General features: G+C 54.9%; 2 protein-coding genes across 12 annotated transcripts; one reads left to right on the forward strand and one right to left on the reverse strand.

Annotated features, from left to right (window-relative positions):
- The first annotated feature begins 9,361 nt into the window (after window positions 1-9,361).
- On the forward strand, window positions 9,362-79,113 carry SLC45A4 (solute carrier family 45 member 4). 5 transcript variants are annotated; one of them, XM_064476791.1, is made up of 8 exons: window positions 9,362-9,432; window positions 49,345-49,979; window positions 70,796-70,984; window positions 72,987-73,166; window positions 73,677-74,710; window positions 75,558-75,657; window positions 76,103-76,314; window positions 78,286-79,113. In XM_064476791.1, exons 2-8 carry the CDS (start codon window positions 49,736-49,738, stop codon window positions 78,643-78,645), a joined length of 2,319 nt encoding a protein of 772 aa, XP_064332861.1. In that variant the 5' UTR covers window positions 9,362-9,432; window positions 49,345-49,735; the 3' UTR covers window positions 78,646-79,113. The 5 variants fall into 5 exon arrangements, with proteins under 5 accessions (XP_064332861.1, XP_064332862.1, XP_064332863.1 ...); XM_064476792.1 differs by having other exon boundaries at window positions 73,677-74,686; XM_010987226.3 differs by lacking the exon at window positions 9,362-9,432 and adding an exon at window positions 19,147-19,269.
- Window positions 79,114-84,396: 5,283 nt separating this feature from the next.
- On the reverse strand, window positions 84,397-133,727 carry DENND3 (DENN domain containing 3). 7 transcript variants are annotated; one of them, XR_010377000.1, is made up of 24 exons: window positions 133,469-133,707; window positions 127,097-127,376; window positions 126,480-126,595; window positions 125,147-125,289; window positions 124,822-124,933; window positions 120,026-120,145; window positions 119,553-119,771; window positions 116,615-116,730; window positions 113,085-113,240; window positions 111,297-111,393; window positions 109,706-109,809; window positions 108,768-108,967; window positions 107,111-107,632; window positions 102,236-102,495; window positions 101,145-101,315; window positions 100,274-100,403; window positions 98,284-98,391; window positions 95,596-95,735; window positions 93,359-93,519; window positions 92,031-92,164; window positions 89,061-89,179; window positions 88,847-88,984; window positions 88,379-88,684; window positions 84,397-85,303 (listed from the first exon to the last, which is right to left on the reverse strand). XR_010377000.1 is itself a non-coding variant. In XM_064476795.1 (23 exons), exons 1-23 carry the CDS (start codon window positions 133,568-133,570, stop codon window positions 88,484-88,486), a joined length of 3,804 nt encoding a protein of 1,267 aa, XP_064332865.1. In that variant the 5' UTR covers window positions 133,571-133,708; the 3' UTR covers window positions 87,630-88,483. The 7 variants fall into 7 exon arrangements, 5 of the variants coding, with proteins under 5 accessions (XP_064332865.1, XP_031295570.1, XP_031295569.1 ...); XM_064476795.1 differs by lacking the exon at window positions 84,397-85,303 and having other exon boundaries at window positions 87,630-88,684; window positions 98,329-98,391; window positions 133,469-133,708; XM_031439710.2 differs by lacking the exon at window positions 84,397-85,303 and having other exon boundaries at window positions 87,630-88,684; window positions 88,847-88,981.
- Between the last annotated feature and the right edge of the window lie 6,316 nt (window positions 133,728-140,043).

A 140,043-nucleotide genomic window follows, 5' to 3' on the forward strand; every position in this document is an offset into this window, starting at 1 on the left:
CAACACTGCCACCCTTGTGCCCCCAAATGGCCTGCCTCCACCTGAGCGCAGTGGCTCCAGTCCCATCGCCAGCTCCTCGTTGCCTTTGGGTTCAGCATGACCCTCTACCACTTCCTTTTGAAAAATAAGAAACCGCAATTGTAAAGCACCCACTGCGCGCTGTGCCCCGGGCTAGACCAGGGCCAGCACCGATCAGGTCTCGGCAAGGCTTTCCACACTCTCCCGGCTTCTCCTCCCTAGAGCCCAGGTGGGCAGTGAGGCCCTAGCACCCCAACGACCAGGTGAGAAAACTGAGGCTTAAGGATGATTAGATAAACTTTCACTGCTCGTAATCACTTCCTTCACTTCCCGTTCCCATCCACCATCCCATCCTGCAACTCCGTCCAGAGTCCAGCCCCCACTCCCCCCGCCCTCCCTGTCCCCCCTCCCCTGCACTATCACAGAAGCCCTGCCCCGCCATGGTCCCCTGCTCTGCCTAGGCCCATAGGCATTCTCCAGGCAGCAGCCTGGGGACCTTTTAAAATGTTAAGTTCAGTGTGTCCCTCCCCTGCCAGGCCTCCTGACCCCCCAGCCCTGTGACAGCACCCCTCCTCCCGGCCTCCTTCGTCGGCTTTCTTTTTCTCGGGAGTATTGATAACCATTAGGTACCTGTTGCTATGTCTCACCCCTAGAATACAAGCCCCCTGAGAGTGAAAACTTTGTGTCACACGTGCTCAGTGAGACCCCAGCACCTCTAGACAGTCTGTTCTATTTGCTGAATGGACAGCCATGTGAACAAGTGAATGTGTGTGATTGGACAGGAGGGCAGCGGAACCAGGAGGCAGTCCTATTTTAGCTCATTTCTGAAGGGTGTGCCGATTCTGGCCTGGCCCAGGAAGGGGAGGAACTCCTCCCTAACCCTGACCCCCTCACCCCAGACAGTGGGCCTCTGTGAGCAGGGCCAGGACCTGCCACCTGCCCACAAGGTCACTTGCTCGTAGCTCCTTGGTGAACCGGCCAGGTGTGGGCATGTGCTGACCGCAGCCAGGGAGCCCAGGAGCAGCGAGGCAGGGTGGGCCTGTCCTGCAGGCTGAGAGGGTTGCGGATCCAGTGGCCAGGGCTAGGGGGAGGACCAGGTGGTAGGTCAGGGAGAGAGCTCCAGCGAGGGGCCGAAAGAGACCCCCCCCCCGCACATTGTGAGGGAAGGGAGATGCCCAGCCCCCGGCATGAGACCAAATGGCTTCCAGGATGGACACCCTTGGGACTGTCCCCTCTCCCCTTCAGGCCTCTCCGCAAGGTTCACTTTGCAAGGGATCACACCTGACCTCCCCTGCCCCAGCACTTCCTCCCTCCTGCTCCTGCCCAGCACCTGCCATCGCCTCCTCTCCCTGCAATGCCTGTTCTTGTCTGTCTCCCAGCTGCAGGCAAATTCCAGAAGAAGAGACTGTATTGGTCTCTTTTCTTCATTGCTGCTTCCAAAGCATCTCTGACAGTGGGGGGCACAGAGCAAGGGCACAGTCAACATTTATCTCATGAATGAATGGAACTCACATAGGCCAGCCCTCGGCACCCAGGGAGGTCCCCACAAGTGTTAGCCATTGGTACAACTGCACCCCCATGTAAGCTCAGGCCCTTACCTTGCCTCTTAGGTCCCCATCTGCAAAATGAGGACAAAACCGTCTGATCTCATATGGTTCCTATGAGTGGACAGGAAAAGTGTCTTATAAAGTGCTGATTTCTCTGTACATAGCAATTCAGAACACAATCAAAGCCCAGCTTTATTTTTTGCCACGTGCCAGGGGAGGCCAGGATGACTGTGCACTGGGGTGGTCTGGGAGGGCTTCCTGGAGGAGGCACAAGTAAAAGGGTGGGCACTTCTGGTAGGAGGAACGAAGGTAGGAGGAGAGAAAGCAGACTCAGAGGACTGAGGGGAGCTGCCAACAAAGCAGGGGTGGGGGTGGGAGTCCTGGCTGGAGACCATGAGCTGGCTGGAACACCCCAGGGGCCCACCCTGCCCTTGTTGACATCAGCAGGTGCGGCCTCTGCCAGAGGCCCTGGGTGGAGTGGCCCCACACATCACCTACTTTCACCCTTCATTCTGAGAAGTTCTGCCAAATGCCCCACCCTTCACCTGCCGTAGGCAGTTAGCTCCCTGCCTCCTGTCCAGGTCACCCTGGTCATTTGTGTCACGGCTGAGCTGAAGGGACCCTGATCATCCCCCCACCCCAATCCTGACAAGTGGACTCGGGATGTGAGCAGAGGCTGCAGCCTCTCCTCACTCTGACAGTCCGGGAGCTCCTGGCTCTGTGACCTTGGGGGAGGACACCAGGACTCAGGGCCAGGCAGCCCGCATTCAAATCCCAGCTCAGCCACTTGCCCCCTGCAGGACACCAGGACTGCCAACTTACCTCTCTGTGCCTCAGTTTCCTCTTCTAGCAGACAGGGATGCTGACACGCTGAGCTCAGGGCTGCTGCAGGCAAGAGGTGACCTTATCCAGGCAGGGCCTGGGTTGGTGTTCAGCCCATCATGGCGATCACTCTTCATCCTTCCCCAGGCTCGTGAGTTCAAGCCAGACAGACATTAGCACTGAACCCAGGTACCCAATTTACAGGTGAGAACACTGAGGCACAGAGAAGCAAAGAGACTCCTTCACAGCCAGGACCTACTACACAATTTTTAGGGTAAAATGAAATATTGGGTCTCCTTGGTCACAATTTATCTGGAATTGCAGAATGGCAGTGGTGATGCATTAAACCAAGCATGGGGCCATTCTGAGCAGGGCGCCCGTGTGATGCTGGCAAGGACGGGGTTAAGCAAGGACTGGGACCCAGATGGGTTGGCACCCAGCTGTCCCCACCTGAGGACTCTTGGGTCCCTTCCCGCAAGAACCCGGACTGCCCCACACTTGGGGGCTCCTGCAGGGACTCCAGGCCCCACAGGTATTGGGACAGGAGGATGTTCTGTTCCCCAGTCTTTCCTGAGGCCTGGGCCGGGAAAGGAATTGAGAGGCTGGGATTCCAGCCACGGTGTGTGTCTGTGTGTGTGTGTCTGTGCGTGCGTACGAGCGTGAGTGTGCCTTCTTTAAGGCTCTGTGAACCCCTCCGTAGGACTTTGCATCCCCGAACGTGCTGGCTCCCCTATGAGACTCAGCTGCCTAAGGAGCCATCATCAAAATGGACTCCTCTGGTGGGTGCTGGGGTGGGGTAAGCACTGCCCTCTTTTTTAAAATAATAAGTTTCACTTATTTAGCAGGTTTAATTGTAGGACTAAGACAGCTGCAGAGACAGGCATGGCCTGTCACATCCATGCGCCCTTCCCCGCCCGGAGGGAACCTGCCGCCCCCTTCAGCACATCTTCCCCACACCCGGCCCGTCCCAGCCCCAACCCGCTCATCTTGTCCGAACCAGCCAGGCGTTTTCCAATCTCCAAGCTAGAAGGCCCTCCCCACTTCCTGGTGAAAACCAGCCCGGGTCTCTTCTGGGGAACTCCCCCAGGCTGGGGGAGGTGGGGAAGTGCTGCTCCGGTGGCCACAGCTGGTCACCCTGGTGCTGCTGCTGCTGACGGGGCACAGCCAGTGTGGCTGCATGTGCATCCTTTCCCCCGTGCCCCTCGCTGCAGCCCTGTGCTCTGGAAGCAACATCCTGTCCACCTCTCAGATGAGGAGAGGAAGGTTCAGGACTGAGTGGGGCTCACTCAGGACACAGAAGCAATAGAATGACCTGGAAGGAGCCCAAATTTCCAACTTGTGACCCCAGGTGTCCATACGACTCAGAAACGTATGGCCACATGGCCATGGGTCAGCCTACGGCCAGGGAGCCATATGACCCCAAGAATCTATGTGCTCCCAGATGGTCAGATGACCCCTGCATAGCCATATGGCCCTGGGAGGCCGTATGACCCTGGGCAGCCATGGGACCCCAGGTAGCTGTATGAACCCAGGTGGCTGTGTGATTTCAGGGAGCCATATGACCCTGAGAAGCCTCATAACCCCCAGAAGCCACATGACCTTGGAAAGCTGTGTGACCCCCACATAGCCATATGACCCCGGGAAGCTATATGACTCCAAGTGGCTATGCGACCTGTGGAAGCTCTATGACCCTGGGTATCTAAGGACCTCAGGTGTCTGTAAGACCCTAGGTAGCCTTCTGACTCTGGGAAGTCGTATGACCCAGAGTACCGCTATCACCCCAGGGAGCCTGAAGCGCTCTTGACAATTTCAGCACCTGGAGGTCCCTCCATGGTTCTGTCCCCCTTGGAGCTGGGCAGGCAGTGTCCTCTGAGGTCTCATGTTTTATCACGGGCAATCGGGGAACCTCGCCGTGCTGCAGATCTGGGAACCGTAGGGCATGGGCCCACCTACCCTGCATCCCAGGAAGTCCACACCGCATTCTCTGAGGGCTCCAAGACTCTCTGTGTTGCCTTGGGGCTCACAGAAATGAGGTCTTTCTCCCAGGGTCACACGGGGAAGTGGCAGAAGGGGAAATCTGCCCCCATGATTTCCATTCTGGAGGGAAGTGGTTATCGGGCAGAGAACTGGAACCCAGCACCCTGAGAACCCAGCCTGGCTCAGAGCAGGCGCTCAGAAATACCTTTTGATAAATGAACACGTTCACTGAGATCCTGGGACTTTACAGAAGTTTTTAAAGTGTTTGCTGCTTAAACAACAAAGGAGAGGTTTGCAAAGGAGCACAGGAGGCACCCTCTAAAGGGCTGTCTGGTTGATACTCATTCAGCTGCTGGCTCTCTGACCACACCCCCCACACCCCCCACACCCCCGCCATCCCCGCGGCCCCTCTACGTGGGCAGACTACAGTCTCAGGACAGAGCTCCCATCTCAGTTCCCCAAAGAGATCTGGTGAGATAGGGAGGGGGCCAGGCGCACAGTAGGCCCTCAGTGAATAAGGAGGCTTATTGTTTCAATCGCATTGAAATCTGAGCCATCCAGTCAACCGAGTTCCAGGCATACCAGCTCCCTTCCGGCGCCAGCCCCTGGGAAGTGCTCAGCGGGCACCGAGATGGTGCTCACTCACTGATGGATACGGCCTCATCCATTTCTCCTAACAGCCCTGCCAGGCAGGAACTGCCATCTTCCTGAAAGCTAAGGATACCCAGGTCTGTGTAGCTGAGGGGACCTGCCCAAGGTCAGAGAGCTGGTTAGGGGCCAGTCCGGGTTTCAGCCCGGGCAGGGGTGCTCCCTGTCTGTGCTCCTGATCTACACCTTCTCCAGGTAAGGTCCCCTCCATTTCACAGACTCAGGCTCATTTACAATGAAGTCAAAGTTCAAACCCAGATCCTGGGACCCCTGGGGCCTATCTGCTGGTCACCCCTCCACTTCTCAAACCCTGACCTGCTCTGAATCTTGCCCCACCCTCCCATCCTCTCCCAGTCTCCCGGCACCAGAATCAGGGATGCTAAGTGTCACTGGGGCTTCATGCCCTCTGATGCGGGTGTCCTGACCAGGGTCGGGTCACACGATGAAGATGAAAGCTCTTGACCCATGTAGGCGTGTGACTGTGGGAAACACATGGAACACCTGGTCCAGTCCTCAGCAAGGACCCAGGCAAGCTTGGCTCATGCTGTTTCAGGCGCCCGTGGACACCTCCCCAAAGTCTCTCCATGGGCCCTAACTTAGAAATTGCTTTTCTCTCTCTTCTCTGCCCTCTCTCCCTCCAAACATGTCTTCAACCCCACTGTGGTCAGGCTCTGGGATGTGTCAGTGAACCTGACCTGGTGCCAGTCCCTTGGACAGGGCTCACAGGCCACTGGAGAGACAGAAAATGCCCAGTTAATGCCAAAACTCAATAGTCTGAAATGATTAGTGAAGGGGCAGAGTGCCTCAGAGCTTACAGGAGGGAGCCACTCATAATTCCAAGGCAGGACACCTGGAAGGGCTTCCTGGAGGAGGTGCTTCATGGTGAATATCCAGAAATTATCAAGGTTACAGTTTTATAGTTCTTAGGCCCTGGAAGTCCATGGAGGAGGCAGACATAGCCCTGCTCCAAGGGTCCCCATGGGAGGTGGGGAGAAGGCAAGTTTGCACAAGAGGCCATGGACACTTCCCACAAGTGTCCCTGCCGGTCATAATGCTTACAAATGAGGACACAGGATTGGCTCCATAATTTGTTTAAAATTATTAAGACTTGAAAGAGTGACAACAGAGCAGTAAAACAGGAGTGGAGCTCTTCTGAGTCTAGGTTGCACACCTGTGACAGGTAGGTGCCCACACACACCCTGCTCTGGAGCCAGGCCAAAGCCCAGGACAAGAGGACTTCCCACGTGTCAAGCTCTTTCCTCACAGGACTGGGGGCCCAGTCACTCCACAGGGAGTGAGGAGAGGCTGCTGGAGGCCCCGCTGGCCCCATTCCTAGGCCCTCATGGGCGGCTAGATGGTGGGGCCACAGGCCACAGACACATTTCCCACTCTGTCTCAGCCAGCTCAGGCCTCTGCAATGAGAGTAGCAGAGTCTGGCTGACTCAGACAATGCACACCAGCTTCTCCCAGCTCTGGACACCGGGAAATCCGAGATCAGGGCTGGGGAGGCCGGGTTCTGAGGGGGCCTCCTCCCGGTTATGTTCACACAGCCTTCCTTGGTGCACGCACGCAGAGAGAGAGGAAGTAAGCTCTCTCCTGCCTCTTCTTGTAAGGACACGAGTCTCATCAGGAGGGCTCTCCCCTACCGTGACCTCATCACCTCCCAAGGGCTCACCTCCAAATATCATCCCATTGGAGGTAAGGTTTCAAGAAGAATTTTGGGGAGTTACAAATACGCAGTCCATAACACCTTTCCTGGTGGTGGCACCTGGATGAGGCCCTGGCTGGCTAGGCTGAGATGGAGTGCTGGTGGAGTGGCCCTGCCCTGGCCCTAGTGCACGTGCTTACGCACACCCACACATACATACACACGTGCAGCTTTGGGCAAGTGCACTTTGGGGCCATACTTTTCCTTAATTTTGCTCTCCGTCCAATCTCTCTGTGGAGCTCCAGATGACAGAAGGAAATCCCATCTCTTTCATTCATTTACTGCTTCAGAAATTTATGGAGCACCCAGCGTTGGTCAGATCCTTCTGCTGGGCTCCGTGGCTGCAGTGGCTGGTAAGCTGCATTGTCTGTGCTGTCACTGCGTTGTGTGAATGTATCACGGTTTATACATCCATTCTACGGCTGATGGGTATTTGTGTTTCCCCCTCCACTGTGGCATCCTTACCGAGAGAGAGCAGATCCTGTTGTCAGCTCTTGTCCTACCTAGAACCTGGCATAGTACATGGCCCGTGGCAGCATTCAGTCATCAGTTGTTGAATGAATGAAAATAAACAAGCTTCAACAAATACAGCATTTAGTGAATACCAGTGCTTAACGAATAATCAAAGTTACTAAGTCCTTACTCTGTGCTCCTTACTTTTATGAAGCCTTTTGAAAAAGCATTATGTAATCCTCACGTTGACTTGTGAGCAACGTATTATCAGAAGTCTCATTTATAGATGAGGACTCTGAAAGATGAAGTCAGGTGCCCAAGACCATGCAGTTGGCACACAGGATTGCCGGAATTACTTCTGCCTCCGTCCTCTGGACACAGGAGCCAAAACCCAATAGGGCAGGTAGATAGACAGTTATGAGCAGCCAGGACACGTCAGGTGCCACTTTCTGCTCTTTATCTATACACTCCTGATGTTCTTTTTAAGCCCTCACTGAAGTGTCACATACACATGTGATGAATACACAGCTGGAGAAAATGTCACAAACTGAACACATCTGTGTAATCAGCACGCCAGACATTCCCTTCGAGGCCTGGCTCTGGCACCCCTCTCTCCAAGCTTAATCACTATCTTGACTTCTATCACCATTTACCTACACGTCTACCAGTTTATATACATGGAATCCTGCATGCTTTAGGGTTTGACTTTTTTATTCCTCATGTGTGAGAGTCATCCATATTGCTGTGTGTAGTTATAGATTATTCATTGTCATTGCTTTGTGTGAATATACCACAATTTATGTAACCATTCTATGGTGGATGGGCATTTAGGCAACTTCTACCTTCCGGCTATTAAAAATGGAGCTGCTATGAACAGAAATAGGATCATATAAGGTATGCATCTAGGAGGCTTTACATAGAATCAAGTACTTTTAAACAGATTTCCAAGGTGGCTGCAATACTTTGCATCCCCACCAGTGTATGAGAGTTCCAGTTGCTCCACTTCCTTGTCAACACTTAATATTGTCAGATCTCCCCATTTTTACTGCTCTGGAGGCTGTGCAGTGCACCCTTTATTTCTAAATACCTTCAGCAACCCCATGAGACGGATTTTATGATCTCTGTATTACAGATGAGGACACCGCGGCTCTGAGAGGTGAAGCAATTTCTCTAGAGCCACTTAAACCCTGACATAGGCGCAGCGCTGTCTGATCTCAGCCCAATTTATCATGTTTCTCCGTTTGTCAAGCTCCTTTCCCGACCTTGTCCCCAGGGTTTCCTAGCAGCCCCATCCTACGGAGTACAGCCATTCTACTTGCTGGGTGACACGGGATCCGTGCCCTTGGCATGGGTCGGGCCGCGAGCGGAAGCCTCGGGGTCTGGGGTCCTGCCCAGCTCTCCAGGGCGCTCCTCCGCTGCAAGGGGCAGGGGCGCACTGAGCGTGGAAGATGCGTGAGGCGTGGGGAGAGGGAGACGGCTCATGGCGAGGTAGGAGGGTTTTGTAAGAGACCCAGAGCTGGGTACGAAGGCGGTCGCACCTAGGGGCGGAGCCCACCCCGCCCATCACGGGCTGGGGGCGGAAGGTTGGGAGGAGGGTGTTTGCAGAGGGGCTAGGCTGTTGGCGGGCGCGAGGCTCTCCCGGCCCCTCTGCGCGGAGGGCGTTTGGGGAGAGAGAGGAGTGGGGAGAGGCGGGGGCTGCAGGTTCTCCTTCCCGCCGCTACCTAGAGGGACGCGACCGGAGTCGGGGTTCAGGGCTCTCGATGAGGGTCTGCTGCTCAGGCCGCGAGGAGCGGGGGCTGCGATCGAGCAGCAGCCCCTTCCCACAGGCAGAAGGCGGGACGGGGCCAGGGGCGGGGCCAGCCAAGGGGCGGGGCCTCGCCCAGAGGGGCGGGGCAGTGTGGTGGGCGGGGCGCACGGCGACCAATGGGCGCGAGAGACGCAGGTCCCGCCCCGACCCCCCGCGGCGACTGCTGCATAGTCATGAGCGCAGTCCGGCGCTGCGTCAGCGGAAGCGGCGCGAGGCGGCTGTTTCCGACCTGATAAAGCGGCGTTGTCCTCGCGCGCCGACCGCAGCCTCGTAGCGCTCCCTCTGCGCCCGCTTCGCTCTCTGACTGACCGCCCGGCCGGCCGGCCGAGGAGCAGCCGCCGCCGGGCCCCGCCGCCGCCGCCCCCGGAGCGCCGCGCCCCCGTTGTCCCCGCCCGGCCCGGCCCGGCCGCCCAGCCGCGCCGCCGCCCCGCGGCCCCGGCCGGAGGAGACAGGTGAGCGGCCGCCCCGCCGGCCCGCCGCCCCCGGCCGCGCACCTGGGTGCCCGGCACCTGCCGCTCCCTGACCCCACCCCCACACGGCTGCGGCCTCGAGCTCCGGGTCCCTCTCCTGGCTGCCTGGCATCTCTTCCCCGGGGAGGAGACGTCCAGGACGCGGCCAGCCGGCTGGGCACCCGCCCCCGTCCTTGACCTGTTCCTTTCTGCACCCGGACTGCACCTGCCCCTCCTCGTCTCCGTCCCCCCCCCCCCCGGCCTCCTGGAGTATCCCGGGCCCTTCCTTGCGGTGTGCACCTTCCCACGGACCCTGCCCTGGTCCCATCCCTCAGCATCCCCACCCCTGTCTCCTCGAATTATTCTACCTGGAGGGAAGCCTGGCTCCTCCATCCGACCCTGCCCTGCACCCTCGGCTTAACATCACCAACTTCTGAGAGTTCAGCCTCTGTCGCCTCTGCCTGAACCCCCAGCACACTCACGCCCTCAGCCCGCCTAGCCGGGCTTCCACACCTGGGGCTCGGAGCTGCCTCCTGGGCTATGCTTGTTTTTGTCTTATCTGCACTGTCCCGTGGTCTGTCCCTTTGAAGACACCTCCTACAGCCAAGCTGCCCCTGGAGGAGAGGGGCCAGTGCATCTCTGCAACCAGGTCCAGAGCTCCTGCTCTGCAGAAGTCCCGGCACGTTATCTGCGTCTCAGCACCACTTTCCCTTTCCCGTGCTGCCTGCGCTGCCCAGAGCTCTTGAGTTTAACCCATTCCTCCCCAAGGTGTGTTGCTCTTGATCGGGTTCCTTGGGAGCAACAAAGGGCTTTATCAGGGGGTGTATGTCAAAATGGGAGGGGTGTTGGTTTGGAAAAAGCACAGCCTCCAGGTTAACCATAGTGATTCTGGGTGTGTGGCAGGGGAGCACTTGATCTAGGGAGTGTGAGTTTTTTTTTTTTTTTCTTTCCCAGTGGGGCACTGATGGGTCAGACTGAGCCACCCAGCCCCATCCGATACCCCAGCTGACTCCAGCAGAAGAGGCCCTGTCGCTCCTGGTTATTGGGGCATCTCCTAGCCTAAGGCCTGGGAAGGGAGGAGGGTTTAGAAGATGAGTGATTGAAGTAGTTGTTTTGGGGTCAAATGATCGTCAGCATCGAAGCCCATTTCTCCGGGGAAAACCCAGATCGATCTTCCCGGCATTATGCGAGTGTGCCCTGCTCTTCCCTGCAGCCGTTCCCCTTCTCCCATCCACAAAAGGCAGGTAGGGTGTGGGGGAATCTTTCATCTCTTCCATTCTTTGCTTATAGTAGGAGAAAAAGGAAGAAAATCAAAAGCTGAGGGTTGTTTTACTGAGGAAGAAATGTAACAAATGTCTGGGGCTCAGAAACAGTAGCTCTAGCCTCCTTTAAAAAATGCATACTCTTCACTTTGCTGCTAGATCTGAATTCTATACTAAAAGGAAGAGTTAAGTGTTTATAATCTGCTTAAAGGTGGGGAGGGTCAGCAGCTGTGCCCTGGAGCGCTGCAGGCCCCAGGTGGGAAGACGCAGGCCGCTGAAGGACACCAGTGCTTCTGGAGAGGGGGTGGGGAATAGGTGGTCTTAAAAACCAGGAATTTCAGTCCCATGCAGGCTAATTGTTTTTTATGGGCAGCAGCTGTAAAGGAAAGATGGGGCTTGATGGAGATGCATTTGAAATGCATATTAGGTATTTAGTGGTGGGCGTGTGTGGACTGGGTGTCTCCCTGGGGCGGCTGCCTGGGGGGCTCCGGGCCTTTGAGGGTTGCTGGCTTCCCTTGCAGAGCTGTGTGCTGCAGTCTTGGCCCGTGTCGTGTGGTGAAAGCGGAGCAGAGATGGGACTGGGTAATCTCCAAGGTGGCTTGTAGTTTCCACCCTTCTGGGGCTGTCTCTACCCTCAACTTTGCTTATCAGAGAGTGGGAAGGGGCAGGAGGAGCTTGGGAACGGGACTCTGCCCACTCGGAGCCGGGAGATCCCACCCTGCAGGTCTGCAGGGGAGGAGGGGCTGCGGCAACAGCAGTTCCCCCATCCCCAGTGGAGGAAAGGAACCCAACTAGGTATTTTAGCCAGCAGCTAGTTTCCTTGGTGTTGCGTTGGTTTTATCCATGTTGTCAGAGGGATGGTGGGGAGGAGAGAGGATGGCCTTGCAGGAGTCCTGGCTGTGCTATCATTTTCTGAATGTGGTGCCTATCTGTCCCTGTCACTCGTCTGCATCCTCTGCCCTCTCCTGCTCCTGCTGTGGGGCCCAGAAGCCCAGCCCTGCATAGCCGGCAGGGGTGGTTTGTGACTAACAGCCTCTCAGCGTGGCACAGGGTTGAGGGCGTCTGGGTGAGCGCCGTAGGTGGCGGGCAACCCCAAATTGCCGTGCCCTCCTCGGGAACACCTCTGGCAGAGCCGGGGCTGTAATTTACGGAGCCGGAATGTGCTGGAAGCCGCGTTCCTACAGAGGTCGGGAGAGGATGCTGTCCCGTGCCCGCGTCCTCTGGTTTCCCAGCTTTTTTTTTTTTTAATCGCAGCATCATTCTGCGGATGAAGGTGCACTCCGCGAAACACCATTGGGGGGATGGCCTCCACTCCAAGCCAGGCAATAGGAGAGCAATTTAGCTTTACTGAGTGGAAATCTGACCAGAGGAGAAAAGCCTCTCAGATTAACAGCGGCCATATAGAAAGGAGGGGGTGGTAGAGGACCCCAGAGCCAGAGCCCAAGCCCCACTGTCCGCGGGGTCTCCCAGGCCAAGGCCAGGGCCAGGCCCGCGGCCCCTCCCCCACCCACACCCAAACAAGGTCCCCTTGTTTAGATTAGCTTAATTATCCCACCAAAATCAATGAACAAGGATCTTTTTAAACGTAGAACTTTCAAATGTGCTTTTAGTGGCTTTTTTTCCCCCTTTAAGGTATCAAATGCTAAGCCTTTGTGAAATGAGGCACTCTGAGCAAGCTGGGAGATGGTGGACCTTTTTAATACACACGCAGAGGAATCTTCCTGCCTCCAGCCAGACCAGTGTACACAGTGGTCGTTTTTCAACCCACTGCCACTTGGGTAGCAGTGACTTTGGAAATGTTTACTGGGGGCCTAATAGTGTTTGTGAACCTGTTTTCTTGGCAAGTGACTTTTAGACGAGGCCTTTTAAGAAGATTAAGATCCACAGGCTGGCAAGGCAACAGCTCCATCATCCCCGGTTGTTTTCAGATGTTCCTTTTACACCTGGTTTCCCCAGCGGCCCTCCCGCAGCAGTTCCCACCTCAGCCTCCCAGGACGTCGGAAGTGTGGTCAGGTGGCCTGCCTGGGTCATTTGTTGAGCATGCTCATGTTGAGTTAAGCACACTGCTAGCTTTTTGAGAGAGATTTGGGAAAGAAGACAGATCCCCAAGGTTGGTGAGAAGGGCTCTGGGTTCTGGCTGGTGTGGAAGCCCAGGCGAGGTAGAGGTGATCAGAGTAAATAGCAGAGTCTGTCGGGGGCTCCCAAATGCAGGAGTTGGGGTGCTGACTGCCCCAGGGTGGGATCCCCTCGCAGCTGGAGGGATTTGCAGAACCACTTCAAGTTACGAAGCGTGGCTGTCTTGCCCTCCCACCTCTGCTTGGCCTGAAGCCCGGGGAGGGAAGCTTTGTTCCACCTAGGTTGTTGATGTCTGCATCCTCCCAGACCTGCTGAAGGGCTTTGCTGGCAGTGAGAGGAGAACAGCATTCCTGGACCAGTGCCCGAAAGGCGCTCTGTTTTGCTGCGTTCGGGGAGTACCTTCCAGCCTGGGGTTCTGTGGTGCAGCTGGTTTTGAGTTACTGGAGTTTGCTGGAGGGGCCTCTCCTGGGGTTCTGCCTTTAAATCCTGGAGTCAGTTAAATTGGTCGGCGACCAGGTTCTTCCCGTTTCAAAGAAAGGGAAATCTTGGGTGCAAAATTCATAGCAGACCCTTAAAACAGGTAAAGAAGTATTGGAACGGGTCCTTATTATCTAGTCCAGGTGTAGTGGTGGCTGTACTGTTTCATACAGATCTTGCTACTCAGTTTTAAGCAGCCACCTGGACATTGTAAGGCCAGAAAACAGTAAATAAGCTCCTCATTGCCAACATTTCAGTCACTGTTTTGGGAAAATGTATTTATCCAAAAGAGTACGACTTTTGGTTTGGAAGGGGTAGGGGACCTTTTTCCATCAATTATTTTGAGCGGAGGGGTTTTGACATCTCTGCAGCAGGGATGAGCTTGTCTGTCCAGTGGGCATGGACACTGGGCGGGGGGAGGGGAGCACCAGCTGAGTGAGTAGTAGGCGGTGCTTTCATCACTGCGACCGGTTACCTTAGGACAACATCAGAGTTAACGCTGCCTCAAAGAAGAGATCTTCAGACACTTTTGCTCCTGTTCTGTAAAATAACGGAAGAACTTTGGGTGTATTTTTAAGCTGACATCTAAACGTTTTCTTGCTAATATTAAATTGGCGTAAAAGATGTAATTTCCAGTTTATTATACGTAGACATTTAAAATAACTATTATATTGCCCTTAAAAGTTTCTAATGTTAAAAAAATTTTTTTAAGTTTTAATGTTGAACACTCATAACGATTTGATAACCTGCATCACCCGTTAAAAAAGGAGCAAACTGTTCTTAACAGTTGTCACCCAGGCATCTTCTCTTCCTGAACCTGAACCTTTGCTCCGTCTCCCCTCGTGGAGTTTTATTCTAGTGTCATGCACTTTTATACTTGAAAGCCTTTTATTGATGATTCGTCACACTTCTCTGTTGCAAAAATATACATAAACTGCAATTTAAAGCATGTCTATGATCATAAGGCTCTGTTAATTCCAGAAGAATTTTTTGTCACTGTAAATGTCATCAGTACAAAATTGATCATGGAAGCAAAAATGTATTGATCTTGATAAATAATTACTGAATGCACAAAATAAAAATACATTGGAGGAGTGTGTCTTACAGAGCTGGTTGGAGATCTGTTTAAAGTGCCTCAGTGAGAGGCATTGTCCGCCTGCCCTTGGCGCCAGGTATGCACTTGCTACAGGGACATTCCCTGAGAGAGTGCCTTCTGCCAGGGGAAGGGAGAGTGTGGAGGCAACCTAGGTCTCAGGCACTTCAACACTGAAGGTCTGTAGGCTGTTTCTCAAAGTCGCCCGCGCCTGAGAACCCCGGGGACGTCTTTGCGTTTGACACCTGCTGGAAAATGCCTCTGCCGTATCACACTGCTGTGCTTGGTGGACGGAGGGGTAAAGAACTCTTCGCCACTTCATTAAATTATGACATCAGTGCTGGCCCACGTGTGCTTTAACGTTTAATTACATGTTTTCTAGATGGGCTGTGTCAAAGGGCAAGAGATGACACGTCCCATAAGTACGTGTGCTACGGCTCATGGCAACGCGTGTTTTTAAATTGAAGTGTAGCTGATGTACAGTGTTGTGTTAGCTTCTGGTGCACAGCGCAGTGATTCAGGTGTCCATGTAAATATGTGTATATTCCTTTTCATTTGCTGTTTCATTATAGGCTATTTCAGTGTATTGGATATAGTTCCCTGGGCTACACAGTTGGACCTTACTGTTTATCTGTTTTTGGCAATGCATTTGTATTTGATTGGGTTAAAATGTAAGCATGTAGAATTGTGCTTTGAGTTAAATTTTAATTTTCCAGAAAGAGGTGTTAGAAGCGGAAAAGACTGCTTGGCTGGGCTTTGGATTCCAAAGAGGTTTCCGCCCCGCAGGAATCCAGTAAGCCTGCTCTGCCTGTCTCCCTTCTCCAGGCAACAGTGAGTGTGTTCCGGGAGGGGAGTGTTGTCTGCTTGTCTCTGGGGTGGGGGCCGCTCTGGGTTGTGAGAGGCTCCTGGGGGTGCAGAGGAGCCTGGCGGGTCCGGGTTGGTGAGAGTGGGGCCTCTCTCTCCCTGGGCGGTGGGCTGAGGTTGGCGTCAGTTCCCAAGAACTCGCTCAGAGCTGCTCGGCAGTGCTGGGCTGCGCTGCTCTTGGGTAAACTGGAGATGCTCTTGAAGCATGAACATTGACCGTTTGTAGCCTAAAAGCCAATTGAAGTCTGATATGAAAGTAAGTTTAGTAATTAAGACACAGCACGTTGCTCCACCTTCATGCCCTGAAACAGAAAGTGCTCTGGATCGAGAGCTCTAGAGCTTCGTGTCACGGGACAGCTATGACAGGTGGGGGTTCCAGGTGACTCGGGGCCTCTGCTCGATCCGCTTTGTCGGGGCAAAGGCAAGCTGCTCGCCCGGCTCTTTGGATTCTGGTAACGTGGGTCCTCTTGGAGTTTTCCCTGTCTTCTGTCCCCAGGTCTGGCCATTGAGAGTCCACTTACGAAAGCTTCACTTTGAAGGCGGACTTGTAAATACTCGGGACGCCATGTGTTTCCCCAGATTGTGAGGCAGTGCCTTTGTTTCTAGAGATAAGCGAGCTAGTTCCAGGATCTCGTTCTAGGAACCCTGTGGGGCATCTAACTGGGGAGGAGGCGGCCGGGCAGCGTGGCCTTGCCCCTCACCGCCACCGCACCCCGGCTCGAGGAGGGATGAGGCACCCTGGAGTGGGCACCTCCGTTGATCCTGGAAGCATAAATCCCTGTTTGTGCTTTCTTGGCATTTCAGGCCTTGATGCTAAAATCAAGGATTAAGGCTCTTACAACAAGGGCTTAGAGACAGGCTGGGGCTGCTTACATGGAGCCGGGGCGCGCGGTGACCCTGCCCAGTGGGGTCACCAGAAATGACCGCCTCACCTGGGGCTTGGCTGCAGTAGTGGGCTCGCTCCACTGCCACCCCTGCCGGAATACTGCAGGAACTGTCAGTGCTTTCTGATGCCTGTTTTTGTAAAACCCGCTGCATTAAAAGCTTGGCCGACGAAGGCCCTCCCCACCAAGGCCTGCACACCACTACCCTCTGCTGGATGGAGCCCGTCCTCCCAGGGGACGGCCAGGGCTGCCTCTGCCGGTCTGCGTGCCCATTTGAAGGCAGCCGTGATGTGATGCTGGGGAGGGAAGGTGGGGCTGAGGCTGTCTTGTTCTCCCATTTACCGGCCTGGGCTCAACAAGCCTAGTGGGACGGGAGCGGAACGGAAGCTCAGGGCTGTTTAAAATGTGGCTGTCAGCACAGCCTTGAAGTACTCAGATGTCTGATGTGTTCTTAATTCCTAAGAGGATGGGGGGCGGGGCTGTGCCTTTTATTCTGCAGCAGGAGCGTTGTAGTGCCCAGTGCTGTGCCAGGAGCATCAGCTCCCAGGCTGGGCCATCCCGGCCTTTGTGACCTTGGCCCAGAAGCCGCCCGCTGCTCCGAGCTTCAATGTCTGTGAGAACCTGGGGAACATAATGAGTATTTGTTCCTGGCCCTTCGCAGGCCCTGAGAAGTAACTGATAGAGGGCTGGGGCTGTGCAGAGCAGTCGGCTCATTCTCTAACAGCCCGGGGAAGGCTGCTGCATTTTACAGAGAGGAAAAAGAGGCACAGAGAGGTTAAACAACTTGGCCAGAGCCACACAGTAAGTGGCCGAGCCTGGGAGCTCGCCCTGGAGCTTGCCCGTGGGGGTGCTGGGCCTGAGGCCTTGGGTCTCCTGCGGGCCGCCGTCAGCCTTGGGGCTGCGGGCCGCCTCCCTCCATCCGGATGGAAAGCTGTGGTCACCGGGTGGCGAGAATACATGTGTTTCTGAAGTTTGGGGATCATGACTTTCTCCAGTGCTGTGACTGTGTCACAACGTTGGTAAGTTTTTGCAGAATGAAACAGCTTTTCACATCAGCTGAATGCAAAGTAAAACTGGGACCGTTTTTCAACAAGTGAACTGGCTGGTGACCATTACACTGACGATTTAAAACTGAGAGAGAAAGGACAGAAGCTTCGTGGGGCGTCACGGCGATGCAGGTGACGGGGCACCGCGGGCCAGGCTCTCGGTGACGGGCAGTGTTGCCGCCTGTTATCAGTCCTTGGTCTATCCCTGACTGTTAGAGTGACTTCTGCAGAGAGGCCGTGCACTGATAAGAATCCTGTGGACGACGTCTGTTCGTGGTTGTGAAGTTCAGATAGGCTTTCAATTCAGTTCCGTGGGTCTGTGGGAGGGTCTGGAAGCCAGGTGAACGCAGGCCGTGGTTTCTGCCTGGCTCCCGTATGGTTTGGGGAAATAGTTTTAACCATGTTGATATGGGCTTCCTTGTGGCCGCTCAGACCCTTGTCCATCTGGGGATTTATCCCTGCCTGCATGGTTCTGCTGGGCTCGGAGCACTCCAGACGTGGCCTGGGGTCCCAGGCCTGCCTCTTCACGGCCCTGCCAGGGCCCCTGCCAGGGGGCTCGCTGTGGGGGCTGGAGGGGAGTTCCTGCTGCTCTATAGGCTGGGAGTCCTGGGTGCACTTGACTTTAACAACAGGGGCAGGGGCAGCTGGGGATTCATACTTCCTAAAACGCATGGGTTGTGCAAGGAAGGTTCCAAAAGGAGCAGTTTCTGAGCTTCTTCCTGAGGCCCCTGTGTGAGCAGGGTGGAGACTCCCATCAGTAGCTCTGATGAATGGAGTGGCCATTAGGACCAGGGGGCCTGACGCTGTGAGCGTTGGTGTACCTGGGTGGCATCCATCCTCTCTGAGTGTTTACGGGGTCCTCACAGCCCCCAGGAATCCCTCGGACCTGTATCAAGCACCTGTATGTACATGAGCCAGGTTTTCTGTGATGGGCCACCTAGATTCAGAGTTCATGCCTGAATTTGCCAACTGTCTACACAGGAGCGGTATCCCCATTTTATAGTTGAGAAAACTGAGACCCAGAGACCGTAAGAAATCCACCTGGAATTTTATCTTCTGGTTGAATATCTCTGCTGGAAAATGTATAAGGGACAGTGGGAGATGCAAAAGCAGTTTTAGCCTAAGCAGAGGTGCCAGCTGAAGAATAAGACACAAACAAGGGTGATGGTGCAGTGCTCATGGAACACACGGAAGAATTATTACCATCTTCAGGTGAGCGTATTTAGGGAGGGCTTCTTGGCAGTGGAGGCTTTTATCACGGTCTTGGGCAGAAATAAAGCCTGACTGTCAAGGTCTGAAGATGTGGCTGCTGCTTTGGATGGTGGAGGAGGGACACACCTTCAACCACATTTATTTTGATGAATGACGACCCTGCCTGGGTTGCCGCCAGGTCCAAGACACCACTGAACTTGGGCAATGGCCTTGCCAGAGCACGACCGCCAGGTCAGCTGAGGGGGGCAGGGGCTCTGTGCCAGAGCAGGGGGAAGGGGGGGACAAGGCCAGACTGGGGTGGGTGCTGGACACATGCTGGGTGGTGTGGCGCCCTCGAGCTTCTCAGATCCTTTCAACTTAGAAACACTCTGTGCTGTGCGTGGCTTTTCTGGGTCCTGACTGCCCTGCTGCTGCGGCCTGGTTGGTGGGAAGGAGCTGCCTTCAGCAGTGTGTACATCGGGCACGTCCGGGTGGATACAGCTTGAGTGCATTTGCGTGCAGCCTGACAGCTCCTGTCCTCAGGGTCCCTGCGAGCTCTCGCTGCGGCGGGGGCTCTTGGGGGCAGCTCAGGAGCTCAGACCGGGAAGTTGCAGCTGCGTGATTGAAGCCTGCCCCTACCAGGGGTCCCCAAGGGAAGCTGGGTGCTCCCTGCCTTGGTTTCCATTGCACAGTAGCAGGTGGGGGGGCTGGAGAAGCCACCCCTCAGACCTGTCTGTGGTTGAGGTCCGTGCCCTGCACACCGAGCTTCTGATAACATTTAAGCTTAAAACAGCCCTTGATGAATGTTATTCTCATTTTTAAAGTGAGATATCCGTACCTATGTTAACGAGACTGAGAGACTGGCGCGGCTCACCTAACTGGAAGTTGATGACTCTGGGAATTCTGGCCAAGCACCAACTTGGGCCGTACCTGCCAGCTGATAGCAGGTAAGGAAGCCCAGGCCGGGAGCAGGGAGGTCCCGCAGAGGCTGGGACCCGCTGCCTGCCCTAGGACTCTGTGACTTGGGACCCACTAGTTAACCTCTGTGAGCCTCAGGGCCTCCATCTGGAAACAGGCGTGGGGCGTGGACCGGGGAACTTGGAACTGTCTGGAAGCCCTGGGAGCGCCCGAGGTCCCTCCACAGCCAGTCCACACTCCCTGGTCACGCTGGGCCTCGCTGCCCGAGGGCTGCCTTCCCACCGGCTTCTGTGGCTCGCTTGCACCCTGACTGGTGCCCCCTCCTGCCCGTTGTGTGTGGCGCGGCCCGCCTCCCTTGCTGGGAGCCAGCGCCTTTGAGCAGAAGACCGACCTCTAGGCTTGGGGCCCTCCTGAAGCCCACCTGGGAGGTCTGTGCCCTGCTCTGGGTGGGTGGGTGGGGTGACTGGGTCCTCGCTGCTGCTCGCAGGTCATGGTCCTCACCTGTGAACCCAGTTGCTGGAGTGCCCTGGAGGATGAAGTGAGGTAGCCCAGGTGCAGGCCAGCCCCCGGGAGGTGCCCGGTAAATGCTGACCTGGGAGTCAACTCTTGTCCGTGCTGCCCGGCCTGGGGGAGTGCCTGACGTCCCCTGGACGCCTGCCTGTCCTCAGAGTCTGAAGCGGGTCCAAGTGGGGCCCTTGAGTGGCTCTGTTCCCCAGGCTAACCTGCCCTTGTCTGAGCCAGGGCCTGAGGGACAGTCCCTGTTAACCTTGTGTGTGCCATGTGGTGTCTCTTGGGATCATAGTTGATGCCAGCTTGTGGTCAGTAGGCACCTGTCACGCCACCACTGTCCCCACAATGGCAGTTCTAGAGTTATGGCTGGTCACCGCAAGGACCAGTGCTAATGTGCCCTTGGCCAGAGAAGCCCCCTAGGGCTCCGTGGGTCCTGGGTTGGACCAGCAGGGACCTTGTGTCCTGCCTGTGCTGAGCCCTGCCCCGCTCCGCTTCCCTCTGCTGCCCCTCAGGCCCGGGCATTCCAGAACAGGCTCTGATTGGTGTTGCCCCCCAACTCCCTGTACTGCCCTCTTCCCCCCGCTTACTCAGTCAGCATCCACGAGCTCTTACTGCGGCCTGGGCGCGGGGCCGATGCGGGAGTTGACATCAGGCAAAGGCAGACAGGTCCGTGCCCTTGCGGTGGGTGGACAAGACCTGTGTCCAGCGACCCCAGACCTCTGTTCACTGCCTGTTTTCAAGGGTGGAGGCAGGCCTGTGCCCTCTGGCCCTGCTGGAACACCATCCTAGCTTTCCAGCGCAGGGTGCAGGGGAGGGGTTGCCGCCTGAGACCCTGGTCCCTGGGCCCAGGACCCTCCTGGTCAGAGTCTGGCCTGGCCCCTTCTTATTTTTGCCATGAGCTGGTCTTGAGCCCTAAACCAGGAATCCTCAGCCTTTGTTTCAGATCTTTCTTTCTCACTTTTTCTTTTGCAGATTTCACCCCAGAAAGATCTTGTCTAGATTTGCATTATGTTCCTATTGCAGGACTGTTTCATACACGCTGCATTCATTTCTAAGCATAACTGCCCTCTCCCCACAACACTGGAAGCCAAGCCCAAAGGGAACACACAAGGCTGTCTGCAGTGGCGCCTCTGTGGTTCCATCTTGCACTCTGTGGAGCACAATGCGTTTTCCCCACGCTGTGTGTGTGATATGAGTAAATTGCTGTCTTCATAGTGAATTGCTAATTTACACTGAACGGGGCTTGCACATCTAGTTTGTGCGGAGTTGCCTTTAGGTTCCATTTTCCTTGCACTGACCCAAGTGACTCCACGCTTGTGGGTGTCTGATACCCATTTCCGATGATTCCCGGTCAGTTTGGGCCCTGAGGGCACAGGCCTCTTGTCTCCGAATCTGCTTACACAGCCTACTTACTGTCTTGTAGCCGAGGATCAGTTTCCAGACTGACAGGTTTTGTCTTGAGTTGGTAACACACTGATGGAGAACGTCCGAGCCCCTCCATCATCCTCGCGTAGGGGTGCGGGTTTCCACGCCCCGTGGTGACTGCGTGTGTGTCAGTGTTGTGGGGTGGGGGTGGTGTGCTGTTGTATCTGTTCTGTCTTGTTGGCAGGAAGCAGATGGCATCCTCAGCAGAGCCAGGGGGTTTAGAAAGGCCCATACGAGGGGTGGGCGGGGCTAAGGGACACCAACAGTGGGGGTAACGCTCTGCAGGGCTCGCCTGCTGCTGGGAGCCTTCCGAGCCTGGCCCCAGGGGCACAGGAAGGAACAGCGACCAGAACCACTCGAGAGAGGGTCTGTGGGAGACAGGGTGGTCTTCCATGGAGGGGCCTGGTCCACCAGTGGTGACCTGTCAGGTTGGGAGCTCAGGAGCCCAAAGCCCCTGCTTCTGCTGCTCGGCCCCTGGGCGCAGTGCACCTGCCTGTGGTCCTGGCCTTCCTGCTGCCTGGCGCGGCTCCCTTTTGGCGGGAGCTGACGGCTGTGGGTTAGGGTAACTTGGGGTTTTGGCAGTGTAGCTGGGAAACCCAGGCTGGGCAGGCTCCGGGGTCCAGGACCCAGGCGTGACCTTGCTCAGCATGTGTTCAAGCCCCATGGGTGACGGCCGCGTTCTCATTTTCCAGGGCTGCAGGTGGGCTTCGTTTTCTGCAGGGCAGCCCTGGAGCTACCTGGGGAGCCGCAGTGCGTGTGCGCCCAGTGTGCAGGGGGAGCTTGGATGAGGCCTTGGCTAGATCAGGGTCTGAGCTGTGGTCCCAGCGCCTGGCAGACAGCTCCGGAGCCGGGCGAGGTGGTCTGAGGGAGACAGGCGATGCCTGGACCCCTCATCTGAACTCTGTGTGCGGATCAGATTAAGGTATTATGTGGAGGGCGGCTCGTGTTTGGTTATGAAACATGAGACCAGTGTTTTGCTGACCTGTTTTCTCTCACTCAGTCTTTCCCCCACTGGGTCTGTCCTGGGTTACTTTTCAAAATGAATGCGCTAATGCAATACACAGAAGGCTCAAAACAAGCCCATTGTCACCCCGGCGAGCCGAGTAAGTCACGTTCATCTGGGACTCTGCTGCAGACGCCAGGGCTTGGCTGGCTGGCTCCACTTCCTCTGACAGAGTGGCAGGCCTTTACTCGTAGCGGTGTGTGCTTGAGTCCTTTCCTTTAGGGTCAGTTCTAGAAACTGTGGTTTGATCTTTGCTGTCTGATGTCACCAGGTGTGTGTGTTTGAGCTCCAGAAAATTCTCAGCTCTGTAATGCTCTGGGCTGGCCCTTGGAGTTTTTCCTAACTTTAGAGTCCATCTTGCTGCTTTTCTTTGTTCTTATCTGCCTTTTTTGTTTGTTTGAACCTAAATTGCTCAACAAAATTCTACAGGAAATTACAAAAGGAAGGACTGACTTTGAAAAATTATGAAAAGGTGATGTAGCAGCCGTGTCACAGCAAGACTCCCTCTGGCCACTTGTGTGACTGTGTGCGCTTCCCCCTGCCCGTTTCCCCGAGTGGTTCTCCACCTTCTTGGGCATGTATTCCTTTGGAAATGTGGTGAAGACTCTGGGCCTCTTTCTCACAAAAATGCAGAGACTCCACTTTGTGTGTCCTCTAGGAAGCATTCGTGGGTCTCCTAACACCTCTGGGGATGGTCCTCTGGCGCCTGTCTGAGGAGCCCTGTCTGGAGCCAGGCTGCAACCCCGCAGGGTGGGCCGCCTGGTCTGTCTTTGGAATCCCGCGTAAGCCTGTCGTCCAGCAGCTCTGGGAGGGGCTGGGCTGGGCTGGAGGTCAGCCCTGAGGGCGGTGACCCGAGGTGCTTCCTGGCTGTTGTGACCGGGGTGGGGCATCTGTCTCAGGGCTGGAGAGTCTAGAAGCCGAGGGCAGAGTGCCAGCTAGGGCGGCAGTGGGATGCTGTCATGACGGTGACTTTGGGATGTTCCAGTTTACTTTGTGGGGAATGTGGGGTAGTTAAAATTAGCAGTGAGAGCCTCAGAGAGTCAAGGTTGTCCAAAAGAATTGAGCAGTGTTACACTGAGGTCAGACTCGGGGTGGCAGGTAGAGTTCCTGGCCCGAGCCGAGCAGAGGTGGAAGGGTCAGGCGTGCAGCTGCAGCTCAAGGCACCTTGGTGTCAGTGCTGAGGAGGGGCCGCTGGATAGGCCGCTGTCTGCGCTGCGCCTCTGTGTAGTTAACCCCAGAGCCAGATGTGTACCGCGGCCTGTAGATGCCCTGGCTTTAAAATATACGGTCGGCCCTTCACATCTGCAGGTTCTGCATCTGGGATACAGAGAGCCAACTATATAATGCAGTTTTATAGGATAAGGACCGGAGTGCCCGTGGGGAGTGCCGGAACCAGTCCCTCACGGATACCGAGAGACCAGTGTGTTCATTTATATATGGCATAGTGTTGTAGTGCGATGGAATCCGTCATATGTATGTGTGTTATGTTATAGTAAGTCATATATAATGTCTACTTAACTACAAAGTGTGGCATACTACGTGTGATGCTCGCAGTTACACACATGCAAGGCGTCTAACGCATAGTCTTATACCATGATGCGTATTTCCCTTACTGAGTGTTCTTTGGGGGGATGTCGTGTCTAGCTGTCCGACCCTCACCAGCTCGTTTCCACTGATGACGTGAGGGACAGCGTGTCTTGCAGGGCTGTGGTGGAGGGCCTGAAGCTGCAGTGCCAGGCGTCCCCTGGGCCGGCTGGGCAGAGGGGTGCTTGGCTGACTCCTGACTCAGGAATGGGAGGGTCAGCGGAGGGCCTGCTTTGCCCCGAGTCTGTTTCCCTGGGCGAGCAGGAGGGCCAAGGACTTCCTCCAGGCCCCTCTGCAGAGGCAGCGGCCCCTGGGGCCCCGCAGGTCTGGTTGGGGGCCACTGAGTTCCTCTCTGGCCAGGATGTGAGATCCTTTCCAGCCCCACTCCTCTAAGCCGAGAAGAACCTGGAGTCCCACCCACTCACAGAATGGTGTCGCCGTGCTCTTCAGGTGCAGAGAGCCCTCCAGCTGTGGTGCTTCTCAGTGTCTGTCACCCCGTCTGCAGCCCTAGCGATTAGTCCCACCTGAGTGGGAAGCCACGGGTCCAGTCACATCCCTGCGACTGCAGGTGTCACTCTGGTGGTTGTCTGTTGTGTGTGAAGGGTGAAGTAAAGCTTGTGGTACCTGAGAATTTTGATGAGACCTGGTTTTAATTTCTTCCTTGAAAGGAACAAGCACAGCCGTCTCTTGCCCCCACCCCCCACCCCCCCGCAGCCGCCTGGGGCTCTGCTCCTTCACAGGCCACGTTTCCACAGTGGGCGTGCACCTGCTGCCTGTCCGCCCCGTGAGCAAGAGTTCTAGATGCTTGTGTCCAGCTGCCTGCCTGACCTCTTTGGACAAGGAGGATGCAGGCTCCTGCCTCCCTCCGGTCTCTCGCCAGCGCGGGGAGGCAGCACTGCAGGCCCAGCACTTCTAATCCTGCATCTTCTGAGCAAGTGGCCTAGGGTCTCAGTTTTCTCATCTGTAAATTGGGGCTAAAACTAGTATTCACCACAGTGGACTGTTGCAAGGTGTGAGTGAGTTAATATATGCACAGCAGCTAGAATAGTCATTGGCTCACAGGAAGTACTTTCAGACTTTCTGCTACAATTACACACCCACATGGAGCAGCTAAAGATTCAGTACTACACAGAGATGCTGCAGTTCCCGAGAGGGAGTGGTGAGCTCCAGTGGGGGAAATCGGACCTCCCCGATGGGGGCAGTGCATCCTGTGTTGGATGCTGGAGTGCATGCCTTCGTGGCGGGGCAGAGCCAGCACCTCAACCTGCAAGAGTTTCAGGCCGGGCCGGGCTGGGGCAGAGGGAGGCAGCTCTGGGCGAGGCTGGCAGGGGTGCTGACTGCTGGGCCGGGGCAGCACGTTTGGCTGCCTGTCTGGCAGGGGCCGTGGAATCTGGGAGGGTTGTGAACAGAAGGAGATGCCACGAGAGCAGGTGGTTCTGGTGGCCGTACTCACTGCCTGTGGGTTCCTTGTGTGTGGGGGCTGGGTCCCTGGTGCTGGGGTTGGGGGACCGGCTTAGAGCTGGGGCAAGGGAGTGGCTGGCCTGCTTAGAAGCAGAGGCTGAGATCCAGTTGGGAGGGTTGGAATTCTGGAAGCAGGCTGGGAGGGGCCCCGGCGGGACCCAGAGTGGGTGGGAGCAATGTGAGAGCAGAGGGGCCCCCAGCTCGTCCCCACGTGGGGCTCCCTCGGGGACTGTGCCCTGGGAGGCCTGGGGCCAGTGGTCCACTGGTGCCTGCAGGTGCTGGGGCTGCTAAGGGTCCCCCTGGCTGCCTGCCTGAGCCCCCAGCCCAGTGGCCTTTGGCCCATCAGGGAGCCTGCTGCAGCCCTGGAGGAGGTGGTGTGGTGAGAGGTGGTACAGGGACCCTTTTATGGCCTGAATTTTTTTCTTGATAGACTTACCAGATGCCCCAAAGAAATAACCTCTTTAACCGAATACATAATTTTTCTATTTGTAGTCAACTGTGTTTAATTGGTGGTTCAGCCAGCTGGGCTATCGTGACCATGGAAATGCTCCCCAGGAGGAAATGGGAACTGCAGATGTGCTGTGAAGGGTTAACAGGGGGGCCAGGCCGGTGGAGGGGCTCAGAGGGCCTTGGGGGAGGGAAGCCCGGGAGGGTGGTCCCTGGGGCGGGGATTGGGTGCTAAAGCCGCTCTCCTTCCCCCGCTCTCCTTCCCCCGCCAGATGCGGCTCCCTCATGACTATGCCATTACGCAGCCAGGTGATCTCACCTGTCAGGCCATCAGGGCAGCTGAGTCATGATGCTGTAAACTATATCCGCAAGGGAAGGTTTGTAGCTGCGGTTATGTCTTCTCCCTGTTAAAATTAGTCTTGAAGGGAGAGTGAGGTGTGCTGAGTTTATAATGTGTCTATTACAGGCTTCCTGCCACCCTGCAGGCCTGTCTCCTGTGATGAGGGTGCCCTTGGTGCATGGTCTTAAATGGTCGGATCAGAGCTTGGGGAAGTGGGAGAGGAGGGCCAGTGCTCACACTCTGCCTTGTGCTCCCGGCCTGGAGAGGTCAACAGCTTCCTTAGGGTCAGCGGCCTCGGGTCCTGGTCTGCCGTGCCTTTGACATTCATAGTGCCCATATAGAGACTGAAGGCAGAGCCCCTGGGCAGACGGTGAAGGACACCCCACCCCCTGCAGCGGACGGGATGGTTACATTACTTTGGCTGCCTTCACGCGGGTGTAGGTGGTTCGGGAGGGTTGGATACTTCTGTTTTGTTGGGGGAAGGTGTGCCTGAGACAGAAGACGGCGGTGTTGTGGGGAGGTCTGTGGGTAAGAGGGCCGCAGGACAGTCTCCTGGCAGACTGTGGAGAAGGAAGACGGGAGACGGACTGCCCGCGGGGTCGGGGGTCGTGGCCAGGCTTCTGGGGACAGTGCAGACTGATGCAGGTTGCTGTGTCCCTTGTACCTCGATGGCTTTGAGCGTAACTGCTTACACTCACCTTCTTCTGGAAAGGATTTAAGATGGTTTAGGTAGGGGATGTATTTAAAGGCGCAGTGAGGTAAGTGCTTACTGCGCCCTCCTTGGCCTGTTTCCAGTGCGTGCACGGGGAGGCCACCACTGCGCAGGCGCTGTGGTTCCTCCTCGCCTCGTCCTGATCCCATCTTTCTAGCACGGAATTGGAAGCAAGAGGGACCATGAGCTCAGGCCCCCGCCTCCCCTGGGGACCGGGGGCAGGCACAGGTGGAGATGTTGGAGACCCAGCGCAGGGGCTCCCAAAGGGCTGCAGCCAGGCCTGCCTCCCCTGTGCCTTTGAGGCAGCTCCTGCCCAGGAGAAGCCCAGGAGGGTGAGCCTGATTGGGGCCCCCCAGTGGGTATTAGCTCACCTAAGCCAGCATGTTGTCACCCCCAAGCCGTGCACATAGTGTCAGGGGGGAGCCCCCAGGGACTCCATGGGCCCAGAGCCTGCCCCCCATCGCCCTCCTTCCACGTGCCCCCCTGCCCTGCCCCTTCGTGCTGCTGGCCTTGGGTGTGTCCTGCAAAGCAGTGTCTTGTGGACACTCAGCTGGTAGACTGATGTCAGAGGGCGAAAAGCACCCTCACTGGTCCTAGAAGCATTGCGGATGCTTCATCTGGAGTCGTTGCTAAAACTCGTGCTCTCTCATCTTCAGGGATTGTCTGGGGAAACACTAAAATCTCGTGTTTGCGTACCTCCAGGGCGTGCAGAGCCTCCCCATTGGGGGTAGGCCTCAGGAAGTGTGTGCAAACCTGTGCACTTTCCTTCTCCTTGCTCTGCGCCTTCAGGCTTTTGTGCCAGCCTCTGTCGTGGGCCTCCGCAGGGCATCTGGGCTCCACCTTCCCTTCTCACCTCGTTGGTCTTGTTTCTGGGGAGGTGTCTCCCTGAGCGGGGCGTGCACCTCCTCGGGAGATGTCTTCCATGAAGGTGGGAGCAGGTGTGCACTGAGAGGGTGCAGACCTCCCAGGAGTCTTGAAGACCCGTCTGTTTGAGGCAGGCTGCTTGGGTGGGATTTACACACTGGGAGTGTGTCCAGTCTTCTGAAGTGGGTCCTTCTGCAGAAAAGGGCCTGTCTTCCCAAAGTGGGGATTCAGCGATGCTTTAGAGGAGGTTGAACAGACGTGGGGATCTGTCTACATTGCAGCCCAGGCTAGGTCCTGCCAGGGCAGGAGGCCTTGGCTCAGAGCTTGGAGCAGTAAGCAGAGGCCTTTGAGATGCTGGGACCCAGGAAAGCCTGTTGAGATGCTGGGTGTTGGTTTTTATCCCAGCGGCCGAAGTTGCAGAAGATGACAGGGCGAGGACCTGTGGTGCAGGCGGGACCGACATCTCCTTCTGGACGAAAGCCCATGTGGAGCCAGGCGACCCTGAGCCCCCTTCTCAGCCCTGGGTCTGGTTCTGCTCAGGCCTTTCCCGTCACCATTCTCCGGAGTCAACCTTGCTGGGGGCTGGGGTGGGGCGGACGCTCGGGACAGGTGCAGCTAAGTGGGCACTTAGTTTCTTCGACCTTGGCCACGTGGGGACAGGGAAGAGTCCCTAGGCCGGGGGGTGGCCAGCACCCAGGAGGACCCGCCAGAGGGAGCGAGAACCTGCCTGCCCCGAAGCCTCTTTACGAGATGTGGGTGAATATGGCTGACTTGCTATTGGATTAGGTTTTTCTCTCCCAGGGGAGAAACCAAATAAACAGAATAGAGTTACTTTGGGCCACTGGCCAAACGAGAAATATTTTGGATCTAGCGCCCTTTCTCTCTGGGTCACCATTTACTGTAGAAGGTTTTGACTCGTATTCCATTTCAGAATGGGAAGAACGGCTTATTTTTCAGAGTGGCAAATAAGGAAAAGAATGAAAGTATCTTGGAGTTTCTGTTTCCAGAGGCTCCCCTGGGAGGAACATTTTTATAGACACTAGACGTCCTCGCCAGCCCTGGCCAACTTTCCATCCCGAGATGGCGGGGCTGGGCCCTGGGAGGCCCGGGCCCCTCCACCCGCTTCCAAGCACCTGCCCCTCTCATCCTGCGGCTGACCGGCCGGCCGGCCTCCTCAGGGTGCGCACTCCATGCCACCCAGCTTCCCCCGTGCCTGCGAGCTCCCTTCTGGGACTCTTCTTTGTAGACCACAGACCTCAGCGTCTTCATTGTTGAGCTGTGGAAGGTCACTGTCGTCACTAAATCTCAGGACAAAGCAAAGGCAGAAGCCAGTGAAAAGAAATGTGACTGTAGCCGTTGTTAAGGCAGGTCTGTGCTATGACGGTCACACGGAGACATCCCCTGTGTCACTTCCTTAACTTTGTTAACTGGGATGTGTCCAAAGCAGCACATTTGTGAGGCCCTCCCTTGCTTAGACACACATGTGCTGGGCTTGGGCTGTGGGACTGTGGTGCTGAAACGCCCTGTGAAGTTCTGGGAGCCGTGCCCTCGTGCCGCCTTCGGGGTTGGTAATCGCTCGGCCGTTGGGTCTAGACTGGAGTCCTAGCCTGAGTCCGTGTTGCCACCTGTCTTCTGTGCCTTTAAGCTGTGTGCTTGGATGACCGGAGCCCCTTCGCTGTCCTCTGTCTGGTGGGCTCCTGGGATCGCCCTGAAAATGTAGGCAGAGTTGGGAGCTGATGCTGATGCCTGGAATTTCTGGAGAAGTCGAGACATTCTAGGCTGCAGGGCCAAGAGCTTCCTCGCTTGTCCTCCATTCTGCCTGCCTCTCCCGTCCGTCCCAGGGCTCTGGACTGGAGGCCGCAGGGAGGCCTGTAACCTCGTGGCTGGGAGGGAAGCTGCCTGTGCCGTTAGACCTCTGCCGGCGTGGAGGCGGGCTGCTGCTGGCTCCCCATGGAGAGGGGTGCTATGTGCGCCCCCACCCCAGCCTTCCTCAGCACGGAGGCTCTTGGTGTCCTTGGGGGTCCTAGGCTCAGACCTCCCTCCCCCGAAAGGCTCTGCATACAACTCAGATTGTGGGGGTCATTTGGTGGTGAGGTTGTGGGCTTGGAGTAGAAGAGGCTTTCGGTGTCAGATGTGGCAAGCTGCACAATAAGGTGCTAGAGTGGCTCACCAGTGCTTTCCTGTCCCTGCAGCCCAGCCAGAAGCACCTGCTGGCCACCAGGCCCCAGGGTCTCACAGAGGCTGGCTGAGGATCTGCTCTGTCTCACTGTGCTGGGTGTGAGGCCCTGCTGAGATGTGCCACCTCTCCGTCTGGCCTTATACAGCCTGTCCCACTGCCGGGCACCCAATGAGACGTGGCCTTGGAGCTGTAGGAGGCAAGGGGACCAGTGCAGGCCCCTTGACCTGCGGCCACTTGTTCAGGCACTAAGGGGACAGAGCAGATTCCAGTGACATTGTTCCAAATCTTAAAGGCATAGCTGCCTCCACGGGGAAAGTGGTTCACTTCCTGGAGGTCGTCTGTTGCGTGCAGCCTGGGCCTTGGGCGGTGAAGGCTGAGGTTGTCTCCTTTGGAGGGCAAGGGAGGCAGAGGAGCAGCAGAGGGACGGTGTGGGGGGTGGGCTGATTGGAGACAGACTGTCCCCAGTGGCCCTCGGGTCCTGGCCTGCATCTGCTGGGGACAAAGTAGCAAGGGCCCTCTAGAACCAGCGGGGGAAAGGAGGAGCTGGCTGGGGAAGCTGCCGCCAGTGGGGGCAGGGCTCTGCGTGGAGGCAGGGCGGCCTGAGCAGCTAAAGGGATTGTCAGTGGTCTCAGTGGCGGAGTGGAGCACATGTGTGAGTTCTTCTCGTCAAGACAGGCAAACATGCAGCGCAGACTGCTTGTGAGTCTGTTCTGTTCAGGCCCACTCAGGACAGACAGCCAGTGTTCAGAACTTTGAGGAAGTCCTGCAAGGGGCACCTGGGAGGCCCGGAGGAGCCGGCGTCAGGGCAGCTCTGCTCGTCACTGCCGGCGCCCAGGCCTCCCCACCCCATTCCTCCTCGGGGGGGGGGTGCCCCGCCCCCCCCCGCCCCCCGCCTGTGGCCTGGAGCCTGGTCCTTGCGAATGCTTGCCTGTTCCCACAGGAGTTCCACGTCAGTGCTCACACTTGCTCCAGACTCCTGGAAGCCCCACGACCCACCTGGGTCAGTTTAAGTTCCAGCCCCTCCCTGTCCTCCACCTTAGGTCTGCCTGGGGACTGCTGGTCAGCAGGTCTGCCCTTCCAGGCTTGTCTGCTGGGCTGTACTGGCCTGTCCACTCGTGGGTGTCTCTGAAGGGACAGGGTGGGCCCCATGGTCACCGTCACTGGAAAGTGCCAGGCGGACAGCACTATTCATGGAGTGAGTGAACCGTCCTGCTCCTGCTGAAAACCTCCAGCTCTGTCCCCTGCGTGGCTCCTGGCGGGCGGGCAGCCTGGACACGTGCTACCTTGGGGTCTAGGCCAGGGTCCTTCCTTTCAGGACACCTAGGAGTCGGGGTGGGAGGGTCAGAGGGAAACCCTCCCCGAGATGTCGCGTTGCCCGCACGCCCCTCGGGCCTCTGGACAGGCCCCTGCTCTCTACGCTCCCGCTCACCAGCGCTCCCGTGCACCTAGCTGACACCCTAGTCCTTGCTGGTCATCCTAGTGGTGGGCCAGGTGCTGGGCAGAAGTTGGAGGTGAGGTTGTGGGTCAGGGGCCCTGCGCCTTCATTACAGAGAGAGCAGGCTGCACTGGGTTCGGATACCTGAGTAGAACACTTAAGCTAAATTTTTGTTCTTCTAATGAAAATTTATCTTTTTTAGTGACAACTCTGGGTAAAAATCCTCATAAAACTGATGATACCATCATTACTAGACTACTCTTTTATTCTTCTGGGCCATTCAGAAGTGAGGCCACGTTCAGTAACTTAAATTCTGTTTGATGGTTCCCCATTGTTTCGGTAGTTTGTCTCCTTGGGACCAAGCACCTGAACACTGCATGCTCTGTGCTGGAGCTGAACAGGGCGTTCGATTCACGGGGAGTTTGCAGCACTGTCTTACCCAAATGTGACCAGAGGCTGCCCGTTCTGCTCCCGAGCTCAGGACCTCATGAGCCTGTTGCACACAGTCATCCGCGTCATTCCGTCCCCAGGACCGTGTGTGGGTGTTGCCTCATCTCCAGGGGGGAAGCGCAGGGCCGAGTGTCCGAGTCCCAGCTGTTAACAGAGATGCGCTCGTGGTTCAGGCTTGGCGCCTACTGGGCTGCACCTTTTCCCGCCTCTGGCTGGGAAGCCCAGCCTGTTTCCAGGACGGTGCAGGCTCACTGGCAGAGTGCTGACACCCTTCAGCTTGCATGCTTTGTCTCAGAAGGAATGTGGGGAGGAGGAGGGAGCCTGGCCTCTGAAGATGGAGGATTCAGGGTCAAGGCCTGCAGGACCCCAGCTGAGCCTTCTTTCTCCTGCCACGCCCCGGCTGCCTGCTTGTCCTGGAGCCTTTCTGGCCCCCTTGGCGCTGAGCCGTGCCTGCAGTTGTGCGTTTGCATCCAGTTCCTGCTGAGTTGCAGGCTCATGCATTAAACTTGAAAAGATTCCCCCAGGTGAAGTCAGGGTGAGTAGCGTCTGAAGCCGGTCATGGGAGCGCCCGGCACACCCCGCCAGCCCGCCTTCCCCTCGCTGTCTGCCTTTGGTCACCCAGGCTGCTGAAGTTAAACCAAATTTAATCAGATTTCAGCTGTAACGCTCCTCGTTTGCTTTCATCCCAGCAATCATCTTAAAATCTCTCCTTTTAATTAACTCCATTTTCCAGTTCTTTCTGTTTGCCAGGCTGTTGTACTTGCTGAGTGCCTGGTGCCCTGCCCCCCTGCGGGGCGGCCCCAGGACGGGTAGGCAGGGACCGTGGGGGACCAGGGCCCGGAGGCTCGCTCCCTTCCAGCTGCTGCTGTTCCTTCTTTTTTTCTTCATAAAACTGCTTCTTGGGCAGCTTTCACTTCTCCTGTAGGCAAGTCCCAAGCTAATATTTATCCTGCGAAGTATCTTAAAAATGCTGGAGGGCGGTTATTTGCCGAGAGCTTTATCAGTCTTTGAAAGAGAGTCATTGTTACATTGATAAACTGAGGCAGTGCTTACAATAACCAGATTGTGTCTGAACTTGCAACCTTTAATGCAACAGTTAGTTTTTGTTAACAGATGAAATTGTGTTGGCTGTTCTTGTGAAGAGGTCTTTATCCATGTGTGTTTTGTTTGTTACTGGCAGGCGTTTGGCATGTGCTGGGAGAGGGGAGACTTGGCACCCCGAGCGGATTTGTAATACATTCAGGTGTTACTCATTCCGTGATTGGCAGGCTTTTCAGGAATTCGGACTGCTGCGCTTGGAGCCCTGGCTTTTTATGAATTGTCCCTTTGGAAGTAGAGATGCTTCCTTCCAGGGGAAAAACTGGCCTCACCACGCAGTCTTCAAAGACTTAACAGAGTGTCAGAAAGGAAAAGCGATACAAATCACAACCTGCGGTAGACGGTATTACTTATGTGCAGTCGGGAGGTTTCAGGTCTAAAGGAAAATACACTGATGGGGAACTTAGTCCTTAAAAAAGTTTTCCAATAGAGACCTTTCTTGAGGATGTTACTGTCCAGTAAAAGGAGCCGCTACCTGGGGCTTCTCCAGAATCGGTTTCCTATGTGTGGCCGCCCCCCTGACTCTTGACTGGGTGGATAAGAGGTGGCCCTGGAACAAGTGTTGGGGGTGGGAGGAGGGGGTGAGGACAGTGCCTGTCGAGGCCGGGAGGAGATCCCCGCAGCTTGTGCACCAGGACAGACTTGGGGACTCGGCATGGCTGATTGGGCGGCAGTGAAAACTGGAGCAGGAGGTCCGGAAAGTGAGTTAAAGTTTACCAGGGACTGGGCCCCCCCTCCCCCCCGTGAGGGTGTGGGGCTGGGCCCCATGGGGGGCAGAGCAGGCGGGGGGGGGGGGCCATCAGACCAGCCAGGTGGCCCTGCCTGAGTGCGGGCGCTCAGCAAGGTCCAGGCCCCCCCCCCCCCCCCGCCAAGCTGGTGGAGTTGCGTCTGTGCCCGATGAGACCTCAGTCAGGACTAGCTCTTCCTCCTGGGCCAGCTGGCTCTGCCCTGCTGACTCACTGCTCCTCCTTTGTCTCTGTCTGTCTCTGTCTCTCCGTGTCTCTGTCTCTGTCCCTCTCTCCTGACTCGCCCCCTGAGCTGCACGTGGCCTAAGCGGGGCCGGAGGCAGTGTCTTCCTGCCGTCCCCACACGGCCACACAGGTGTTCATCCCTGTCTATGCCCCAGTGTCCTCGTGGGTCTCAAAATCTGTGTTTAAAATATGGGTGGTTGGCTGAATTGTTGGGGGGATGAACTGAGTTCCTCCAGGGGGGAAAACTCACTTTCTTGCCTAACGTAACTTTCCCAGGTCATTTTCTAGATAGGTCTCGCATATAACATTTATTTACTTTTTATCATGGTAAAATATACCTAACGTAAAACTTACCATTTCAACCATTTATAAGGGTGCATTTCAGTGGCATTAAGTGCACATTCACAGTGTTGTACAGCCGTCGCCACCATCCATCTCCAGAACTCTTCTGTCTTCCCCAGTGGAAGCTCTGTACCCCTTACAAACATTTTTAATGCACCTGAAAATTCATCGTAGTTAGGAAGCTCCTGTGGTCAGTGCTGTGTGTTCACAAACTTAGCGCCTGTTGCTGAGCGGTGGAAAGCACTCCCTTCTGGTGTTGGGACTGTCGGAATGTCAGCCGCGGGCCGGGCTGACCCGAGGGCAACGCAGAGGGGTGTGTGACTGACTTTTGGATGGGAAGTGTAGTGTTTAAAAGCAGTGACTTACTATATTCAGTATCTTGTAGTGACCTGTAATGAAAAAGAATACGAAAATGAACATATGTATGTCTGAAACATGCTGGCCACGAGGAAGCGACACATGGTAAACCAACTGTGTTTCAGTAAGTGAAATAAATACATAATTAAGTAAAGGCAATGAGTTTTAAGTGAATTATCGTTTGCTTCCAGTAGAGGTGAGGTATGATGTGTTCTGCTCCCATCCGTCTTGGCACACGTGGTGTCTGTGATACACGTCCAGGTCATGCTGTCACATTGAGTTTACATAAGTTAAATGTACTGTGTGTATCTGAGGGCTCCATTGTGCCCGAGCAGCTTGATTTTAATTGCTTCCCCAGTTTTAAAGACTCTTGTGCTTCATGCTCCTGAACTTTGGCCGGGCTTTGTGGCGAGATGCTGCTCTTTGGGGGAGGTCGGTGGTCACTCTGTGTTCATGGTCTTACCTGGGGCCCAATCGTCTCTGCGTCCTAGGCACCATTTCACTCGCATCAGCGTGAGGCGCCCAGGCGGGGAGCTGGCTGGAGCTGGCTGGTCTCCCAGAACGGTGAAAGGAAAGAGCTGTAGCCACGTTCGTCAGGCCCTGTGTGGACCCACACTGCGTGGTGTGGGTGTCATCCTGCAGAAGGTGACATATGTACTTCTGACCATTGTGTCAGGTGTGGTGGAACCGTCTAGCCCTTACACCCACGGTCACCTGGATGGCAGGTGCCTGGGAATTCTGGCCTCCTGTCCGGCGCAGACCCTGTTTCCCAGGGTTGTGTCTTCGGCTGTGTTCTCAGCGCTGGCTGGAGGCTGCATTTCTGCTGGCGCACACACAGGAATCTGGTTGTGGAGGGCAGTGCTTTAGGCCAGGGGGACATCAGTACCCACAGATTAATGAATGGGAAAGGTGCCCCTAGGTGTTTGCAGCTGAGAAACCCAAATGAGGCCTTTGGCCTGGGAAGTCGGGCACCATCTTGGCCGCTGGCAGAGGAAGGTGCTGTACATCCCCCAAACAAGAAGCAGAGTTTCTCAGTCCCAGGAGGACCTGCTTCAGACCTTGGTGCGGGGCCTTTCTGTTTTGTCCTGCAGAGAAGAGGAAAGAGTTGACTCCTGTTTCTCCTCGGTGGGCGTGGTTGTCGAGGCCGGTGGTGAGTACCCCTGGGTTCAGTGCATTGTGGGAGAATCTGTGATACACAAAGCAAATGGAGGTCCAGCTAGGAGAAGGCTAGAAAAGCAGACTGAAATCTGAGCTCCAGGAGGAGCTGTAAGTGCTGCTGAATGAAAAGCCCTGTGATCGTGATTAGAAACCCGAGTCACCGCTGAGTCCAGTCCACACTGGGACACCGGAGGGAGGAGTAGCCTCCAGGTACCAGAACGCTGGGGAGGATCTGCTGCGTTCCTGGGTAGGTAACTGAGCAAGTCTGGAGCCACTTTGATGCTGCCGTCAGATGAGGGAAGCTTCTGAGACAGTTCTTGGTGTTCTTGGTAACCAAGTCTGCACCAGCTCTAAGTGGACCTGCCACGGGTGCTGGTTCTGCATTGGTGACTTTTCCAGGTAGGGGGAGGATTAGTCGTTCAGGTACCGAATTGGGTTTCTTCACAGAATGTTGGGAGACCTCCAGGTTAAGGGCTACTCTGAAGAGGGGGGAGGACAGATTCCGTGAGCTTCTAGTCTGATTTATGCCATTGGGAAAACTCCCTCTTGCCCCTCTGACCAGGCAGGAGTTGTCCTGGGTGCTCCAGTGGGTGCCCTGAGCTGAGGTGGAGTGGACATAGGAAGTGGCTGCCTTGCCCCCTCGTCCGTCCCCCACCTGCAGCCTGCCTGCGGATGGGGCTCCCAGCGGGGACTGTCCTGGACCACGGCTTCCTCCTGTAGTTGACGTAAAGGGGCCATGAGACAGTAGGGGGCTGACAAGGGTGTGGAGTTCACAAGTCTACAGTGTGGCTCTGAGTACGTTCTTGGCAGCTCACAGGGGCCGCACTGTCCTGTAATTGCGCAGACCTGACTCATCCATCTCTGCAGGTCAGTGAGCCTCAGCCTGGCTCAGGTGTGCAATCAGGGAGGGATGCAGAATGCTGGGTTATGGTCCTAGAGCGTAAAGATGAATTCAACCCCAGGCTAATGCCGTGTGTAAGTTCTCTTCTTTCACCAAAATGTTAGTTTTTTTTTAAAAAACCAGTTTTGATTTTAACATTCCTCAAGTATATTTCATACTTCTCTGTAAAAACAGTGACATTTTGTGTTTACCTGACACATGGACCGTATTTCAAATAATTCCATATTGTTAGACAGTTAATTTGTTTCCAGATCTTACTTTTGTAGCATTGCGTCCTTTCTTGCCTTAGGATAAACTGGGACTCTGGGAGCTGCTTTGACTGGGCATTACATATGCTGTAAGTACCGTCAGAAGGTTTCACTACATCTCGGCAGTCTTTAGTGGTAGCCCTTAATTATGCCCCTGTCTTTGAGGTCAGTTCTTGATTATACGTGTGTAATGTGAGGAATCTTTATTTTCATTTGTTAATACCATTTGGTTGTTACAAGTGTCCTCAGGCAGCTGGCGACCTGCCTCCGTCTCCCTGTCAGGGACAGAGAGGTTGAGTCCTCCGCTGCCTTGCCCTGTGCCTTAGCTGAAGTAATTAATTAGAAGTTCAGAGAAATACCAGCCTGTCCGAGAACTGCGGGCCGCGGCTGCTCACTTGGCATTTTAGGTGATCCCGCAGCTCAGTTTTCCTGGGCTAGCCGGGATTCTAGGATTCTAGGAGCTGCACCGGCGAGAGGCTTGTTGCTGTTTCCATGGTAGCCAAAGCTTCATTCTGACCCGAGCAGCAGCTTAATCTAGCAAATCGGTGCGAGGAGCCTTTAGAAGAAGGGGAGGGGAAAGACAAACCTCACAGCTTTTTAATTAAAAAAATACAACCTCCTGCTCACCTGATCGTGCAGTTGAAGGAAAACCATGTGAAGGGCGGAGGTGAGGAGTCACATGAGCAGGCCTCTGTTTTAGCAGAAGGCAGACGTTGCAGAGGGTTTACTCTGGGGGGCGGTTTGTCCCTGTTTCCGAGTAATTTCCTCCTAAGCGAGCTTTCTGAGTGTTGGATGCTGGATCTTACCCTCCTTCACACGTAGGTAAGTTTGCTTCAGTAGAGGGCGAAGATGGGACCTGTTTAAGAGGATACTTGATTTTAGTCCTAGCCCTTGCCCTGCAGTTTTAGGAAGTGGAACAGGAAGCACGTTGACGGGGTCCATATTACAGATGTTTGCTGTCCTGTAAGCTGTCCCTAGAGGTTGCTGGTTCGGCTTCCATGACCCTCTCTACTTACTATAACCTGCTGTTGTGCTTTCAGCTGGTCTAGAGCGTCGGCTGCCCTGGGGAACGAGGGCAGGGGTGGCCCGGAGTCCCGCTGGGGCGCGATGCCGCGTGCTCTCCGTGCGGGGTGGAGTGCACACCCAGCCTCGGAGCTGACCGGGGCTCCCCTGGTGGCCTTCTCGTGGAGGGGACCTGAGCCTTCCCCAGCCCCTTCCAGAGTGGGGGCAGGAAGGGGGCTCCCTGGGGCTCACCGTGAATTCCATTCAGCTCACCCCCACTCCCTGCCACCGGCCCGCTGGGCTTTTTTCCAGGGAGTCACGATCCTCGCATGTCTGGGCAGGCCTGCCACCACGAGGAACCTGCAGTCATTCCCTGTCCCCGAAGGTCCTATGAAATTATTGTTGGGAGCCTGTGACTCTGTTGGCAGTTCTGATGTTTGCTTCGTGGATGGGGAGTAGCTTCTGGAGTTGGGTGTGCTGGCAGAGGAAACCCTGGGCCCGGGAGTGGAGGGAGTCCATCCTCCCAGCAGACCCGTCAGCCTCCTGCACTAGGCCAGTTGCTTCCCGGCTGGAAGGTCCTTGTCCTCAGAGCTGCTCGGTGCCCTTCCAGGAGGGCTCTGTCTCCGACATGCTGTCCCCTATGGCTGCACAGCTGGCCCGGGGTGGGGGGGGGCACACAGCCTGCTATGGCTAAGCTCTTCGCCTCTGGTTTAGCGGTGACGTCCCCTGTCCTCTAGGTCCACTGGGGCCTCTGTGGCCCCTCGTGCTCTCTGCTGCCCCTGAGGTCACAGATCTTGCATTGGGTGGGGAGACAAGCACACGTGGCCGATTCCTGCCTCAGTAGAGGTCTGGCCAGGGCGGTGGGAGGCAGAGGTCGTGCTCCTCCTGTTCTGGGGGACCAGGAAGTCCCTGGGCCAGCGGGAGACCTTTAAGGGTCTACGATTTACCGCTGCAAAAGCAGACACCCCAGAAGCCTCCCAGCTGGTCTGGGATGAGTCCACTGGACTGAGTTGGCGTCACACGGGGCACCAGGACCCCTGACAGGCAGGTGGGGGCTGGTTTGGAGGGCGCTGCATGTCAACCCTGACCGCCATTTCCTGCTTCAAGGACCCGGGTCACACCTGAGAGCAGCTGGACTTGTGCCCTGTCTCATTAAAGTTTAGTAATTCCTGCAAAATTCCGTGTGGACATGACGTTGTGAGCTGCGGGGTGTGGTGACTTTAAAAATAGTTCTAAGGTAGAGTGTGTTTTGAAAGTTTACTTCAATTGCAGTATGCCAGTTTAAAGGCATTGAAAAAGTGAGCCCACTGCTCATTGGCACTCACGCACTGGTCTCTGCTTCCTGTTCAGAAGAGGAATGGCTCTTCTTTGATCTCTGTGATTATCCTGCTCTTCTCTCTGAAAGGGAGGGATTTCTAAAAGTTGCTTTTTCTTTTTAATGAAGTAATTGCGCTTAGCCTGGTCCTCTGCCTCCCGAGCTTGAGAATTCATTATTTTAAAGCCATCTGGGGGCCTGTGCTGGCCAGAGGCTGGACTTCCCACGTGATCCGAGCCCCTCCTGCCCGTGGCCGTGCGGTCAGTGAGTGGATGGAGCCAGGTGGGCTGCTGTGAGCCGAGGGGCTGCGGGCCTCCTGCAGTGCCATGGTGGGGGAAAGGTGGAGACGCTGGTGTTGGGTACCCCCCGGGTCTGGTGGCTCCTGAAGGAAAAGTGGGGGCTGGGACACCTCTGAGGATGCCACGCCCTCAGGTCCTCTGTCCTGTACACACACAAGGGGCTGCGTCCCCCTCTGAGAGCTTACGGTGGGTGTAGGGGAGCCCTGTAGTGAGCGTGATGACCCGGCCTCCTGCAGGAGTGGGCAGCCTGGCTCAGGACGGGTGCCCTCTGGTCAGGGAGACCCCGGGCACTGTCTGGGAGAGGGACCAGGGAGCGGGGCCGGGCTGTGTGGTCAACAGAAGGGCCGTCGGGAGAAGGAGCTGGAGGCCCCAGAGGGCTGCTGCTGCCCGTTGCTGGGGTACTGATCCACTGAGAAATACTTGAACTAGACGGACTGGTTACAGTGTAGCAGTATTTTCATCCCCTCACCCCTTGGGGCCCCTTTCCAGAGTTCTTTGATTCAGTCTCTTAATACTGAGGATATGTGACACACACCCCCACACACACCCCCACACCCTCCTTCCTCCCCTGCCCCCTTGGCAGACTGATCAAGGGAGCACAAATTAAAAGGGCTGTCAGGTCTTACATGTGTCCTGTTTGGTCTGTGAAGTGTCCTTGACGAGGTCTCATGACGCAAAATGCTCTAAGGCTGGCTTATGAAGAGTTAAGTCCCAGTTCAGCTTTGGATCATTTCTGCCTAGCGGGGCCTCACACTGTCCAGCTGGGACCCTTGAGAGTGGCCGGGTGTGGCCGTCGATGGAACCGGAACGCCAGGTCGTCAGACCTGCGCCAGCGGCTCGCGCTCGGTCGGGCGTGGAAGCGGGTTTCCCTGCAGACTGTGGGCCCTTCTGCAGGGTTCTGGGTCCGTGGACCAGGTGGAGCCCAGGAATCTACATTTTTAAGTGCGTTTCCTTCGGCCTTCCTGGTTCACGTGGTTTCAGTGTCTCCGTCAGTTTGTGTCCCATGATGGAGCACTCCCAAAGCCCAAGTCCAGGAGTCGCTAGTGTTCTGTCTTCGGGGCCCTGCTTCCTGGTTTGTGGATGCCTCTGGGGTCTCATAAGCAGTGATCCCAGTCATAGACCCCTGCCCCGTGACCTCATCCATCACCTTGGGGGCTAGGAATTCAGCATGTGAATCCGGGGGACACAGACACTTGGACCAGAACACGCACTGATCCACAGGGATGCTGAGCTGTGTGGTTTGGGGATACCACAGTGTCACTTGTCTGGTTTAAATGTATGGTGTTAATTTTGTAATTCTTCAGCTCACATATCCTAGACCAGAGGCACACTGAGCACAGGAGACAGCCTGGGCTTCTGCAGGTGACGCACATGAAACCTTGAGGCGGGTCAGTTCCTTACTGGATAATTTCAGGTGTGAAAAAGGGTCACCAAGTTGTGGCAGCCAGTGTGACCACCTCTTAATGCCTTTCTTTTCAGATGTTTTTGATTATGTCTTCTATTTTTTTAATGTGAGAACAAAACATTTTTGAAAAATAAACTTGATTTTTTAGAATAGTTTAAGCGCTGCAGCAAAACTGAGCATCAGGTACCGAGTGCCTGTATTACCCCCGTCCTCAGACGTGTGTAGCCTCCCCGGTTATCAGCATCCCCCCGCAGTGTGGTCATTTGTAAGCAGGCGAGCCTGCGTGGCCACGTCCTGATCCCGAGAGACCGGAGACTGTGCTGGGATTTGCTCTTGGTGGTGCACATCCTTGGGTTTGGGCACATGTATAATGCGTGGCTTCACCACTGGAGTGTCATACAGAGCAGTGTCCCTGCCCTGAAACTCTGTGCTCTGCCTGCTCGTCCCCACCCCCATCCCACACACACCGCTGGCGGCAAGTGATTTTTCTACTGTCTCCATAGTTGTGCCTTTTTCCAGAATGTCATAGAGTTGGAGTCGTACAGTGGGCAGCCTTCTCACACTGTCCTCTTGCTTAGTGCTGTGCATTTAAGGTTTCTCCGTGTCTTTTCGTGGCTCAAGAGCTCTCTTCTTTCTAATGCTAGAGAATATTTCACTGATGCACCACAGGTTATCATTCACCTACTGAAGGACATCTTGGTCGTTTCCAAGTTTTGGCCATCATGAATAAAGCTACCATAAACATCCACGTGCAGGTTTTTGTGTGGACATAAGTGTTCAGCTCCTTTGGGTGAACGCCAAGGAGCACGCCTGCTGGATCGTACGGTAGGAGTGTGTTCAGTTCTGTAAGAAGCCGCCCAACTGTCTTCCAAAGTGGCCGCAGTGCCTGCCCTCCCGTTGCTGTGCGTCCTCGCCAGCCCTGGGTGTTGTTGGTGTGGTGGCTTTTGTCTGTTCTAGTAAGTGTGCAGCGGGATCTCATTGCTTTCATTTGCATCCCCTGATGACCGGTGATGTGGAGCAGCCTTCCAGGTGCTTACTTGCCATGTCTCAGTCTTCAGTGAGGTGTCTTCCCATCTTCAGCCCATTTTTAAAATTGAGTTGTCCCTTTTCTTACTGTTGAGTTTTGTGGGGTTTTTGTATATTTTGCGTAACACTCCTTTATGAGCTGCATCTTTTACAAGTACTTTCTCCCATCTGTGGCTTGTCTTCTCCTTCTCTGGACACATTGATTTTATATTGGAAACCAATGGGATTTCTTAAATGCTTTTAAGGAAGTAACTTTACCAGAAAGCTTTCTTCCCCCCTATTCTATCACAGATACTTCGACCTTGTTCGATTCGATTTTATACCTTTCTCACTCTTGGCCCAAAAGCTGATCTTTATATGTTGCTGTTTGTCTGGCTTCCCTGGCTTCTGTGCCGTCTGTAGGTTAGGTTCTCTGCCGTGGTCACAGGGAGTGGGGAGAGGTGTGCTGGTGGCGATGGAGAGGATGTTCTAGTCAGTGTTGGACAAGGTCATCCGTAGGTAGTAGTTGACTATGTTTTATGAAAACACTGGTAGTTGTGGCTTTTCGAGGGTAGAGATGTCTGTGTTTAAACGGTGGGTGCATAAAACTGGGCACCATAAAGCTGCTGCTGCGCATCTCCAGGGCCCTGGCCCTGCGCTCTCGCACGCGCAGGGGTGGGGGCGCCGTGCCCGGAGCCAGCGTGCATCAGCTGCACTGCAAACGTGCGTTAACCGCCCCAGCCGTCCTCCAGGACTTGTGAGTCACTGAAGTTTGTCGTCATACTACTATGGAATATTGTGACCATTACGTAGAATCTTAAACTGTCACCAAAGCTTGGGTTGCCTGTCAAAACTTCCTCCGCGGTTCACTTTTTGTTAACATTAAGTTTACAGCCAGCTGGTCCACACAGCAAATTGTAGGAAGTCATGTGTTTTGGCATCAGTTACCCTTAAATTAGAAACAGGACAATAGAGGAAGTTGTTGATTGGAACAATTGTAGTTTCCCGTGTCTAAGTGCGTCTGCAGACCACGACCAAACTGCTGTCCCTGGCGCAGGCTCCGTGGGGTGCCCGGAGTGGCCCGGGGGGTGCCCGGAGCGGCCCGGGGTGGGGGCGCGTTTTCTGAGCTCTGGAAAACCTGTCTTTGGAGTTTTTCTGGCTTTTTGAAGAGGAGATACTGGGATAGGTCTCAGCGTGAACTCCGCACTTTCCGACAGCCCCGGAGGAGGCCCTTGGGAGCACAGGCCTGCCTGTGCTCTCGGAGAGGAGCCACCTGATCTTTCTTAAATTGCTTCAGTGCGTTGTCAGGCTTTAGCCTGAATTAGGTGCTTCAGAGGAAAGCATTTTCATGGTTTCAGATATTACACCTAATAGCTCTGGCGTTTGTATAAAATAGCTTCCTTAAAGAAAATGATCTGATTGCTTCGTGGATACCGCGTTGTGGGCAGGGAACCTGGCGGGTCCGGCCCTAAAGGGGATGGCACGCCGGGCTCGCAGGCGGCCCCGCCCTCACGCCGCCTTTCCCTCTCCGAGCTGCTCTCCTTCCCTTTCTAAGGGGCCCTCAGATCGGAGTAGGTGGGGGAGGCTGTGGGGAAGCAGCTCAAACTCTTTGCAGGGTCTCTGTGCCCAGGACAGTGCGCGTGTGCCACGTGGGCGCTTGTTCCACGTCTCGGAGCCAATTTTTAGTTCAGACTGAGGGGAACCCGAGTTTAGTCTCTGACGAGGCGAACACAGTCCTCCCTTGAGCTGAGTTGGGACACCTTTATTATGGTGTAATTCCCGGCAGTAAGCTACACGTGTTTCAGATGTGCAGCCTGATAGTTTCGGCAGATGTGCGCGAGACCACCACAACCAAGAGGAGCGTGTGTACTTGGGTGACGGTTGGATATGTTGTTGGTTGTGGTCATTGTCTTCTTTTTTGCCCATTCTCAAAGAATGAGGTTATCCAATTAAAATATAAAAAATCGTTAGCCTTAACTGGATGGGAAGGGACACACATGGACTTTGGGTGTTGGAAATGTTCTGTTTCTTGACATAAATTAGTCACGACTGATTGAATGGCACACTTTTCACTGCGTGTAACCCATCGCTGAGGAGATTAGCAAGCACTGCTTCCCTTCGCGTGTGCAGACCGACCCACTGGCAGATGCAGGGGAAGGGAAGGCCCCATCTGCAGTGGCTAAGAAAAGGCAAGAGTGAGTAGGAAGAAACTTAAGCAGTGTGCAGAGCTGTAGAAGGCGTATTTTGAAATTCTCTAGAAAGGCACTGGGGTGGGGCTGGACAAACGGTGAGACGGCCCTGCTTCTGGGCCAGGGTGACATGGCAGCCTGAGGGTGGCAGTTCTCCCGAAGCTAATTTATAAAATCAATGGAGTCTCAGTAAAAATAGCAACAAAGCCCCACCCCCAAGCCCCCAGGGTTAGTCAAGCTCTTGAAGGACTTATTCTCATAAAGTGCTTGCAAATAAACATGCAGGAATGAATGGGATCACTCTGGGAAAAGAAGCTGCCCGAGAGGTCGGCCCCCACAGAGATGCGGACCTGCTGAGTGCGTAGTTCTCAGCGAGGGCCCCGCGGGACGTGGGCAGACGGGCACACTGGTGGGGAGAACAGGAAACTGAGATGCGACCCAGTGCGGGCCTGGCCGCTGTGACACGTAAAGGGGAAGTGTCTCCAAGTGCTGGGAACGAGCTTGTGAGTAAATCATACTGAGACAGCCGGATGGCCCCGGGAAAGTTGGCAGGGGCTCCGTACCTCTCACACTGCACCTCACACCACACACACGTCGGAAATGTCCCCACTGGCTTTTTGCGGGGAACCGGTGGTGGGCTTGAACACCCTCCTGCCCACGTGCACGGCCCGTGGAGTCCTCACAGACAGGCCAGCATTCGCAGGCGCGTTTCCCATGTCCTGTGGACCCAGGAACCCATCCTTCAGCCATGGCTCTTCAACAGAAGTGCTCACCCTGGGTCTTCCGACGCTAACCCCTGGGCTTTTGGCAGAGCCAGCTTCAGGATGGCTGGTCCCCGGTCTGGGTGGCCATGGTCCTCTGTGCTCCTGCCCCCTCCCCAGCCCCACCACTTAGGTCTTTAGGTGCCCATGTTCCTTGACAAGGTGATAGGACCCTTATTTCTGAGACTATAAACTTAACTTTATTTTGAAGTGGTTTCATAGCATCCCCTGCAATATTATCAAGTCCCCGGGGCTTTGCAGGAAAGGAGTGTTTGGACGCAGTGGTTGCACCCAGTGATGTCCTGCTGTCGAACAGCCGGGCGTTGTCCTCAAGGGGCCAGACTGTGAACCGGGGTGGTCAGGTCTGTGAGGAAGGCCAGTGTTCTCTGGCGCATTGATTTCATTAGTCACGCCAGCCTTATGTAAAACTGCTGTTTGGAAAGCCACCTCCCTGTTTTTAAAAAGCAAGGCCTGCTCTAGGAGACTGTGCTCACCGGTGCGGGTGCTCGCAGCCCAGCTAGAGGGTAAACGCTGCTCGGACGGGTGCGCAGAGCTCCGGGACTGTGCTTACCGGCTGCGGCTTCCACGCTGGGCCCACCGAAGATGCTCACCACACGTGCGGTTCCCACCCTTGTGGACGGCAGCGGAGTGGACTGTGTGAAGTCTCTCCACGGCACCGCTGCGTTTGCTGCTTGAGGGAGGGCGGCGGCTGTGGTACTGCCTGGACTCCCCAGGTCACAGGGGAGCCCACCACGCTCTCGCCGTCCCACGAGGCTGGACCTTGGCAGCTGGGCACCCACATCACCAGGGCAGACAGCCCCCAGCAAGCACTGGTCTGTCATTCTCTCAGTCAGCCCGCTGGGCTCGTGCCTGGCTAGGCACAGGGGGTGATATGAGAGGGACAGAAGCTGGGTGACAGTGTCTCTGGTGGGACCCCGAGTACAGTAGCCCTGGGAGCCCTTCGCGGGGTGGGGGTGTGGCGCTGGGCCTTGAGAAGAGCCTTCAGGGACTCAGAGGGAGTCAAGCTGAAGGTGGGAGACCCAGTGGGCCCAGGTTAAAGGGTGCTGAGCCACGGGCAGGTGGGCTTCATGCTGAGAGCTCAGGGGAGAGTGGAGAACAGGGCGAGGGGGCGGCAGGCATCCTGCCCTGAAGGCTGATCCCTGCCCTCTGATCCTAGAAACAGGCATCGGGTTGGGCCTGGACTGTGGATGGGCTCCCCCAATGGAGCACCGGGGGCCTTGGAGATGCAAGCCCCACCCCTGGCAAGTCCCCAGCTGCAGAAGGCTGCGCGCATGGCCAGGGTTGGAGGGGCACCGTGTGAGTGTCTGGAAATGCAGGGTCCCTGGGCCCTGAGACCAGCCAGCAGCGCCCTCAGCGTAAGGCAGACTGCTGTCTGCTGTCGGTCAGGCGGCTGTGAGCAGTGGGAGAGGCTGTGAGCAGTGGGAGAGGCTGTGAGCAGTGGGAGACGGCCGGTGGTCGGACCCCGCCCTAGAGGAGCCCGCCCCGCCCTAGAGGAGCCCGGGGAGCGCAGACCGTCTACCAGCTGCCCCCTCCCTCCCTCCCTCCCTGCCCCACTTCTTTCCAGAGGCCGCTGTGGGACTGTTTGTAGAAGTCTGGTGGGAACCCCGGACACAAGGAGGAAGTGGGGTGTGGTGACTCGCATTGTAGAGGGGACACTTGACTGACCTCCTGGCTCTGCCAACGTGCGGCTGTCCTTGAATGTCGGGCCCTCTGCCCCTGAAGTGTTCAGTCCACAGCTCCTCGGCCTTCCAGGCAAAACCAAGACCTCTTGCTGAGAAACCCGTAGCCGACTCTGCAGGCCTTTGAGCAGGCGCGCCCGGGCCTGGGGTTGGAGCCCAAGGCCTGAGCAGACCCCGCAGGCCCGTTGGCTGTGCTCAGCTGCCTTTTCTTTGAAAACACGTCAGGGGGTGCCACTACCTGTGGTGTGGGTGAGTTGACGGGGAGGGGATGGCTCGCACCCCTTCCCTCTTGTAAACCTGACCCTAGACACCCTGCCTCCTCAGGGCGTGAGTGGCTTGAGCTCACCTGCGTTTTCTGGTTCTGTAAGCAAAGGTTGATTCAGGAAAACACAGCGGTAGTGACATTGAGGTTGCAGCTTCTGGTCCAGTTGATTGATTCAGAGTGTGATAATCAAGGGTTTCAGCGTTTTTAAAGAAATGTTTTCCTGTTTAATAATCATTCTCTGCTGTGGGGGCGTCCTGGCCACTGCAGGGTGCTGAGCCCCAGCCCTGGCTTCTAAAGAACTCCAGGCATCACCCAGGGTCCCCAGGGGTGCAGGTATCCCTGGGTGAGAACTACAGCCTTGAAATAATTCAGGTACACTTGCTGTGGAGCTTTATTGCCTAATTTATAGCTGTTGCTGAAATGATGCTTTATTTCAGACGGGAGTCTCAAGATAGAGACACAGTGGGACAAGGGTGTTCCTGCCGAAGGCCCAACTGATCAGTAAGAGCTTTAAAGACACGTCCTGATACACTTTCTTCACATAAAAATGACCCATCTTACTGGTGGGAAAAGGCATTTAAAATTATTGATCTCATTTTGGTCTAAGAGTGGCAGGTTGAACCCAGAGGAAAGTCATGAGATTTTGCCTCGGGGTGGGAATCGCTTGAAAGACAGGCATGGAGTGACAAGGATGGATGTTGGTAACTTAACGCTGGATGGTTATTTAAAAAATACTGGTTTGTTTACTTTGTGTATATGAGAAAGTTTCATGCTAATACGTTTGCAGAGAAGATTGTAGGAGAGTGACCGTGGGGAAACGCCGGCTGTTACTGAGATACTGATTATTTGGTAGAGGATGTTGATAAACTTGAGAAATCTTGGGTAGGGGCTGCAGTGAAATTTGGGGCATCAGAAGCAAGTGTGTCGGTGGGACCACTGGGACCTGGGACCCCCCAGGAGGTTTTGGTTGAAGCATGGAAGCCCCAGCCTGATGGAAGAGTGAGGTGGGGGCTCAGAACCCCAGGGGCAAGCCAGGGAGCCACCATCACCTCCAGGCTTCCCCGAGGAGGAGACTCAGTGAAGAACACCCTTCTATCTCTGGTACTTTCTAGGGAGGAAAGGAGAAGCTAGTTAAGATCATCCTTGGTTAAATCAGTATTACCTAGAAATTAAAAAAAAATTTTATTGAAGTACATTCAGTTACAATGTATCGATTTCTGGTGTACAGCATAGTGATTCCGTTATATGTAGATGACTTTTCATATTCTTTTTCATTGTAAGCTATTACAAGGTATTGAATACAGTTCCCTGTACTGTACAGTAGGACCTTGTTTTTTTATCTATTTTATATACAGTAGTTAGTATCTGCCAATCTTGAACTGTTCACCCTCCCTCTTTCTCCCTTGGCAATCACAAGTTTGTTTCCTATGTTTGTGAGTTTGAGTTTGTCTCTGTTTTGTAATAAGTTCATTTGTCTCATTTTTTAGATTCCTTATGTGAGTGATATCATGTATTTTTCTTTCTCTGTCTGACTTCACTCAGTATGACAGTCTCCAGGTTTGTCCATGTGGCTGCAAATGGCATTATTGCATTCTTTTTTATGGCTGACTAGTATTCCAGTGTGTGTGTGTGTGTGTGTATGTGTGTATGTATGTGTGTACACATGACAATTTCTTTATCCAGTCATCTGTTGATGGACATTTAGGTTGCTTAGAAATATTTTTATTTAAACCAGTTGTTGAAAATTTTTGGTAAGCTATCAACCCACAGACCTACCTTAATATAAAATGTAACACATTGTGTGTGATTTCAAGGTTACCTGTTTTAACACAGTTCAGACTGAACAGAAGCCCATTGTCTGGAGGTGCATGTGCAGAAGAGGGAGGGAAAAACCGCATCCTTGGTCTTGCCTTGCACGGGGACGATGATCGCTTTCCTGAAACCTCCCTAAAGGACCCTGTAGTTAGAGTCTTGGCAGCCGACACTGTACGTGCTGTGTTCATCCAGGCAGAGAATGGGGCACGAAGCTGGGTCCAAGGTACTAGGATGCTGGAAACAAGATTAGGGGACAGGTTCCAGAGCCCCTGGAATGCTGTGTACATTGGGGTTGGGGTTTGCAAGCCCCTGGATGTGGTGTTTAGTGTTTGGCGTGCATGTACTTCTTTTTTTTCCGGAGAGGGGTTATGACTTTCATTTGATTATCAAAAGGTTTCCTAGCAGGAAGGTCAAGGACCATGGCTGTAGACAGCCCACAGCAGGAATCCAGGGTGGACTCTGAGCTTCCCCTGGGCAGGTGCACATCCTGCCCTTTTCCCTCCTCCTCCACCCCCTCCCCAGCCCCTCCACCCTCACCCTGCTAACACCTTTCCTGTGCGGGGTCCCCAGGGCCCGGAGCAGAAGCTTTGAGCTCTTTCTGTGTCCTCTTCCCTCATCCAGCTTCACTTTGCTGTCCCATCTCTGTCTGTCCCCCTTAGCCCCCGGATTGGTTCCACACAAGAAAACATGCTTTCTCTAGACACTGAGTTTTGTTTTCTCCACAGACAACCCCGGGTAAGCACCAGAGAACAGAGGTCCGTGGTTTCCTGAGTGGCCAGGGATCAGCCGCACGGGGGCCCGCAGGTGGGGGCTGGGAGGCCAGCAGGCGCCGTCTGATGGGCGGGGCTTCTCCTCTCTTGCAGACCCACCAGTCACTCGATGGGGAGCGACGGCGGACCGCCTGTGTGTGTCACCTTCCCACCCCTCTGTAGCAAGGAAAGGAGCGTCAGCACCTCTTCAGTAATGATGATGAAACTGGTATTAACTGAATGGCAATTATGGATTTTTAACTCTAACTCACAGTAAACCAGCAAGCCATATGTGCCGTCAACCAAAAGTCATCTCTTCGCTGCGTGTCTCATCTGATTGTGAGAGGTTTCAAGACACCTGTTTGTGCAAGGAGGAATATAAGTGTTACTTGCCAGAGGAGCACAGCTGAAGCAGAAAGAGAAGGCATCTTAATTTATCCTTAAAGATATATGATAGTATTATTTATATAGCTAGAGTAAATATATATATATTTTTTCGGTGGTGATGAAAATGGCCCCACAGAATGCCGACTCAGAGTCTATGCAAGTTCAGGAGTTACCGGTGCCCCTGCCAGACCAGCAGAAACCCAGAGGCACGGAGGCCGAGACGCGGGATGAGACCGTCAGCGAAGGGTCCATAGACCGCATCCCCGTGCGCCTGTGGGTGATGCACGGGGCGGTGATGTTCGGCCGGGAGTTCTGCTATGCCATGGAGACGGCGCTGGTCACGCCCATCCTGCTGCAGATCGGTAAGTGCTGCCCAGGGAGCCCCACGCGGGGACGGCGGCAGCTGGGCTGGGCATCCTCCAGGGCCCTGGGGATAGGTGTCTCCATCTTCTCTCCCTTCAGCCTCTTCCGATCCATTTCCTCCTGTTTTCACTGGGTACAGGGCAGGAACCGGTCCTGGGGTGTTCACAGGGACTGACAGGTTTTGGCCAGGCGGCAGTTGGGCATCGGGGCAAGTGCGTTCGGCATTGATAAGCTCTAACCCACCTGCGCCCACCTCCCCCCAGGTGCCGTCTGCTGGGCCCCAGCCCGCCGTGGGGTCACCAGCTATGTCATCCTGGGAACCTCCCTGCCCCTCATTCACTCGCAGACCAGCCCCTGGTCAGGTATGAGGCCATGCTTATGAGGACAATGCCCTGCTATTAGAAAACTCTGAAGAATGCTGTTTTCTTTACTTCTCATTGCTGACTTAAATCTGAGTCTACTGTGGACTTCAGGTGGCTGAATGATGGGTATTCCCAGAAATACTGGGATTCTCAGAGGTACACTCAGGCCAGCATACCGAGCCTGGTATGTGAAAACACGGGCACCCCTTCCAAATTACCACTTGGGATGGTTTAGGTCCTAAAAATGTGGTCATGGTGTTTAATTTTCCCTAATGTGTAAGGTTTTAAAATCTGTGATTTTCCAACTTAATGAGAGATCTGGAGGGGGGTACAGCTCAGTGGGGGAGCCCATGCTTAGCACGCACAAGGTCCTGGCTTCAATCCGCAGCACCGCCATTAAAAAAATAAACAAACCAAACTAGTTATCCCCCCACCCCAGCCCCCAGAAGGAAGGTCTGGGTCAGGGCCCAGCTGCTGGAAAGCACGGCGCGTTTCAGAAGCCCGCGTGCGCAGAGCAGGGTGTATTTAGAATCTCTATTTTGGCGGTTGTAGGAATGTTTGTTTCTCCAAACATAATAAAATACTTGTTGTTCCGAGAGCGCGCACCAAGGCCCACTGCGGTGCCGAGCAGTTGGGGGCGTGGGGACCCACTGGTTTTGGTGGGGGCAGCGGCCTGGGGCCCAAGTCACGCTGTGCAGCTGTCCAGACACACCACTCATTCTCGGACCATCTCCTGTCACAGGGGGTCCCGTGCCCACCCCGCCCCTCGTCACCCAGCACATCACAAAGGAGCCTGTGTGTCCCTCCCCGTGTTTAGGTTGCTGTGTCTCAACATGTGTTCCTGTTGGCATCCGCATGTTTCATTCATCTTTAAAACCGTGTGAGGCCTGAGAAGGCTTCCCAAGGTCCCAGAGGGCCAGCGGCCCAGGTGAGGTGCGGGACCTTCTGGAGAGTTCCCTCCTTTCGTCTCTGTATTTCAGCATCTCACCTTCCCCAGGTGCCCACCTGTGCCAGGCCGCATCCCTCCCACGCGGCTTCCTCCGGGGATGCGGGCTGGGAAGGCCTCTCAGGGCACCAGCCCGGAGAGGCCTGGTGAGCTCAGGAGCCGAGACCACCTCTGAGGCCATACCCCAGGGTGGGCAAAGTCCAGCGGCCTTAAATTTCAGCAGACAGTCATTTTGTCCCTGGGATGAGCAAGACGTGGGTGTGTGGGTTGAGGTCATTACAGAGGCAGCTGTGGTGACACGCGCAGAGGTCACAACCTCTGGTGACTGAGAGGCACACTGACGGCACAAGCAGCGCTCTGGGAGCTGCTGTTTCCGTGTTCCTTTGTGGTCGGCCCTGTGTGTTGCGGCTCAGACCCTCGTCCTGGTTCCTGGGAGTTTTCACACTTTTACAGGTTGTGCGTCTCGTTTCCGCACGACTTGCATTTCACTGTTGGTTGTAAGTACTTCATGTATCACGTGAGACTTGTGTTGATTTCAGATAATCCAGGATAACATGTACTGCTCACCTTACTGTATAACACACAGGCCGCACATTAAATGTAGCTTTTGAAAGTTACAGGTACGTGTGTTCCAGATAAACTTCTGAAAACGATGATGGTGAACGGGAGAGTTGTCACAGTAGGTGGCTGTGGCAGACTGCTCCAGAGGGGATGAAAGTGTCCCTGTCACTGACCCTAAGGACCGCACACACAGCTCCTGGTCCGCAGGAGAAGAGGGCTCATGGGCACGGGGTGCTTCTGTGGGTGAGAGGAACGGCACGCAACGGGAGTTCTCAGACGGGGTTTAGATTTGTCCAGATGCCGAGAGGGGCTGTGCTGTAGTTGCCCTCTCAGGGGCCGCAGGGCGACGGAGCGCCCGGCCTTGCCAGAGGGCCTTGTCGGCCACCCCCAGGGTGCGGTGCTCATCGCTGGGTCTGGGGTACTAATGACTGTCAAAGCTGGTGCGGAGGCAGTGTGCTCCCTCTCGAGGGGGCAGTTATAGATTGCTTGATAGACGCCTACAGTTGTGCAGCCACCTCCACAGTTAAGACCAGGAACACTGTCATCATCCTACAAGGCCCCCCGTGTCCCCTCATGTCAGTCCACGCCGGCCCTCGGTCACCGCCAGCCTGCCTCTGTCACAGTTTAGCCCTTTCCGAAGTTCGTATGAGCAGAATCGCACGGTGTGTGGTCTGGTTCCTACCTGGCGCGGTGCCTCTGTGGCCAATTCATCCATCCTGCTGTGCTGACTAGGGGTCCGCTGAACCAATACACCCCCTGTTTTCGATTCACTCATCAGCTGGTGGACATCTGGGCTGTTTCCATTTGGGGGCTGTTTTAAATAAAGCTGCTCTGAGCATTCACCTGCAAGTCTCTGTGGATGTGTGTCTCATTTCTCATGGGTAGAGACCCAGGAGTGGGACGCTGGGTCACATGGTAAGTGCAGGTTCACTCTTAGAAGAGCAGACCGTTCCCCCCACTGTTGTGAGTGCCAGTTTCCCCACATCCTTGACAACATGTGCATTTCCCTGATGAGTAGTAACACAGAGTATCTTTTCATGTGCTTATTGGTCATTTGTTTATCTTCTTAGATGAAGTGTGTGTTCAGATTTTTTGCTGATACTTTAAACAGGTTGTTTGTCATATGAACTGCAAAAGTTCTTTATACAAACGTGTTTTTTTTTTTTTAGATATGTTTGTAAACATTTTACCCCAGTCTGTGGTTTTCCTTTCTTAACGGTATCTTAAAAGCAAAAATTTTTCATTTACATGAAATTTGGTATATCAATTTATTTTATTCTTTTTGTTTTAACTGAGAAAATCTTTGCCTGACCCAAGGACATAATGATTTTCTTATGTTTTCTTCTAGGTGTTTTATAGTTTTAACTCTCACATTTAGATCTGTGATCCATTTTTTATTAATTTTTGTGTGCAGTACGAGTTGGAGGGTCCCTCCTTCCTTTGGCATGTAGAAATCCAGTTTTTCCAGCACCCTTGGTAAAAAGGCTGTCCTTTCCATTGAATTCCATGGCACCGTTGTTGACAGTCAACTGGCCACATATACGCAAGTCTATTTCTAGACTCTTCATTCTGCGCCATTGATCTGTTTATCCTCAGTGCCACAGAGCCTTCGTTACGGTGCTTTACAGTACATCTTGAAATTAGGAAATACAGGCTCTCTAACTTTATTCTACCTTTAAAAACTTGTTTTGGCTGCTTTAGGCTTTTCACATTTCCATATAGATTTTAGAATTAACTTAACCATGTTCTATCAAAAAAGCCTGCTGGGTGTTTACTGGTATTGTACTGAATCTGCAGGTGAATTTGGAGAGAATTGACAGCTTGATGTTGGGACCTCCAGTCCATGAACATGGTCTCCCTTCTGTATACATCTAGGTCTTTAGTTTTTCCTAGGTGCTTTTTGAAATTTTTAGTGTATGGGTCTCACATGTATTTTAAGTTTATCCCCAAGTGTTCAACTCTGTTAAGCTATTGTACTGTTTTAACCTCAACTTCTGATTGTAAACCACTATATATAGAAATATAAAAATCTTTGCTGTAAATTGACCTCATATCCTTCAGTCTTGCCAAGCTCACTTAGTTCTGGTAGCTTGTAATGTCTGGGAGATCTGGAGTGACGCTCCTTCTGTCCTGATATGGGTGATTTGTATCATCTCTTTATTTCCTCATCAGTCTGGTTAAAGATTTATCAATTGTATTGATCTCAAAGACGTGGCTTTTTATTTCATTGATTTCTCTATTGCTTGTCTGTTTCTTTTTCCATGATTTATGCTGTTCATTTTTCTCTTCTGCATACTTTGGTTTAAATTTGCTCTTCTTATTACTTAATGTCAAGCTTAGAGCATTGGTTTTTAGATATTTCCTTCCTAATGAAATCATTTATTAGAATTTTTATTTCTAATAAATAAAACCACCATTACACAGAGGGGTCAGGAGTGAGTATAGATGGGACCCCAGAGACCTCTGCAGTGCGTGCTGTGGTCAGCAGCCTCTGAGATGCCCCCGTGGTGCCCCCCACCTTGTTTTCATGGCCTCGTATAACCCCTTCCTCTTACGGTAGTTTCTTGTGACCAACAGACTATGACAACAGAGAGGGGTGTCACTTCCGTGACTAGGTCACAAACAGTTGTGGCTTCCATCTGGTCAGAAGGCGCTCTCTCTTGCCTTCTTGGCTTGTACACTTTGATGAGTCAAGCTGCCTTCTTGGAGAGACTCAGCGTGGCCAGAAACTGAGAGAGGCCTCCCCTCCTGGCTGGCGGGGACCTGAGGCTCTCAGTCTGGGAGCCTGTGGGAAACTAGATCCTCCCATCAACCAGCCAGGTGAGCCTTGCCTTCCCCGTGCAGAGCCTCGAGATGACCACAGCCCTGGGAGAGATCCCACGCGGGACCACCCCGCCGAGCCGGGCCTGGGTTCCCGGCCATAGAAACTGTCAGGTGATAGATGTTCTGAGCCGCTCTGAGGTGCACGGCTTGTTGGGCAGCAGTGGGTAACTGATGACACGTGCTCTGTTACTGTTTTTGACTGCACCATTCCCCCTTTGTAGTTAGGAATGTCATTTGTATTTTCCTCATTACCTAAATATTCATGTTAGAAAAAGGCATAGAAGTGCTTTAGACGGAACACATTTGTATTGGTAAATGTCTCAGCACGTCTTTACATTAGAAAGTGGTTGTGTTTTGAAATATCAAACAATAGCAAGCCTGCCCTTTCTTGTTCATAAGATTGATTCTCCAGTGAAAAGGTTCCCATGGAAAATCAGCAAATGGAAAACTGAGAAGTAAGTCAGTTCAAACTCTGCCATCATAAAAATTACTAGAAAGTTTTTCCACCCAGGAGTAGCTAGCCAATTGAGAACATGCGTGTGACAGTTCATCTTTGACAATTTTCCAGCGTTGTTAAACCGGGACCATCCTGCTGTGTGTGCGCGCGCACCAGTCAAGACGTGAACGTGTGAGTGAAGAAGCCCCTGCGCTCCCAGCCCCCCGTCTTGGGCTGTGCTGGGGTTCAGTGGCTGTTGACAGCAAGCACTCAGACCGAGCTCCCCCACCAAGAAGGGCCCCCTGCAGGCTGTCTGTAGTCTCCAACAGGGCTGGGCCCCTTGGCCTCCAGCTGGTCTTCAGGGTCCCTCTGTCTGCTGCCCTTCCTCCAGGCTGGCCTCCCTGGGGCTCCTTGCAAGGTGCTCTGGCTGTGCAGTGTCTCCGCAACATACCCGTTTGGGAGAGAGGAGGCTGTGGGCTGCCATTTGGCCCCCAAGGCTCAGCGTCCTCTGCGCCCTGGGCCCCAGGACTCTGCTGAGCCTGGCTCTGGAGCGCACTGTGAACTGTAACACTCGTCTTTGTGGTGATGACGCAGGGTGTGGTTCTGGTTTCTCTTTTGCATTATTCGGTGGCACAGAGCTGCCCTGCCCTGCCCGGGCCCCCACCCCGTGGTGAAATTGGGAGGGGGCCACCTCTTAACCAAATGTTGGCTCTTGGAGAATCCATCTTTGTGGCCGGCCTTATATCTCTGTGGGTACCAGCATCTCTTTTTTTTCTGCAAAGGCTCGCAGAGCTCGTGCTTTGGAAGAGTTCAGACCCGCCTGCTCGTGGCCTGCGCTCCCACCCCGAGCCCCTTCAACATCCAGCCCTGTCCTCTGGGTGACCTGTTATGCTTGTCACTTCTGCAGTGGCGATAGTTCCGATGCAATGACCCGCAGCCTGTCCTCGGGCCAGGCTTGCTGCGGTCAGTGTGTGCGTGTCCCCTACACTTGGGAGGCTCCGAGAGCCGTATTCGTGTCAGCTGTTCCTGTAGGTTGTCCCCACTGCTTCCCGCCAGATTTCAAGTACCTTCAGGGCAGATTCAGACATGCTCACCTCGGTGCCCGCCCGGCTCCCAGGGTTTTCCCACACATGTGACACACGAGACTGGTGGCCCCGTGCCTTGTCCCTGTCCCCAGGAGCAGCAGAGAGCACAGAGCAGAGAAAGAGCCCAGCTCCAGGTCAAAGCAGAAAGCCTGTGGGTTTCTCTCCAGGCGTCACTGCATCATCCTGGTGGGCACCCCCCTTGGCTCTGACTTTGCAGGAGGTTCCTGGCCGACTTGGGGCTGGTCCCATGTGTCTTCAAGCATCACCATCGTCTCTTCCTCACCTGTCCAGAGGCCACATTTGCTGTATTCTAGATTTCCACATCATCAAACATTTCTGCTTCTAGCGGGGACTTTTAAAACTATGTGCATTCTTAGGCTTCAGGGTCAAAGATTCAAATGAGGAAAATCAGAGTAGCTCCTAAAAATTGCTATTTTGTTAGTGCCAAGGGGGTGTTCTGGTAAGACCTGCAAGCTTGGGCACAAGGAAGAGGGTGGGGTGTGACATGCAGGGGCTGGCAGCCTGAGGCCATGCCGAGGCGTAGCAGCATCCGTGCCTGCTTCCTGCAGGGCCAGTGGTCTGAGGGCAGAGGAGGGGCTGCCGGGAAGCTTCTGCAGACCAACTCCTGCCACGTGCCCGGCACCGGAGTTAGGTGCCCATCGTTTGCATGCTGCACACGTGTCTGTGTGCATGTGTTATATGCGTGTGTGCACTCACGCGCAGCTGATGAATCTGGCTTCTCAGAGTTAGGATCAAGGCGGAATGTGAGGTCCCTCGTGAAGGAGAGGCTGGGAACAGCCTGCCCAGAGCTCTGAGCAGACCTCCCTAAAGGGCAGGCGCCCTCCTGGGCAGGCGGCTCCCACTGGCACAGTCTGTTCCCAGACAGCCTTTTCCCTTGGGAGAGAGACCCCCCCACTCACCCCCATTGTTTCCCTCTTGGTTCAGGATGTGTCCTCGAGGGAAAAGGAAAGTCAGAGGAAGAAGAGTGCCCCGCGGCCCCTCAGCCCACAGTGAGAGACGTGGACTTCTCTCCTGCTGGCCGAAGGCGGGGGTGCCGCGGCCCCCAGGACCGGGGGCGGGGAGGGGCCTGCAGGTTTATTTACGGGGAAGGTGAGGTCTTGGCTGTCTCATTCAGGGAGGGTGAAACTTGGTGAAACTGTTCATTTTGTATACGTCCATTTGTTTTTTAATTTTCCAAAGCAGAGTTTTTCCACTTTCTGTCGTGGCTTAATGTGAGTCAGAATCCCTAGGATGTGATTTGTCAGAACTTGGAGCCCTCGTTTTCTTCCTGTGGGAAAAGCCTACCCTTTTAAAAGCCTGTCTTAAAGGAAGCAGCACAGCTTAAGTGCCTGAGGTGCTGGTCATTCCCCTCCACTCCCTGATGGTCGAGGCCAGGAGGGCAGCTGCGGAGCTTGAGCCTGCCAGCAGCCTCGCTGACTCATCGCACAGTCAACACCTTTCTGAAATCCGGGTGCGACCTTTCCCCCCCCAGGGAGTGAGAGGTTACAGCCCAGCCCTCCAGGGACTCAGTGCCCCGGCCCTAAAGCTGTGTGCCTTCCCGTGCCACTGACTGCGGATTGCGTTCGAACCCCACGGGGCAGCGCCCCGCACCAGTCTGTGGGGAGAACTGAGAGGTGCAGGGGCACGCTGCATCCGAAGTGAAAAGCGCCTCGTTATCCTGTGTGTGCGCCCGCGCAGGCGTCACTTGCCCAGGTGGGCTCTTGCGGAGTCATGACTTTGAGCACGGGTGGGTCCCCTGCACCCTCCCTGAGTGGGCACAGATGTTGCTAGCAGGTGACCTGTCGTGAAGTCGAGCTACGTTTTACGCGATGCAGCTAACGTGGGCTTCCAGCAGGTGTGTGAATGCACGGAAGCACCTCTGTGGCTCAGGCTCGCTTGCCACCTTCCTAAGGATCCCCTGTTCGGGTGGGACACCCCGGGGCCTCCTGCGGGTAAGGCTCCAGATTGGTGCTCCTGTTCTGTAGAAGCAGACCCAGCACCTTGCTGCCCTCAGTTTCCTCTGTGCCAGAATTCCTAAGGCGTACCTGTTGGGTTCATGAGGATCACCTGCCACTCCTTCATTCACGACCCTGCGTCATTTAAGGGCTGTTTCAAAGAATCAGGTGCAGCCCCCGAGGGCAGGGCTCTGCTCAGCCCCTGCAGTGTCCCCTGGTGTTGGGGGAGGGGTGTTCAGGCTACAGGGGGCAACTGTCCTGTGCAGAGAGCACTGGGCTCAGTGTCCTCCCCTTCCCCCGGAGTACCATCCAGTGAGCAGGGCAGTTGGGCCCACAGGGCTGGAGGTGCCAAGAAGGAGGGGGTGGTAAGTGGCCAAGACTGATTGGGCCCTCGGGGACATTAAATCCAGATGCAGGACAAATGCTATATGATCCACTTACACGAGGGACCTGGAGGAGTCAGATCCATGGCGATGGGAGTAGAATGTGGGGGTGGGGGTGTGTGTGTGTGTGAATGCTTAAAGGGCACAGTTTCAGTTTTGTGAGATGATAGTCCCACGAGGATGGTGGTGGTGGCCGCACAGTGGTGTGGGTGCTCCTGGTGTCACTGACCTGAGCACTTAGAGATGGTTAGAATGAGGACTTTTACACGGCGTATGTTTTATCCCAGTTTTTCAAATGTGAAAGAACATCAGCTGGGCCTTACAGAATATCCAGCTGAAGACTGGACTTCCTGCTGACTGAGACTGAGGAAGCTTGAAGGGTGACACATGGCCCGGGCTGGGAGTCGGATGGGAGACAGCTCCCGACACCTGCACATGGTGTCCGTGCCTGGGAGTCATGGCATGAGCACCCACCCGGGCTGGGGGACCCTCACTCGGCCTCCGAGGCTCACAAGCAGTGTGCCAGAGGTCAGACACGTAAACTGGCAGAAGTCTGTCAGAGATCTCCTGAATTTTGCCTAAAATAATTGAGAAACTGTTGTGCAGAGCTCTTCTGTTTGGATTGGGAAGTCTAGATTTCCTCATGTTTCAGATCATTGTATTTTAGAAACAATGAAATGTCAGCTGCAGTCATTTTTCCCAAGGAATTACATGCCTGTTGTTCTCGCATCAAACGCTTGCTGAGTGCCTACCTGCCAGGTGCCGGGCATGGGGCCAGGGGCCGGAGACGCACTGGAGCAGCCTGCGGTCGCTGCCTCTCAGGGAGACGGGGCACGTCACGGACGGTTTATGGGGAGGGGGGGTGAGAGGCTTGGAGCACGTGTGGGAAAGCTGGCACCCTGATTCCAGCCAAAAGGGCCAAAAGTTTCCAGATCTGGGGAGGCAGCAGGGAGGTCATCCAGGCACTGAGCCTGTGCCCTGTGCCAGGTGCTGCCAGGGCCTGGGGTGCAGGTTGTGATTTGTGGTCCCAAAAAGCAAAGTGAGAAAGGACAGAGTGCTGGCCATTGCCCGCTCTGTCGACAGCAGAACGGGACAGGAGGCTCCCCGGCTAGGCACAGAAAGACGGGGCGAGGGGTGGGGGAGCTGCGCAGCAGAGGTGCCGGACCTCCTAGTTGTGAAGAGTAAGCAGAGGTCTGCAAGTGAAGGCGAGCTGGCACATTCCGGGTTGTGGCGTGGCAGGAGAGGCAGGAAGGAGAGTTGGGCATGTTAGGGAGACTGTGACTGAGCCTGCGTGGCAACTTAAGGGGGTGCCTGAGCCTGGTGCAGAGTGGTGTGAGGGGAGATCTGGTCCCTGGTGGGCAGGAATCAGATCGTAGGAGGCCTTATGTGCCACTGCAGGGAGGTGATCTCCAGAGAAACCTGAGCGAGTCTGCCTTTTTCCAGGAGTGCTCACAGGAGCACAGGAAAAGCAGGAATGCTTTTTAGAAGTCTTAGTAGCAAGCACTGTGCTGTTATATTGCAGCCGTATCCAAATGTGCTAGATCTTTGTAGTCTTCAAAATTACAGTAACAGGACAGGAGTCACGCACCGTCAGCCCTCCGTGCCTGTGGGTTCCACCAACTGCAGACGTAAAATACTCCAAAAAGATTCCGGAAGCTTCCCAAAAGCAAGACTTGAACTTGCTGTGCCAGCAACTATTTACATATCATTTACATTGTATTAGGTATTCTAAGTAATATAAATTACTTTAAAATATATGGGAGTGCACCAGAAATTGACACATTGTAACTGACTGTACAATTAAAAATAAATTAAGTATATGGGAGGATGTGTGTAGGTTATATGCAAATACTATACAGCATTTTATATGAAGGACTTGAGCATCTATGGAAATCTGTGGGGGATCCCGGAACCCGTCTTCTGCGGATACCAAAGGACTACTGTGACACTCGGGTTAAAGAAGACAGAAAAAGATTTTATCATTTATTCCTGCAGAAAATGATCATTTGACTTTATAATAAACAAATGGTCTCTTAACTTTGCTCTTAAAAATAATCAGTATAGAATGTGTCCAGCAGGAAAATATTTCAGTTATTTCTGAGATGATGGTAATTTTGTCATTACAAAATCAACAATTTAAATCTTCAGCAAAACATGTGCACATGTAACATGCAATCATGTGGGAGTAGGAGTTGTCTTTGGTGCAAGATGGGTCGTTGCCCCCCCCATTTAAATGAAGGGAGGACATGGGTGTATCTTACAGCTTACAAACTGCTGTAGGAACATCACAGACAAACTGAGGGAACCTCCACCGACCTGCTGAATTGGAAGTAACTTGTTAGAAGTACTGTATCTGCAAATCTTGGTTAAGGTGTATCACAAAATGCAAAACTGGGTGGAAACTGAAAGTGTGAGTTTCGGCTTGAGGCGGTCAGGGCGGGCCGCCCGTGCACTGGGCTGCTGACCGTGGCACGGGAGAGCCCTGCGCCTGGGCCTGGATTTCCCAGCTGGAGGATTGGTGGCAGAAAGTGCCCACAGCCAAGGGTGGGTCCCAGGCTCAGCATGGGGTGGTGGGAAGGTGCCGAGTCTGGCCAGAGGTTGTAAGGTTTCATCAGTTTCAACCAAATTATGTTTTACTTAAATTCCTTTCAGTCCTACACACGCTCACGTTTTGCTGTTACTTTAAAGCATGATTCGCGGGCAGCACTCCCTATTTTGATGGTAAGTTTTGGGTCCATGAGGGGGGCCCCCGGGCTTCCTCTTCCGGGAGCCTGGCTCTGAGCACTTCCCCGATCTGCTCGCCCTGGCGCACAGCTCTGTGCTCTGTGATCGCAGGGCTGACTGGAGGCCTTCGGCCCATTTCTCCCCGTGTTTCTGCAGTAGAAGTGTGGCCTGTGTTCTTCACCTTCCTCTTTACTAGACTGACAGCAAAGCTCAGCTCCCCTGTGGCCAAACCAGAAATACAGTCTGCGGACCCATCTTGGCCTGGGTTCGAGTGCCCCGCGTTGCGTGCGCCAGCACCCTGTGCTCCAACACGGCTTGTAAAGGGCGCCTCACCTGCATCTCGTGCACCTGAATCATTAACCTAAGTGGAGAGCAGAGTACGCATCTCTCCATGTTGATTTTGTGTTGGTTGGTGCTCAGCGGTGCTGCCATGGTCGCGGCTTCCCAGTGTGACAGCTGGGCAGGCCCAGCCCTTGCCTTTGCAGGTCTGGTGAGCAGAGCCCTGAGTGTGCAGGTTACCTGCATCCTGGCCCAAGGGTTTCGCTGTCACTGGAGGTGAGCCCAAACGCGTGGGGAGTGGAGGCCAGCAATAAAGGAGAGGTCACTCTCTTCAACAGCTCGTCCCAAGGTCACCACGTGACAGCCACTGCTGGCCAGGGCACAGGCCCTGAGAGCCTGGCTGCTGGAGGAAGGGCCAGGGCTGAGCCCGGCGTGGGGAGCCAGGCCAGGTGTGCTGGCTTTCCCGTCACCAGGTCTGGGGCCCTGCTGCACTGCAGGCAGAGTATGGTGGGGGCCCTGGCCGGGGCGGGGCTGAGGAGACATTGCAGAGACCAGGAATCGGGTAAGGACCAGGACCGGCTAGAGATGGCCCGTCCCCAGATCACCTCTGGATCCCTTGTGTGATGGACACGAGGTGCTGGTGGGGAGGCCAGGCCACCTGGGATCCCCATTTGGATGGAGAGATCCTAAAAGCGGTAACAAAAGTGATTTGTGATTTTTAAAAAATGTCAAAGTGGGATAATGAATAACGTACAAGGATTGAGCTGTGGGGAGGGAACAGACACAAGAGCCTGTCTCACGCTGGCCCAGGGACTTCACCTGTCACCTTTCAGTGCTCCCGAGGGTCCTAGACAAGACCCGTGCTAAGGGTGTCAGGGTCAGGAAGGGAGGTGACTTGCCCAGGGGTCCATGACCGGAAAGCATAGAATCAGAATTCGAGCCTCTCCGCTTCTACAAACCAGGCCACGTCCGCCTGCCCTGGACCAGGCCAGGCCGGAGGCTGCAGTGATGCTGGTGTGCGGTTCAGGAGGGAGCAGAGCTGCTGGAGGAACTTCCCCACTCTCGTAAGCGAGGTGTGCGGACCCCAAGACCATGTTACGTGTTCACGATGTGCGCCTGCAGCCAGCTGGTCCCCATGACCCAATCCTGACGCAGCTCTGGAGGTGGTACTGTCTCCCCAACCTTTGCACCGGCAGAGAGCGGCTGATGCCCGGGCCTGCGGTGGGCTGTGTCCTGGGAAGCTGCTGGGAGGAGAGACCCCTGCAGCTGGGCCCCAGGGAGCAGGAGGTGTGCCCACTGGCTTCCCAGAGGCTCAGTGCCTGCCTGCGTGCGGCCGGGGGCATCCTACTGGGCTGCTGAGGCTGCTCCTTGTTCAGACATAGGACCCGTGCCCTCACCCCAAGTTGTCGGGAAGCCCCCATGCAGGGCTGGTGGTGGCCACACACGTTTATTCCCTTGAAACTAAGCCTGGCCTCAGGGCCAACACAAGGGGCTGGAGAATGTTCATTTTAGTGGAAGAAAGACCGTTTGGAACCTGCTGGAACTTAATGAATCCTTGAGTAAGTTTGGATGGTGCCATTTCTAAACTGTTGCCCCATCCAAAGTGGCTTGTTCTCAGATGGCGCCTTGAACCACAGGGAGCCTCTCGGCCGTCTTCACCGGAGTCTGCTCGCAGGGAGCACGTAGTGAATAAACTGAACGAACTTGGCTGCGCCTCGTGGCTCTCCATGGCACTGCTGCCCCTGGCGTCACTGGGTCCGGCCCCACGAGGCCCAGGTCCCCGCCCCTGCTCTTGAACGTCCGCGCTTATGCTGTGCTCCCAGGCACGACCGGGCCTGGGCCGGGCACACACCCGCAGGGCCGTTTCTGTTGCAACTGGGAACGCCAGGAAGTGCTGTGCCAGGGGAGGCCCCAGACGAGGCATCTGAGCTGATTGCCCTTTCTTTCTCTTTACCTCCTCCTCCCAACCTTCCTGGGATTCTGGAAAGTTCCTTGCAAATCTGCAGCCCTCTCTCCAGCTGGAGGAGGTGTTGCCCTCTGCCCAGGGCAGACCCTCCTGCTCAGGGGGCCCCTTTCCTGGACTTCACACTTGAGCCTCTGCCCCAGGGCCTGGTGTGTGCTTCTGGAGGGCAGGACCCTTGCTTTGCCGTGTCTGTAGCCCCCTTGGTGATGGTCCCCCGCAGGGTTGGTTACATTCATCAGAGGTCACTCCAGGCTGCTGAGCGTTTCCCAGGGACCCGGTTCTCATGGGCTTAATGTTATCATGCAGTTTTTGTCTGCAACACAAGCATATCTTGATGGAGAAGGCTTTGTCTATTGAGAGAAAGAATGTAGTTCCCATTCCCATTTCAGATCTTTTGTTAAACATTTATAGGCAATGTTCCCGCCCCCGCCCCACCCCCAGGAGTACCAGTTTATCAAAAGAGACGCTGTGTTGAATGGGGGCGCCGCGCGTGACCGAGCGTGGTGGCGTCGCCCGTGACCTCACTCAGCCCCGACAAGCGGTGACACACTCAGTGTTTCCTGTGAACGGGGAGCCTTCCTGGTCTCACCATTGTTGTTCGCTTTTGCCTGGAAGAAAACAAAAATTATTTACTATGCACCGGCACTGCGTGTGTTTAGAGCTTTGCTGGGAAATGCCACGTCCAGGGCGTCCCAGCAGCTGCCTCACCGGGGACGGGGTCGGGGACAGGGCTGTGTTCTCAGGGCTGGGCCTCTGGAGCCAGGCTCACTCGCTCTGCCAGGCAGGGGCTGCTTTGGGGACGTGATGGGAAATGTTTATTTTTCTCTGCAACGTGCTGAGATGAGAGCTGTGGCCTGGTGTCCCCGTGGCACCCAGTGCAGGGTGTGTTCCCATGGCCCTGGCCACTCAGCCCAGGCACAGACCCTGCCTGGTGGGCTTGCACACTCTCTGCAGCCTGGATCCCTTCCAGGAGGGTTGGGGAGAAAGTAATGGGACAGAAGCTACGGTCGGTCCCATCTGCTCCTCCTGGGCTCTCCTGCCTTCCTCAGCTTGACCAGCTTGTGGTCCCTGCCACCCGCCCCAGAGGGCCTTCCCTGGATTGGGGTGTCACATGTGGAGTGGGCAGGAGGAGGGAGAGCGGCCCCGCTGAGGGAGGGGAGGGAGCTGGCACCACTGCCCAGTGACGCCATTACCCGGCACGTGGTTTTGGAGCCCGCTGCACACTGGGCGCTCTGCCAGATGGGCCAGCACTTGTGCCAACGTGGGGCCCTCTGAGCTCTTGGCCAAGTCAGTGGATGCGGATGGGCTGGGTAGGTAGGCGGGCAGCCTGGTGACCAGGAGGGCAGTTTCGGGGGGCTGTGGGGGTTAGCAGGTGGTGCAAAGGGGGTATGAGGAGGGAGTAGTTTACGTGGGCAGGGGCAAGGGCGAAAGGGCATGTGCGCTGGGGTGCCGACTCCTGGGCCAGGTTCTCCCCCACACCTCCGCCATCTCCTCGGTCCCTCAGGGATTAGAGCATCGCTGTGAGCTGGGGAAGGTGAGCGGGGCTCCGCGTGCACCTGCGGCCCCTCCGCCCCTGAGGCCGGCCAGCGCTCGGACAGCCCGAGGCCCATGATGCTGGGTGGGACCCGGACTTGGGGTGAATTGCTGACCAGCACCCAGCTTGACAGATTTCCTAATGAGTTCCTAAGATTTGGTTAAACTGGTAACTGTTTTAATTCTAGTTACACAAGTGTTTTCAGAAAGGGGTGACAGAACTTCCCAGTTCGCACCTGTGAGCCCCGTACCTGAAAGCCACACCCTCGTCCTGTCATACTGGCCAGGGGTCATCTCTGTGTCAGGGACCGGCCCACAGAGCCCCACAACCCTGCTCTGAAAGGCCGTCTTTAGCAAACACACATAGGGCACAGCTCACAGCTCACCGGAAAGGAGCCTTTGGGGGGCAGGCAGAGTGGTAGCTGGCTCTGGGGCGTGCACTTGAGCTCAGGAACCGGGCACAGGGGTGAGCCGCACTCTGACCCGAGCATCGCAGCTCCTGGGGTGAAGCACACACACACCTGCCGGTGGGACCCAGTGCCCACCACCTGCCAGGTGCCCGCGGAGGCAGTGCTGCCGCAGTGTGAGCTGTGATGGGAGGGCACCTTTGGGTCCGCCGGGGTTTTCTGGGTTCCTGATGGTTGCGGGAGTGGTCCCAAGGCTGTGCAGACTTCTGCTCACACTGTGTACCCTCCCTGGTGAGAAGCCTCAGTTTCCAGGGGGTACCGACGACGGAGGTGGCTTTCTCTGTCCCCTCACACAGCCAGCCTTTCCATGCGTGTCCGTGTTGTAGCCTGTCCTTGGGAAGAGCACAGGCCCCGCATCGGCCAGACCCCACGTGTCCCGCGCTTGCCGGCCCCTGTCGACTGGGGGGGACTGTGGGCCTGTCTCACAGGCACTCGCTGTGCCCTCTGCAGTCAGTCTTCAGATACTTACGTCTGCCACAGAGCCCTGCAGCTCCGAGATGTTTGCAGGATGTTTACGTGAGTTGGGGAGTGAGGACGAACAGTTGTCTTGTGACCAGGCTCTGTAGCCTCTCAGCTCTAGGTCACGACAGTGGAAATGAGACCACTCATGGTGACCAGAAGGAAGTGCTTGGCCACTGTTTGTGCCTCGCCAGTCGAAGAGGCTGAATCTTCAAGGAACAATTTTATCCGTGCAATTTTCTTTCTCCCCGTTAGAACTGGAGAACTTCCCAGATACAATGGTGTGGCACCAGGTGAGTTTCTCACTGTTTTGTGGCTTTTTGCTTGAATTGGCTTCATGTGATGCAACACAGTGGGACTGGAACATCACTGGGTACCTGCCCTATTACTGCCTTGAAGACCCAGGGGCAGAGTTGAGGGCGTAGCTGGAGCTAGGGAGCCCTAAACCCTGTGTGTCATCTCTGCTCATCTCTCTTGCTGATCCCTGAAATGTACATTTGTGAGACAGATTTCAAGCAACTCAGCTGAACTAAAAGAACAGAACAGAGATTTCTTCTACCTCCCATTGCAGGAGAGACAGTTTTGAGTTTGAGTCCAGCTGAGTTCATTGTTTATTAAAACAAAAATATCAATACTCTTACAAGGAATATAGCAGAATACAGAGTTTCTGCAGCGCAGTGTCTGCAGTACGGCTCAGTAGCACGAGACCTCGGGGCCAAGAGCACAGCCCTCATCAGGAGAGAAGGCCGCAGGGCGTGGGACTCCAGGACGACTGCCTGAGCGGGGATGATCAGACAGGCCTGCTCTGCTCCAGGGCATAAGGGAAAACAGCTCGTGATGGAAAGTTAGAAGTCCTGACAGAGGAAGGTAAGCTATTTAAAAAAAAAAAAAAAGATGAAAGTTCTGGAATTGAAAAATGCAGTATCTGAAATAAAAATTCATCAGATGGGGTTAAGGGCCGCTTGGGGGACGAGAGAAAATTCTGTGGACTAAGAAGTTGGTCAGTAGAAACGATAATGTGAAGAACAGAACAGAGACTGGGGGAAAACCAGCCCCTGGAAACAGTGGGACAGTGTCAGGAGGAAGGCCTGAGCTACGTGTCAACAGAGTCCCAGAAGAGAGGAGAGAGAGCGGGGCATAAAAAGGTGAAGTGAAAAACAGCCGGAAATTTCCTAACTTTGGTGGAAGCTTAAACCCGCAGATTAGTGAAGCACAGTGAGCCCCCGAGCAAGGGGACTGTGAAGAAAACCAAACCCCGCTCAGGCTCCTCACCATCCGGCTGAAAACCATCAGCGAAGGGGAAGTCTTGAAGGCACCCTGGGGGAAGAAGACACACTTGAGGTTTGCAGTCACGTGCACCCTCACAGCCCTCTCCGCAGAGGACAGTCCCCAGGGCCCTGGGAGGAGAGGAGTTAACTGGAGTTCTGGATCCAGCAGACGTGTCCTTTAAGAAAAAAAGTGAACTAATGAGATTTCAGATAAAATGTAAGTGCAGCAGAGCTCTCAGAAATGCTGAAGAAATGAAAGACAGTTCTTCTGGCCAAAGGGAAGTGATGCCCCAGGGGGCCTGGGAGCTTCAGGATGCAGGGGAGGGTATGGACATGGTGAGATGGGTGGGTAAAAATAAAAGACAAGTTTCCTCTCAATTCTTTTAAAATAAATGATTGTTTAATACTACAGCAGGAAGGGTCCGAGGGGTAAACAGGCAGAGAGAGCCGCGAAGCTTTTTTTTTTTTTTCAGTGGAGGTACTGGGGATTGAACCTAAGACCTCATGCATGTGAAGCACACGGTCCACCACTGAGCTATCCCCTCCTCCAAACCCCCTCTTTTTTTAGCTGCAAAGCTCTTATGTGACACGTATAACAGACGCTAACAGACTGAGAAGTTGACATAGAATGCAGTCTCTAGAGCAGCCACTGCAAAATAACGCTAAAAGGCTGATAACATACATTGAAATGGAATGTGAGAAAAGAATTCATTTAACCCAAAAGAAGGCAGGAGAAGAGGAACAGAGACACAAGGAGGGGGCAGACAGAAAGCAAGTAGTAAAATGGGGGCCCTCACGTTGACCACGGTCAGTGTTACTCTGTATGTGACCGACCACACCAGCAAGGGGAGAGGTCAGAATGGACAAAACAGCAGGAACCATCCACCTGCTGTTGAAGAGAGACGCTAAAACGCTGCGTCACAGAGCAGTGGGAAGTAAGGGAAGGAAACAGGACATATGCATCCCAGGCGAAGTGGACTTCAGGTAAAGACAGAGTATTGCTGGCAGTAAAGAGGGGCTGCTCAGGATGGAGGGGCAGCTCAGGAATGGGGGGTGCGTGCCTGAGACGAGCTGTGAGACGCATAAAGCAGAGATGGCCAAAATTAAACACTTCCGCCATCATTGTTGGAGATTGTAACACCCCTCGTTCAGCGGTGACAGGGAGCCTGAGCACAGCTCAGAAGACGGCGCAACACGGAGCTGCGTCCGGCGGAGGAAGTGCTCCCGGCTCCCCGGCCACGTGTGGGTCCCGGCCCTGAGCCCCGCCGCACACGCTCACCAGCGGGCCCGTGTGGCCGCGCTCCAACACAGCTGTACAGGCGCTGAAGTGGAATGTCGTGTAAACCTTTTCCATGTTCCTATTTTGATCTTTTTCAACCATTTAAAAATGTAGCAACATTCCTAACTTGGGGGCTGCCCAAAAACAGGCCACAGAGCTGGTCAGCCCTGGTCTGGAGCCTTGACCTCGAGAGGGAGGAGGGTGTGGAAATACAGCAGCAGTGGTGAGCCCGGGTCAGTGGGAGCTGCAGGCGCGTGGGAAGGCCTGGGGGGTGACCCCTCTGAGTTCTGACAGGAAGCAGGCAGGGAGCTGGAGCATGTCCTTGTGCCCAGAGCAGGAAGGCCAGACCCCAAGGAGAGACAGGGAGCAGCAGGGTGTCGCTGTGTGTGCACGCGCATGCCTGTGTGTGTATGTGTGTGTGTGTGTGTGTGTGTGTGTGCGCGCGCGCGTGCTGCAGCTCTGTGTGGAGCCCCGTCACCAGGCTAGACAGCATTTATTAGTAAAGTTGTGATGTTTGAAATTCCCAGCGAAAGTCAAAGTCGGAGTCCGTGCACCTTGAGAATGTTTTCCGTTCTTTCTGAAACTGACTACGTCGCACTTGCTTAACGGTTGTGCGGGGCATTCGTCTCCGAGAAGCCCGCTGCTCAGCCGTGTGCGTTACCGAGTGTGGCCACTGTGCCCGGCGTGGCCGCTGTGGCCGCACAGCTGTCGCTTTCCCCACTGCCTGACTTTGACGGCACACAGAGGACCTAGCCTGCTGTGTAAACCACAGTATGTCAACAGAGCACACTCAGCAAGCCCCTCGGTTCCTGAAACATCAGTACATTCTGCTGACTTGAAACAGGAACAAAATCCACCCTTCCTAAGGTTCTACGTGAGGTAAAGGTCGAGGCGACACCTTGAAATCTAGGCTGGATGTGTGTTTTAGTGGGTGAGTTAGCAGTGGTTTTGAAAGGAGCCTCCCGCCTCCTTTGAAAATGATTTCCTCCTGCACAGTCTGTTTTTCTTGGTAGCTCAGCGCCTTTGGCGGCGTAAAGCATTGGCTAAAGGAATCGCTGGTGTGCCAAAGCCCCTTTTATTTTTTAAGTAAACTCGTCACTGAAGTATGATATACAGAGAGGTGCACGATCCAAGTGTCCAGCTGGGCGAGTCGTCACCGGGGACCCCCTTCCAAATCAGAATCAGAACTTAACCAGCCTGCAGCCCATGCCCCTCCCAAGGGTGACCACCACCCTGCCTTCTGCCGCAGAGATGCCGTTAGCCCCTTCGGACTTCATGTAAATGACACCCCCAGCGTGTGCTCTTCTGCACCAAACGTGTATGGATTCGGCCATGTTGTGTGTTGCTGCTCGTTCACGCCAGGTGCTGCCTGGCGCTCCTGAGTAAGAATGTGCCAGCCCTGTTTCTGATGGGCATTGGGTTTGTGTGAGCACCATGTAGAGTTGGGGTGGGGGCCGGGGGGACAGAAACTTTGAAATCAGGCAGCCTTGGGTTTAAATCCTGGGGCTTCCACTTTCTTGCTCTGTGACTCCAGGCAGGTTGCCTAGCCTCTCTGAGCCTCAGATTCCCCGTCTGTAAAATGGGCACAATCGTCTCTACCTCCCTTGGTGGCTCGGAGGACAAGTGAGTGAGCACAAGCACCAGACACACCCCAGGCGCCAGCTGGCCACACACTGATGCTTCTTCCCCTCTTGCCGCTTCTTGGTGGCTGCTCATAAGCCTGCTGCCGGGGTCACTGAGCCTGTCAACGGTTTTAAGACCCCTCGGCAGGACCCTTGTGATGGGTTTCGGCCAGTGAGGCCAGGATGCCAGCAGCATGGGTCCTCACTGCTCTCTGAAGCTGCAGCCCTTGACCCGCCTTGTTCTGGGCTGAAGGGGGCACAGTGCCTTGTGCCATGAAGCAGTCCCTGAGGCCTTGGTCAGCGCCAGCAGAATGAGAGGGTCTTGGCCTCGTGCCGCTGCCCCTGCGGCACCCGCTGCGTGCAGGCCTGGCACGGCGGCGCTCCTCACGTGTGCATGGCCAGCCTGAGCCCCGCTGGTTCCGGCGTGTGCTGTTCCATACGTTCTGTGCCCAGCTGCCATGGGCACCGCGGGCAGTTCCCGGGCCCCTCACTCTAAGGCCCAGGTGCTGGCCTTGGGCCACCTGACGCTTCCCAGGGGGCTTTGGTTGATTTCAAACACTCAGCCTTGCAGGGGGCACGTGTCCCCCAAGGAGTTTTGAACCACACGAGCGGGGTGGGTGGGTCTGCAGCACGCACACCGTGTGTGTAATGGCCCGCATGTGTGTTGCAGGCCTTCCGGAGCAGTACTACAGCCTCACCTGGTTCCTGAGCCCCATCCTGGGCCTCATCTTCACCCCCCTCATCGGCTCCGCGAGTGACCGGTGCACCCTGAGCTGGGGCCGCCGGCGGCCCTTCATCCTCGCGCTCTGCGTGGGCGTGCTCTTCGGAGTGGCCCTTTTCCTTAACGGCTCGGCCATAGGTGAGTGTCCTGCGCCCCGCCCGGGACAGCTCTCCCTCCGTGAGTTGTGCAGGCTTGCATCCTTTGGATGGGCCGGTCCTGGACGGGGCACGCCTGGCCGCGCCGAGCGGGGCCCCGCGTGGGAAAGCCGTGGGGACCTGTTCTCAGCGAGCGCTTCCTGTTGTGATCCGTTTGTTTTTAATGCGTATCTGACACCACGTCCTGTTTCCAGCATTATTTCAGAAATTATCTTTTCTTTTTTTTTCTCCTTTTCTTAGACTTGGTATTGAAAATGTCCAGACCTAATTTGATCTTGTTTTTGGTTTCACGTCCTCGTGGTTTGTTTTGTTTTGTTTTGTATTGTTTTCAATTAGAGCAACTGTATGTAGGAAAGAGCTTTTGTCTTGAGGGCACCCATCAAAACTGCTCAAAACAGAATCCTGTTTTCTGGCAACAATTTTTTGAGATGGAGGCTTAATCTGAGTTCTGACAGATGTGAGCATGTCCCACGTCTGTGTCAGTTCAGGTGGGGGTCACTGATGCTGGGAGGCTTGGGAAGGGGCCGCAGAGGAAACCTGTGCAGTGGGAGCCTCTCGGCCCCTCCGAGGCCTGCGTGGGGCCAGCGGGGCGAGCTTGCTCCCAGGCGTGGTGGGGGCGGCCAGGGAGCTGTGCCCCCTCCCCAGCTGGATGTCTCTGGATCAGAAGTCCAGGGGGTGCTGCCCTTCTGGCACCTGCACACTCAGTTCAGAGGGAACGCCGTGGCTTTCTCAGGGACGTATCTGTAGGGTGGCCCCAGCCACTGTGGCCCAGAGGCATCAGCTTGGAGATCCAGCCTGCACTCTGGTGCCTGTCTCTTACTTTACCTGTGCTTCTCCTGGGCACTGTGGGGTCGAGGTGGCCAGCAGGGAGCCCCGGGTCAGAATGCCTTTCCTTCTTTCACACGGGGCCAGTCTGTCTGTGACCAGCCTTGTCTGCAGAGCCTGGGTCCCAAATGACGAGCCAGCTGCCTCCTCAGCTCCTCTGTGCAGAGTGTCCTCAGTTCACAGCAGTGAGTCCAGTAAACCAGCCTTAGCTCAGCTGTCAGGGGAGCAGGTTGGTGTCTGGGTTCAGGAGCAGACTCACCTGCAACAGGTGCGTAATTAATCGCTGCTCTTGTGTGCTTACGACCCCCTTGGGAGGACTCGTGCTAAAAGCGAGACCTTTGACCTCTCTTCAGAGCCGCACCCTGCTGGAGGGCAGGCCGTGCAGTGAACTAGCTCTAGCTCGACAGACTCCCAGGGGCAGGCGTGGGTGTGTTTCAGTGTCATTTCGCTTCTGCTCGAGGCTCTGCCGGCGTGTGACGCAGTGGCCGTCGGCCCGGCCGGGTGCCTTGGATGTGGTCTGGCCATGAGGCCTGGTCAGTGGTGGTCCTGGAAGCTTAATTCTTTGTAAAGTAAGTTGGAGAATGGACACATGCTCGCTGTGTAGCTCAGGAAGTCACGTTCAAGCAGAGTCTTCCTCTGAAACCACAGTGTATGGATAAGGAAGTGTCTCTCAGATGATCAGGAAAACCCATCATGTTCAGGAAGCACCAGCCAAACAACTTGCAGACCCTGGGCCAGCCCGCACCTAGGCTCCCTCTGGAGGCCCCTGCCCAGAGGAGCTGACTTTGACCTCTAATGCCGTGTGCACAGAGGTGTCGCGAGTGACCAGGTGTGTCTCAGGCCCCCTCCTCACTGACGCTGAGTCAGCGCTCCCAGCACAGCCCCTGGTGAAGGTTGGACAGGAAGGATCATTTCCCCATTTTCAGTTACAAAATGTAATGGTGAGTAAGGTCTTTGAGGTTCACCGAGCAGCTAAAATGAAGGGGGACAAAAAGTTACCCTGGAAACAACAGAAACGGAAGAAACAAAGGTCAGCTTCTGTCTGGAGCGTCTGTGCCGAGGAGCACACCCTTCTGGCTGGGCGGAGGGTCGCCATCTTCCCGGGAGATCACAATGGCACTTGGGCGCTGAGATGGGACTGCTCCTCTGTGCCCTGTCAGGTCTGTCCCTCGGCGATGTCCCCAACCGGCAGCCCATTGGCATCATCCTCACGGTGCTGGGGGTGGTGGTCCTGGATTTCAGCGCCGACGCCACCGAGGGGCCCATCCGGGCCTACCTGCTGGACGTGGTGGACAGCGAGGAACAGGACATGGCCCTTAACATCCACGCCTTCTCTGCCGGTAAGTGTGCCCTTGCCTGGCCGTCTGAGGGTGGCGGGGTTGGGGAGGCTGCTCCCAAGGCCAGTGCCCCCGCGTCAGGGTGGCTCCCGTGACCCCTGCCTGTGGCTGCATCTCAGACCTCGGTGGGCAAGGCCGTGAGCGGGGACCCAAGCAGGCCCAAGTGATTGTGGTCTGGGGTGGGGGGACATGCTAGCCAGGTGGCCACAACCCAGGGCCCTGGCCGAGCAGCTTACACCTCCTTGAGGAATACGGACTCCGAGCTTGCAGGTGGCAGTTAATGCCGAGAGCAGACACGGAGCAGCTGCCGGTCCTCTGCCTCTGGTTTATTAGGTGAGAGTCCGTGGGGTCAGAGAACGCAGAGCCTCGGGGCAGCTGCAGTTGCTCTGTTGTCCTGCGGTTTTCTCACTCTGAGAGGTGGCCCCGGCCCCCGAGGGAGGGTTGGCCGCCCCTCCGGGCCAGTCTCCCTTCTCATGCATCGGTCACGACTGCTCTTCCCCTCCCATCCCACAGGCCTCGGCGGGGCCATCGGCTACGTGCTGGGGGGGCTGGACTGGACCCAGACCTTCCTGGGCACCTGGTTCCAGACACAGAACCAGGTGCTCTTCTTCTTCGCGGCCGTCATCTTCACGGTATCGGTGGCCCTGCACCTGTTCAGCATTGAGGAGGAGCAGCACAGCCCCCAGCAGGAGCGTGGCGTGGAGGTGGCCGACGCCACGGCCCCTGGCCCCCATGCCAGCATCCTGGACGGCGGCGCCCTATTCCCGGACGAGGTGCAGTCGGAGCACGAGCTGGCCCTGGACTACCTGGACGTGGGCATGGCGCGCAGCAAGAGCGACTCGGTGCTGCACGTGCCCGACGCCGCCCTGGACCTGGAGCCCGGGCTGCTCTTCCTGCAGGACATCGAGCCCTCCATCTTCCACGATGCCTCCTACCCCAGCACCCCCCGCAGCACCAGCCAGGAGCTCGCCAGGCCCAGGCCGGCCGGCCTGCCGCCACTGCTCAGGGAGCCCGCCAGGGAGGATGAGACCCTGCTCGAGAACCACCTCAGCGCAAGCGGTCTCCCCAACGGGGGCCTCTCCCCCGCATGCGACGGCCTCGGCAGCTATGGCAGGGTGGGCATGAAGCCCTCGGCCACGTCCGGCTGCGCCAGGCGGCGAAGACACATGTTCCGCCGGCAGGCCTCCTGTACCTTCTCCTACTACGGCAAGATCGGGTCCCACCGCTACCGCTACCGGCGGGCCAACGCAGTGGTCCTGATCAAGCCCTCCCGCAGCATGAGCGACCTCTACGACCTGCAGAAGCGGCAGCGGCAGCGCTGCCGGCGCCGCAACCAGAGCGGGGCCACCACGTCCAGCGGGGACACGGAGAGCGAGGAGGGCGAGGGCGAGACCACCGTGCGGCTGCTCTGGTTGTCCATGCTGAAGATGCCCAAGGAGCTGGTGCGGCTCTGCCTCTGCCACCTGCTCACCTGGTTCTCCGTCATCGCGGAGGCCGTGTTCTACACCGACTTCATGGGCCAGGTCATCTTCGAGGGGGACCCCAAGGTCAGCGCCAGGGCCCCTAGTTCAGGCACTGGGAGGGGCGGGTGGCATTCACGGCCGGTGGTGAGGTCCAGACCAGAGGAGACCTGGGGGAGCTGGGCAGTGGCGGCAGCATGGTGGCCCAAGGCCTCCCCCGTGGTGGCCTGGTCACCCACACCTCCCCCAGCCCAGCACCTGAGTCGGTGATCACAGGCCTTGCATGTCGGGCTGGGGCACGTGGCGGGCAGCCGGCCAGTGTGCACCCCTGCCAACGTGGTTAGGCATCACTGTGTGAGCCCGAGGGTGGGTGCACACCTGGAGTGCATGAGAGCAGCAGGAAACCCCTGGGGTCTCGCAAGCACAGGCCATGGAGGAGCCGGGGAGGCACCACGCCAGCTCTCGCCCTGTTGACGCTGCCCCCGACCCAAGCCTCCATCTGTCGTTACTTGGGGCCGGGTCAGCTGGGTGCACCTGTGGCGTCCACTGGTTCACACCCGTGGCTGTATCGCCTGGGGTCGGGCCAGGAAGGCCGAGATGGCCGCGGCATAGGCTCAGGCCTCCCCTCTCCATGTGTTCCTATCTTCCCGGCCCGTCTGAGCTGCTGCATGTGGCCGCTGGGCTCTGAGAGGGCAGAGGCAGGAGCTGCAAGTCGGATCCACCCAGATACGGGGAAGGAGTGAAGCTGGGGGAGGAGGTGGCCGACGATCTGCCACAGATACTGACCTGGACCGCAGCTGCGTCTCCTCCACATGGTGTCACCACCTCTTAGAGTCACCAGCTGGCTTGCGGTCGAGGTTAAAATAACCTCCCTTGCCCAGAGGGTACAGTCTGGTGTCTCTGCCCCCTAACCCCAGTCTCATTTCTGCAACAGGCCCCATCCAACTCGACGGCTTGGCAGGCCTACAACGCAGGCGTGAAGATGGGCTGCTGGGGCCTGGTCATCTATGCGGCCACCGGTGCAATTTGCTCAGGTGAGTGGCCCCCAGTCAGGTGAGCCGCGCACCTGAACATGATTGGTGACTAGAAGGACTGATGGGCGTCCTGCTCTGTGGACAGCGGGCTGGGATTGGCTGGGGCCTTACTGCAGGTACAGCAGCATTGAGAACTGTCCATCCTCATCTTGAGGATAAGCCACCATTATCCAAGGGAGGCCCCGGGGAGCTGTGGGACAGGACCAGACTACGGTCTGGGACCAAGGGGGCTGCCTTCTCTCTGAGGTGCTGGAGCCCCTGGAAGCGGAGTGCAGGTATGTTGGGGGGTGGGGGCCGTTGTTGTAGCGTGGGCGGTGCGTGGTCTGGGTGGGGAAGAGGGGCGTTGCCTGTTCCCTAGCCAGGCTGAGCACCGTGGAAGTGGGCAGGGCGGGGGGAGGGAGGGGAGCCCATCCGTCACTGTCCTGTGGCCGCGCTGTCTCTGCAGCCCTGCTCCAGAAGTACCTGGACAACTACGACCTGAGCATCAGGGTCATCTACGTGCTGGGGACACTGGGCTTCTCCGTGGGCACGGCCGTGATGGCCATGTTTGCCAACGTCTACGTGGCCATGATCATGATCAGCACCATGGGCATTGTCTCCATGAGCATCTCCTACTGCCCCTACGCCCTGCTCGGGCAGTACCATGACATCAAGGAGGTGTGTGGCCGGTGGGGCGGTGGGCGAGGCACTGGGGCACGAGGCCAGAGCCCAGATCGTACCTCCAGACCGGTCGTTAGATCTGTCTGGCTCCACAGCTCAGGCTGTTCTCCACACAGCCCTAGACAGAGCTCTGTACCTTCTGGGGGACATTCGAGACACAGACTGTCCCCTGGGTCTTCGGTTCTGAAATGGCCCCTGAGGAGCCTGTCCAAGGCACGGGATCCCTGGCCGTGAGGGTCTGCTCCTTAAGCTGCTGGCTCCCCTGGGCCACTGGCACCTGCCTGGAGGCTTCAGGTGCACCTCACAGGGCCGTGATTTGGGGAGGCTGCCTGGCCCTCGCGGTCCCCTCACAGGCCCCCGAGGGAGGGGAAGCTGTGGACCAACACTGTCCTGTCAAAGTGCAAGCCGCCTATGCAGGTCTACACTTCCAGCAGCCACAGCTGACAAACAAAAGGCAGGTGCAGTCAATTTTAATAGCTTTTAAAAAATTTAATTCAGTACATCTAAAACATCATTATTTCCACATGTACTCCAGTATAAAACACTGAGGTACTTTGCATTGTCACCAAGTCTGGGAAATTCAGTGTTTATTTCACACCCACAGCACCTTTTGTTTCAGGCCAGCCACTTTTCAAATGCAACGTAGACCGTGGCTTTCAAACTGAACATACAGACCCTCCAACAGGAAGGAAGAAGACACAGAAAAGCTCACAATTCTTTCTTCCTAAACCTGAATGATGTATATCAGCTTCTAACCTCTTATGCAAGATGAATTCACAGTGATTAGGTGCCTACCACATGCAAAACCAATGAAAGTCTTAAAGACAGCATTACTTTTTAAATAAACTTTCTAGTTGAAGTACAACATGACTACAGAAAAGTATACAAATTGTAAACAAACAGCTCGATGGATTTCCAGGAGGGAGAACACACTTGTGGAACGAGCCAGACCGAGGAGTGGAGCTTGCAGACAGTCACGGTCCTGGTTTCTAACACATGGTTGGTCTTGCGGATTCTGAACTTTGTAGACCAGACAGTCTGCTGCCTTCGCCTCACCTTGTGTCCGGGATTCCCACCTGCGCTTGCACGACATGGTCGTGGTCCCTCCTTCCCTTCTGTGTTCCACCCCCTGGCCACAGCTCATCCGCCACCCTGCTGTGGGCGGCATTGGGGTTCTCCTGGGCAGGGTTATTGCTGGTGCTGCTGCACGGAACATCCTTGCCCATGTCTTATCCTGCACCTGCACCCTCTGCCTGCAGTCTTCCTGGGCTGAATTTCATGTATGTGGTTTAAGGTGGAAGATCAGAACTTTACGGCTTCCCCAGGTCTGGGTGGCCATGTTGCCCAGCGTCCCCACCTGCACTGCCACACTGTCTTTGTCAGGAGTCACACGTCCATCTGGGGGAGTCTGGGGGCATGTCTGTATTCTCCTCCATAGGTCAGTCTGTCCCAGAGATGCCACACCGTTTTAAGTAGTTTTATAGTAAGACTGGAAACCTGGCGGCGTAAGTTGAAATTTCAGCTCAGTTCTTCGTCAAGACTTGACCATTTCCTTTTCATTTAAATGTTAAAGTTAAGTTCTGGGCTTTTTTTTATTGGAAATACATCAATCAAATACATCAATTTGGAGACACTTAAAACTTTGCAGTCTTGACCCTTTCTATCCGTAAATAGGTATATGGTATAATCTGTTAATCCTCGTAGCATATCTATACATTTTTCTGGACTTTGCGTACACAATCACATCATCCATGTATAATGAATTTTATTTCTTTCTTTCCAATTCTTAATACATTTTATTTATTTTCCTTGCCTTATTGCAATGGCCTCCAATACTATATTCAGTATAAGTGGGACAGGTCGGGGAGACAGGTGCGTGGTCACCAAGCAGCTGAGGGGAAGGCGGGTTTTGTTCCGAGGTTTCTGGGTGCAGCGCCATCCCTCATGCCGTGTCCTCCTCTCTTGCAGTACGTCCACCACAGCCCCGGGAACTCCAGGCGCGGCTTCGGCATCGACTGCGCTATCCTTTCCTGCCAGGTCTACATCTCCCAGATCCTGGTGGCCTCCGCCCTCGGTGGCGTGGTCGACGCTGTTGGGACCGTGCGTGTCATCCCCATGGTGGCCTCCGTGGGCTCTTTCCTGGGCTTCCTGACGGCCACCTTCCTGGTCATCTACCCAGAGGTGTCTGAAGAGGCCAAGGAAGAGCAGAAGGGCCTGTCTTCCCAGGCTCTGGGCGAAGGCGGGAGCAGCAGCGAGAAGCCCACCGTCCTCCGGCTATCCCGGAAGGAGGGCCCGCAGGGGCCCATGGAGACCGAGTCCATGGTCTGAGCCTCCTGCACACACGTTCCAGGGCGGCGGGAGGCAGGGAGGGCGGCCCTCCGGGCGGGCTGGCTGCCGTGGCCTCGTGGCAGCGCGGACCAGAGCCCCTTCACAAAGCGGAGTGGAGACTCAGTAGTTGTAGGGTAGGTTTGAGCCACTAGGCAAAAATACCACGTTAATTATTTTTCCACAATTAAAAAAATCATTTAAAATCTTTTTTTTAATCGAAAAAATCTTTTAATTTCAACTCTATCTTTTATTCTGCATGTTTTAAAATTGTAAACCAGATTTACAATATAGACTGTAAGTGATTTAGAAACAAAAGATAAGATTTTTGCATTTCTAAAGTCATAACTGAAAACAAAAAAGATCTGATGCCCTGTGCTATATCCTGTCTGAATACTTCAGATAGCAGCGCGGCAGTCAGTGGCTAAAACATTTCTATCAAAGTCTTTCCCTGTGGACGCCTGCAGGTATGTGGACGTTCTGTCACATCTCGTCACACTTTGCTGGTGCTGCAGCTACTGGAGAGTATTTTTCTCTATGATTATTTTAGAAAAAAAAGATTTTTTTTCCCCAAAACTATGGCTTTCTTAGAAGAACAGCATCTCCTTTTTCTTCCTCCGAGTCTGACGCATTGTGCCTGGGCAGCCTGTTCTTGGTCCGCGGGCAGTGGTAGCGGCCAACACCAAAGCTGGGAGGAGGCAGGGCCCCCGGGACCCCACGTGCGCAGGACGGCCCGCCCGCAGGCTGGGATGGGACGCCGCCGGGGGCTGCTGTGTCGGCCCTCCGGCCCCGTCGTCTTTGTCCGAAGCCCCCCGAAGAAACTGTGACTCCTTCATTGCACTTTGATTCATCTTTAAACCATTTGTTGGGGAAATCATGAGGGCAGAGCCGCAGGGGCGCTCCACGCTCTTCTGACCTCTGGGCCTGCTCGCCCCGCTTTGCTGCCGGAATCAGAACTGCTGCGGTGTGAAGAAAGCGTCTCTCTGGGACAGAAGGCAGGTCCGCCCCATGCGGTGTGCCTGGTGTCAGCGCAGAATCGGACTCCGGGGGAAGCATGGCCATCACGTGCCACAGCTGTTTGGAAATGCTTTTCAAACCACAATCTCTTTCTAACTCAGCGGTTTCTGCTTTTCTAACTTGGAACGGTCAGTCTAGGTTTACTGATCTCAGGAGAAAGGGAGGCCTCCCGCACGTCGCCAGATCAAGTGAGACACCTGCAGTGATTCGCCGCCTCAAGGTGAAGTTTTTAAAATAAAAGTGCTGTAAAGTGCATGAGAATCATGCTGCAGTATGATCCTTCTAAAGCAGATACATATACTATATATATATATTTCAAGATGAAACTAAGCAGTTTTTAAATAAACTACTTGAATTTTCTGTGTATTGAAAGGAGCCGCCGTGTTGCGTGCACTTGGCCGGCTCTGGTCTCACCCTGTCTCTCAGTCGCTGGCGGCACCTTGTAGGTTGTGGCTCATGTCGGAGCAGCAGCAGCAGCACCTGTCCACGTCGGATGCGCCCTCTGGCCTCAGGTCGTCCCTCGAAGCCCAGCGTCACAGAGAACGAGCTGGAAGGCGTGAGCATTTTTGATGTGCGTCGCAGCCGGAGAACGAACGGCCTTGTCAATCTTATACTTGGACAGGAAAGCCCTTCCCACTCCTGAAGGCCCTGTCGGTGTTCCCTGACCCCCACTGGCCGCCCGCCATGCACCCTCCACCTCCTCCGCCCAGCTGGCGCCCTGGCAGGTCACTTATATGCAATTTGATCCCTAAATGGCTTTAGGATGGTGGGCCCACTTTTGCTGTGGTTCTCAGGACTGTGGCCGTGCCTCTGTTTAGCTGCTTTACTCCTGGAGGGGTCTTTTGGCAGCTAGAAAGTGGGAGGCCAGGGAGCGGAGGATATGGGGGTGTTGCAGGGGCGACCCAGTCGAGTTCTGAGATGAACCCACGGAGGGCCTGCCCCTCCCCGGGCGCACACAGCCACGCAGGAGGCCCAGAGCCTGGCCAGGGCTCGGTGTGTACAGGCAAGAGGGGCTTACGGTGGGACCACCACCCAAAAAGCATGTTAACCCTTGAGATCCCAGCCTTATACTTGATTGCGATCTGCAATGGCGAAGACGTCTAAGGACATTATGTAGAAGTCACTGTTGGACAAGAACAACACTGGAAGGTGTTCACAGGAAAGGCCTGCGAAGGCCGTAGCTGCCATCTGCTGCTCCGTGCGCCATTGAGCGAGTGTGCTTCAGCAGGTTTTACAGACTTTGAAGCCCTTTGGATGTTTGTGACCAAAGTGTGTGTTGCGGTGCCGGCCGGAAGGGCAGGTGCCTCGTGGCCTGGGTCAGAGGGACAGTTGTGGGGCGGCGTCTGGAGCTGCCTCCGGGCCCTCGCCCAGGTGTGAGCTCAGGGGGGACCACACAGTGGGTCCTTTCACCTCAGCCCCATCCTTGCACTGAGATTTTCCCAGGTTGCACTGACTTGAAGCCCGGGGTCCTCACCGTGTGTCTTAAGAAGAGCCTGGAGGAAGGGCTGTGTGGCCGCACATGGTGGTTGCCGGCTGAGTGTGTGTGTGTTTTCTAACGTTGTACCTCAGATACCCGTAGCGGGGCCGCAGGGGGCACTGCCCCCGAGCAGCTCCCCTGCAGCCTGGCCTGCTAACTTGAAAGGTCCTCTGTCTGGTGCTTTAGCTGAGGCCCCGGTCAGGCTGTGACCAGTGGGCTGTGACAGCCTGGGGTCGGCCTCACGGTGCCCCCAGGGTCTGTGGGCTCCGGCCAGGTGCCCATGAGCAGAGGGCGGGTAGCGTGTTTGGCAGGGATCTGGTTGGTTGCTGTGTAATATAAATGAACTTATTACCAAAAGAGGGTAACACTGGTCAGATTGGCATCTTCTGTTCCCTATAAAAGTCAGCTAAGTGACAAATCTTTTAGAGAGTTGGCCCAAGCACGTGGTAGAGGTCTGCGTCGCCCAGGAGTGTGCGCCGGTGGGAGGGCGCAGAGGAAACATCAGTGTCAGCCAGGCGGCACCTTGTCCCTGCTCTGTCGGCAGAGCTAGTGCTCTGACGTTCTCGGGGGGCTGGGGGGCTGGCAGTGGGGTCCAATCTGCTGCTGGGCATGCCAGCCCCTGCCCGCTGCTGCTGTGAGAGTCGGGGGACTGCAGTGTCCCCTGGAGAGAGGCAGGATGGCTGGGCCCCCGAGGGGCGAGGGTGCCAAGTGGTCCTCAGGCATGTTTCTTCAAGGCGTGAGCGTGTGGAGTGGAGCAGGAGCCCTCTGACCCGCAGCGCCCCGGAGCAGGGGGGCCGCGGGAGCAGGAGCGGCCGGGAGACCTGGCGCTGAAGGGCAGCGCTTCTCTCTCCGCCCCCCGGGGCGGCCCAGGCCTCTGTCACCTTGCTGCTTGCGTGGTGCACTTGAAAATCACTCTAAAAAGGCCCAGCCATCCTCTTCTGTGGCTAACGGTGTACAGCGGCCAGCGACGGAGACGCCTGCGCTGCACCCGTTTATGAAAGCAGACTCGGCAGACACCACGCGACCTCGAGCTGCCGAGCTTAGACTTGAGCCTCTGTCCCCTCTGGCCCCCTCAGCCGTGAGCACCAGCACCCTTGCCACGGTCCTCCTTGGAAGATTGCTCCAGAGACAGACACACCCATCCTTCTCACGGTTACGTCTGCCAGCGGCTGCTTCTGGGACACACCATCCATCTTCAGGGCTCCGGCCTGCCTGCCTGCCGGGGCTGCCCCGAGGGCCCACTTCCTGAGGAAGTGGGGTCAGTTCTGACCCTGGACAGCCCTTAGGGGCTCAACCAACAGCCATTCTCATTACCTCCTCGTGGGGAGCCAGCCACCACCCCTGGTCCCGGCTGGCCCCTGGGCCAGCCCATCCCCAGGACCTCTGCAGAGCTGAGCACCCAGCCCGACTCTCTCACCCTCCCTGGGTGGCCAGGGGCACGTCTCCATGTGCTCTGGACCAAGACTGTCTCTTGGTGGCAGAACGACCCAATTGTTGGAAATGCCTCTTGTTACCAGAGAAACTCCCCAGGCATCTCGGAACAAAACTTATTTAGTTCCATTGTGAACTGGCCACAGGACAACTTTTTTATATCAACTTATTAAGTTGGAGCACTATAATAGCTCTTGCTGATTTTAGCAATGATGTAAGTGTGTGTTAAACACATAACGTTTTCTGAGGAAAAGGGATTATACAGAAGGTAATATCACACATTAATTTTTTAATCAGGTGGGCAAAAGCGGCCTGGCGTTTGTGTTTCCGCGCAGAGTCCTCGTGCGTCCTTCCCGTAGGTGTGGCTGCACGGCGCTGAGCCCTCCTCCTGTGCCCGCAGTCCCGTGTGTGTGACTCTCACCTCCACGCGGAGCCCAGCCTGGGTGTAGACCAGGCCCTCCCTGTGTCTTTTCGCTGTTACTCTGTGGTTGACTCTTAATAAACCTTTCCCTACCAAGTGACAGTGTGGGTGTGTGTGTCACCTCCCCACAGCCCCTCCCCCTGCCCTCCGGGGGCTGGGCTGTGGACCCAGGCCCGCCCAACCTCCTGGAGCCTGGGTGGGTCCAGGGCAGGGAGGGCCAACACACCCCAGTTCTGGCCAAGGCCGGCCCGTGGGTGTGGGCCAGATATCAACTCATGAGGTCCTCCCAGAGGCAACCCCTGCTCCAAATCTGGGGGCCCATGTCTGAACCCCCAGCCCCTCCAGGGCACCTGCCAGAGGTGAGGGGGTCTCAGCTCTGCTTGCCTCACCTGGCTCAGGTGGGAATGATACCCACCCAGCATGCTGGCTGTGCTGGTGACCTGACATGGCCCTTTAAGGCCAAACCCAGGACTGGGGCCCCAGCCAGGTATGGCCAGATGTCTGGCAGCCCAGGCCTGCCCTGGTGGGTAAGTGGGGGGCATAGTGGGGTCCTGACTGCTGGTAGAGAGCCCTCGGGAAACAGGGGAGCTCAGAAGCAGCCCTGGTTACCACCAGCCAGCCACAGAGCGAGCTGCCACCAGACGTGCGGTTACCGCAGGGCCTGTGTCGGCGGGGCAGCTGCAAGCGGCTGTCACCAGTGCAGTTGGTGAGAGGAAATGAAGGGGGTGGGACTCGCCCAAGGTCACACAGCTGTATGAACTCAGGACGGGCTGGTTTGTTCAAAGGCTCTGCTGACGTGGGGTGGGGAGAAGGGTGGTCATGGTTTGGGGTACCGCGGAGGCCGCCCGGCATGGGGGATGGGAGAGGGAGTCGGGGTCGGCTCGGACTGCGAGGTCACCAAGGGCTCCCGGGGTCGAGCCTGGGTGTGTGGAGGGGGACGGAGGCCCGGACACCCCGGGGCCTTGGTCCTGCACCGTGACCTGAGCGCCTCGCGGTTAGAACCTGGGCACAACTCCCTGCTGTGGGGACCATGGGGTCACGCGGCACAGGCGCTCCCTGCGGGGCGGGGCTTGGGGCCAGGGCTCCGCCCTCGTCCCGGTCGCGGCTAAGGCCAGCGCGCAGCGCCCCCTGCTGTCCGCCCAGCCTCGGCCCTGGATGCTCAGAGCCAGCGAGACCGAGGCGCGGGGTGCGCCGCCTGGGAGAGTGGGGGCCTCAGAGAAGTCTGCGCCCCGCCCCCCACTCCGGGCCCGGGAGGCCTCTCCAAGGCGCCGGCTGGAGGTCGCACACGCATGGGCGGTAAATAACCGAAAATCGGTGCCCCAGACCCCGCCCCCACCCGCATGCCCCCACATCTGTCCCACATGCGCTAATGCAGAAAATATTTTAACGAAAATTGGACCACACTGTGTAGAGTTCGCAATCTACATTTTCTGTTTAGTAACATAATCCTCTTTCCTCATTAGCACATACTGGCCTACTACATTGTTTTAACAGTATGAACAGAAGTTTCTTGGGGTTTTGTTTTTATTGAAAAATCAAGGGGAAAGTTGTGTTTATACCTTATCTACGATCTGTCTGCCTGTCTGTACCTCGTCTGTCATTCTAAAAATTCACGAATCTGTGTTTCTGGAATGTGTACTGAAGGATTTTCCTGGAGGGAGGGACCTCAAGTAGGACACATGTAGGCAAGAAAATTTCATTAGTGAAAAGAGCTGAATTCTTAGAAATCTCACATGTGGCCTCGAACTCAGTCGAGGAACCACACTGGCTTTAAGTATAAGCCTTTGGTTGCTTCTCACTTGCACAGCTCTTTTACATGTCCTGTTCCATGCTTGGTTCTTCCCCAAAATGGAGACTACACCGTGATTTTTAGATCAGGAAACAGCTCTGAGACACAAGAAGGTGGGCCCAGTGTGTATTCCAGGCCCTTAGAAACAACAGAAAACACACACACAGAACTCAAAAGACAAGTGTAGGGATCTTCCCCGGGCCCAGAGACCGCAAGGACTCCCGGAAGGGGGGAGAGCGTGCAGAGTGAGGCTGAAGAAGGAACCCAGTCTCAAGACTCAACAGAGGACCTCCTCTCAGAGGGTTGGAGAGGCGCCAGGCGGAGGTGGTGGACACTTGATGGGGATCTGGTAGCAACCAGGACACATACCACATAGCCACCTAGCAGCAGGTGGCAGCTCCAGGAGTGGACCCGTTCCCGGGGTGGCTTCCCAGGTTAAGAACAGGAGACTGTGGACTTCGTCGGCCAGCACAGCAGAGTGAGTAGACATTTGGCACCACCTCGTGAATGCGAGCGCTGTGCATCCCTGCTGAATCATGAATCATGAATCATGATTTAATTAATAATATGAGTTATTTCATTAAGAATATAATTGATGAATCGTGATTTTTCTATTTGAGTCCAACTTTAATTTTTGCTCAAAAAATTAGCTTCACTGAGGTATAACTTATGTGCAATAAAACTGACCAGTGTTAAGTGTGCAAGTTGATAAGGTCTGACAAATGTCTAGAGGGCGTAACCACCACTGCAGTCATGGTATGTTCCTCAAAAAGTCAGACGTGTGTCAGGTTACGACACAATCCAGCAATCCCACGTCGAGGACATGCCCAGGAGAAATGAAGACATGTCCACACAGCAACGTCTGTACACATGTCCACGGCAGCTTCTTTTGTCCCCCCCCCCCCAAAGTTTCCCTGGTGCCCCTCTGCAGGCGTTCCCTTCTCCCACCTCTCATACACGGCCAGTCACCCGTTTGCTTTTTGTCACTATCGTTTTTGCCTTTTCTTGAGCGTCATATACACGGACTCACACAGTGTGCGATCTTTTGTGCCTGGTTCCTCTGAGTTAGCAGAAAGCTTTGAGAGCCATCCCTATTACTCCAGGTGTCATTAGTTTGTGCCCTCCTACTGCTGACTAGTGTTCAATTAAATGACGGTACTGCCATTCGTTTAAACATTTGGATTGTTTCTAGTGTTTGGTTATTATGAACTGCTGTGAGCATTTGAGTACACGGCTTTGTGTAAATGTGTTTTCCTCTCTTTGATAAACACCTGAAGGGTTGCTGAGTCATATATATATTTTTAACTTTATTAAAACTGTCAAACTCTTTTCTGATGCGGCTCTACCGTTCTGCAGCCCCACAGTCAACGAACGAGGGTTCTGTTCGCCCCACATCCTTGTCAGCATAGTTTAAAATTTTTTAGCCTTTCCATGTGTGTGTAATGTCTCACTGTGGTTCTGTTTCCTTAGATGTTAAGCATCTTTTCCTGTGTTTATCTGCCAGTTGTATATTTTCTTTAGTGAAATGTCTAACATAGCTTTTTCGTCCTCTTTGGGGATTGGTTTATTTTCCTTGTGACTGCTGAGTTTTAAGGATAGAAGTCCTTTATCAGCTATATAGTTTGTAAGTATTTTCTCCCAGTCTATGAGTGGAAGAAGTCTGCCTTGTTCCTGATTTCAGAGTGAAAACATTTAGTATTCACCACTGAGTATAATGTTTGCTGTGGGTTTTTTGGTGGCTGTTCTTTATCCAGTTGAAGTTTCTTTCTAGCCCTAGTTTGCTGAGAGCTTTTATCATGAAGGGATGTTGAATTATGTCAAAGACTCCAAATCTATTGGGATGGACTTGTGGTTTCCCTTTTTGCATTTGTTAAGATGGTGAATTGCATTAATTGACCTGGATATTAAAACAACTTTGCATTCCTGCAATGAATTCCACTTGATTGTAAGGTGGTGTCCTTGTTTTGTATTGCTAGATTTGATTTTCTAAAATGTTTCTAAAGATTTTAATGTTTATGAAGGATACTGGTCTGCATTTTTTTTCCTTGTAATATCTTAGCTGGTTTGGGTAGCAAGGTGATGTGAGTCTCGTGAGTGAGACAGGACTATTCAGATTTTCTATGTCTTCTTGCACTGGTTTCATAAAGTTGTTTTTTAAGAAATGTGTGCATTTCCTCCCAGCTGTGAGGTGTTTTGCCATAAAATTATTCATGACATGCTTTTGATGTCTGCAGGATTCTCTCCTCTCTCTCACTCCTGATACTGGTAATCTGTGTTTGATCAGTTTCTTGATCAGTCTTGCTAGAAGTTTACTTATTAGTTTTAAGAACCAACTTCACAAAAGCAGAATCCCACCTCCCGCCCTTTGCTGCTGGCCTAGTCTGCCTCCTAGAAGTCAGGACACCCTTCCCATCAGGGCTGACGGGGAGGGATTCGGCCACCTGGCTGTTCTCCTCACCAGTCTCAGAACGTTCCCGAATATCGACCAGTGATCCAAACCTTCCAGAATGCTTGGGTCTTGCAGACCCAGCCAGAGGCCCAGCCAAAGCGTTTACCCAGGAGGCACTGCAGATGCCTCTGGAGTCTGGCTCTGTCCTGGGGGCCTGATAGAGACCCTCAGAGACCTGTCAGGGGTGAGCAAGGTCTGGTGCGGTGTCTCCCCAAGTCCCAAGAGTCCAGGGCAGAGGGTCCAGCAGCCATTCCCCTGTGCCTGAGCACTTCATGGGTCCACGTGGGACAGGCCATGGGCCCTCAACAGTGCTCCCTCCTGGTCCAGCAGCCATGCCAAAACCTTACTCACTGACATTTAAGAATGGAAATCTCAATGTTACAGAAAAAAAATGTGCAAAAGGTCTTTTTTGCAAATTTTTTTTATAGCTAGTAAGATTATCTTCAGTTAAATAATAAGGCACCGTCTACATATACATACACGCTATGCACACAAGATGCACATGGAGCAGAAATATACATTAGCGTCTGCTGAGTCTGTACATGATTTTAGATGGAGCTCTGATCTTTGGTAGAAAAAAGTCTCTGGGTTTCCTCATTACAAAATTGTTGCATTCTTTTTGTTTGTTTGTTTTTAAGGCACAGAACTTGCCTCTGCTGGCCCAGCCCTGTCCAGACAGCCTTATCATAGTGTTGTCTCCTCCCTGGGGCAGATCCTGGTCACCTGCTCTGATGGGGGACAGTGAGGGCCGGCGCAAACCTGTTCAACCACAAAGCGGCCATTTAAAAACGCCCCTTCTTGTGAGCTTTGCTGGAAACAAGAGGTCAGTGTGGGGCTGTCGGGTTCAGCATTTGGTGAGTGAATGAGTGAGTGAAGCCAGGGAAAGGCAAGACCAGAGCCCTGAGGTCTGCGGGTCGTGTGTGCTTTGGCTAAACTGCTTCCAGCTGGCCCGGTGCTGGCCCAGGTCGTGGATTCTGAAAGTGCCTAGACAACGCAGGGGTGACTTCTCAGCGGAGGTTAACTGACAGGCAACCCAACCTGAAACGGTACAGTTCAATCCGTTAAGCCCCAGAGAGAAAGTGCGATATTACAGGCCTGGTAACTGAGGCCCGAGCGCCGAACAGGCGCCTGCAGTGGCCACGCCCCGCTCACCGCTGGGCAGGTGGGGACCCGCCTTCTCTGGGAAGGCTCCAGAAAGCCGGCCGAAGGCACGCCGCTCCCTCGCAGGGCTCAGCGCCGCTCCCACGGGCGCCCAGGTTACTCGACTTTCCAGATGGCGATCTTCCCTTCCTCGCGGCCGGACCCGCTCAGCACGTATCTGTCCTCCGCGGAGCACAGGGTCTTCACCGTGTCCGCGTGGGCCACCAGCTCTTTCTCCACCGTCTTCCTCTCGGTGTCGATCACGTAGATCTTACCCTTGGACCTCCCCTGCGACAGCCCGGTGCCGCCCACCCAGATCTGGGAGGAGAGACGGGCATTAGCGTGGGGACCCCCTCTGCCCGCAGCCCAGGGGCGGGGCCTTGAGCGGAGGGGGCGGGGCGGCGGGCGGGGCAGAGAGGCCGTGGGGGGAGGGGCGGAGCCCCACAGGCAGGCTCTTCCGGGAGTCCTGGCGCCCCTTACCTGCTTCTTCACCCTGATCATGCAGTTGACCTCGGAGCATTCGGGCAGGTGGATCCTCTGGGGGGGCTGGGCCAGGTCCCTCAGGCTCCAAATGTAGAGGTCGCCGTACCCAGCACAGGCCGCCCAGAGCTGCTCCTGCTAAAACGTAAGGTGTCAATGCGGGCGCTGGCTCGGGGAGCCAGCGTGCACCGCCCAGACAGAGGTGCTGGGGTACCTCGGGTATGAGCTGGAAACCCAGGAAGGAGGTGCTTATCTCTGTGAAGTTCTCGTTGATCTTCAGTTCCTGACGGACAAATCCATTCGTGGTCACGAGCATGATGCTGGTACCAGTACCTGCAGGACACAAGACCCAGAATGAGGCGCAGGTGGGGCGGATTCGAAGCACAGGGAGGAAGCCGCTGTCCCAGCTGCAGTGTGACTGGCGGGGCCACTGGTCCTTGCCATGTCTGACCACGGGGTGGGGCTCTGTGACTGGGACAGTCATGTGGAGCCTTCCCGTTCTCTCAGCCACGTTGTCCTCGCAGCGACACTCAGACCATTAGCCCCATTTTTACTGATGAGGAAACTGCTGGAATCCAGCAGCCTCTTCTGAGGCTTTTGGGATCCTTCCTGCCATGGTTATGGGGCATTTCCCATCCCTTGAAGCCACGGTGTCTGCGAACCCCGTCAGTAAGGACAGAACTCTAGGCAGCAGTGCCCAGCCCACGTGGGACATGTCTCCCTGGTTAAGCGTCTCTCCATCTGTTTCTATTAATCACTCCAGGAAAACGTCTTTTTGTAAACCAAGAGTTTCCACACCATGAGAGCTGCAGGTCATCAAAATCAGTACCGCAGGGGAGAGGTCAGACCAAGGCTACGGGGGACGGAGTCATCTCCAAGGAAGATGAAGAGCTACAGGGCTGTCCTTTCTCAGCTTTTACTGCCAGCTCCCTCCTCCCACCCCTGTGCTGAAGCCCCTGGGACAGGAGGTACCAGCACCCCGGGCGGGCCCTGGCTTCCTGCCATGGTGGGTGGACTGCAAGCCCACAGAGAAATGACGCCCTGTCCTCGGCCACCCTTGGGACTCGGCAGCTCAGCTGGGGTCTCCTCGGTCCCAGAACCTGAGAGCCCGCCCCCACCACTCCTTCCTGCCCGAGACCTGATTAGCAAACCCAGGCATCCCTTAGGAGGCCTTTTATCCAGAGATGCCATTATCCACTTGGGCTAATTAATAAGGTCCTTTTGGAGGCTGCTGACTGTCAGGAACACCTGGGCAGCAGGAAGCCCTGCTAAGCGGCACTGATGCCCCTGGAGGCCCCTCCCTGGGGCCAACCAGCCATGCTCACTGCCCCAGGCTCTCCCCAAGTGCAATCGCCAGGTACCAACAATGCCTGGGCCCGGCTGGCAGAGAGCAGCAGGCAGAGTTCACACCAACCCTGCTTGTGCGAGTCGGGAGGGGGCCTGCTGCACAAGGAGCAGGGAGTGGAGGCAACAGAGGTGGGTGGGACTGATCACTGTCCCTGAGGTGGGCCAGGCACCCAAAGGAAAGGGGCTCCCGCCACCCATGGGCGACGGAAGGGGGAGGACCCAGGGAGAGCTCTGTCCACAAGATGACCCCCATGGGGGACAATGTCCTCTGCAGCTCTGCCACCCACCCCCCTTTGAAGCCAGACCTGCTGTATGCTGGGTCCATTATACATGACGTGGTGTAATAGTTGCGTAAGGTAGACTGTGAGAAATTAAGGTGGCATATCGCAGTCCTTAGAGCAACCTCTAAAAAGTAAAGCAAAACACACAGGCCTAAAAAGACAATACAAAAGATTAAATTGAGTATAAAAAGTACTCAGCCTAAAAGAAGGCAGAAAAGGAGAGACAAAAGAACAAAAGAACATGGGGAAAATGGAAAAGAAATAAGTAAGTTTATATCCAACCATGTCATTAATAGCCTTGAGAGTAAGTAGACTGATGGGCAAAGAATCTGAACAGATGTTTCTCTGAAGACACAAAAATAGCAAACAGTCCATGAGAGGATGCTCTGCATTGTGAGCCGTCAGGGAAATGCAACGAAAGCCACAGTGAGATGCCACTTCATGCCCACTAGGACAGCTAAGATGAAAAAATAGATAAGTTTTGGTGAGGATGTGGAGGAACTAGAACTGTCATATACCTCTGGAAAGGAATGACAGTTTCTCAAATGGTTAAACATAGTTAACCCAGGTCCATCCAAGGGAGAATGGATAACCAAGTTGCAGCCTTCATGCAATAAAATGAATGAGCTATTGCCACTGGAGCATCATGGCTGAACCCTAAAAGCACCCTGTTGCCTGAACGGAACCAGATGAACAGGTGCTCTAGGGTCCATTCAGAGAAAGTTCAGGAACAAACAAAACAAATCAGTGACAGAATTCAGGACAGTCGCTCCCCTCGAGTCAGGGGCTACCTGGAAAGGGGCACAGAGGGACTGGTAACTGGGATGGAAATGTTCTGTGTCTCGATCATTGGGTGGCTCTGTGGTGTGTACTTCTGTCAAAACACTACAAATTGTACAGGTCCATCTGTGCATCTCATCATATATAAATCCAGCTTCAATTTAAAGAAAACATTCAATTTAAAGAAAACATTCACCAGTGTTGTCTGGCACCCAGCAGGGAAGCCTTCAAAGTGCAGGCAACCTTTGTGCCGTGCTGCTCAGAAATGCAGAACATACGCCACCAGGCACAGTGTCTGCACCTCCCCGTCACACTCCAGCAAAACGCCCAGCTCACATCCACGGACATCCCTGGCCCGAGGTCTGGGCAGGGGGTGGCAGAGGTGAGCACAGGGCACAGCCCGCCAAGCTGGCCCTCGGGCCGGGGAGACAGGACCACCCTCAATAGGGCCACTGAGGGCTCCCGGAGGGGGCAGCGATGACCCAGGGGCATTCAGGCTGGCTGCACACTACGAGCGGGGACAGTGAGAGCAGAGGCGAGGGCAGGAGCGAGGCCACGCGGGCAGGATGCAGGCGTCCCGTCCCATTAGCTGTGAGCAGGGAACCCAGGGGAGCAGCAAGCTCAGGCAGGGAGCGGGGAGCCGCGAGCAGAGAGAAGAAACCAGAGTTTTACAGTCAAGGTTGGAAACACGTAAAGCCAAGGAAACAGGCTTTGGCTCTCATTTGGTTTCCTTTCCCGGGACGAGCAGGGCTGAGGTCGGCAGACAGAGGACTTACAGCACCACAGGCGGTCGTTGTGCAGTCTGATGGACGAGAGCCCGCAGCTCGGCAGCTGGAACCTGCTGGTCACCCGCAGCGTGCTCACGTTCCAGGCCAGGACCGTCCCGTCCATGCTGCACGAGTACACCTCCCTGCGGTGCAGACACATGTGTGCACGTGCATGTCATGTGGCTTGGAGAACCCCCTGCATGCTCTCATCCAGAAAAGAACAAAGCTGCTGTCAGGGAAGGCACCCACAACACAGATAACGAGTGACACAAACGCCGTCCATGTGGCAAGAAAAAGGCTCGGGGAGGATGTGACCCAGGGAGCGGGGAGAGGTGGGTTTCTGAGCTCACCCAGCACCTCCCATCACTGCTGCGTGCGCTGCCGCCAGGAACTGGCGAACAGAACCATAACGTCACCGTTAACTGAAACCCACCCCTCAAACGAGGGTTGGAAACAGCACGCGCCCCTGCGAGCTCAGGGGCGAGCATCAGCACGGTCCGGGGGAGGCGCACCCACCCGTGCCGTGCAGGCCCCTCCGCCTTCTGATGCTGTCTCAGCTTCAGCTGAGACCCTGCGCCCACCGGACAGATGGCATCCGTGAAACTCGGGGATGGGGTGGGGGTGGCAGGGAGGGAGCCTTGACCGCTGGATCCAGGGCTGGGGCTGCCCGCTGAGCCCAGGCTTCCTCACAGCTGGTTCTCATGGCTCCCCTGGGCACCTGCTGGGCACCAGGCCCTGTTCCAAACATAGGACACAGCAGAGAGCAGGACAGACAGGGGCTGCCCTCGGGGAGCTGACGCTCTTATGCAGGGAAAACGACGAAGGAAAGAGGTAAACTGTGTCCCCAAAGAAAGATATGCTGAAGCCCTAACCTCTGCCTCCGTACCTCAAAATGACATCTTGTTTAGAAATAGTACAGAAGTATTCAAGTTACATGAATGAGGGTAAGCCATAGTCCAGTATGATTGCATCCTCATAAGAAGGGGACACTTGGACACAGACAGATACACAGGGGACTCTGTGCAAAGACAGGTGATTGGAGTGATGCATTTATGGGCCAGGGAGGGCAGGCAAACACCAGAAGCCAAAGAACAGGCAAGGAAGGCTGAGTGCCAGCTGCTACTGACCACCACACTTCCCCCGGAGTTGGTCTCCAGGAGAGACTGCTCCTCTGTGCCCACAGCAGAGACAGGCAGGAACACCCCCGAGCTCTCCCTCCAGACCCGCTTCACTCTCCCTGCCCGCCCCAGCCCCCGTAGGTGAGCGATCCCTGCCCTCTGGGAGCCCCCGACCCAACCAGGAGCCAGGCGGCCCCTCCCAGCAGAGCCTGGACGAACCTCGGCGCCTGAGCTCCATCCTGCACGACCAAACCCGTGACGCTGGAGCGGTGGTCCGTGAGCTGCTTGTTGCAGGACATGCTGTGGATGTTGATGATGTAGATGACGGAGTCCTCGGAGCCGACCCACACCTGGCTCTGCTCCGCCATCACCATGCAGTTCTGACAGGGCCGGGACGACATGGGGAGGGCCATCAGTTCCCGCTGACCCTGGGGTGAGCTGCGTCCTGCAGGCTCAGCGAGCGCTGGGACCCAGGCTGAGGCTCCTACAGCCACATTTCACATTTTTCTTAACCGATCAATACGTCACCTTGTTGTACGTGTGTTTCTGTTTAAAGACACCTTATTTTATATACACTTGACCCTCAAACAACAGGTCTGAACTGCACGGTCTACGTACACGTGGATTTTCTTCACCAGACACGCAGTGCAGGACCACACCCACCACGGTGGGTGGAATCCATGGATCTGAAACTGGGGCCGGCTGTCAAGTCACACGCAGGCTGTCGACAGCGCAGAGGGCCCCCTGCACCCCGCTGACCCGTCCGCCTGAGCTCGCCCTGGACGGAGCCTGTCCACGGCACGGACATCATGAGGCTCCGGCCTCTCGCACTCAGGACACTAGACAGCAGTCAGCTCTGCACTGGGGCACCATTTTAAACAGCAAAACCACCCATAAAAAGCACAAAAATGCAAAAACCATGGCACTAAATGGGCCATGGAGAGGACACCCATGTACAGTGTGAGCTGGACCAGGAAGGCAGTTGCCTTGTTCGACCTCGGCTGGGAGCTTGCACGCAGCTGGCATCCTCTCCAGCTGTGGAGGACCCTGAAAGCACCGTGAGTTATGTGTCCTGGGGGTACAGGTAGGTTTTGTGAGCAGGTAAATCTGCACACGTGGAATCTGCAAACAATGAAGCCTCACTGCATGTTAACTACAGATAGAACCGCCGGTGCTCGCTGTAGCGAGTTCTCGGGGTTCCAGCTTAGCTAAGTCAACAGCCAGTGATTAGTTTTAGACTGTTGGAAATTAAACATGAAGAAGTAAAACACTGAAGAGTTATAAAAGCCACATAAACGTGAAACACAGCTATTTGCCTGGACATCTCAACAAACCCAATCGAATCCCTAAAAAATGCTCCCTAAAAATTTTCTGAGCTGGTGTCCAACTCCATCCGTGATGTGGGCAACATTTTACTGGTAACTGAACAAATGTCTCAGATTTTCAAACACAAGTAGATTTTACAGAGTAACAGTTAACACTCATGTTGGAGGGCTTGAGGCTAGATCTAAAACCAGATACAACCAGCATCGATGGTGGTGAACTGTTTAAGTCACAAGAAAGATCTTATAAAAACTCATAGTTTTAATTTTACCAATAAATATTCTTATAAATTAGAAAAAGGTGCTACCTTGCTAATTTCAGAATTAATAATTTTAAAAAGCCCTTTCTTTTGAGGGATCTACCTGAGAATTGTTATAATTTCAGTAAAACATCTTTCTTTAGTGGCCCAAAGATATCCTACATAAACCACTTTGAACTTCAAATTTCAGCGAAGGGAGCATTTTCTAGAGATTCTGCCCACATTTCTTTCTTGTCGAATGGTACCAAATATCTCTGTGAAACCAGTGGGAGGATATTTTCACATAATTGGAATAACTTTCTGCCTCAGTTGTTACCTGCCCTAATTGGGGAGCAACAGAGACTGATAACAAAATGCCGCGTTTTGCTTTAATTTTCACTAGGATTTTTAAAGTTGCCCTGTTACTGAACAGTCTTTGAAATGCTTGTGACTAAGAATCAACCCCCAAAATTCAATCTTAGGATGAGAATGATGAGATGAGGCTGAGTCCTTAATTCCTCCTTCTTGTTTTTCGTTTGGTCTAAATCATTCTCAGACTTCTGTGAATAGTCTGCTTTGACATATCTTGGATCCTGTTCCTTTATCATATGAGGCTCCAGTTTTGGAGTAGGGGGCAGTAGGGGTTTAAACCCATTATCTGCTCACTTAAATAAGAACACTTAAATGAAGAATAGAACAAGTTCACATTTAATTAAAAAACTCAAGATAAAAATGGGAGCCTTCCTGCTTGCAGGATTTAGGGAGGCAGTGAGATTCATGCATCCTGCTGCCTGTACAGGTGGGCCTGCTCGCTTCCCAGAATCACAGCTTAGTCAGGACGCTTGCTTAACATGGTGTCAACACTGCCTGCATTTCCTGGGGACTTGCTACTCACCAGCTTAGAAGTGCCCACTTTAAAGCAGTGCTGGTGGACCGTCCACGAGGAAGCATCGAACACAATCACCTTGCCTTCGTCCAGAGCACACCATAGTTTGGGGTGAGCGTCCTCAATTTTTTCTGCTGGGTCCAGATGCCCTGACGAGGGAAGCAACCCAAAATGTTGGAAGGGATCCTCTCCTGCATCAGCCTGGGATGGAAACAGAGGTGAGACAGCCCAAACCCCCTGCCCCAGGGAGCCCAGAGTCTCGTAAGCGAGCCAGCTCTGCCCAGAGAACCCCGCAGAGAGCCAGCCAGGAGCACGCATGTAGGCGGCCTCCCCTGCCAGGATCCGAGGGGATCTGAGGAGGATTCATAAGGGAACAGGGGTGCAGGCACAGGGAAGTCGGGGCCAGGGACGGGAAGGAGAAGGGGCGGGAGGGCTGCGTGGAGGGACAGGCGCCAGGGGACGTGCGCCAACTCCTTTTGCTCCACATCTTCGCCAGCACTTGGCCCCGTCAGTCTTCCACCTCGGCCATTCCCGTGGTGTGAAGACGTGGCCTTTCCGCTGTGGTTTACCTGCCTTTCCTCATCTGCTCACGAGGCTGAGAGCTACAGCCGGCCGTTTGGATGACCCTCTGTGGTGACGTGCTTACGCCCCTGCGCATTTCTGAGTTGCGTGTCTCACTCTGTGATTCGTGGCCACTCTACACGTCCTCTGCGAGCCCCTCGTTGGTCCTTCTGTCTCGCAAATATCCTCTCCCCGTCTGTGACTGCCACTTTCACTCTTGAAAGCTTCTTTTAAAAATCCTTTGGGATTTGCAGATACTAACTACTGTATATAAAAAGGTGAACAACAAGGGCCTCCTGCAGAGCACAGGGAGCCACATTCACTACCCTCTGATAGCCTACAACAGAAAGGACGTGTGTGTGTAACAGAATCACTGTGCTGCACACCAGAAACTGACACATCGTAAACCAACTGCAGCTTAAGAAAGCTCGACACAGTCACACTGGCCCCTCCTCCTCCATGGCCAGCGCCCTCTGTATGCCACTGTGACTGCTCTCCTCGCCGTGAGGGCATGGGTATGGCCGCCTACGTTCCCGTCTAGCTTTGTTTGTTCACGTTTGGTTTTGCCCTGCGCGTCTGGACTTCAGTCCACTTGGCACTGATGACCGTGTGAGGTCTGAGGGGTCGTCAGCTTCGTTCTTCCACACGAACGCACAGCGTCCCAACGCCTCTTACGATGAAGACAGTCTTTCCCCAGCCACTGCCCTGCAGTACCACCCCCATCGTAAGCCAAGAAGTGTGTATCTGCCGGTCTTTCTGGGGTGTTCCCCTGCTGGTGCGCTGGCCCCTCGGGGGAGACACGCCCACTGAGATGCAGTCTTCAGTCCACCAGAGGCTGAGATGCCATGAAGCTGGGCTTCGGTTCCCCGGGGGCCTGGCTCCCTCTACTCCTGGGGTTCTCAGGGGTTGACCAGCACTCCCTGCTCCTGATGGGTCCTGCCCCCAGTCTTGTCCCCCTAAACCCATGCGGCCCTGCTCACCTCTTAGCTTCTGGGCCACCACTTCCAGAGCTGTCATCCACTGCACGGGAAAGGGACCCCAGTCTTCCGCATCGCCGTTTTTCATCCTTTGTCCGAACCCTCTCAATGTTCTCAGAGGAACGGGTACTGGCCCATCATGATGGGCAACCCAGAGTCTAGTCTGGTTTCATTTAAGGGAAACTAGCTTAGATCTAAAAATGGCTCATTTACCCAATTCAGATGCCTTGGTGGAAAGCACCTTGGTCTCTAATGTTACAAGCCAGTAACGTCAACAAAGAGCCTCGGCCGGATAAACTCAGCACCCGGCAGGACGAGGGCTGCCTGTGGTCCCCTCTCCCGCGTCCGCAATCGGCTGCTTTGCTGGGTCTTCTGGACGCGCAGTGAGGAGATCAACCTCTCCTGCTGGGAAGCGGCTCTGCCACAGAACTTCCATTTCTCCATGAAACCGAGTGAAACAGGAGACTCGTGGCCGAGAAGCCTTGGTTCCGCGAGGCCACAGACCTCGGGGGTTAAGGGGCGGGTGGGAGCGCCCGCGTGATGCGCTCACTCCTCCGGGCGCGGATGGACTGAATGCAGAGCGGCTGGCTTCTAAGGTTCTTTCCTACCCAGACTGAGTGTCTTTGTTCCCCAACATCGTAAACCCTCAGAGTCACACTCGGCTGCCAGTCTCTACAAGCCGGAATTCAATAAAAGCGTTTTGACGGCTGTAATGCTCCCACACAACGGCGGTCTTTGTTTATCCTCGGCCCCTGCGGTGGCACCAGAGTCTTCCCCCTTCCTCGCTTGGATGCGCCCTGTAGGTCCCAGCGAGTCTGCAGGAGGAGGACCGTTCGGCCACACCAAACAGGAAGATCGGGTGGTAACACGTGCAGATCAGTCACAGTGACACAGGCTCAAGCACTCTGCCAACCGCGACCTGCTCTCGCAGGCTGGCGGGGACTCACGTGCCTGCCGCCCCCTCCAGTCCTGCACGGCCCCGCAGCCCGGCCTGCCAGCCCACGGAGCGGCCGCACCTCCCCGCTCAGGGTTTCACCTCAAATGCAGAAAACCGCCCTCCATCAGGCCGTCTGCCCCTCCCTTCCAGGCTGACCTTGAACACACGTCTAAACTCTCAGACTGTTCAGAAAAAAGCCGCCAAGAGGGGAGAGACCGCTACCTGGGGTGTAGAGCAGGACGTCCACGCCGCGTGGGGTCGTCTCACCTGCCGACGGGTTTATCTTGTGCTTCAGCGTCTCCGAGGTCGTCTTGGGAACGGCCAGGGGCACTGAAACGCCAACGCACGCAGGGTTAGCTCACGTTCTGCCTTCCCTGGACCAGTAGTTCTGGGGTAAAACCTCTCGTTTGTGAAGATGAACTATCTTTGCAACCAGACATTAAAGTAAAGCCACGTGCGTCCCGCCTCCTTCCTCTGGCGGTGGGAAGTGACCGCCTGCTGCTTTCTGTTTAATCACAGCTCCCGAGCTCAATACCCTGACCTCCGTCCGCACTCACCTGTCACCCTGGCAGAGTGAAGACTTTTAAACGTTTCTCTATAAATCTCACCTGCGAGCAGTCTCTCAACCTTTGGGGCCACAGGGTGGCTGCCGCGGGGGCGTCCTGTGCTGTACGATGTTTGGCAGCCTCCCTGGCCTCACCCCCCCACTACACACCCCCCACAAATACCTCCAATCATTGCCAAATGCCTCTCCCCAGGGGTGGGGTGCAGGTTTCAGAAAGTTTCATTTTTAGATTTTCCATCACGAATTGACCATAAGCTACTAACTTAAGCCCAGGATCATAACCTAAGCACGTTGCCTCGTTAAGCTTTACACAAGAGAAGGCAGTTCTTGGTTGGCAGCAAGGGGTCAGGGACCCCGAGCTTGCACAGCTCCCCTCTGACGGAACTGAGGGTCACGTGTTGGGTGGAGCCCTCGTTCACGGAGGACTCAGGAGGCTTTTCTGTAAACCTTGATCAAGACTAGGTGTGAGCATGGGCGGTCTAAGCAGCTGACGCGCAGTGTGCATTCGATTTTGTTCCTAATTAAGGGGAAAAAACCCCAGCAAATCAACGTCTGGTTCCAGGATTGTTGACAAGAGCTTCTGCAAGTCACTCCAGCAACTGGAGCACCCTGGCTGCTCCTGGAGATGGGGGTCCTGGGACATGAGAGGGGGTGGTCCCAGGACCAGGAAGCACGAGGAATCTCACAGCAACAGACGCCGTGAAGAGCAAAACGCACAGAGGTGAATGAACGTGTAGCTGAAGCTTGTTTTCCCTAAAGCAGGGGTGACACTTCACAGAGTCCTCCTCGCCAAATACCCAAGAAAAGTGACAATACACGTCCCAGCAAAACTTCCACGTGAGCGTTCAGGGCAGCACCATTCACAGCCAGAAAGTAGAAAACTCAGTGGTCAACGGATGGACGGATAAACTGCACTACGTCCATACAGCGGAGTATAACTCAGCCGGAAAAAGTGACACCTCTGCGCGGATGAACACGGAAGCAATGCTGCATGGCGGGGGCCAGGCACAAAGGACACGTATGATGTTGTGCATGTGAAATGCACAGACGGGCGACCTTGTGGCAAGTCCATCGAGACAAAGTAGACCAGCGTTCGCTTAGCAGCTGAGGGATGACTGCTGACTGCATGGGGTTTTGTACACTTATGGGTGATGAAAATGTTCTAAAATCCATTGTGCTGATGGCTGTGCAACTCTGAATTTGCTAAAACCAGTGACTCATACACTTTAGAAGGGTGTGGCATGAGAACTATATCTTAATAGAACTTATTTTCTCAAATGCATACAAACAACTAGACATAGTTTTTGAAACATCCCCACACCTTGGTCACCGTGTTTCATGAATTTACATCGCTGGTCTAGCCCAGTGCCTGTGACCTGCGGCACACGGTCATTTGACAGTGGTTAGTGCCTACTTCCGTATGCAAAGCCCAGGACAGGTGCCTCAGCGCATCCTCAGGAGCGGAGAGCCCCGAGGACTACTGCTAGGTAAGAAAAGGAAAGACACAGAGCGACATGTGCTACTCAGAACCTGAAAGCATGAAAGGGGGAAACTCGAGAAAACCGAGGAGACAGAAAGACAGCAGATAAAAGTCCCTGAAGACAGACCTAAGACACCGCGGCCGCATCAGACACAGGCTTAGCTTACTCTCGTTCTTCATCTTATCGAAGTAAGACAGTTTGGAGGCAGCGTACACGGCCCCGGGCGACTGCAGCGCCCCGACGACGGCGTCCATCAGCAGGACGTGGGTCAGCGCCTGCTGAACGTACTGGGGGTCCTGCCGAAGAAACGGTCGTTTCAGCACAGCCGCAGTCGCTTCCCTGCAGGACCATCACGCGACACGAACAATACTTCTGAAGATGTGTGTTTTTTCCAAAGTGACATGAAGCGTTTGATTTTGGATTTGATGTCATGTAATCATTTACTCTCAGTTGAGGCAAATACTGACTGTGTCTCCCAGGGGTCAGCAAACTTCCACAAAGGGTCAGGAAGCAAGTGTTTTAGGCTCTGTCACAGCCATCAACTTGGCCCAGAGTAAACGGAGGTCCAAAACTCCCCAGGATAGAAACTAACCATACAGAAGACATCTATCACACCCCCAACCGAAACCCTAATCCTGTGCAGGGAAAAGTGGAGAGTCACTCGGAGCAGGATGTGTGTACCCAGAATACTCAGCTTGAACCTGCCGGAGTCCAGCCCCCGACCCCCCGCCCTCCAACCCCGGGGATGTCACCAGAATGGGGAGGTGAGGAGAGAGCAGACAGCCTCCCCCACGGTCCACCCACAGCACCCTGCTGGCCCCTGCGTTTGCCCCCAGGGTGTCCCCAACCCCGTGGGGCCCGCGCTGGGTCCCGTGGGCCGCAGCATCCTCAGCGAGACGCTCCCTGACAAGACCTCATCTAATGCCAGCCCGCTCACGGCCCGGGCGCCCCGGCTTCTCGCTGGGCAGAGCCGCAGAGACACGCGCGAGCCCAGAGGAGCGCGGCACGAGCAGGCAGGGGCAGCCCCGGGCCCAGACCTTGTGCTCATCGGCCAGCCTCTTCCCAGCGCACATCTCCTTCACCATCAGGTGCCACAGGTCACACTCGTTCTTGAGGTTAGCTTCAAAGACTTCCTTCTTGGACACCATTTTGACTTTTAAGGTGGGAATTCTCAGGAGCAGGAAAGCCACCGTGGTGCTCCGGACTTCCTGCAGAGGCAGAGAGAGAGGCAGTGAGGGGGATGACACCTGCAGGGCCGTGGGGCGGACGAGAGGTGAATGTAGGAGCGGCGCGCTAAGGTCGTCCACTGTCCCCGTGCACACACGCCGAGGGGCTCAGCGAGCCCTCCCTGGGGACCCGGGCGTGGCGTGAGCAGCCCACCAGCACAGCCCCCCAGCTGGGCTCGTCCACCGCGTTCAACGGTGGTTCATTATTTCGCCTCCTTAAGTCCCTCTCTCCTTGAACTCCTGGGAGGAAGTCTGTGGAAGCAGATGTGGGGGGCACTGAAGGAAACAGTGAGAAGGGGGTCCGCTGGCTGCAGGGGCGTTGCCTGCCTTCCCTGTCTCTGCGAATCTTCCGCAGCTGGGTTAACACAGCTGACCTGCTGCTCACACTGAGGAAATGATCTTGGGGAAGTAAAGCTAAGGCAGCCTTGGTTCCGATCTCCTCAGTGGGGAAGATGACAGAACAGACATTTAAAGTTGTTATAAACTGAGCCGCGTGGACCGGCCAGGAACCTGATTGGGAGACGAGAACTACAGCAGCTCCCAGGGGCCGGCAGTTTCTCAGTAAGCATCTCGGGGAGGAAGTTCTATGCTCCTCACACGTTCTCTGATCCGAAGTCGGCAAAAGAACAAGCTACATGGCTTCCCGCGCTTCCGCTCCCAAACGCACACCAGCTGTCTCAGACGTCAGTCATCGGCAGCTCTGAGCGCGTTACACACCTAATCTATTCAGTCCCCACAGCAATCATGGTTGGAGAGTACATCATTATCCCCACTTTGCAGGTGAGCACACTGAGGCACAGACCGTACGGGGCCCATGGAGGATCTGCAGCAGGAAGAGGCGGGTGGTCTGCTCTGGCCGGTGTGCCCTCCAAGCTCAGGGCGGCTTCCAGAGCTGCTCTTACCGCTATGTTTCTGAAGGTGGAAATTTCCACGTAGCCCGGTCTCCCTTCGGTCAGGAGGAACAGGCGCTTCTGGGTCATGGCGATCTTGCCCACGCCGCGGTTCGTCTTGACGGAGCTGGACAGCTTATAGACACACTCGTTTTTATCCAGGTGTTCTATCACGGACAAAGGCAGACTGACATCTTGGGCCTCTGCTTCTGCCTCCTTCCAGCAGTTGTAGAAATCCTTGAATGTTTCCGGGTCAATCTGTTTCTCGTGCCCTTAGTTTAGGAAGAGAAAAGAGATTTCTTACAGGCACTTACACAAACTTCAGGAATGTTGCTTTGTATCACAAAGCAGCGCATTACCGGCAGGAGGCAGCAGGTGGCGCCAGTGCCTAACTCTACCTGGACGGAAAGCCTCCCCTCCTTTCCCGGGCTTCCCCAGGTGCCCAGGTGGGCACTTGGTCTGGGCTGAGCCCATCTGCCCCCTCCAGCTCCTGACCCAGGGATGGGGATCTCCATGGGACCTAAGCAGTTAGTCACAGTAACTCTTGGGGCACCAGGCGAGAACACTGGAACAAGGACAAAGTCCTGAGTCACCCCCTGAACTGGTGGCAGCCATCCTGGGGCCAGTCCCAGGGTGAAGCTAACACTGAAGAGACCAGATCTTTGGTGACACTTCCACACCGCTGGATCGAGCCTTGCCTGAAGCCAGGTTTATCATCATTTCAGTATTGGTTATGTGAGCAAATATATTCTTCTTAGTGTTTGTAACCCTGACGATCTTAACTGATCCAGCAGCCTTCCCAATACCCAACAGTCGCGGGCTCTGGAATTGGACAGAGACCCAAGTCTGAAGTCCAGCTTCACTACTGTTTGGCAGTGTGACCAGAGGCAAGCTGTGGAACAAACCTGCTTCCCTCTCTGTGAAATGGAGCTGGGACCCCCACTGTCACCCAGCTCCCACCCCGCTGCTAAGAAGTCCAGCCCATCCCAATCCCCCTGTTCCCCTGTGTCTGGCGCCTGCCCTGGCTCAGTGCTGCCTCTGCTCTGCATCCTGGATCTGTCTGCACTCCGTCCTGCGCAGGAAGAAGCCCACAAGTGCCCCACTTTCAAAGCTGCCCTGCAGGCGGCCTGCTTCACCCAACACCCAGAATGATTTTTCTAAGATGCTAACAAGAGCTCCCCCCTCTGTTCAAGCACTTTGGGGCTCCTGGTGTTCATCAGGCCCAGCTCCCTCCAGGATTGGGCCCCCTCCTCTCCCCTCCCCTCTCCTGTGTCCCAGCATGGTAACAAGCACGTTGTTACACACCTCTGTGCACGCTTCAGGTCTGGGGTGCTTGGACCTGAAAACTCCCACCCATTCCTTAAGACCCAGATAAAACAACTCGTGTGCAGCTTTCTTGACAAGGCTGTCACCCTGGCCAAGGCGGCCGCTGAGCTGGCAGGCTCTTTCCTCACGACACCTGCTATGTTCCACCCTCTACATGGGCCCAGCCACCATGGGAGGCTCAGTCACAAAGGGACGGAGGCCTGGAGAGCAAGCCCTTGCTGGCAGGCGGGCAGGTGCCAGGTGGACGGCCCCCTGCCGATGCTGTACTGCTCTGTGTGTGCGTGGGGACCTCCCCGTCCCAACTTGGCTGCAGGCCAGACTGAAGCAGCCCAGAGAGGCTGTGAGAGCCCCGCTCTGGCTCCCCAGGCTCCTCACCATTAGGACGACAGTCATCTGGGAATGTGACATCACGGCCACAACCCAGTGTGGCTGGATTGAGGGGCGGCTGGTGAGACAGGGGGCACTCCCAGTCTTGGGGGCACATCTACGGGTGGAGAGTGACTGCTGCCACTGGAATGACGAACGGGGAGGTCAGACCTCGTCAGCACGCGGTGCGGGCGTGGGAGCGCTCAGGGGAAGCCCTCCCCCAGCGGCGGGCCTCGGAGCTGATCCTCCAGCTCACCTGTTCCCCTGACTGTTCACGGTGGTTGCCTGCAACCTTATGTATTTGTTTGACGGCACTGGATCCAAACACAGAAACCTACACCCATGCCCAGGTCGATGGCACCTGGAGTCCCTGTGCCGGGCAGTGAGGCACCCGAGGGCACGCGGCAGGCGCCTGACCCCACAAAACCGCTCTCATCCTGCTGCCATTTTGGAAACACTACTCAATGCAGCTGCCTCCGACAGGGCGCCTCAGTCCACGCCTGCTGGTGGTTCTGAGCCGTGTGCTTTATCAGAAGCATTTGCTTCAAGTGGACAACGCGAAGAAAACATTGAGCCCAAAGAGCCGAGCAAGAAAACCCAAGAATCAGGAGAATAAGAGATGGGGGCTGGGGAGAACCGAGAAACTGTTACTTCATGAAAGATGGAGACTGAAGGCACGGGCACATGGCCCCCACACCCAAGCACCTGGCCCTTCCATCATCATAACAAACCCTCCTGCCACCTGGGCCCCAGCACAGTCACTGGGCCCTGCAGAGGGAGGCGTGGGTCCCCAGCACCGGAAACAGCTGCCTCTCACAGACAGAGGTGAGGCGGCCCCGTGGGCTCTGGGAGCCAGGGCAAAGGACACCCAAGAGGCCAGGGACCCCCGCACGGGCCGGCAGGCGCCACCCTCCAGGGCTGCGGCACATCTGGACGGTGCACAGCCCCGGCCAGCGCGCCCACCAGCCATCATGCACACAGGGGCCACACGCACACACCCCTGCCACGCACACCCCCCCCAAGGACAGAATCCTCATCCTCCATTTGTCTCCAGTTCTGCACAAAAATGCCAACTGTCGGTCTCTGCCCCTCACCCACACTCCAGCACTCTCCCCAGGTTGTCTCACAGGGGAGGTAGGCTCACAGAGCCCTGCAGGCCACGCTGAGGGCTGCACGTGGCAGCCTCCTGGCCCTGGGGCCACAACATGAGGGCCCTGCCCCACAAATGTCAGACTGCGACGTGTGTGCTCTTATCTCATGTGGATTTATTCTAAGATGGGGATACTCAGTGTTGACCCAATCCTGCTTTTTTAACACATAACTGGCCATCAGGCAGACTGTCCATTTGGTGCTGCGTTACAATGGCTTACATGTCCCAGAATCAGGACAGTTAATGACCTAGTAAATGCAAATGGAGCCAGAGTGACAGCAGGGCCATTGATGGCATGTCTTTGTGAGTCAAGTCTGAGCACCTATGAGCATACATCTGGGACTGCTGGCTGGTGCTCATGTGTCCAGCCATAAAATCACCCTGCCTGGCTCCCCGCAAAGGCGCTGTGGGCCAAAAGGAGGTGACAGCTGGGGGACAGACTCTCTTCTTCCTGCGAGAAAACAGTGCCACCCAGGCCATCAGCCAACCTGGACTGTGAGGCAACAGGCCGGGCAGGGATGGAAGGGGACGCCCCGCTACATGGGAACGACACCCCAGCAGTTCAGGCGCTGTCCACAGGCTCTGCAGCTGGCCAGGCGCCCGGGGCCTTGCCAAGGCCCCGCTCGGAAGCATGAGGGGCAGGGCCTCCTCTGAGCGCACTGAGTCCTGCGGCGCCCGCCCGCCCAGCTCCTGGCAGCCCAAGGGCGGCCGGTCAGGTCCCAAAAGTGCCTCTGCCCCAGGGACTCAGCGCATCCCTGGGCCTTGCCCTCAGGCCCACAGACGCCCTGGGAGACAGGCCGGGTCGGCCAAGGAGCTGCCACTTCTCCACGTAAGTGTCACCACGTGGAGGGTCCCGTGAGCGCTGGGCTGGCCGCGCCCTCGTCAGGCCGACTGAGAGGCCCCTGAACAAACAGTCCACGGCCTGCCTGGGGGAAGGGCACACGCGTGCACAGAAATGACACCACGTCTGCCCACAGACGGGAAATGAGGCAGGAGCCACGTCCTATAGTCTCGGGGTTGCATGAGGGGGATGTCCCCGGCCTGTTACTAGCAAAGGATGCCTTTCCAGAGGACACAGCAGGTCCTGCCCACAGAAGTGAGGGTAACTGTCCGATAGGGAAATGGGCAGGACTGCAACGGGGGCTCAGAGGACAGGGACCGGCGGCTCCAGGCACAGACGCTCGGCTGGAACAACAGCAGAGGTCACCTCCCTCTCAAGGTGGGCCACATGCTTCCGACGTCAATGCCCAGGGGTCCCCAGGAGGAGGGAAGCCGGCCCCTCACAGGCGGGGCAGCCGGGGGTCGAGGCACCTGCGGCAGGAATGACGGCTCTCCTGCTGCAGCCCCAGAGGAAGGCGTCCCGCACGCTCGGGGGACAGGTGGCGACCCTCCGTGTCAGCACCTGAAAAGCAGAATCACCGACACCACCGGATGGGGAACAGCTAACATGCTGAGCGGTCCTCAGGCCACACCGTCGGTGATTAAGCGAACATCCAGATCCATGTGTCACCACGGACACACTTTGAGAACACAGCATTGAAGAGGACAGAAAATGCAGGCTGACATGCATGATTCACGTATGGTTTCAGTTTCAAAACACAAATCCTACGCACTGTTGGTGGGGACAGCCACTTACAGCAAATGCATAAAAAATGGCCCGAAGGCAAATGCCAAGTTTGGGACAGTGTCCCTCTGAGGAGGGAGGAGTGGAAGGGAGCTCAGCCCACCCGCAGCTGCAGCAAATTCGGGGAAACGAAGGCGGCGGGGGGGGCGGGGGGTGTTTGCCACACGGTCTCCCCATTACGAGTGTTGGAAGCGTTCCCGCTGAAGCCGAGGACCCACTTGGGAGGGAGTGGTCATCGCGCAGCGAGTGGACCCCCCAGGACGGGAGAGATGCCATCAAGCATCCCCAGCCCCTTCCCCCCCCAGGGCCAGAGGCTTGGCAGCCCCCCAGGTCCTCGCGCCCAGGGAGCCGGTGAAGGCCTCACGGCGCAAGGCTCCTCCCAGCCGCCCCGCCCCGCCCCGCCCCGCCCGCGGCCTCGCACCTACGGTCAAAGCGGCGAACAGCCGGTGGATGGTGCCGGTGTCCTTCACGATGCCCGACTCCTGGACCCTCTTCACAAAGTCGTCCAGCTGCATGTGCGTCCTGGGCAGCTCGAAGTGCTTGACGCGGTCATCGGCCTTGGGGGCGTCCGCGGGCTTGTCCATGACCTCGCTCATGAGCCTCCGCAGCTCGGGCGTCCGCTCCGCCTGCGCGCGCTCAGGTCCCGACAGGGACTCCACCGTCCTCTGGACGAGGTCGGCGGGGAAGATCCGCACGTCCGTCTTGTATAAGCTCTGAAAGTCCAGGAGCGCGCCCAGCAGCTGGCCCTGCGTCAGGCGGACGAGCCCGCGCAGGTAGAGGTACCCGGCCAGGAGCGCCGAGCTCTCGGGCGGCAGCGAGCCCATGACCTTGGTCAGCTGGGCGGCGCAGTCCGCGTGGAACGCCTGCACACACTGGCCCACCAGCGGGAAGTGGACTTCCGGGATCTTGAAGGTGTGCGTGGACTTGGGGGCCACACACAGAACTGACGGGGGAAGCGGAGGCGAGCAGACAGTTAGCAGGGCCTTACACACGAACGCCGCCCCCTCCCAGCCCGCAGTCCAGGCTGGGGCTCCTGCCTCGGCACAGGGCAGGGCAGGGACCTGTGTGCCTTGTCCAGGAAGTTCCACACACACCGCCCCCCGCCGCTGAACGGCTCCTCACTGCCTCCATGCCCCCTGCGAACACTGAACAGCTTTATTTGCTAAAACTATTGATGGTAAATGGAAACAAGTGGTAGTGAGTCCTTACCCGTCGAAGGATTAAGCTAACAACCTAAGCTGAGATGGACCTGCTGGGGGCGGGAGGGGGGCAGCACCTGGCCTCACCGCAGCTTTTCTGGTCCACCGTGGACGGATGGAGACTTCACCCGGAGACCACGGGGAGAGGACCCAGAGCTCAAACGACCGACATCGTGACTTGCTTTGCCGCGGCCCACGCAGGGACAAGTGGGCTCACACACGTCCGTCGTGTTTTATAGCAACTTAACACCAACAGTTGGGGCTGCGCACAGATTCCTTCAGAGACGCAGCAGCCGCATCTCTCAACTCGCCCTCCCCCGGAGTCTGCCCACCAGGGCCTCAGCCAGCCTCTCCAGTCACCGCATCGCTGCCCATCAGCACCCGACCACCCCGTGACGGCTCAGGTCATGACCCTGATACCCCAACGTCACATGCTTCTCTGTCACCTGCCTTTACCCCGGGAACGTCAGCTCAGGAGGGTGGGGGCCTGTACCCCCAGCGCCACAAAGGGCCTGGCGGTCACTGGAGGCCCAGCAGTTGTCATGTCCCTTTAGACAGGGAGGTACATAAACACGTACTTGCTGTGCACACGTACATATATGTGCACTACACACACACGCATGAAAGACACAGGAACCTGTACGACTGCCGCCTTCAGCAGTGGGATGGGGTGACGGAAAATACACACAAGAAATCATTCTCCATACTGGACACGGTCTGCAGAACGAATACTCGAGAAGTGTTTCAAATAATTAAACTTCTTTAGAAAAACCAAAAACCCGTCCCTTCTCTGGTTACAGGCTTCGGTTTCTTCCGATGACCTGCAGCGTGAGAGTCACGTGACAAACAGAAGCCCCCAAACAGGAGTGGCTGTGTCACCTGCATGGCTGCTCCCACAATCCGAGGTGTGCATCTTCCGAAGCGATGAGTTGCGGGGCGGCAGCTCGAGAACCACGATGTCCTGCAGGTTGGGCATGCTGACCACCATGCGCCTGTCGGCCGCGTGCAGCGGCGAGGACTTCCGGCTGGCCATCTTCTCGATCGTCGGTCTTCTTGGACTTAGGAGCGTCCCATTTATCCTGCGTAGAGAAAGCCAGCACGTCACTTTACAGACGCAACAGGGATGGGAGAGCAAGGCTCAGCTGAGCATTCTCCCCAGCGTGGTGACCAGCACCCAACACTCCCGCACTAAGTAGCCCCGGCAAGATGACCAGCTCCCAACATTCCCCACTGAGTGTCCCCAGCGTGGTGACCAGCACCCAACACTCCCGCACTGAGTGTCCCCGGCGAGGTGACCAGCTCCCAACATTCCCCACTGAGTGTCCCCGGCGTGGTGACCAGCACCCAACACTCCCACACTGAGTGTCCCCGGCGAGGTGACCAGCACCCAACACTCCTGCACTGAGCAGGAAACAGCGGGGACACACCGGGCTCTCCCACGTGTAGTCAAGGCTGAAGGACAGACAGTCCGCACCCCAGGAGGCCACAACACAGAACAGACGAGGGCACTGTCAACGGCTGACGCATGTTTGGGGGATCAGGAAGAGCATCGTGGAAGAGGCAGGAAACAATGAAGACGTGGGGAGAGAAGGTGGGAGAAAGCAACACGCCCCAGACCCCGAGGGGCCAGTGCGGGCGCATTCCACGTGCCCCCCCAAGAGGCAGAAACGCACAGGGGGGGCCTGGCTGCTCCCCGACTCCTGAACGTTAAAGAGGAAGCTTCCCCGACCGAACCCATCGTTATCCACCCCATACAGCTGTGCTGCATGAGCTCCAGGCCCCAGAGAGCCGGGCAGCCTCCAGCCCAGTCGCAGCACCTGTCCTCCTCGGACTGCGTGTGGAGGTCCATCTGGGCAAAGGCGTCCATCCTTCTGCTGAGCCGGGCCTTGAGGAAAGCGTGGAACATGTAGGTATCCAAGACCTGGAACGGACGTGGAGGGCGGGTCACGGCGAGCACTCGCTGGACCAGCCTCGCGGAGCCGAGCTAGAGCCCCGCCCCCGCCCCGCCCCCCGTGGCCTCTCCCCAGCTCCTCTGACCGAAGCTCCCAAACACAGTAGCTTTCATAATTTATCACCACCTCAGAGTCCCCCTCAGTTCCCCACCAGCCAGTCTGAAGGAATCAGCCACTCTCTGCATCTGAAAAATCCCTGAAAGTTCAAAAGCCTGAACCACCCTGACCCCCAGGACAGCAGCAGCCACGGTCCCTGTACTTTGTCAATGAGTCTGGGGTCTCCTGTGGACGGCGGCCTCCCAGGCGATCCACACCTTGAGGCCAGCGCACCCTGTCTGCGGGCTCTCGGGGACGGATCTCCACGTCAGCTCCCGGGGAGAGAAGGCCGGGGGCCCAGGAGACCGCGCGGATGGGGTGGGCACTGCCCGGCCCTGGGACGGGGCGGTGACGGGAAGGGCATGGAATTGTACAGGATGATGGAAAGAAAGGTTCGAGACCAGACTAGGGGGTGGGCTGCCAGGTCTATGCCTTTGTCAAGACTCATCACACTCGATACTGCAAATTTTTTTTTTAAGTGAGTAAGTTTATTCAGGGAGATACACCTTTCACAGACAGAACGCAGCCCATCTCACTCAGCAGGGACAGCGGCCACGAGGTGTGGGGGTGGTTAGTTTTTTTCCTTAATTTTTAAAACTGAAGTAGAGTTGATCTGCAGTGTTAGTTTTAGGCGTACAGCACAGCAATTCAGTTATGCACACACACACATATACACTTTTTCAGATTCTTTTCCATTATGTGTTATTACAAGATATCAAACACAGTTCCCTGTGCTGTACAACGGTCCTTGCTGTTTATCTATTTTATATGCAGTCATGTGCGTCTGTTAATCCCAAACTCCTAATTTATCCCTCCCCCATTCCCTTTCCCCTTTGGTAACCATAGTTTGTTTTCTATGTCCGTGAGTTTATTTCTGGTTTGTAAATAAAATTTGTATCTTTTTTTAGATCCCACATAAGTGATATTATATGATATTTGTCTTTCTCTGTCTGACTCACTTCACTTAATATGATCATCTCTAGGTCCATCCATGCTGCGGCAAATGGCATTATTTCACTCTTTTTTATGACTGAGTAGTGTTCTATTATATACATACCACACTGTCTTTATCCAGTTGTCTGTCAATGGACATTTAGGTTGTTTCCATGTCTTGGCTATTGTAAATAGTGCTGCTTAAAATGAGTGCACTTTGTTATATGTAAATTACACTCTAAAAAGCTGAATAAAAAAAGTCAGAGCCTGCCAAAGGACCAAAAGGAGACACGCTAAAACAAACTGCTGGAAAAGCTGAAACACTGAATAAAATATTAACAGATGCTCGAAATAATTTGTTTTGAAAAATACTTTCAATACAGAAAGGTGTGCAGATCGAATGGACACACGCCCCACCACCTCTCACCTGTTTATAGAAGGCCTGGTCCCCTGGGGCTCTGGTTTTGAGGAACTCTTCACTGTTGAACACTCGATGTTCATAATTTAAGTGATTCTTCACATCCCTGATGAGGAGAGAGAGTCTAAATGGTGAAGTATCTTTATACATGAAGAACACATCGCTGTCAGCAGAAAAATGACCACAAGACATACACACTTTGAAAAGGCCTGTCCTGCAGGAAGACTGCCCCAACCCCTGAACCACAAGGCTTGGGTGTGCTCTGTGGTCAGGCTGTCTCGTTACTTAGAGCACAACTGAAGCTGAAGCTCCAGGAGAGGGCGTCTGTCTTCTTCAAGCCCCGAAAGTTCCTTATGCAAATAAAGGTGCAAGCATCAGTAATTATCCATACAAGTAAAACTGAATTCAGGATGGTGACACGGAGGGGCGGCCAGACTCTGATATTAAACCAGCTAAGCCGCCAGCCTGAACCCCACTGGCCACCTCGCGTCTTTGTACCCAACCTCCCCACCTACACACCATGGGGACTTCGGCACATGATCCCTCGATCTAAAGTCTCAGCTGCCAATAGAATCGACAGCCCTCCAGGGCGTATGCAGTATGTAGTCTGCTCAGTGTCTTCCTTCTCTTGTGAGGGAAACCATTACTTTATCTAGGGGAAATTCAGTTTTATAATCTGATATCATATGTTCTGCTTTTTAATGAACTAAACTCATCAAGCATGCAGAGGATTAAAAGCAACCTTCTTCATGAAAGATTTCATCTCTTTTGTTGGGGGGTGGGGGGAGGTAATTTTATTTGATTAATTTACTTATTCATTTATTCATTCTTAAAGTACTGGGGAATGAACCCAGGACCTCACGCATGCTAAGCATGCGCTCTACCACTTGAGCTACACTCTTGTCCCGAAAGATTTCGTCTTAAAAGAACAAGAGGAGAACAACATTTCTACGATCACACAAACTATCCTGCTTTGAGCAAAGAGCTGATACAACCTATCTATAACACCACATCACACTTCCCCCCAATAAGTGATCTGCTTTATGGAAACAGACAGCAAAAGAACCTGGCCTTTAAAATGTCGGTTTTGAAATCACAGAGTGTCGTGAGGTCGGCTGGCTGGTCTAAGCCCCTCCCAGGCGAGGGGCCACCCAGATCAGAAGGACACCTGGAGTCTGCCACCTTCCCTGCCACACGATTGCAGGGAGAGGGGGAGAGAGAGAGAGAGAGGGAGAAGGCTGTGAGACAAAGCAGAGCGTTGGCAGAAAGAAAAGGCCTGAAGGCTGCTCCACTAATGCCTTCTTCAAAAGCTGGCATGTTACCGGGGCAAGTGTTTAGCATACGCTCCTCAAACGACAGCACGTTTAGGCCAGAAACAGCAGCTCCACCCCCGCACGTCACCACACCGAAATAAACACATGGTGCTGTCTACGTAACCGATTCCGCCCAAGTGCTGGTTCCCAGCAGCACGCGAGAGACGCCAATGGCAGTTACAGGGATGAGGAGAAAGGAGGAAGGTCTTGCGGGCCCAGGCCTGGGTGGGCTTCGTTCCCGACATGATCTGCCTGTCCCCCACCCGGGCTGACCCTCCCAGGAAGTCATCGGCAGGAGAGACAAGGGGTGGGAAGGGCCCAGGCGAATCAGCGTCTCCCAGGGACCTGCTGATGTTTAAGATCACAAGGCAGGGTTCCTGGGGGCGGGGCCTCTCTCACGCCCCGTCACCTGAGTGCTGGTGTCGTGGCCAGCGGAACTGGGAGCTGGCGGGTCCGCTACAGACACAAGCAGTGTCGTGAATACCTGAAGATGCTGACAAGCAGGTGCACGGTGATCTGCTGTATCTGGTGGTTGAGTCCCTGCTGCCAGGCCCGCCGAGAGGCTCGGTCCTCATTCAGGTCAGTGCTGGCACAGAGGTGAGCGAGGTCCAGCTCGTGGTACAGCTGCAGGGTCTGGACCCTGGAAAGGAGCAGAAGGATGCTGACCACAGCTCAGGCACATCACCTGACCACTGCCTACTGGCCGGAGAGAGAGCCCCCTGGGAAGAGGTAAATTAACACTCAGGGACACAAAAACAAAAGCACTCACGAGATGCCCGAAATACCTGTCAATGACCGGAGGCTGGGGAGAAGGCAGATTAAACATACACCCCAGAAGAGTTCATTCACCTCCGGACACACACTCACGAAGGCCTTGTCTTTGGACCATTGAGTTTTCACCCGAGCTGAATCATTCTGTCCCCCTTGCAAAGCCCTCCTCACACACACGACGGCCCCCTGGCCGGGCAGGCTTGCGGCACCGCGGGATGGCCGCTGACTCGTGCAGAGCTACTCAGGCTAGCAGCGGTTTTCATCAAATGGGGTCCTGGCCTCCTCAAACCACCCAAGGCTGCACTTTTAGATGCAACTCTGGAAACCAAGGAGCGAGCCTGAGGCTCTAAATATGCAAAGTACACCCACCCAACACATACCCATCCTGCCGACACCCCTGAGCCCAGAAGCCATGCCAGGCATCAGCTGAGGGCAGCAAAGCCCAGCCGTGTGAAGCTTATGTTTGAGCGGGAAAAAGTAGAAAAATGGATAATGTACCCCAAATACGAGATAATGGGAACCAGAACAGAGTGACGGAGAAATCTCTTTGAGGACCTTGGACCTGAAAGGTGGAGGCAGGCCCTGAGCATATGGGGTAGGGAGCGGGGGTGGGGGAACACCGGCCACCAAAGGCCTCACGGTTGGTGAGGACGGGCTGGCGGGGCCGGTGTGACTCCAGGTGGGGGTGGAGGTGAGACCAGGTCCCAGGAGCTCTCTGTTTCGCGCCCCATGAGGAGAGGCTGTGCAGATGGGACATCTCAGCCCCGGCTAACCCGGCTGACGGGTCAGGAAACCGCCCTCCTGGAAGGAGCGCCAGCCGCTGCCCTGCTGCTCTCCACCAGCACCGGGCTGGCCGCTCACCCCGCAGAACCGGGGTCCCGCGGGCAAAGGAATTGCAGTGACTTTTCCTGCAGAAAAGGCCCGGCGTTGCCTGCTGCAATCTCTCTCCTCTCCCACCCTGTCTTCTGTGCAGGGACCAAACATCTGCAGAAGCCGTCCACTCCCCCTGCGGCCCTCCTTCCCTCTGCCCCAGGCACCCCGACAGCTCAGCCCTGAGAGCTGGGGGTCCCAGTCCCCATCCTCCAGGAGGCCAGGTGGGGCAGGGAGGATGCAGCAAACACACACTTCTGATCAAGGTGAGGAAGAAACAGGGGGCATCTCGGGGAAGAAGGGCACTGCCCCTTGTCCCTCTCGGCCAAATGCGACCTGCAGACTCACTTACACCAGGCCCTGTCGGGACACTGGCCGCCACAGCCTGGGTCACGGCCCCAGAGGGCTTTACAGACATGCCACTGACCACACATGGGCTAGTTCATGCTTATAAACAGTCCCCATGGCGAGCCTGAGAGACTTCACATCCCACCTTTTAGGGGTCTGGCCAAGTGAGAATCCAACCGGCTGAGAACATTCTAGAATTCTGACAAGAACACATGGGCAGAGGCAGGAATCCCATCTTACTGGGGACACTCTACCTGAGTAAACACTTGAGAAGCTGCAGCAAACGCTGGCAAACTTCAGTCCTAGAGTGTCACACTCCAAGTCAGGGGAATGTGGACTCTGCTTATCAGGAAGGCAGGGTTCACCTTCTGAGGTCACGAAGGGGACAGTCCCACAGGACTCCTTGCTGGGGTCCCCTGAGCACCACCCACTGACCACAAAGGACTCCACACCCACAGCCTCAGCTCTGGGTGGGGACTTTCGTCAATTTTTTTAAGATGGAAAAAACAGTAATAAAGGTGACCCTCCTATATGTTTTGCAGAAACCACCCAGATAGAAGGAATCACTGATACCAAGGTGTGATGGGCTAAACTGTGTTCCCCAAAATCCTTATGTTGGAGTCCTAACCCCCAGTACTTCAGAACGTGACTGTATTTGGAGATAAAGAGGGAATTAAGTTAAAATGAGGTCACTAGGGTGGCCCTAATCCAATGTGACTGGTGTCCTTATAAGAGGAGATGAGGACACAAACACACACAGAGGGATGACCACGTGAGGACACAGGGAGGAGATGGCTGTCCACGTGCCCTGGAGAGAGGCCTCAGGAAAAACCAGCCCTGCCACACCTTGATCTTAGATATCCACCCTCCAGGACTGGGAGACAATAAATGTCTGTTGCTTAGGTGCTGTTTGTTACAGCAGCCTGCACTGACCGATACACAGGTAAGAGTCAGAACTCAGAAGAGCCAGCACAGAACAACCCACTCCTTTCCCGTCCTCTCAGGCCTCAGCTCTTTCCACATCAATCTCCCAACAGCAGACAGAGTAAAGGGGAACAGTCACCCCTGATGTAAGACTGGCTGCACCCCGGCCCCTCGAGAACAGCACAGCCCGGCTACTTGACCAAAGCCGAGAGCAGCTGCCCCACACCCCCACCTGTCACCACCACGAGCGTCACACGAGGTCTGCCTGTGGACAGCACACACGGGCTGCAGGACTGAAAGCAGGACCTCTCTCGCCACCATTTATTAGATTCCAAAGGGGGGCAGTCCCCCACAGGAGCACCCTGAGGGAGCCCCCGGCTCAGCCCCAGACACCCCGGGTGCACCTGCTTCCTGACTTGGGTAGTAAGCACACCCCCACCTCCGGAGGCGCACGTGTGAGACTTGTCGCCAGGCCCCTCCCACTGCCACAGAGGCCGCCGGGCCTACAGCGCCTACAACGCTTACTACCTGCCCTTTCTGGAAAAAGGCTGACTGATCTCAATCAAAGAAGTTTAGAAAACGCGTCAAGAGCCATGAGACAGTTGTGAAAACTAAGAGCGCTGAGCGAGTGCGGGGAGGGAGTGAAGGGGAGAGGCAGCCCCCTGCTCAGGGAAGGATGAGGGGCCACACGTTTCGGGGTCCCCAGACCGATGGTGCCCAAGGGTGGGGCCACATCTGTTCGCGCATTACACACACACACCCTTCCAACACAAGGCATGTGATGGGCGCTGGGTCTGTGTCTGGTGAGTGAATAAGGAAAGAGCGAACGAATGAGGAAAAGGAAGCCCGGAGATCACAGGTGCAGGCCCTGGGGCACAGAAGAGGGTTGGGAGGTGACCGTCCCCGACCTGGGGGCCACCGTTAGTATGCAGGCAAGGTCGGAATGAAAACAAACAACTTTTATTTTTAAATATTCACAAATAACTTCCACACTCCTAAATACATCAAACATTTACTAATATAAGACTGGAAAAGACACTCAGAATTGGCGAGTACAGAACCCGAACAAGACTTTCCCAAAAACGCTGCTTCCCCCTTTACCTCTGGACAAACGTCTGCGCAGCCAGGAGAGGGATGTCGGGGACAGCGGCGTCCTCCTTGCTCAAGTGCGCGATGCTGCCGCTGTCGATGTTTATCAGAATCAGGCCGTCGGCTTCCTGTAAGATAAGTTCGTAAAGACCAGACCGACGTGAAAATCTGAGTCTATCTACCTCTCTGGACACATTCCCTAAGATCATATCAGCGTTCATTAAACGATCATGTCTCATATGCACACAAAGCTTTATATCATCTCTACCAAAAATGCGGTGGACACCAGGAGTGAAGTCTGAACAAGCTTGTCTGATTAAATCTGCCTCTTTTGAGTCAAGATTCCAACGCACAACATCAGGCTTTCACCCCTCCCCATACAAACGCTCCACGTCCTCCTTGAGGGGGTCTGGGGAGAACACTGCAGAGCTCCAGGGAGAGCGCCCGGCCCTCCGCACTCACTGCTCAGCCTGCCCGCTGAGCAGCCCTCCAGGCACGGGAGCAGGCGGGTCCCGGCCCGGGGAGCCCACACACTTAAGAGTTCTTGAAATGTGTGCATGTCTTACTTGTAAAGTCTTATCAGGGACAAAACACACAAATAATGCGCCAAACCCAGAGTTCTGCACCTCAGCTATCCCCGGAATGTGACACCAGCTTTCACCTCTTAACGCGTGTCTCAGGGGCACGTGAACATACAGTAACACGTCTTCGGGGCAGAGCCCTAAGCCGGCAGGCGAGCGGGCCACCTCACGGAGCAGCAAGGATCCCCTCCAAGCCCCCAGCCAGAGAAAACACCCCAACCCTCAGACGCGTTCGGTCCAGGCCGCTGCCTTGTCTGAAGTCTTCCTGGACAGGCGAATCACTCAAAGGGCTTCCTTGGTGGCTAAGGACTGGAATCAAGTACCTGTGCCTGCAAGCTTCCCTTCTGAAGGGTCTGAAACAACATGGTTTTTTTTCCCCCGAATGACTTAAAGAAGAAACATAATTTTAAACTCTGGAGCATGGTCTATTTTTCCCTTGTTTGCAAGGGTGACATATTTCCGTTCCTTCCATGAGGTCTGAATGGCCTTTTCCCAAAGTGTGTTTGTCCCCTGGTAAGTCACTCGCTCTGGCAAGAAACACAGATACTCAGCTCCACCCCCGGAGGGGCCCTGGGCCAAGCACAGCGTCTACCCTACCCTCTTCCAGGAGTGGCTCTGTATGCCTGGAAAAAAGCCAGATGATGGCTGAAGACGGAGGGGCGTGCACAGCATCCCCTCTGCTCCTCTCTCTGTTTTTGTACCTACTTAGAAATTTTCAAAATGACAGTTTAAAAGGAAAGCTACCCTGTACCAACTGCCAATAAACACATGAAAAAGAGCCCCACGTGGCCAGTCACTGGGGAGATGCCCACCAAAGCCACCCAGTAGGGGGGCTGGGGTCCAAAGACAGGACTAGTGCCGTGAGGCGGGGGAGGATCGGAGTCCCCCCACCCCCTGCTGGAGGGAGGTGTGAGCCTGCAGCCGCTGGGGACCACAGCCCGGCCACTTCCCAAACCTCAGACGCCCCGTCACCGCCTGACCCAGCAGCCTCTCTCCTAGGTGTGACTCCCGAGGTAAATGACACACGTCCACACAAACCGTGTATGTGACTACGCACAGCTGCGATGTCCACAACGGCCAAAAGGCAGAAACAACCCCAAGTGTCTCCAGCCCTCGAGTGGATGAACTGTGGTCTCTTCATTCAGGGGAATCCTATCTGGCAAGAAAAGTCAAGTGCTGCTGCAAAGGTGAACCTCCAGGAGCACGACGCTTAGTGCAAGGAGCCAGTCACAAGAGACCACGTGCTGAGTGACACCATCTACGCAAAACCCATGCGTACAGAGCAGGCAGCTCCACTGAGACAGAGGGTGGACACTGGCTGCCAGGGGCTGGGCAGGAGGCAGGACGGGGTGGCTGCTGATGCACACAGGGTACCTTGGTGGCTGACAGAAAAGTCTAAAATTAGTCGTCACAGCTCTATAAAGTTACGGAAAGCCACTAAGTTGCACATTTTAGTCCGGGAAACTCTGGTATGTAAATTGTATCTAATAAAAGCTGTTTTGAGAAAAGCAAACCTGCTCTGCCCGCTGGCGATATTGCAGTCCATCCCAGATCCATGGCGTTAGCTCCCCTTCTAAACATACCCTGTCTCTGTCGGCATAGCGGGAAAGACAGCTACCACGTATTAAGCACTTGCTGTACGCAGCTGTTCTGTCAACCCCCAGATGCTGCCACGATAACTCAGCCGCACACGTACCGTCCTTTTGCCACCAGGACACTGAGGGGCGTCACACCCTGTCACAGGTCAGCCCCACGGCGAGTGAACGGCCACTGAACTCAGCACAGCCCACAGACCCCTCTGACACAGCTGCACACACCTGCATTTTTCTAGGAAGCAGGTCCGCAGTATTCGTGCACAACAGAGGCTTAATGAAAAAACTAAAAACGGAAAATGTAGAGCAATAACAACGCCGGCTCTGGTCTAGCCAAGCGCCAGCCACCCGCCGGCCACCAGGAGGGGCAGGGACATTCCTCAGCCAGAGCCCTGCTCAGGAGCCCAAGGCAGTGCCCATTTCACAGACGAGGAAACTGAGGCTTAGCAAAGGCGGGGAAGTCACTCAGGGCAGAGACCTGAAATCAGGCTCCCTCGACTCCAGCGCCTGCCCTGGCCTCGCCGAAAGGCCAAAGAAGCCGTCAGAGCCGCTGTGATCTAGGTGGACTAAGCGGCACCAGGGTGTGACACCTGGAGCGTGGGCCCTGAACACCCCGGGACACAGGAGGTCGTGTACACCGTGCGTGTGACGCCCAGAGCAGCAGCGCTCAGGAAGAGTGACCGCATCTCTCTGACCCCGCCCGCCCTCGAGGGCCTGGGCACCGCCCAGCAGCTTCCCATCCAGCGTCCCCAGGCGCTCACGGGGTGGACCACCAACCTTGCTGACTTCTTCAAAGTGGTCGAGGTGGCAGCCCATGAGGAAGGATGTGGGCGCCATGAGGAAGTCCAGCATCTGCCCCGACAGGATGGGCACGAACGTGTGCTGCCACTGCAGGGGGTGCAGGTAGACCATGAAGCACTCGGCCACCAGTGTCAGCAGAGCCCAGCTGGACGAGAAGAACACGACGCGCTGCTCCGTCAGGAGGCATGTGAGGATCTGGGCGTGGACAGCACCGGGGACAAAGCTGAAGCACGGGGCATGGCACCCAGCATCCACCCTGCTTTCCCTGCTCCGTTTGCTGCAACCAAAGCCACTCTGACCCCCTAAAAGTGCTCTCTGCATACAGTATCCATTGTAGTGAATGTCAGCTTTAAGCAAAAAAATTAAAATAAAATAAGCATTTTGAGTAGTGTGGATGCCCCAGGGAGCCACTCAGCTCGAGATGCTCACAGGTTTGGAAGGACGCATACCTGCAGCACCTTCTCAGGACTGAAGCACAGTAAGGGCAGGTGAAGGTCCAGGTCAATGAGCGGGCTTTCGGGGTCCGCTCTCGAGGGAAACACGATCTGTAGTGGTTTCATGTTAAATATCTGCAACAACCAATTTCCATCATTAGCTCAGGAGGCTGAAATGCACTGAGATGCACTGTTCGGGCTCAGAAAGCAAACACTTTGATGTCACAGAGTAACAGAACAGTCTAGAGATAAACAGAACTGCCAGTGACTGTTCATACTCAAGCTGAGCGCTTAGTGTCTTTTTCAGCTAAACTTCCTTAAACTCTTTAATCAATTAGCACACTGCTCATTCATAAAACAAGGATAAACTGCCTCCCAGCCACACACCCCAATTCACACGAATTCTAATCACACACATTCAAATTAATCTTGGCTAGTACACGTTGTTCTCGGTTTCTGCTTATTACATAGTCTCTTGTATTTTCAATTTGATAGCCAAAGCTCCTTAATGACATGGAATTAAAAAAAAACTTAGCAAAGACATTTTATTTTTCAAAATGATGTTATTTAAAAATAACACTTCAATTCAAATTCCACGTCCACAGGCCCATGGTGTGTGAGAGGACGAGGCAGACATGATGGAGGAAGGTGTGGCCCCCCCACGTGGGGCTGAGGGAGTCAAGGAGGTGGAGGGGTGAACAGCAGGTGACGCCTCCCATGGCAGCAGGCACCTGGGGGGCTCTCAGCAAGTGCTGGGGCCCGGCTGCCCCAATGCTCCGATACACGAGTGGAAGGAGGGGGCTGAGCACGAGCAGAGCTTTGGGAAATCAGAACAGGAAAAAGGAATCAAATCTTCGATGAAGCAGCTTCCTCTAGGAAAAGTGTGGAAGGTTGAGAAATGCAGGAAAGCAGAGAACTGGGTCGGGAAAAAGGCCAGGTGGCCAACACCCACAAGCCCGCGAACAGCAAGTGCTGGAGAGGGCAAGGAGGAAAGGGAACCCTCCTGCGCTGCTGGTGGGAAGGTAAACTGTGCAGCCACTGTGGAGGACAATATGGAGGTTCCTTAAAAAACTAAAAATAGAGTCACCATGTGATCCAGCAATCCCACTCCTGGGCATATATCCAGAAAAGATGAAAAGTCTAATTCTAAAAGACACCTGCACCCCAGTGTTCACAGCAGCACTACTCACGACAGCCAAGACACGGCAGCAACCTAAGTGTCCATCAACAGACGACTGGATAAAGAAGAGGTGGTGTATTTATACAATGGAACACTACTCAGCCATAAAAAAGAATGCAATAATGCCATCTGCAGCAACATGGGTGGGCCTGGAGATCAACATACTGAGTGAAGTAAGTCAGACAAAAGACAAATATCACATGCTATCGCTTATATCTGGAATCTTATAAAATGATACAAATGGACTTATTTACAAAATAGAAGCACTCACAGAGAAAACAAACTTACGGTTACCAAAGGGGAAATGGGGCCCTGGGTATTGATTAATTTTTGCGCGTGCGCGCGCGCGCACACACACACACACACACACACACACAGAACTGGAAACAAGACAAGACCGTCATTTCTGACAGCCAGGACATCTGCTCGTGCCTCCGATCAATACTGGGGGCCTCTCTGCTTTCTTGTTCCCAGTTTGGCTACAGAAGGAAGGCATTAAAAATAAGGCAGATACACTTACGAGACCAATACATTTGTTTTAAAACAAAACAAAACAAAGCAGAATTAAATACTCCAAGCTGTGATGAATTATTAACAATTCTAACACTTGTACGAAAAATTCTCCTCAGTGTTTCAAAAACTAAACATGCCAATCAGACACCCATTAAAGACAAAAACCAGCTCCGTAGTTTGCTGGTCACTCTACAGTAACATGGTCACTGCGACATCTCGGGTGGCCTGCTAACGATCTTACAGCCTTGATACTCACACCCTCTGAGGTGGGCTCTGTTATTCTACCCACTCTACAGATTAAGAAACTGAGGAGGGAGAGATATTCTAGGTTAATATTTTCCAGATTTCAACCTGATTGGAGCCCCAGAGAAACAACAGACTTCTCACACAAAGCAAACAGAAAGTGACTCGGGAACAGTAATAAGCCACATGCCTCACTGGGCATCCCCAGTCATGCCCATAATTTGAAAAGCAAATAAAATGAGAACCGCTGCTGGGCAGAGAAAGCAGAGCAGGCCCAGTGCCTCTGCTCTCCTCGGCGGGTGGTCCAGGCCCTGAGAGGATGCGCGGGGTCCCTGCCTCCCCACTCCCTACTCTGTGGGCCTCCTGCCCCGTCAGCACAGGTCAGAGATGAGCATGCACACTATTCGACACACAAGGACCACCGCTCCTGGCCGCTGTCTGTGACAGCCTCTAACCTGGCGCTGGTTTGCAGTGGGTTCTGGAAGATTCCGCCGCAGCAGCTCCTGCCTCAGAGGACACTGGCCTAAGCTGACCTCTCGGATTTCTTCACAACAATAAACAGCCACTATTATACAACAGTCCCTAAAATAGATGACAACTCTTCTGTCAACTTGGACCCAACAGCTAATGAGACGTGTTAGTGGAGGATCACAGTGACGGGACTTATCCAGACTCGGCCCAGGCGGACAGACCACGGGCCCCACACGCAGACCCTGGCTGAAGGAACACTCCTGGCTGATGCTGAAACCAGGCTCACTCGCATTCACTCACTGAACAGCACTCCGGGGGGCAGCAGCTGAGCGCCGGACACAGTGGCAAGTCCTGGATATGCAGATCTGAGCGTGGCCTCCGTCCTCACGCAGCTCAGAGTCCAATGGAGAAAACGGACATTCACCAAAAAACATGTGCATGCAAGCCCTAACTGCAGGCTGTGCTGAGTTCTGCAGGAAGAGAGCGGCTGCTGCGAGAGACCGCCAGTCAGGCTACTCTGGAGAACCAGCATCTGAGCCAGGTTGGAGGGAGGAGCAGGGGCTGGAGAGGGAAAATGGAGAGAGCCATACTTCCAGGAACAGCACATGCAAGCGCCCTGTGGCAGCACCTGCGAGGGACCGACCAACGTCCAATGCCGCCAGAGGACAGTGACCAAGGGGGTGAACGGAGCTGGACAGAGCTGGACAGTGACGCAGGGGCCAGGGATGCAGCTCTTGGTGAGGGCGACCAGGGAGAAACTGTTGTGGGGTTTTATGCATAGAAGGACAGTTCAATGTATAGATTTTAATGCTCTCTCCAGCCACTGTGCAAAGGATGAACTATATGTAAGGTCAAGAATGGAAGTGGACAGACCAGTGGTTCCCTAAGTCGAGTTAGTGGGAGAAGCTGGTGGCCCAGAATGGGGTCGTGACAGTGGAAGTGGGTGAACTAGAACCAGATGTTGGAGGCAGGCTGGTCAAGTGTGACCGACAGGTGTGGGTGACAGGTGTGGGTGACAGGTGTGGATGGTGGGATTAGAGGCATGGAGAATGTCCCCAGGACACTTTTTCACTGGGGTTGGCAGAAACGGAGGAACCAAACATCAACCACTCCAAGATTCTAGGACACAGGAAACTGGTGTAAGTACCATTTATACCATGTTACTTATGGCAAAAGGTAGAGCACAGCAAATTACAGTTAATCCTAAAACTGTTCTGAGCTCAGGGACTTTTGTTCACTGCTGCAGCAGATCCCCAGTGAATATGTGCTGAGTTTCTAGAACAAGAAAGGAAACTTTGCTGATTTCATTGCACAAAAATACCAATTATCTGCATAGTAAAGGCGAGTGCCCAGCACAAAATTCCAACACATTTCCCCACAAAGGTTTCTGGGCGTGGAACCAAAGCAGAGAGAGGTCCTGCTCTGCCTTGAGCCTGGAATGCACTTGGCAGGATGTCCCCCTCCGCCCCCCGCCCCCCGCCCCGAGCAGACTGCTGGGCTTAGGGTAACATTAAACATACACGTTTCAAGTTCATAATCACACATATCCTAATAAATGTTTCAACAGCCCATAATAATCAAAATATAGAAAAACAAGACTTAGAAACATAATCTTCCAGAAGGGGCTAACAGAGGGAAACTGACTTGACATTAACTGTACATTTCAAGACGATTATCAAATAGGTGTCTGTTTTTTTAAAAAAGGGAAGCATCCTATGGTTAAATTTGTTTGGAAACCGCTGAGTCAAACAGGTTTCACCACACAACTTAGCAGTCTGACACGTTACTCAACCAGAGGGAAAGGAGGGCGGCCTCTCCCCGGCTGTCTCAGCCCTGAAGCCCCTGCCACGACACAGCCAGTGGCGACTGAGGGCCAGGGCTCCCCACACCCCAGTTCGGGAGATGCCTGTTTATCAATTAAGTCACACAAGCGTTCTGCGAATAACAGAAACTATAAACCAGTTATTTCAATACTCACACCGACAGGAGAAAACATTCACAAAGTGAATATAATACCCAACTGTCCAGACAAACACACTAAAGGGAAACTAGCAACGTAAGTAAACTTACGTTTTCTGCACAGCAAGTGATGAATTAACAAGGTAACCACCAAAGGGGCCTATTACTAGCTCTGTTTCTGTTTTTCATGAGTCACAGCAAAACTCAAGCCTAAATATCTGACTTCTTGCCCCAAATTTTACTTTCAAATTTTTAGAAAATAAATTTCTGATTTATCCCTAGTTTTTTGACCTTTGAAATAGTGTATAAAACACTTCTGTAAGGAACTTGAGAAGCATAATTTAAATAAAGCCAGAACTTAAGAGAATCACTTAAAACATTTCAGCCATCTTCATCATCTTACATGTGTACAAGGGAAAAACAAGATAATTCCAGATTTAATTACCAAATGGAGCGGTCCAGGTGGCGGGCTCGGTATTAAAGACAGTTTTGCAGCAAAATCTTTTATGTGATTGTCAACTTCAAAATCTTTACAGAACTTCAGATGAGTCAATAAACTGAAATTAATAAATAAATAAAATCGCAAAATAAATACGAGCATCCAGTGGTCATCTTAGCATTTCTAATCAAAGCTGAAATCTCTGTGCCAGGAGCTCTGGGACTTTTCACAAAGAGGGAAGAGTCGGGGTGTCAGACTGCATGGCCTGGCTGCCCGGGTGGAGACAGCGTCTGGAAGGGGGCTGGCAGGGGGTTCCGGGGGGCTGGCTCACCAGGACAGGCAGTCCTTGAGGGCGTTGTAATAGGGGAATCTGGAGACGACACACACGGCGAAGGGCACGAAGCAGCCGGCCGTGCCCCCACTTGGCCCCGACACCTCCCAGTGCGTCTTGCCGTTGTAGAAACAGTACTCGTCCTGGAGAAAAAGCAACGGTGCTGTCACCTCCCAACCCCAGCAAACCCCAGCCTCCGTCTTCAACAGTGTGGCATCTCCAGGCGGAAAGGAGACTGCGGGGCCGGACAGCCCTCCTCCCGCACGCCTGGCCCGCCTGCTCTGGCTTCACTGTCCTAGCAAGCACCTGCCTTTGGACCAGCACTGACGGGATGCCTGCACTGGCTGAGCGAGGGGCTGCGGTTACAGGTTACCGCCCCGGAGAAGCTCGGCGCCTTGCGTGGGAAGGTACCCACGGTTAGAACACAGGGAGACGCAAGAAGGGACTCCACTCAGAAAGGGAAATGCAGCATGTGAAGGGCCGGCAACCAGCTGGTTGTCACTGACCAGGGGAGGGGGCAGGAAGGGCCCTGGCCAATGACAGGCAGGGGCGGGGGGCATCTTAGCCGGAAGAGAACACAACAGCCAGTTGCAGAAGGCGCAACTCTCTGCATAGCTTACAAGGGGCACAATGTTGGGGCCCATAATCTGGGCCCCAGGAGGCGGCTCTTTGGGGTTGGAAGCAGTCGCCCTTCAACTGTACCGTCTGTTCCATCATTTCCCCGACACACTCCCTAAGGCCGGCTGGTTCACACACAGTGGCCCTGCCTGGAAAACACTCCCCAAATGTGTGATGGCTGGGCCACCCCCTCAAAACCCAAGCCTGGGCACCTGCCCTACATGAAAGGTGGAAGCAACCCACACGCCCATCAGCTGAGGAAGGGGTAAGCAGAACGTGGTTTACACACACCGTGAACCACGACTCAGCCACAAAAAAGAATGAAGCACCGCCACGCTCCCATGTGGACGAGCTCTGAGAACATCCAGCTACATAAGAGAAGATGCAAAAGGACACGTATCGTGTGCTTCCACTCGCTTGAAATGAAATGACCAGAAAGGGCAAAGGCACAGAGCAGACGGCAGGGGGGGTGGCCTGGGGATGGGGCAGCAGGGACCAGGGGTCACTGCTGATGGGACAGGACTGCCTTCTGGGGCGATGAACACACAGTGGAACCAGACGGTGGTGATGGTGGCAGAACATTGTGAATGTACTTAATGACGCTGAACTGTATGATTTTTTAATGGTTAAAATGGTGATTGTTCTGTGCATTTTACCACAATTAAAAAAAAAAAACCTAGATCCAATTTCAGAGGGAGTCACGGCAATCACGTACGTGCAAGGGTCGGTAGTACTGGGCAACCACGCCATAGGTTCTGTTGCCGCAGACGTCGGTCAGCACCAGAAAATGGACACAGTCCTCCTTGGGCTCAGAGGCCACACACACGCCCCCTGTAGACAGAGAAAATCAAGAAAAACCTCATTCCGGCCACATGGCATCCACCTTGAGGCCTGCGCTATCCATAAGCCACAGGACACGCCCTCTCCGACTGTCCGCTGTGGCTCCTTGATGCCAGATGTGCAAATTCTTCGGTCACGCACCACCTTCCGACATCCCGCTCCCGTCAGTGGCAATTCCTCTCCACCCTCTGTGCTCTGAAGACTCTGTGAAGGGACGTGGGGACAGCCCAGAGACAAAGACTTGAGGGTGCACCTGGGGTGCTGACAGGGAAGGGGGTGCCCCAGCCTACTCAGGTTGGAATCCTGAGAGCAGGAAACCACATCGATTTCTCGATGGAGACTCCAGACAGGTCCTTGCATCAAGTCCTCTGTGTGAGTCCCCGCACCGGGCCCCCGCACGCTTCTCAAGGACCAGGGAGACAACACAGCCAGAGCACAGGCTGGCTCCTGGCGGGACCTGGCAGGCTGGGGGAAATGCGGGCCCGTGCGCACCCGGGAAGCACAGCTGCGGCAGGGCCAGCAGGTCCACGCCGTTGGGGACGCTGACGTCCTCGGGGTCCGGGCGCCTGGGGCCGCCCGGGAGGCCCCTCCAGGGCTCAGCTTTGGGCCGCTCTCTCTTCTTCCGGAAGGAGCGCCTCCTGGGCTTTCCCAGAGTTGCACAGTTCACGCCGGCCGCCGCTCCGTCCTCCTTACTGACGAACGGAGGCACGAAAACGGACAGGACCTCCGGCTCGAGAGAAGACAGGCTCTTGACCCCCTTTCTCTGGGCAACCTAAAACAGGCAGAAGTAGGGGTCACTGCTGGGGGGCCGGCCCTGCTCTGTCGCGTGCTAGCTTCCCCCTCCAGTGGCTGGTGACAGTGAGGAACTGCCCTGAAGGATTCTCAGGCCCTGAGCTCAGCAAGTCAGGGGACTTCTGGTCATGGGCCATCCACTGCTAACATGGACCACAACCGGCCCCCGGACGCAAGGGCTCAGTTCAGAGCTGGCACTGCGCAGAGACCTGAGTTCAGATCCCAGCATGGTCGGAACCACGGCAGCCAATTACTTGCACCCTCTGAGCTTCCGTTTCGAGGGGTGAGTGCAGGGAATAAAGGAGGTGACCCAGGTCAAGCGCTCAGCCCCAGGGACCCCTGGAGGCCCCCATGTCCCCTCAGAGGCGGGTGGGGAGGGCTCTGCACGTTGTCAAACCCACAGAGAGGGGTTTGCCCGCTGGGCCGCCGTGCACATTAGCTCGGTCACCTGGGACCAGGGCAGATGCACACAGGAGTAAGGCCAGGCCTGATGGGCCCAGAGAGATACCTCCTTCCTCCATCCACCTGACTGTCCCAGGTCCATACAAGGGGCTCAGTGAGCCAGAATCCTTTCAACCTTGAACTTGGTATAAGGTTTTTTTTTAACTTTTCTATTTTCATTCTTCCCCCAAATAACATAAAGCACCTTCTATCTCTTTTCTATCAAACTAAGCACCTGACAGGGCTCTTCCTAGGCAGTTAGGACTAAACAAATGTTGGTGTTAGACTGACTTCAGATCTTCCCAAGAAGGTGTTTGAAAAGCAGTCTATTCCAGAGAAGGGAGTGGCTCAAGTGTCAAGCCAGCCACAGACGGAAAAGTTGAAAGCAGGATTCTCTGGGTACAAAAGAAATGGGCAGGTACGAGGTGGCCGGGATCCAGGATCTTTGAGGGACCCTAGAAATGGCATCAGGAAGGACACCAGGAGAAATGGGACCTTACCTGGCAGAAGAGGAATAGCCAATATCAGCTTTTCAGCAAGCACCCCTGGTACCAGCAGGGGACCCCTACACTTAAAAGGGCTTCGACAATGGCGGCGCTCCCAGTCAGTAAACACGCACAAACTCAAGAAGCTTACCTTCACGCTCTGTAATTTGAATTCGGGTAAGAGTTTCTTTATATTTGGTGGGTGGGTGGTGGGGAGAGTAATGCCAGTAGGAAGCAAGAGCAAACATGGGACCTCCCTGTTATTCTGTCATTTTAAAAGCTTTTGCGTATCCTGCATGGAAGAAATCCACTTCTCTGGGTATAGGAAATCTTTTCTAAAACTTTCCTGTCAAAGCCCAGCAGTTCGGGCCTAATTCTACGAAAGTATGTCCATCTGTCTCCTCCTCACATAAAACGTTATGCCCCTGGAGACTGGGAGGCCCACTACCACACCGCAAAACAGCTCTGGATGTACATCCCTGTCATGACGAGCAGCAAACGAGCTCGCTCCACGCAGCACGTGAGACGGCTGATCGGCCACTTTCCTGACACTTTGCGAGGCCACCTCCCTTCTGCTGTTTCGCCTCCCCCTGCCTGCTCCTTGGTGGCCCCCTGTGGGCCCCTTCCTCCCAGCTGTGACCGCCCCTGCCCAGTTCCTACTCACCCTCCAGCCTGTGGAGCAATCTCCACGCCCCTGTGATTGTGTCTATGCACAGGGTGGGGAACTCCCAGGGTCCCATCCCAGCTACACTCAGGTGGGTCCCCTGAACTTAGAGTTTCAAAAAGTAAGCTCTTGCTCATTTCCAAAACCCTGGTCTTCCACCTCTCCGCCCCTCTGCGATGCAGACCGAGCTCCTCGGGGCTTCCAAGCTGGACTCAGCACTGTGGCCCCTCTCTCCCCATCCAGAAACTCACACCTCAGGTCGTGGGCCTCAGAAAGGTCTCTAAAAACAGCCCAGCTGGTGTTCCACCTGTACCACATTTGCAAACCCACAGCTCAGAGGAGGTACAGATTCACTACGAACTAACCCATCACGGTTACTGCCGTGAGAAGAATGACACTGCCTCCTCCCACCTGGCCCTGGGCTCCCTATCTGCATCTCCATCCTTCTCCCAAAGGGGGTCCCCTGTCTCTTTAGAGGGGACACGTGGCTCGTCACTCACCTGCCCCAACAGCAGTGGCTTCTGCTGCCTAGCGCCAGCCTCTTACTCCAGCCAGCCAGCCCCACAGACCCATCTCTGACCCTCTGCCAGACCGAAAAAACATGTTTGTACACATAACCATTATCACTAGCCACCCTCAGGCAGGTATCGCACAGGTGCATGTGCCACAGGACAGGCCGACCACCTGCACTGGTGCACTGGGCAGTAGGCCAGCCTGCCTCCAAAGCCACGGCACCCCAAGCCACTCACTGAGCCCCTCGGCCACCTCGACATTCGTGCCTCTGTCACGATGCTGTGCTCTTCCCTGCTCGGCACTCGGCCTGACGTGGGCCCAGCCCACTGCTTGCCCCACCTCCTCACCAGCAACCCCCTCTCCCTCACATTCACCAGAGGGGGCCTTTCCTCGACTGCAGCCGGGCTGCACACCCTGAGGTCATCACCTCCTAGACCATGGCCATGCAGAGTCCACCTGCCCTCCCTCACACCTCTCAGAGCCCGCCTGCCCTGCCCCGTGGTGCAGGGCCACCTGTAGAATCTCGGGGTGGGGCAGGGTGGGGACCCCTGTGCTCCTCTCTGCAGCCACAGGCAGCACAGAGGATGCCTCCTGGGGACGCTGTTCGTCTGCTCGTGCCCCGGCACTCACGATCTCTCAGAGGCATGCTCAGTCTGGACAGAAGACTGGTCATTACGCTGAGGCCGAGAAACTCCGTAATTCCCCCTGTTTATACCTTTGGTCACTTAAAGGGATGTGGCCACAATCCAGTCAACTTGGCATGCAGCAATTTATCACATACCTGCCTTTTTTTTTCCCCCAAAATGTAAATCCCTGTTGTCTTTTCTGAGTGGAGAAGCAACACAGTCTCATTTTAAAAGATATTAACAACAATATGAAAATAATAAAGGAAATAAAAGAAAGGGAACGCCTTCCCCATAGCCCCACAACTCACAGGTAACACCCTGCACAGCCTGAGGTACAGGCTTCCCAGTTTATAATGTATAAATATAATTTTTTCAAAAATACAACCATCATTTTTTTGGGTTTTATTTTTGAGTTTTATTTTTAGTTTAATTTTATTTATTTATTTTAATGGAGCTGCTGGGGACTGAACCCAAAATCTTGTGCATACTAAGCACGCCTTCTACCACTGAGCTATACCCTTCCCACTCCACAATCAACATGTTTAAATGATTGCATTAGCTCCCTCCTCCACATTTAACCATACAGTGTGCTGACCCCCCTGGAGACACCTTAGAGTGTCACAGTGTGTGACAGTTCAGTACTGCATTAGCCCAGTGCCCTCCTGAGGGACAGTGGGGTTGCTCTCAAACCTTCATCTCTGAACACCCTGAGCAACGGGCAGCAAAGACCTCTCACGGACATTCTTTCACACTGCCAACCCTGTAATTAGAATCACCTCCTGAAAGCGCACCCCTGGACCCCAGAGGGTTTGTGTGTTACTTTCTGACACATGTTGCACCTGCCCCTCCCCCCAGAGGAAGATGAGGCCCATTTCCACAGACTCTGCCAGGGGCAGTTTCCTGCTCTTCTCTCCCAGACACTGACTTACTAAGCCCCTCCCAGGACCATCATTTCAGTTCAAAAAGAAAGCAGACTCATTAAAAAGCAAAAACCACAACACTGTAATTCATCTGAGGCACCGTTAGATTACATAACGGCATTGATCTTCACTATAGGATTGGCTGTCACTTGTGAAATAAAACAGAAATGGATTTTTAAAATATGCTCTAGAACGGCATTGTCCACCACAGTTGCCGGTAGCCACATGTGACTATTCACATTTAAACTGATTAAAATTAAATGAAATATAAAATCCAGTTCCTCAGTGGCACTAGCCATCCTTCCCACACCCAGTAGCCATCTGTGGCCAGCTGCTGCCATATGGATGGCAAAGATGAAGACCACCAGTTGTCATCATCTGGAAGGTTCTGTTGGACAGTGTTACTCTAGAAACTGAAAGCCAGGATGCCCGCCACTGAAAAACAAAAATATGCCTTCCCACACAAGATTTACACCAGTGACCTACACTGTGAGAGGTGCTCTGAGCACTTTACCACCACCCTGTGATGGACCCCTTCACATCCTGTGTCTAGTTTCCATAGCAACTAAGGAGTGGAAGGAAATGTAACTGACCACAGTAACTCACTGGGGACTGAACTATATTCTTGAGTTCTTTGTCACTACCTCAATAAAACAAACACCACTCCACCTAAAAAATAAATTAGGTTAGCACAAACAAAGCAAAATGAAAAGTTAGGACACTATACTATAGTAACATTAAGCAAGCATTTCTCCTACCTCTGGGTTTCTGTTTTCATGTGTCACCAAATAGGAATGCCTGAATCAGAAAGAAATAGTGATTTTTTAAACTAAAATTAAGTTATTTAAAAGCCTTGGACATTCAAAATAGAGCTGCTATAAAAATAAAACTGAGTAAGTAAAATCCGATGTTTGGTTAATTGTAACAGTCACGTCAGCCTTATGAATAGGATGTTACTCCATCTCATAACACTGCTTTTTCTCCTGCTCCTTTATCTGTTTCTCCCTCCACCCTTTGCCAAACCCCTAACAGAATCAAAGTGTAGAATAAAGAGGATGAAAGTTAAAGTGCAGAGCAGCCAACTGCACACTCGACCTGGGCAATGTTGCAGTCTGTTCCGTTCAGGAAAGCACCACTGTAAATATTCCAGTTGATTCATCCTGTTCACACTGAGGCAACAAACAGGCGTATTGTAATCGCCGAAGAAGCAAGAACGCCTAACTGCAGAGAAGCCACAAATGAAACCAGGTCCTGTTCTATCAGAAGAAAAAGGAAGAAATGCCATTTGGCATGGAGAGGCAGGGAGCCAAGTCAACACAATCCCCAAGGGTCAGAGGAGACAGAGACCAGAGGGGGACCCAGATATGATGGGGGTGGGGGGAGGAAGAAGGCGATGCAGAAATCATCTAAATTGGCTTTGTATTAAAGTCAAGGAGTACAGACCACCAAGACATCATCAGACGTTTATCCGGTTAATTTGAGCAACATTTAGCTCCTCTGGGTGATGTCCATTCACCTTTCATTGCTGTCATCAGGTAACTGGGCAGTAGAGTCGGGGAATCTCCCAACTCACTGGGCATCACCACTAACCAGAGTAAAACGACAAAGTCACAGACCAAGGGAAAAAAGAGGGCCACAGACCCACTTCAAAGAAATCTGGGATTCTAGAACTAAGAAAAAGTGAGAACACAGGAAAGAAACAAGGAGAAGGAGAAATGTCCAAAGCTGCTGTCCTGGAGGAAAGGACAGGAGCTTAACGCTTTGGCTGCCTGGGTGCAGAGCGGAGAAAAGGAGGAGGTGGCACAGAGTGAGAAAAACAGCTGGTTTCATCGCGAAACGGCTAAATGCAGAAAATATAAAGGTGGTCCTGAAATCTAGAACTGAAAATCTAATTATGCTGTGCCCAGAACAGCATGGCACCTAGGAGACAGCGAATCTTTGTGTCACGAGTGAAATCATTTCATCGGTGGCGGGCCAGGATTCAGTCCTAAAGGCCGCGAAACTCCAGGCGGCCCGGCCTCGTCTTCACCTGGTCCAGGTGGGCGTAAAGAGACAGAAGAGCCGAGAGGAGCGAAGTACTTAAGAAGCGCCCGACGAACGCGAGCGCTCTCCATCACAATCGCGGTGCGACTCCAGCGGGTCCCACCCGAGAGCTGCTCCGGGAGCGGAGAGGGCGGGAAACCCCAGCCGGCAGCCGCTCGCGACTCCACCGCCGCTGAGGAAACAGCTGCTGCTCCCGCACCGGGGAGGCTCCCGAGGTGGCCGGCCTGGCCGGACCTTGGACTTAGCGTCCCCACCCCGCGGACGCCGGGGACGCCGTGCGCACGCAGCGGGGTATGCGGGACCCGACCCCGCTCTTCGGCCGCCGCCGCCGCCCCGCCGCCCGGCCAGCGCCCGCGTCGGTGTTCCCGCGGGGCCCTTACCTGCTCGGGGCCGCGGAGGCTGTCCCGGGCGGGGCCCAGCAGCGCGCATAGCTCCAGCAGCCCCGAAGGCAGCGCCAGGTGCTGCGGCACGGCCTCCGCCATGGCTGCTCCGCGGCCAAGGCCGGCTGGGCGCACCCCGCTGGGGCGCCTCGGGCCACCCGGCCCAGACCCCGCGCCCTTGCCCCGCCGCTGCCCCACCGCCCGGCGCAGCACCGAGCGAGCTGCAGCCCGCGGTGTCCTGGGAGTGCGCCGTCCGAGGGGACGGGGCTTGTTGTGGGGCGGGGCCTGAGCAGCGGAGGGGCTAGGGCCTGGGCGGTGAGGGGCGGGGCCTGAGGGGAGGGCGGGGCCTGCTGGAGAGGAGCTGGGGCTGGAGGGGGCGGGCCCGCGCGAGATCGTCATTTCCGACCCGGCCCGGCAGATCCCGGCGCGTGCGCGGAGTCTGCACGCCTAGACCCCTCTGTGGATCCATTCCCTCCCCGCCCGCATCCCGCTCCCAGGGGAGCCCAGGAAGGGGTGGGCAGGGTCCTCAGGTAGCCCAGGAGGACTCCCAGACCCTGGTGCTGAGGGTTCGAGAGTCTCTTGCTCCCGCAAGCCCCCGGGTCCACCCTGGAGGGACTAAAGACTTGGACAGGCCCCTGCAGCCGCCGACTCCTGGAAGCCCTCCTGCGCACAGGGTTCCAGAGTTGGCCGGGTGTGGACGGCAGGAAAGGCCTGCAGGGAAAGGGGTGCCTGGTTAATAACTCTGCAGGGTTAATCTAAGGCTGGCCTTGTCTACTAAGAGGTTGAATAAAATTCAGCAGGAAATGGGGCGGGGTGGGCGGTGCCTGACTGGACCCCAGGGAGCGCTGGACTGAGGAATGTCGAGAGGATGAACGGGGCCCTTCCCCGGCCAGCCCCAGGCCTGGGCTTATCCCTGCGGACCATGGGCCTCCCCAGCCACAAGTTGCGGCCAGGAGGCTGGCTTTGGTGCCAGGTCACTGAACAATGAACTTAGAGGGACCCAGGTCCCTGTCCTAGCTTTGCCTCCTGGCTAATGACCTTAGGCTGCATGTACACAACCGAGTGGGAAATGACTCCCAAGGAACTTTTCTAGTTGTAATAATCTATGATTTTTTTTAATTGGAAAGGCTTAATGATAATGTCAAACAATAAATGCAAAGCAATGTCAAAATCAAAATGGGGAATTGGGAGGCGCTGGATCTGGAGGTGGAAAGGTTCCTTCATCCTTTCCAGCCTGGTGAGGCCCCCAGGGACTGCAGCCTGACTCATGGGATTTGTGTTTCACTGTCAAGTCACTTAGCCGTCATGAGTCACAGCTGGTTCTCACTCAGGTCTAGAGGCTGCCAGGCATCCCTTGCTCTTATTGGTGAGCCGTGACTAGCAGTTGCAGTCATGGACTTCAAGAGAAGGACAGATTTTGCTCATCCTGGTCTGGCTGTCTCCACGGTGTCCTGGTTGTTGGCCTCAGCAGAGGGTAGGCTGGACTCCGCCACCTGGAAATCTCCAGTGCCCAGGAGAGAGACTCACAGATGACCCTGGGGGAGTGAGCTGCTCCGGGAAGGCAGCAAAGCCTTGGGCCTGCAGGGACCTGGACTGGTGTCTGGCCCCTCTGTGAGCTATGTGACTGCCAAGCTCCTCACAGCCCTAACTTTGGCTTCCTGTTTGTTCAAACACCACCCAGTATGGCCAGGATTCAGGGAGGTAAACACTAGGCAGCTGTCTCAGTGGGGGCCCAGCGAGGCTCAAACAGGTGCAGGCATCCCTTTTCCTCCAAGAGGTGGAAGGGTTTAAGAAAGTGAGCTCCAGGTTGGGGCGGAAGGTTGGGGGCCCAGCTCCAGCTGTGGGCAGGGCTGTGCAATTCCACTTTCCTAGCCCCCCCTTGACACCCAAGGGGCCAGGTTATCTCCGTGGGACTCCTAGCTCCTTATGCTGTGCTTTTTAATAAGTCCCTTTTGCTCATTCTGAAGGGACTTCCAAAGTGCCTGCAGAAAGCTTTGCCCCAACAAGAGAAAGTGCTCATAATGGGATTGGAGATAGACGTGGAAATAGCGAGCCATCAAAGTCACAGGCACGTGGAAGAAGCACTTGGCGGGGAAGGGGGTATTGCTCAGCCACAGGAGTGGATGCTGCTAGCATGCTGAGGTCCTGGGTTCTATCCCCAGCACCGCCATTACTAAGTAAATAAATACATAAATAAATAAATCTGATTACCTCCCCCAAAAGAATATTTTAAAAAAATCACATAGAGGCAGAGATGCAGACCCAGAGAAAAAGGGAGGAGCACTTTGAGCCTGGCTGACGAGACCACCTGCCCAGGTGGGCATCACTGGCCAGCACATTAAAGTCAGGGGAAGTACAGCTCAGACTGGTTACAGAACTTGCTGGAACAGTGCCTACTGGCTCTCGTGGGTAGGTTACCCTTCCCTCCCTCCCCCTGCCTGTGGAACGTGTTTGCCGTTCTGTCCAGCTCTTGGGATTGCTGTGCAGCTCAAATGAGAAAATAGATAGATAGTTTGTAAGTCATGAAGCGCAGATGCAAGGCTACGGGGTGAGCACAGCGCTGTTGGTATGTTAAGTGACGCTAAGTCGTTCCCTTGGAAGTGGTTAACTTTCTGGTCTGGAGTTTCACCTCAGTAAATTATTTTTAATGGCACTTATGAGAACCGCAGTCTCAAACTGCAGTATATCAATACTTCTTTGGGCGTTTTAGCAGAGACATGGGTGTTAACTACAATTCTTTTGAAAAAACATAGGGAGAGAGGGAGGGGGGAGCTTTATAACATTGAATTTGGCAATGACTTCTCGCCTATGACATCAAAAGCACAGGCAATGAATGAAAAGGAGATAAATTCATCAAAACTAAAAACTTTTGGTACATCAAAGGGCACCCTGAAAAGAACGAAAAGGCAACCCAGAGAACAGGAGAAAATGTTTGCAAATTGCATATCCGATAAGGAATTGATCAACAACTACAAAAAAAAAAATTAAAAAAAAGACCAAGGATTGAACAGATGTTTCTCCAAAGAAGATCTACAAATGGCCAAAAAGCACATAAAAATGTGCTCAACCTCACTAACCACTAGAGAGATGCAAATCAAAACCCCGGTGGCATACACCTCACACCCATTAGGGCGGCTACTACAGAAAAAACAAAACAGAAAATCAGTGGGAACCCTCGTGCACTGCCGGTAGGAATGTCAAATGCAGTCACTGTGGAAGATTGTGTGGCTGTTCCTCAAAAAATTAAAAATAGAATTACCATTTGATCCAGCGATTCCACTTTCAGACAGATAGCCAAAAGAGTTGGAAGCAAGGACTTGAGCAAGCGTTTGCACACCCGTGTTCAGAGCAGCACGTTTCAGAGTAGCCGAAAGGTGGCAACAACCAAGTGTCCATCAATGGACAGATGGACAAACAGATGTTCTCTTACTTTCAGTAAAAACTTTGACAGTTTTTACTGAAAGTAAAAGAACCCGCTGGTTGAGTGCACAGATGCACAGCTTTCTCGACTGTTTCCTATGCTTTTCAGAGCAGTATGTGGTATGAGGTAGTATCTTTATATGTGGATATAAAAATACAAACGCAACCAGCTTGTTGAGGACTTGGTGGTTGATGTGAAAGTGAAATGGTCTTCAATTATACAACCGCACAGTGACCAAAAAAGTAGGGCACTAGTGTGTAGGGTGTTCAATGTCACTTTGTCCCCTGAAGAAGGGAAGAACGGTCCTGTTGATCAGTAGGAGGGGTCATGTCCACATGATGGCATGTGGGTGTTTTAACTATTGGGAGGGACCAGCCATCTCTCACCCCTGCATTAGAAGTCAGACTCCCTCCTCACCTCTCCCTGGGCCCCTCCTGCGCTTCCCAGACCCAGCAGCATCCCTCCAAGTCTGTGGCACATCCTGCTCCCCTGCAGGCTGCCTGGGGTGCACTTTCCCAGCTCTGGCCTGCACCTGCCCTTCCCCACCTCCTCCTGCTGCGGGAAGCAGGGCTCCGCCTCTGAACTCTAGAACACTCCACTCTGGATTACAGCATCTTCATTCTCAATTGCCTGCTGCAAATGCTGCTTCCAATTTTTGCTATGTACTTACCTTGGACAAGTTACTGCATCTCCTTTGCGCCTCGATTTCCCATCTGTAAAATGGGGGAAATAATAGTATCTACTTTGCAGGGTTGTTCTGAAGGTTCAGAGTCCAGAGACCACTGTCATTAGTCCAGTGCAATCAGTGGTAACTTCTAAGGTCATCATTTACAGGAATTGATGTAAGTAGGGACTGGGTCACGTGGCCACACATAACCCCAAACGAAGCACACAGCGCAGACACCCACACGCAGCAGGCACGCCATACCTGCTCTCTGATGCACTCTGCAGGCTTCGGATGCACTTTGCCAGGTTACAGCTGGTTTTTAAACATTTAAATTGTTTTTCCTCACAAAAATTGTGAGGTAAGGTTTAGCTGGTTCTCCAAGCAAAACTAGAAGCCAAGCGTCCCCATTTCTTGGGTAAGCACAATCATGTATCTGTAAGCAAAGAAAAACATAAGTCTGAATAAACGATTTTCTCCAGGAAATGAGAGGACCAGCAGGTGGAAAGAAGGAAGTTCACCATGCAGAAATCAGACTCAAATCTTTCACATCCAAACCTTCTTACTAACTGTCTGACCTAGGATGTCCCTTCACCCCCTCAAGACTCAGTTTCCTGATTTCTGTTCGGATATTTATTGAGCACCTACTGTGTGCCTGGCCCTGTGATAATAGCTGGGAACACAAGCAATAAAATGCAAATTATAGACCCCGTCCACCCCCAGTAACTCCCAGTGCAGCAAATGTGTGTTCAGTGGTGGGAAGGAAGCAGAGGGTGTGTGGAACCGGAGGAGTGATTCCAGGGAGATCCAGGCAAGAGGAGAACCCCTGAAACCAAGCTCCAAGGGACAAAAGGCTCAGAGGGCACGGCAGGCTACACAGAAGGAGCAGTATGGTATGTGCAGAGGCCCCGCATGGGCACGTGGGTTCTGCAGCCACGGGAGATGGTGGGAATGTGCCTGACACATAGTGGGGGTCCCTGCACGCCTGGGGGAGGGATGAAGATGGGCAGTGGGGACCAGGGCAGGATCAGGAAGGTGGACATCTGCCCTGGGGATCACGGTGAGTGGCTGAGGACTTTGACCAGGAAAGAATCAGGGCCGGACAGGTATGTGACAAGGCTGACTCAGGCTGCAGGGCAGAGGCGGGAAGTGGAACGGGAGTCCTACAGTCATCAGGCCAGGGAGAGGGGTCTGAATGGGCAGTGGGTGCAGAGTGGGGAGGCTACAGGGTGAAAAACTCAGGAGGCAACGGGGAGAGGGCAGGCAAGTCCAGGCTTCTCCTCCCTGGCCCCACAGGCGAGACCGGATCCCCGTACCACCTGTCCAGCATGGATGGGCCCTCCAGAGGCTTGTTTGTCTGTCTGCCCGTTGCTCCGTCAGCAACTGAGGGGCAGGGATGCAGCCGAGAGGCCTCTGCTCTGTCCCCAGAGCAGGCAGAGCCCAGTACAGTGCAGGCCCTCCCTCGTGCAGGAAGACCTCACGAGGACCAAGGGGCACAGAGGAGCCTCCAAGGGACAGATGACCTTGACAGGCCCGTGTGCACCTACATGGGACATCCCACAGACTACTTGTTTGTGTGTTTAGTAAGTTGCATCCTGTCACGTTCAGGTTGGGGCCCTTTCTCCCCTCTCCCATGGGGGAAAGGATGGGAGGATTGTAGACAGAGGACTGTTACAATAGACGGCACGCAGGCTCTGGGCAGTGGGCATCAGGAGGACGCCTGAGCCATCACCCAGAGAGATGGAAATGTGATGATGTCACGGCAAATGGCACAGGAGCTGCTAGACGCCAGGATAATGGCGCCCTGGGAGGGGCCGCCTTGCCGATGCGCCTGCCCAGACAGCGCACTCCTGCCCTAGCCAGCTACAACCCCATCTTTAAACGTTGTTTTTCTCTTTAAAAAAATTAATGGAAAAGAGGAAGCCACGTGTCAGTAGTGCTAGCCTCCTGGGGCACTTGGAGATCGTACAATCTGAGCCCAGCATCTCATAGGATTTTGGAGGGTGCAGTCTCTTCACACCGGCTGTAGGAAAGAACATCAGGCAACGTTTCAACAAACCCATCCGCCGGGCCCTTCCCTGAGCTGTGGAGGACCGTGCGTGGGCCAGGCCCTGACAGCTGTGGTCCTGCAGACACTCCCAGTGATGTAAGGTGCAGCCAGGCTTCAAAACCACTGGGCTGATGCTGCATTGTCAGTTGCACACTGAAAGTGATAGCACTTCCTGCCCCCAGATACATTTAGCTCTGCTCAGCCAGTGCCCCGCGGCCGTGAGCTGACCACAGTCGTGCCTGACGACTCTGGCGCGTGGGGGGCTGAATGCATGCTGGCGAATTAGAATCTGCCCCGATGTGGACCCAGCCCAGTGCCAACAGGTTGGGTGACCCGGGGCAGGCTGCCCTCACCCTGTGCACAACAGTTCCTGGCGCCTAGCCCTGTCTGACACAGAGGATGTTTGAAAACACTCTTTTTTTCAGATGTTAGCACTGGGG

The sequence above is a fragment of the Camelus dromedarius genome, chromosome 20 (assembly GCF_036321535.1).
Source record: "Camelus dromedarius isolate mCamDro1 chromosome 20, mCamDro1.pat, whole genome shotgun sequence".
Classification (NCBI taxonomy): domain Eukaryota; kingdom Metazoa; phylum Chordata; class Mammalia; order Artiodactyla; family Camelidae; genus Camelus; species Camelus dromedarius.

Excerpts from the sequence above, each read along its gene's own strand:
- SLC45A4 (XM_064476791.1), top strand. The coding sequence starts at position 49,736 with ATGAAAATGGCCCCACAGAATGCCGACTCAGAGTCTATGCAAGTTCAG. Across the intron at positions 73,167-73,676 it reads CATCCACGCCTTCTCTGCCG|GCCTCGGCGGGGCCATCGGC; the intron begins GTAAGTGTGCCC and ends CCCATCCCACAG. Across the intron at positions 75,658-76,102 it reads CACCGGTGCAATTTGCTCAG|CCCTGCTCCAGAAGTACCTG; the intron begins GTGAGTGGCCCC and ends CTGTCTCTGCAG.
- DENND3 (XM_031439709.2), bottom strand. The coding sequence starts at position 133,570 with ATGGCGGAGGCCGTGCCGCAGCACCTGGCGCTGCCTTCGGGGCTGCTG. Across the intron at positions 107,633-108,767 it reads TTGTGGGAGCAGCCATGCAG|TTCTGTGTGTGGCCCCCAAG; the intron begins GTGACACAGCCA and ends TTCCCCCGTCAG. Across the intron at positions 101,316-102,235 it reads CCACCTTCAGAAACATAGCG|GAAGTCCGGAGCACCACGGT; the intron begins GTAAGAGCAGCT and ends CTGCCTCTGCAG.